At 42.7% G+C, this 144,179-nt stretch overlaps 3 protein-coding genes and 1 pseudogene across 5 annotated transcripts; 2 read left to right on the top strand and 2 right to left on the bottom strand.

Moving 5' to 3' along the window:
* Positions 1 to 9,895: 9,895 nt before the first annotated feature.
* On the bottom strand, positions 9,896 to 20,670 carry GLT8D1 (glycosyltransferase 8 domain containing 1). Of its 3 annotated transcripts, none has more exons than XM_075287790.1 (10): positions 20,233 to 20,274; positions 19,690 to 19,740; positions 19,265 to 19,363; positions 18,904 to 19,108; positions 18,178 to 18,283; positions 18,018 to 18,102; positions 17,482 to 17,594; positions 15,697 to 15,863; positions 14,234 to 14,346; positions 9,896 to 13,062 (listed from the first exon to the last, which is right to left on the bottom strand). In XM_075287790.1, exons 2-10 carry the CDS (start codon positions 19,703 to 19,705, stop codon positions 12,872 to 12,874), a joined length of 1,095 nt encoding a protein of 364 aa, XP_075143891.1. In that variant the 5' UTR covers positions 19,706 to 19,740; positions 20,233 to 20,274; the 3' UTR covers positions 9,896 to 12,871. The 3 variants fall into 3 exon arrangements, with proteins under 3 accessions (XP_075143891.1, XP_075143889.1, XP_075143890.1); XM_075287788.1 differs by lacking the exon at positions 20,233 to 20,274 and adding an exon at positions 20,557 to 20,670 and having other exon boundaries at positions 9,897 to 13,062; XM_075287789.1 differs by lacking the exon at positions 20,233 to 20,274 and adding an exon at positions 20,561 to 20,664 and having other exon boundaries at positions 9,897 to 13,062.
* Positions 20,671 to 21,107: 437 nt separating this feature from the next.
* SPCS1 (signal peptidase complex subunit 1) lies at positions 21,108 to 26,146 on the top strand. The gene is made up of 4 exons (XM_075287289.1): positions 21,108 to 21,217; positions 23,778 to 23,837; positions 24,991 to 25,077; positions 25,859 to 26,146. The coding sequence occupies exons 1-4, from the start codon at positions 21,182 to 21,184 to the stop codon at positions 25,976 to 25,978; spliced, it is 303 nt and encodes a 100-aa protein (XP_075143390.1). The 5' UTR covers positions 21,108 to 21,181; the 3' UTR covers positions 25,979 to 26,146.
* Positions 26,147 to 28,460: 2,314 nt separating this feature from the next.
* Positions 28,461 to 51,933, bottom strand: NEK4 (NIMA related kinase 4). The gene is made up of 16 exons (XM_075286425.1): positions 51,751 to 51,933; positions 48,878 to 49,144; positions 45,644 to 45,841; positions 45,357 to 45,464; positions 44,450 to 44,604; positions 43,403 to 43,517; positions 40,576 to 40,953; positions 38,917 to 38,973; positions 38,458 to 38,571; positions 36,687 to 36,797; positions 36,450 to 36,519; positions 35,360 to 35,448; positions 33,035 to 33,129; positions 31,741 to 31,940; positions 30,609 to 30,742; positions 28,461 to 30,071 (listed from the first exon to the last, which is right to left on the bottom strand). The coding sequence occupies exons 1-16, from the start codon at positions 51,862 to 51,864 to the stop codon at positions 29,979 to 29,981; spliced, it is 2,298 nt and encodes a 765-aa protein (XP_075142526.1). The 5' UTR covers positions 51,865 to 51,933; the 3' UTR covers positions 28,461 to 29,978.
* Positions 51,934 to 65,330: 13,397 nt separating this feature from the next.
* On the top strand, positions 65,331 to 138,235 carry LOC142218199 (inter-alpha-trypsin inhibitor heavy chain H3-like; annotated as a pseudogene).
* The last annotated feature ends 5,944 nt before the right edge of the window (positions 138,236 to 144,179 follow it).

The raw sequence follows: 144,179 nt of genomic DNA, 5'->3' as shown, positions 1-144,179 counted from the left end.
AGGATCTGAGTTCCTGGCGGCGTAGTGTGTTACTGATGGTAGGCTTTGTTACATTGGTCCCAGCTCTCTGCAGTTCATTCACTAGGTCCCCCCACGTGGTTCTGGGATTTTTGCTCACCGTTCTTGTGATCATTTTGACCCCATGGGGTGAAATTTTGCGTGGAGCCCCAGATCAAGGGAGATTATCAGTGGTCTTGTATGTATTCCATTTTCTAATTATTGCTCCCACAGTTGATTTCTTCAATCCAAGCTGGTTGCCTATTGCAGATTCAGTCTTCCCAGCCTGGTGCAGGGCTACAATTTTGTTTCTGGTGTCCTTTGACAGCTCTTTGGTCTTCACCATAGTGGAGTTTGGAGTCTGACTGTTTGAGGGTGTGCACAGGTGTCTTTTTATACTGATAACAAGTTTAAACAGGGGCCATTACTACAGGTAATGAGTGGAGGAAAGAAGAGACTCTTAAAGAAGAAGTCACAGGTCTGTGAGAGCCAGAAATCTTGATTGTTTGTAGGTGACCAAATACTTATTTTCCACCATAATTTGCAAATAAATTCTTACAAAATCAGACAATGTGATTTTCTGGATTTGTTTTCTCATTTTGTCTCTCATAGTTGAGGTCTACCCATGATGTAAATTACAGACGTCTCTCATCTTTTTAAGTGGTGGAACTTACACTATTGGTGACTGACTAAATACTTTTTTGCCCCACTGTATATCCTTTGATGATTATAAGGTGTCCACATATTAACTTGCCTACACTCTACTATCCAATGTTAAAGGTATTATCTGGGATAAATTTATATTTTTAATCTAAGCTAACCCCTGAACCAAAAATCTATATTTACTTATCGTGAGGTGGTCATGTGACCACCCCAGGCACATTTTCCAATTTTCTGGTATGTCAATTAAACTAACCTATCCACTCACTCCATCATACTTACCTGTCTTCCGGTGCAGACCTTCTGGGCATGGGACATCACTTCTTCTGGGCGGCCAGCACTTCCTCTTCTTGACGTCTGCTGGCCACCCACGCCTACGCAATCGAGATAAAATAACGGCATCCGCACTAGTCCAGAAGAAGTGATGTTCTGTGCCTAGAAGCGAAAGACTGGTAAGTATGATGGGAGTAAAAGGGAGTAAAACAGTTAGTTACGAATGGCTAGTAGTGGGTGGGCTAGCTAGGGATACAGGGAAGGGGTGTGAGTTAGACAGGGAGATGGTGTGAGTCAGCTCTGAGTGAAGACCAAGGCATCATGGTAGTTGTAGGAAAACACAAAACAGGAAAATTCCCATGTAAACTAATGAAGAAGTTGCCAAGAGGTCACAGACAAACCTAGAAATCACTCTAAAGGTGTTTGAGTGCACTCATTAACCCTTGCCTCCCAACTTTCAAAGGACAGAGAACAGTGCAGTCTTATATTTGGGCCTCTTTTTTTAACATTGATATCTTAGCCCAACACTGGACAATAGGGCACTATTTTAGCCTTAAATGAATGCAGTTTACATCAACCAGTGTTAAAGGGGTTTTCTGAGCAAAACCACTTTTTTTTTTAACAAAAAAGGAATTTTAGTGCTATTACTGGGTTAATAATTGTACCAAAATACCTTTAGCAGGGTTTTGAGTGATTTCTGGCTTTCTCTGAGAGCTCCTGGCATCCACTGCATTTCTTTACATGCTTCCCTAGCCTACAACTCCCATGATCTCCCTCTCATACCCCCTCCCTGTTTCCCTAGCTAGCCCGCATTCTACTAGCCCTATCTATCTACTTATCTATCTACTTATCTATCTATCTATCTATCTATCTATCTAATTCATCCCCAATACCCCCACCCCATCAAACTTACCTGTCTTCTGTGATCAGTGTTGATCCCACCAGCATCTTCTTCTGTGGACTTCTTGCGCATGTGCGGTATGTGCTCTTCGCTTCTGTCAGGGAATGTATAATAAAGCTCTATTGCACAGGCACCGGCAGAAGCGGAGGAAGTGATGCTTCTACCACAAGACTGAAGACAGGTAAGTATGATGGGGACAGGTGGGAAATATTTGGGATGCTTCATTTCCGGAAATGCAGAAATAAAATGTCACTGGATTAACAGAAAATGTGCCTGGCGCGCAGGTATATAGGTAAATATAGATTTTTTTTTTTAATGAAGTCAATTAGAAGTTAGGCAGGGGGAGGGGGTTTAGATTAGGGATTCATTTTCAATTTATCCCGGACAACCCTTTTAACCTTTCCAGTAAATTCTATGTAAAAGCTTATGCTGCCTTTGCAAACTGTGGTGAAACAATATTGTCAGCAATAATGAAACTTTTTTCTTCCTCTGTGTTTTAGTGCAAGCTGAAGACTGTGCAGCTTTTGTGAATGACAAAGTCACCTTAGTTCCGTATCAATCATGTCCTCCAGTTATTACATCCTGTGGTGGAACTTGCACAAACAGATACTGCATTCTTGGTGGCAGTTTGGATCAGTCTCAGTTCATGTGTATCGTCACTAAGTAAGTACATAAGCATATAATAGTGGCTTAGTGCTTAGCGAGATTGCCTTTTAGCCATAGGGTTCCTGAATTCAAAGAACATCGGCATGGAGTTTTCTCTCTGTTCTTGTATGGGATTCCTCAAGAAAAATATCAATAGGTTAATTGACTTGTTATGAAGATCTGGAAATCACATTGTCAGACGCTGGAGATACGTTCATTGATTTTTGAGGATATACAAAATGAGGATTTTTTTGAAAAACAGTTTAAGGGTCGATTCACTAAGTTCTCTGGCACGGATTTGTGTCAGAATCCACGTGAAAAAAAGCCTCCCATTGACTTCAATGGGAGGCCTTTTTCCACGCAGATTCTAATGCAAATTCCGCGTCAGAATCCGCACTAGAAAACTCAGTGTAATGGACCCTAAGGTTAAGGCAAGCCATAGCAAGTCACAGACAAAAAGCGTTTTTCTTTTCACAGAAAATTTTTTTTGCTTCAATTATACCTATACAGAAAACGTCAGCATTTGATAGGTATAATTGACTTGCTGCAATTTACAGAAACACAAGTTTTTGATATCGCAGTGTGTCTGCTGTGTATATTGTTCTGCAATGTGTGGATGGGATCAGCCACATGGGGCCCCGACTTTAATAGAACAGTTGCTGTGGTTGTACCGAAACTGTATTCCGATCAGTTACCACTTCCCCTTATAGTAGAATAACAAAGAGGTCCTTTCAAAGGTTAGAGGGGAAATTCAAGCTAAACCACAGTTTCACGGTTGATATGCAATGTTTAACCATTCATTGACCATTAAACTGTAGTATAGTATAGTATAGTAAAAAATAGAATGTGTATAAATATATAAACTATATAGTATGTGTGTATAAATATATAAACTATATAATGGCTCAGAGACCTCTTTAAGTATTAATATCTGATATCTGAAACAGTCTTCTTATTTCTGTCTCTTTAACAGTCTCTACTTCATCATCGGTGTGAGCATCTTCTTCTTGATATTGCTGATTTGTAGTATCGTTGCTAGTTGCTGGAAATGCTGCATTGTAGCCAGCTTTGCTAACTGTAAGTAATGCATCTACAAAACATAGAACATTTATACATAAAGACACAGTAATACAATGTATCCATTTATTTGTATAATGGGATTAGCGGATTAAATAATATGCCTGATTACTTCCAGAAAAGTCTACTCTTTGTGTGATAATGCAGCTCATGTTTGGCAAGGTTTTTTTTCTTTTCATTCTACATATCATGATCTATATTCAATATAAAATCTAAAAACCTGCAGTTTTCAGTCTGGCCACTAAGCCTAATTTTAGCTTGTTCGGTACAATGTACACTATCCATCAAAAACTTAAGGATTGTACATTAACAAAATAACCTATTAATATGAATTAAAAGTTGGACAAAACCACCTATAATCAACAGGTGCTCAAAAAACATTGCCGAAATAAAGAGGCAAAGGTAGCAGCCACATACCGGAGAGGTGGTGTGAATAACAATTGGGCTCCTTTAGGCTGCGTTCACATGGAGTAACGTGCTGCTCATTCTGACACGTAAACACGTGTCAAAGTGAGCGTAGTAAAACAGAATCCCATTGACTTCAATGGGTTCTGTCTTACGCGCGCTACACATTGAAAGCAATAGGTAAAAAAAGCCTTCCATTAAGTTCAATGGGTAGCGTGTGTAAGACCAAACCCATTGAAGTCAATGGGATTCTGTTTTACTGCGCTCACTATGACACGTGTTTACGTGTCAGTATGAGCAGCGCACTACTCCATGTGAACGCAGCCTTATTGTTTCCCAGAATAAAACTGTCATTTTATTACAAGGCAGGATTACAATGAAAGGTATTCTCGGGCAAGATGGCTGCCCCACATTCAAGTACTGAAAATAAAATTAGAAAATTACAGACAGAGATTAAAAGAGTAAAAAACAACATATAGTAAAAAAAAGATTATGTTTCGCCATCTGGTTTTAATTCATAAAAAAGCCTTACAAATGATACAAAGCAAAGTCTTCATTTACATGAATTAGAAAAAAACAACTACTTTGCAGTACAGGACTCCTATATGTATATAGTCATGGTTGTAAGTTTTAGCATCCCTGAAATTTTTCCAGAAAATGAAGTATTTCTCCCACAAAATTATTACAATTGCACATGTTTGGTTACACACGCTTATTCCCTTTGCCTGTATTGGAACCACACAATAAAAGAGAGAAAAAAAAGTCAAAAATTATAGAATTTCACACAAAACTCCAAAATGGGCCAGACAAAGTTACTGGCACCCTCAACTTAATATTTGGTTGCACACCCTTTGGAAAAAATAACGGAGATCAATCACTACCTATAACCATCACCAAGCTTCTTACATCTCTCAACTGGAGTTTTGGACAACTCTTTTTTGCAAACTGCTCCAGGTCTCTCATATTTGCAGGCTTTCTTCTCCCAGCAGCAATTTTAAGATCTCTCTATAGGTGTTCAATGAGATTTAGATCTGGACTCATTGCTGGTCACTAGGAACTTTTTGAAGTACATTTGGGGTTATTGCTCTGCTGAAAGACCCCTGACCTAAGACGCAAACGCAGCTTTCTGACACTGTGCCCTACATTGTGACCCTCAATCCTTTGCTAATCTTCAGATTTCACACAGTCAAGGCACCCAGTGCCAGAGGCAGCAAAACAACCCCAAAACATCTTTGAACCTCCACCACATGTGACTTTTGGTTTTTTGTAGGCCTGTGTTTTTATTAACCAGTTGAATTATGTGCTTTACCGAAACTCTCTGTCATGGTCTCATCTATCTACAAGACGTTTTCCCAGAAGGATTTGGGCTTACTCATGTACTTTGGCAAACTGCAGTCTAGCTTTTTTATGTCTCTGTGTCAGCAGCGGGGGTCCTCCTGGGTCTCCTGCCATAGCATTTCATTTAATTCAAATGCTGACGGATAGTTGGCGGTGTGATTTTTATATTGCCCACACCTGTTACTTGCCACAGGTGATTTTGAACAAACATCACATGCTTAAAACAAAGTTATTTAACCACAATTTTGATTTTTTTTTCAAAAATTTCAAACAAAAAGTTTTGTTTGAAATTATGCCTAATTTCTTTTCTTTTTTTTGAGTTGCTCCCATACACATAAAGGAAATAAACGTGTATAAAAAAAAACAAACCATGTGTAAGTGCAGTAATTTTCTGGAAACATTTCAGGGGTGGCCCTGGATAGGTGATTAAACATAATAAAGCCTGTAACTCACCTCTCCTGGGCTCCAATGTTGGTTTTCCTGCGTCTGCTGTTCACAGAGACTTTTCTGAATGATGTAAGAGACTGCTGAGGACTGTCGGACTGTCATTGGGCATTCAGAGACGTCTCTGTTTAAACACCTCCCCAAGGCCTCCGATCATTATACTCAGGGGTCTTGATTTTCAGCACATTTGCCTTGTAAGACTTTTTCCCCCCAGAATCTGTGGCAGGAGATTCCATATATATCTAGATCATTTGTATTTATGAATAATTTTCTAATATAAGATCTGGTTATCTATGTTGGATATCAATGTATGCTGTGTTTTATTCCCCCAGCTATGATCTAATGGAAAGCCATATCTACAGAAGAAGGAAAAAAGAACAACATTGCTGTAAACAGAATATTCTTCATGACAATGATACAACTCATCTCAATCTCCACACCAACTCATTTCTTTCATGCAACGACTCTAGAATGTACTAGTTTAGATATCGCGAAGGGATAATATTCTGAATTTTGGCTCTAAATAATTAAGTAAAATCAGAGTATAAACTTGGGGACCCAAACAAGGAAACCCAATCTGCTGAAAAAACAGTTACCCATGGACCCCATAGACTATAATGGGGTCCGCTGGGTTTACCCCCCCAAAAAAGGAGACTCTGCATTTTTTTCAAGCAGAATAGGGACAGAATCCCCAAACAGAGACCAAGCGCTAGTGTGAATGTACCCTGACCAGTGCATTTTCAGTACTGGCTTTATTACTATTGCACACCGCGGTTCTCTGCAAATCTTGTTCCTGTCTCCCCCTGCAACCACTCCAACTTTGTGATGTCGCCGCAGGTAGAGTGGAATCGTGACTGAGAGTTGAAGCTTCTGCAAGAAGGACAGAGGAACAAGGTTTATCGTCTTCCCCCGGTGCCTTCTTTGCAAAAGTAATGAAAGGAGCTGCAGAAGGCCGAAGTGTACATTAGTAATAAAGCTTATTCATGTTAGAAGTTTTAGCAAGTTTTTCTTTTACTATAATATATATTTAAGAAGAAAAAAGAAGAGGTGTGTCTGTTTTTCACATTTTGTATTTAATAGCATAAAATGCCACAAAATGTTTTAAGGCTGAGGCCTCCCTTTGCAGAATCCCATCGTTTTGGTTGCAAATTTTGCTGCGTTTTTTTGGAGCCACAGACAGGAGTGGATTTAGCAGAAGGGATAAGTACGGAAACTTCTTATATATTTCCTATTCCTTTTATAGATGTTCTTGGCTTTGGCTCAAAAAAAATAAAATGCAGCAAAATCTGCAACAAAAATATTTGCTTATCTGCAAACTGAGGCCCCAGCCTAAAATAGTTTCCCCTCTCCCTTATGGTACTGTAATAAACCATTCATGCATTCCCTATGGGAGATCTGGCTGACATCCCGATCCTTCAGCTGTACGATTTTGTGTCACTGCTTAACCACGCAATGATGTATATATACGTCCTTGTAGGGGGTAAGCATGGACTACCTGGATGTATATAGTCTACAGGCAGCTCAGAACTAGTTAACCAGTTCAGGGATTGCACTGGTAGGCTGAGGCCCCACAGGACGCAATGCGGTTCTTCCCTCAGCGCTTTAAACAGAAAGTTTGTAGTTTTCCTCCACGGGCTTTCTGTTACAATTATGTCTATGGGGAAACTGCTGGCATTTCCGTAGATATAATTGCCATGCTGCGATTTCCAAAACCGCGCCAGTTTTGGAAATCGTGGCATGTTCTCACCGTGATTTTTACCGCAAAGTGGGTATGGGATTTGCTAGAATCCCCTTTGCCTGTACTGTACCGATTTTTCTCGCGGAGTTTCCAGCCCGTGAGGCCCCGGCTGTAAGCTTTATTACTCCACCATGATAATTTTTAATCTGATAGCAACAGTCAAATACTATTACAGAATGTGACCTCAAGAAAAGAGACACACGGACTGCTTACAAGTATATCAATAGTGGCTTACAAATTGTGACTTCCATAATATATGCATAGGCCCCGACCTGATGCGTGTATGCTTGTATATATGCATTGTCTTTATATTTCTCCTTTTGTTGCTTTCATTTATTTGCATTTTCCACTGTACATATTGGGTTAAAAGTATAGTTTACTAAGTTTTTAACTTTCTACTTGTTATGTATAAGCTTTAATACAATGATGGAATAGTCTTGAAATGTTTGCATACTGATATAATTCTATTTGTGCAGCTCCTTATATATCTCACTTTGCATTTTGGTCAGTGAACATCTGTTACATAATAATACATTCTCTATGTACTTGTTTTCCCATGAATCAGTATGTGTGCAGAGAATACTTCTTATAATGTAATAAATGTTCAGTATATTTTGTTAATGAAAATTCGTTTTTCTCAGTACTCGGACTCAACACCGCTCAGAAACCCTATACTCACTGAAACAATGTGGCAATTGTGATAGGCTACAGTTCAGATTATTACTAAGGAATTATATTACACAAAGCTGCAGCGTGCGTGTATATGTGGCCATATACACGGCCATTGCAATAATAATGAATGTTCATTGGGTAAAGCAAACAAATGACACACATGCACAAAAATACAATCTCCATTTGATAGTCAGATAAATGACCATATGTGGTTGTAAAATGTTATATGGGTACATGGCAGGGCTCACAAAGAATAGACTACTAGTTAGCTTTTGGATGGCAAATGTTGCTCGAATAGTTTTCGGGGGCCATGTTGCACTTACAAAGCCCCTTAAAGTGCCAGTACAAAGGAAATCCCCAAAAAGTGACCCCATTTTTAGAAACTACACCCCTCAAGGAATTTCTCAAAGGGTATTATTAACATTTTACTTGCCAAAAATTAATGTGCAAAGTGAAAATTTTAATTTTTCAAAGAAATGCCATTTCAGTGCCCAATATGTTGAGCCCATTGTGTCAACAGGGACATGTACTCCTAAAACTCGTACGTGGGTTATCTTGGGTATAATAAAATTGTGTATGTGGGTGTTGGGGCACACAGCAGGGCTCAGAAGAGAAGGAGCACTGCACTTTTTTGCTTTTGGAGTACAGAAAGGGACTGGTTTCTGGATGCCATTTTGTTTTTGCAGAGCCTCAAGAAGTGCCCGTAAACTGTAATTTTGTAGGGGCAAATTTTAGGGTCTCTGCATACATGACATGGCGTCCAAAAACTGACCATCTAAATCTGCACTCTAAAAGCCACATAGTGCTCCTTCACATCTGAACCCTGCTGTGTGCTCAAACAGCAGGGACTGGAAAGGTTTCATCATCTTCATCCTCATCATCATCACAGACTGGGCTTCATTGAGAGCAAGAAAATCCCCTGGATCAACAATGTAGCATTATCGACTTGATGGACCTGACTCTTTTTCAGCCTTATTACTATGTAACCATTATAACAATTCACATAAGAGCAAAGTTTAGTTTTACTTCGTCACATAAAATTCTGGGTGCAATAAATTGGTGCAAATTGAGAGACAAAGTGTTACAATACAGTGATCTGGATACAGGAGTCCACATATAGTCGGCAAGCAGCGTAAATGGGAAATAAACTGCAAAAATCATTCAACAGGCTCACAGAGGTTTTCTAATGACATAGATAGAATATCGTAATATCTTATAAACCTACCAACAATTCCCTTTAGTTCCTTCCTGAAACAGCACTACTTCAGACCGGTCACTGTGTCATGAATGACTGTTCATACATATTGCCTGACTGGAAGTGGCGCGGTGTCAAGTAGAACCTGAAGAGCCCATTTTACTAAGCAGTGTGATCCCTTATTTCTCCTAGTTGACGGACCCTATTAAACATCGTGACTTACTACAATTTTTATTTTTTTTTGCACATGGCAGAACATACAGAGGTCTAGTCAGAGCCCTCAAACCTGTATAGCTAATACACTATGACTCTATACAACCTTCCAAGTCTATTACAGCCATGTCCATGAGTCCTTACAAACAGTTTTATGAACTTGCAATACTGCATAAGGGGGCATTCACACGGAGGAAGTTGGCGCTGATTCTAGCACCATAACTTGCGGAAGAATCAACGCTGAAAAAAAAAAAAAAAATAGAGAGTCCCATTGACTTCGATGGGTTCCGTTTTCCGTCCGGAACCCATTGAAGTCAATGGGAGCCTTTTTTTCAGCGCCAATTCTGCCATGAGTAATTGTGCCGGAATCAGCGCCAACTTTCTCTGTGTGAATGCCCCCTTAAGAAGAACAATGCAAAACTCAGGGTAGGTTCACACCTGCGCTTGATCTCCATTCGGGATTCCGTCCCCTATTCCGCTTGAGAGACACAGAGACTTTTCTCTACGCATTTTTCGGGTAGAAACCCCAACACAGGCATGAACTTAGCAACAGATGGATAAGGAAAGCTGAAGTTTATTTTTTTTAATGGTGGTAGATAGCATCATGGCTGTAACTTACCACAGTGGCCAAAACACAAATAATGAAAGGCAGCCATTACTATGAAAGCATTTGTCAGGATTGCCATACACATGCCATAGTTACTACTGGATTTAATCACTAATACTAGGAATAGGACTGTAAGGACTCATTCACACATTGCAGATTTGGTCAGTATTTGTAAGCCAAAACCAGGACTAGATCCCAGCAAGAAGCAGGGATATAACTGAACGATTTCTACGTTTCTTCTAGGTATCCACTTCTTATTTTAGCTTCAAAATACTAATGCAAAATACAGATCAAATCTGCAGTATGTGAATAAAGCCTTGGAGACATGTAGACAGTTTTGTTTGCTAGATAAGACCTTACAGATGGCACGTCATGTGTTATCTATCATCTGTATAGAGAAGGTTGTCATACAGTACCATGGATGTATATGCAGTTATGAGGTCACTATAGTCATCTACCTCCTATAAATATACAAACTGGAGGATTTCCATTGAAGGGTCTTATAACCGAAGAATACTGACATTTGTAACATATAGTAGTGTGTTAGCGACTAGAGATGATCGAGTACTGTTCGGATCAGCCGATCCGAACAGCACGCTCCATAGAAATGAATGGATTCACCTGGTACTTCCGCTTTGACGGCAGCCGACCGCTTAACCCTTCGCGTGCCGGCTACGTCCATTGATTTCTATGCGAGCGTGCTGTTCGGATCGGCTGATCCGAACAGTACTCGTTCATCTCTATTAGCGACAAAGAAAGATTTATGATCTATAAATTGATCACTTGACCAATAACGTTATACTGGTCATGACACCTATGAACAGCCATAGACTATTCCTTATACACAAGTAACAACAAAGCCTTATCATACTAAAGTCTGAGAGATAGAAGCAGCTTGTGCTGGTATATTAGTATATGGCATAGAGGACTTGTGACAGATGCCCTCAATGATACAGTAATTTATGTTCAGTATCAAAAATCACAAAGATCTGTCACAAAATGGTTCTTTTATGAACATAGAGATGAAGTAGATTTGGGGAGAGTTAGATTTTAAGAGGAGTTACTAAGCATAATGCACAAGAATACAGTCTTAGGCTAAGGCCCCAGGCAGCGAGCCACAGCCAAAAAGCGTTGCAATGGTTTTAAATTACAGCATGGCCGCCGCGGATATTTTTCTGCAATGTGTGGATGGGAGTAGCCAGAATCACATCCACTTTGCAGGAACTGTAATGCAGCGGTTATGCTATGTGGGGCTTCTTAAAGAGAATCTGCATGTGCACTGAAACCAAGGGTTGCTGCTTCCGCTTTTTTCTTTTAATGCAAGCGCGGACAGAATTAGAACAAGGCTACTTGGGAAATCGACCTCACAGGTTCATCTATAATATGGGCAAAACCCCCCAAAAAACTGTCCTGCACACCATGAACTCAGGTTCTTATACACTTTAGAATGGTGCGGTTTACACTGCAACAATGTGCACTTACACGAGACAACCTAAAGGTGAACCAGCTTTGTCAAAAGCATGTCAGATTATACCTACGGAAACGATGGCGTTTTTCATATAGATATAATTGAAGCAGAAAGTCCGCAGAGGAAAACTTTGCAGACTTTCTGTGAAAAGTTCTGTGGAAAAAAACGTGATACATTTCCGGTTTTTACCGCAGAACTTTTTGGCTGTGTCGTGCTATGTGGGGCCATAGCCTAAAAGTGTTGCATGCAAGTAACAATCCTGCACAGATTACATCAATTCTCAAAAAAATGTCCAAGGTTTACAGCAAAGCTATTGCGCACCCAAAATCAGGCACAACAATAGTAAATCTTCCCCACTGTTGCATCCTAAACCACAAAACATGCCCTAAGCTAAGCTACACTCCTTGCTGGACGAAGGCTGGAGACACACATTGAATAAACTTTGCTTTTTGGTGCAGATTTTGCTGTATTTTGTTTGAGCCAAAGCGTGGATAACGCAGGAAGAAGAAATAGAAGGGATTCTTTTATATTTTCCATCCTTTAAGTCCCCTCCTGGCAGAAATCTGCACTAAAAACTCCAGGCTTGTGCTCCAAAAGCCATTAAAAAAATTGCATTTTATTTAGCGTAAACTTCGCCAGATATCTAAGCATTTTTGTTTAGGCGCTCAGTCCCCAGAGGATACAGCTCAGCGGGACAAGGATAGCGCTGGTCTGGATACCTCAGCCCTTATGTGTGTCTTCAGCCTATAATGTTTAAGAAATGTGTTGAAAAGCATGTGCGCCAGTTTTTTGGCTCATTTTGATTAGTAAATCTCTTCCATTGTGTTATAACAAACTTAGCTCTGCTGTATCTCCAGCAAGCATACCAAGAATCTCTGCATTTGTCTTGAGCTTGTTTTCTGGATGGGTTCCTAGTTGGTGGAAAACAATATGATCAGAATAGCATTTGTGAATACTTTCAGAAAAAAAAGGAGAGAACTGTAGTGGTGTCACCAGTCAGATACCTCGCACAATAGGACTAGATTAATGTTCGGGGAAACACCAACTGGCACTATATAAGATAATATAATAAATCTAGTAACCCGATGTACATGAACTGAGAAGGACCGGGGTCCACTGTAGTCTTTCTTGTAACAGCAATTTAAAAAAATAGCTTTCAGCTGCAGATTCCTGAGAAAATCCTGCTCGTCCGTGCTCTGTGATATAGTCCATGATCTTTCCTGATCAGTCCGATTCCCTTATTTGGATCCATCAGCTTCTGTGTGCCTTCTGATAATGGAAAATTTACCAGTGGGATCTGGAACATACCATTTTTCCCAAATTTCAGAATACGAGGCTGCTCGTCCCCAGGGTTTAAAGTGTCCATTCCAATGAAGAAGCCTGGCGGCATTCACAAACTGGAAGGAATAACGCTTTCCGGTACTTGAACCTGAAATAAAGAAAATAAAGGGAATATATCAAATAGTAATAAATATACTTTTTCCTAATCTGTTTTTTTTTTTTATAACATGTGTTTTCATTTTATTTTCTGTACATGATTATGAGAGGGGATATTTTGCTTGGGCTACTACTGTTAATAGCATTTAGAGCTATGCTTTACAGCAGCCACATGGACCATAGACAAAGTAGTTTGGAGATGATCTGACTTTGGTGGGAGTCTTCTAGGCATGCTTTGTGACCTGTGCAGAAGTCATAGTTCAGTGATGGGGAGGAAGCAAGTTATGCCATCAACTATAGTGAATGCTATAATATGAGATGGCTGTGAAAAATGGTCAGAATAGTGTACAGAACAGGCACAGCATACGGTTAGGCTTAGTGGTTAGTGTGACATTTTAGAAAGGGTTTTAGAATCTAAGGTCTTCAAACCTTATAACTTGACATTTGAGCATCAGAAATCATAGTTAGGTGCACCATAGGAAAGGTCATTACGTGATCCTGCACATGCTAAAGCAAGTTAAAGATGGAAACAACACCTGACCACTTCCCTTTTAGGTAGGGTTCACACTACCAATGGTGTCCGCTCAGAAGTTACTGTCCGTTATATGTCCGTTGCCCATAGACCTCAATGTTAAAAAAGATGGACAGAAAAGTCCTGCATGTAGGATTTTTTTGTCCAGTTGAAAAAGCGGACATGGGTGTAAACGGACACTAAAGGACACAAGATAAAATCCCATTGCAATGAATGGAGATTGAAAACGGACCAGCTAGTTTAATTTTACTTTAGCCATGAATAGAGACAAAATCAATATGTAATTCAGAAGGACATTTACATAAAAGTATAGCTAAATTCTGACACAGTCGCTCATAATTCAATGTAGAGTTCAGCTGAGGAAAACTGTAAAGTCATAACCTAATGCCACACAGGCTGATACACTGTCTGGTGAAAAAGCATTCATCTAACCTGTCATTTATTCCTATGGATTCCTGCTCATTCTGGGCTTTGCAGTCCAGTAGGTATTTTTAGTACATTTTTCCAGGTAGAGAAGAGATACAAGATAAGAGGTATTTGGTTGGATGGTTATAAATTATTGTACTGTCCTTCAGAAAGGGAATACACCTCTTACTGCTACCATTAGACACGAAATGTCACTCAGACTTACCCAAGTGCCTGACATGCCACATCGGGTCAATACTAGAGTGCATCTTGTAGAATACAATGAGTAGTGGCGGTGCGGTGATACTGCCAGCTAGTGTCTTGCTATACAGTTCTTCCCTGGAACAAGAGAGTAAGCTTACTTTAGTATCAGACAATCAGGTCTTACAATTTTATTAAAGGGTAAAAGGTCACAAAGTAGATTTTCAGAATTAGTGGATTCACTGACAACATTACATCTTGTTTACCTGTCAAGTCTTGTTTACTAGAGATGAGCGAACACTGTTCGGAACAGCCGTTCCGAACAGCACGCTCCCATAGAAATGAATGGAAGTGGCCGGCACGCGGGGGGTTAAGTGACCGGCCGCCGGCAAAGCGTACGTGCCAGGTGCTTCCATTCATTTCTATGGGAGCGTGCTGTTCGGATTGGCTGATCCGAACAGTGTTCGCTCATCTCTATTGTTTACCCAAAGGCCCTTATAGACTGGGGGTTTAACGTCCCAAATCGCCCTGTTACAAGGCAAGCCCCTGTCGCATTAAAAAAAAAAACACAAAAGTTTTACTTACCCTGCGCAGCAGTTGAATGACGCCAGAGGAATACGCCTCCGCTAGAGTGCGCATGTACCTCCAGCATTTGCACAGTGAAGCCAGGGAGAGCATCTCTGGCTTAGCTGAAGAACAGTCCGATGAGACTCGTTGGACTGTTCTCTTGGTAAGTATAAAGGTTTTTTTTATTTTTAATGTGGTCACAGATTGCGTTAAAACAGGACGATTTGGGACACTAAACCACAGATCTATAAGGACTTTGGATGGTTTAGTGTTCCAAATCAACAAGACAGGTGCCCTTTAACATACAAACAGAAAATCATCATCTTAGGCTATACTAACACGTGAAACTGCCAATGGGAGAAAACAAGGTAGACCTGACGGATCCATTAGCATCAATGGAGTCCCTCAGGATCTGCTTATTGTCTGTCATTACATGGACTGTCTTTACTGTTTAATTGGGTTTTCTTTTTTAATTTGAACACACCCTTACTGATATAAAACAGGACAGGCGACACACTAAAGCTGGCCATACACACTAGCGCTGGTTCGTCTGATACCAATCACTCCCAACATGTTCGACTCGGATGAATATATATGTGTTTTCAGTGTCGGAAAGAGAGGAAGATCCTGCCACACACCATTGGTATGAGTTTATCTCCCTTACAACCAAAGGAACAGACATGTTGAAATTAAACAGCAAGAATCTCCCCTGACATCTTCCATCAGGAGACAGTAAGGGGCACGCCATATGCAATAGATGGTTGGCCAGTCCTACTCATATCGAGGGGTTCATCCAACATAATTCTAAAGTGCATGCCCATAAGAACTATCAGAAAACCTTTGCAGAATAGGGACACTTAACAATACCTATATTGACATAAATAAGGAGCGAATACCTAGTAATTATACTGAATTACTTACGCTATATCCAACTCCATCCATTTCTCTAGCTGCCTGGTAATATTCTGCAGTCTCCATTCAGTTAGATTGGCTACAAAGACACCGGGATTAAAAGAGCAGGTACTAGCCTTCATGCCCAGCTTCCGAATTGTCTCCTTCTTGTAGTCAAAATATCCTATATAGTTATACTGCAAGAGATAAATGTTATTACACAACAGAAAGTTATATCCTCCAGTGTTTCGTACCACTCGCTCTGCAGACAGGAGCGCTTCTAATATCACAGTATGGCAATATTACGCGCGTAATACATTGAAAGCAATAGGGAAAAAAGCCTCCCATTGATTTCAATGGGGAGCACACGTATGCCGGCTCCCATTCAAGTCAATGGGAGCTGCTTTTTACGCACTCATTCTGAACGTGTTTTTACGATCAGAATGAGCGAAGCGTTACATCGTGTGAAGGCTCCCTTAGGGCTGTATAGGTGAGATGTTATCCCAGGTACTCTACAGGCTGGCAGGATGAGGTGCCATTCCATGCCAATTCTGCCATAGATCAGAGTTCAGTGAGGTTAGGAGGCCTTGTGTAGCAAATGCAGTTACAACTGTCTTCTACCAGGTACATGCAAGAACACACTTCTTAGACATGTAAAGCCGCCTATACACACAGTGAATGTCAGGTCAAATGGGTAATTTTGGTTCACCATTTTTTGAAAAATTAACATGGACCACTACTCAGCATTCCTGATATCTCCTATTGGAATATTATCCTCAGTCCAAACTACAAATGTGTGGCATTATCGGCTGAATTCATTTGATCATTTGCCCCTTGATGCTAGCCAATTCTTGACATTTTATTCTCCTGTCTTCATAGGAATCGATCTCTAGCTTTTTAAAGAGGACCTTTCATCAGATCGGGCACATGCAGTTCTATATACTGCGCTGAATTCAGTGCACTGTCGGCTTTCCCGATCTGTGCCCGGTGTAAAGCACTATCGGTCCCGGTACCGTAGCGCTTTAGTGTCAGAAGGGCGTTTCTGACAGTCAGCCAGGGACGCCCTTCTGCCCAGCAGTGCCTATCGCGCTGTACTGTGGAGCGGGGAGGAACGGCCCCTCCCTCTGCTCACACAGCTCGTTCATAGACGAGTATTATCAGGAGAGGGGGTGGGGGGGAGTTCCTCCCCGCTCCACAGTACAGCGCGATAGGCGCGGCTGTGCAGAAGGACGTCCCTGGCTAAGTGTCAGAAACGCCCTTCTGACACTAAAGCGCTACGGTACCGGGACCGATAGTGCTTTACACAGGGCACAGATCGGGAAAGCCAATAGTGCGCTGAATTCAGGGCACTGTCAGCTTTCCAGCAGTATATAGAACTGCATGTGCCCGATCTGATGAAAGGTCCTCTTTAATAAATTAGAGAATTTTTAGGGTATGTTCACATGGCAGAAACCTTTTCCGCCGTGTGACTTTTCTGTGTGGCTATGAAATGATGTTCCACATCAAAATCTGCCTGCAAAAAACTCCATGTGAACATACCCTTATTGCTTTTGACTGATCATGGCGATTGGTCTTTTGTAAAGGCGTTAGAGTCGGTCTGTGGGAAAACGAATGACTGACTCCACAGCCCTGACTACAACACAAAAATATGGAATCCACTGGTCCAATCTATGCTTCTAAGCCTGGAAAACTCAGTTAATGGCATATCCTACCAATATGTCATACATTTATAAAAGTGAACCTTAGTTTGTCCATAATCAACAACGACTGACCATGCAGCACCGATCAAAGCAAAGCTACAGATTTCCATCATACCTGGCTACCGGCTCCTCTGACCAGGTACTTTGAAGTGACTGAATCGCAATCCTCAGAGAAAGCTGCTGCCTGTCCCACTTTTATTGGAGTTTTGTAAAGTTCTAAAATATCACCTATAGGAAACGCAATGTACAAATGGGTCAAGTTTTTTTTTTAAAGATTATATATATATATATTTTTTTATATTACAAGTGCAATGCATATACACTGCAGTTTATAATGCCTGTTGCTTCTGGTAGCTCTTAATAGAAATACTATGACGGCGGCCACTAGACCCCTGCCCACCATGGCAACTCATCAGCACCCTGCAACAGCATTGAAGGAGTGGTGATGGGGTGTCATATATTCTCATCTAAAAGGTCAGCAGCCAGTAATCGTGTTATCATTCCCCCCAAATGACAGCCAGGCTCTCACAATGATTGAACAGGCCCAGGTTCTGAACCCATGCTATTACGTATGGATGCACTAGTTAGACACATTCCCTTTATGTGTTGGGGGGCTAAATACAATATTACAATACATAAAAAAAATTGTACCTTGAACAATGATATCGTCATCCAGATATATGATTTTCTCTACTCCAGGGACCAAATCAGGGAGGTAGAATCTTGCAAATGTTAACTAAAGAGCCAGAAATAAAACAATAAGACATCAAGCAAGTTATTTACAGATAAAGAAATGACTACATTTACTTACAGGTTTTACACGCTCATCCGCTCGGATTTTCCCCTCAAGAACCTGAGGATCGAAGTCCAGAATTTTATACTTGATGTTTTTAAGCTTAGAGTCACTAATCCAGGTCCTAAAACAAGGATAATGAAAAGAATTACCAAACTTGCTGCTGTTCAGACTTCTGATGTACTAGTATGTCACATTTTTACTTTTAGGGGTTGCGGTCCGGTTTCATCCTCTTCACATGGGTTATCAATATAGAAAGGCTGATAACCCACCCTACAGATAGGTTATCAATATCACATCATTGGGGGTCCCACATTCCCCATGTAAATGGAATGGCTGGCTAAAGAGTATCCTTACGACTATCCTTGTCCTTGGTCATCAATATCTGTGGAGATCCAACAACCAGCACCCTCTACAAACAGCTACAGCTTCTTATAGAACCAGAACTACACAGTACATGGAGAAGAAAGCAGATGGCTCTATACACTATGTAGCGGCTGCTCTGGGTTACTGCAGTTTAGCTCCCATTCATTTGCCACTGTACACTGCGTACACCCAGCATTGGAGCTTATATTAGCTGATCTGTGGAGGTGACAGTTGTCAGACTCTCACTGACATCCTAAATCTAAAGGCTGGACAGCCCCTTTAAAATATGCCAGGGAGAAGGTCATAAAAACATAAACATGTAATCAATGCTTGAGGATAGTCACGACAGTCTAGCCACCCAGTCATGATGTGCTATACCTTAGATGTTCCCTGGTATCATTCATGGTTACAATGTAGAAAGTGACGGTGGACTGGGTATTACTGGAAATACTGTTGATCGCAGCAATGGCTCCTCCAAGTCGGCTTTCTACTGCAGTGATAACCACAGGGATCTCTGCAATTTTTTTCTCCTCTGGAGCTTCAGGGAGAAAATCTATACGCTGAAATCCTATAAGGCTGGTATCTGGTAGAAAGAAAAAAAAAAGGATCACAAATACTGAAATCAACCAACGGCGCAAAAGAACAGAGACTTGAAAAACGTAGGCAAAATAGAGAGTACATTTTAAACAATAGCAGAAGACATACGTACATTTAAAGAGGTTTCTGAAACCCCCCTCACCTGAACTTTGCCTCTTCAATATATCGCTTAGGCCCAGTAGATTATGATGGAGGATGAGGAGGAAGACCACCGCAGCCAACACTATAATAACTATATTCACTGAGAGATAAGAAAGCACACATCTAAGGATGGGATTCAACAACAACATTATATACAATAGATTTCTCCCAACATCACCCTTCACCCTTTCTATACAGATGCAAGTCTATGTGTTTTCAAAGGGGAGAAGGTCATTGGTAGACTACTTTCTCCTCTTGAGATACTTCTGGGCTCACAATCTACATTTAAAAAACAAAACAACAAAAAAACAACAAAGAAGAATGGGCTAATTGCATTAGGACTCATAGGGTCCTTGAATTCTACCTTCAGGGGAAAGTCAAGATATCCATATACAATGTTAGGAAATATGATTTGTATGATTTTACCTTTGCGGCATGACATTTTAGATGATTTGTCTTGATTCTCTTGTTTCCAATCTGCAATGTAAGTAAACATGTGAGTGTGATATAGCTTTACAATACATATAGGAGAAAACATTTAGAGAAGCTTATTTAAAGGGGTTTTGCAATGAAGGAAATGAAATTTCCCCACTGTGGGACTATTAAAGGATTATCTTATCTTATCCTATGGAATAGCCACAGAATATCCTATAAATCCGCCGGATGTGAATCCCACCTGAGCTAAGCTATTTCTATAAGTCCCATAGAGGAGGATGGGAGTTACAGAAACAACGCAGCTCACCATATGCAGTGTCTGTCATTCCCATTCACTTCTTGGAAGTTATCGTAGCTCAGAGCTACGCTGTTTCCATACAGCCTGACCATAGCTGTAAGTCTTCTCAGCAAGGTAGTGGGAGGGCAGCAGAGGCCTGAAAGGTTCATTTTAGAGAGGACTCACACCCATCAGACACTTATGGCATATTCCATGGGATTTACTTTACATGTATTTCACTAGGTGTGCACATATACCTAAAAGCACAGAGAAGAACAGATCTTCTACATCAAACAGCTTCAGCTCTGCTACATCTAAACTTTTACTATGATCAGAAGCAAGCTTTTCATTGCCATAGAGGAGCCCAGTTATCAATGAGACCTGATATTGCTGAGGCAGTGGCACCCTGAGTACATGTATGAGAACATGTATCACATAGGTAGTACTTTACTGAGCACATAGGACATGCAATTTCTAGTCATGTTAATACATAGGTTAGACATGAATTAGAAACATGAAACATGCAAATGTACATAAACATACATACAAAGACATGCAAGTAACATACATCACACATATACATACAGTCTAGCGGCCGTAGTACTCAGGCCCCGCCTCCCAACACTCAACTACATGCAGCCAAATTGCCAACTCAACATCAGCAATAACCCAGCTGCAGGCCACGCCTATCCCCGTCACGTGTTTAGAAACCTGTACCACATGACTATATTGAACTCACTGAGCCGTCGGTCGCCATCTTTGTTGTGGTATAACGTATTTTAACTGTATGATATATGATATAACACATTATTATGACAACTGTAACAATATATATGACACATTTTCTGACGTATTGTTAGACTTTTCGATGCTGGATAATAAACGATATATATATATTTTTTTAAAATATTTGCCCTCAAAAGACATGGCGCTACCGAAGGCCCCCACTGCTCTGGTTACATTAAAGTAAACATTGGGATAGTCTGCAGTATTCTAACTCTGATTATAGGGTCAGTTGTTTCTGTGTAAGAACGTTAGATTTATGTCATTGGAATGCAGCGCTTTGTATTGTCTAGCACGGACCGGCTTCCTGTCAGGCAGTGTGGTGGGCGCCTTAAGGGTCCTTGCTTGGGATGACGCTGCTTGGTGGTCTTGTGTTTCCGGTTTGGTACCCAGTTAGTGGAGGAGAGCTGCTCGGCTGTCATCATGTTGGATATATTCGCTTCTATCCCGACCCAGATGGTGAGCAGCACTGACTGATGGCGGGGGGGACTAGAGAGAGGAGGACCCGCCGTGTCCTGTACTGTATACTGTACCTTGTATGTGGGGAAAGCGGCAGAACCTATAGGGATAGGGAGAGGAGGATGTGATGCCAGCTGTACACAGGGATCACTATGGACACACACACATATATATATATATATATATATATATATATATATATATATATATATATATATATATTTATATATATATATATATATATATATACACACCAATATCTATATGCATATATACATACACTGACAGCAAAAAATATATATATATATACACACACACACCAATATCTATATGCATATAGACGAGAAGAGGAAACTCTACATCCTACTGGGAGAAGAAGAGGCCACTGTGGAGATCGCTGCCCAATACGTGTCCAGCTGTCACCAAATAAGAGGAAGATGAGACTCCACGGACTATTATATTTATCCCAATACACCTTGGCCTGACAGATTTACTATAACTTGTGCTAGACAATTGCTATGCGTTCTAGCTGACATCCACACCAGGCCCAGACTGTCGTAGCCTTCAGTTTGGTGCTCAGGACCTCCCAAGAGGCACCAGAATTATTAGACGGCTGGAGCCTCTTAAAGGGGTTTTATAATTAAAGATCCTTATCTGCTATTCACTGGGGCCCTAAAGTCTCCCATTCCTGTCATGTGAATGAAGCGCCAATGTCTGTCACCTTCCAGTTGCATAGAGTAGACTGAAGTGTTGGTCATAGAACGCACTTGCGTTTCACTCATATGCAGAAGGCGCGCATAGGGAAATTTTCCTGCCCCCCATTCTCCTGATCGATGGGTATCCCTGCAGTCAGTTCCTGACACTTATCCCCTTATCCTTCAATGATAAAACACACAGGCAGAGGGATGCACTGGAAACGCTAGTCTTATTACGTGCACCCCAATATATCTCCTTTTATATGTAAGTTTAACATCTGGCATTGAGGGTAAAGTTAGTGCAAAATCCTAAGGTTTGGACTAGGGCTATTTGGCAACATGAGACCCCATGGACACCAGCAAATACCGTCCATATATTGCCTGCATTTTCCAGAGCAATTGTTCTTTGTAGACCAGGATTCCTTGTATCATAGAGATCTATCATAGTGATCTATCGTCCTAGGAGTCCTGATTTCCAGACCACAGTGCTGGGAATGCGAGCAATATATCGTCTGGATTTTCAGGACTGTATTTGTCTTTGAATGGGGCCTTAGGATGGCGGTATCACATTGTGACAATGTCAGAGATGTGCGGTATTATGTACTGTTAGAAAGCCAACAGTGCACTGAATTCATGGGAAAACCTTCAATGACACTGTAGTATGACTTAGTCTCTAACAGTAAGAATCCCTGTTTAGTTGCTCTCGGATGTTCACACACATTGGAGATAATTTCTCACCCCCTGTAGGCCACTTACCTAGCATAGAAGGGTGATATTGTGGAACACGTTTGGCTCAACGGCCTTTATTACCCCCATTCACCACCTCACTCACCGCATTGTGCACATGTGGGTGGAGCAGGCTGGAGCCACCATGGTCTGACATATTTGTTATAACCTATGCCAGTTTTGTGGAGCAAGGTATAATGGAAATCTATGCCATTGTCTAACTGGTGTAGATCTCCTCTCTGGTACACGAGCATGGACCTGATTTATGAAGAGTCCAGAGCCCATTTATAAATCGGGGAGTTGTAGTTTCACGGCAGCTGGAGTGCTGAAGGTTTCTGATCAGCGGGGCTTCATAGATACACTCTTGTACTTTTTAGCCATTTTAAATATTTGTCTTTTTTATTTATTTACTGCATTTTGTACACGATAAAACTCATCTGATTATAAATCATACCCATGGTTTAAGCAAGAAAAATTATACAGTGTGACGGGCACTGATGGGGCATTATCCAGTGTGATGGGCACTGATAGGGCATCATACTGTGTGGAGGACACTAATGGGGCATTGGTGCCCACTATACAGTATAATGCTTCTAAATGCCCCACACAGGACCTGTGAACTATGCTTTACAATAGCGGCAGCAGTGTTTAGGTTTTGTTTGCTAGAAGTGTCTTCTAGTTTGATAAATTTACCTAGAGGGATGTTTTTTGATATATGGGAGGAAATCACAGTAAACCCAAAGAAACACCCTGTTTGTTACAGATTTTATTTTTTTTAATGTAGATTGTGAGCCCCATATAGGAATCACAATGTACATTTTTTTTTTCCTATCAGTAAGTCTTTGTAGAATGGGAGGAAATCCACGTAAACACAGTGAGAACATACAAACTCCTTGCAAATGTTGTTCCTGTTGGGATTTCAACCCAGGACTCCAGTGCTGCAAGGCTGCAGTGCTAACCACTGAGTCACTGTGTTGCCCCATGTATGTTGCAGATTTTTGTGCTGGATTGTACCAATCCTCGTGTAACACATACATATTTTAGCAACAATTACACTGAATATGCAGCAGACTTTTTTCGTCAATAATACGTCCTTAGTCATATGTTTTACATTTTTATTTCTTCACTTATTTTCACAGGACTATAAAGGTCAGAAACTTGCAGAGCAGATATTTCAAGGAATAATCCTATTTTCTGCAGTAAGTATTATTTCTCCATTTGTAAAACTCAGAACTGTTCTCTTCAGTACATTGCGGACCTGACCTAGCTTACTGTATGACAGTGATGTGTCTGATAGTCATGTGACCATGCTTACAAGCATTTCCATCATACACATGAACCCCATCTTGGTCTAAAAATAAAGCCCTATTTGTCATAGAATAAAAACTTTTTTTTTTTTGAATAACCCAAAGCAGAAAAATGTTATAGCCCTCAAAAAACTGAATGGCCCTGAAGTTGTTAAAACTGTGACTGATGATGAAATAGTTGACTGTTTCCCATGACAAACCAGCAGAATTGTGAGCGCAGCCCTGGAGTATAAAGCAAGCTGTAAGTGGGTGTCAGTACAAAGTAAATAATGCAAAATAGCTTAAAAAAAATTGTATTAAAGTATTTTTCATAGATGACTTATAGATATGGGTGTCTTATTCAAGATGGAGCATTGGGATCCTTACTCGGAGGACACTGTGAATGGAAGTGAGTTCTCTGGATCCATTTCTATGCAATTTCCAAAAGCATTGAGCTAGCGTGCTTGGTTGCTTTTGGAATTCCTATAGAGGAGGACCGTGTATGTGCCACTAGCTTTCCATTCACAGCAGCACAGAGGAACCTGTATCTATATTTATGTCTGAAATGGGAATAATCCTTTAGGGCTCGTTCACACAGGGCAAGAGGGGGTGGATTTTGGTGCTGAATCCATGTCAGAATCCGCCCCCTCACAATAGAGGTCTATGTAGACCGCTAGCTTACTTTTTTCCGTGAGCAGCATGTTGCCGCTCATGGAAAAAAGAAGCGAGCTGCCCTTTCTTCAGGCATATTCCATGGCTGATTCAGCCACTGCATCCGCCTCGCGGCAGCTCGCTCCGTGCTAGGCCCCTTCATTTAGGCCTACTCCGAAGCGGGAAGCCGTGACAGTCACAGCAGGCGCATTTTGGTCCTATTCTGGCGCGGCTTCTCACGTCAAAATCAGGACCAAAATACACCCCCTTGCCCTGTGTGAATAGGCCTTAATGGGATGCTTGTTATGTGACTAATTCTATATAAAAGCTGTCTAACTATAAAAAGTTGAAATTAGAAAAAACTGACCAAATGGCACCTAAAAGTGTTTATTGAATGGGCTTTTCTCTCTTTCAGGTGATCGGCTTCATATACGGCTATGTGATTGAGCAGTTTGGCTGGACAGTGTACATAGTAATTGCCGGCTTTGCTGTGTCTTGCTTGGTAGGTTAATATGTTTCCACAGGCCTCTCATCTCTCCTTCCTAATGATAAGATATTGGTTGTGGTCTCCGCCATGCATCTTGGCATTTGTAGTGTTAAGAACTGACGTACCGGACATCTCTTTGACTCGGTCAGTGGTTTTCTGCAGGTATAGATAGCGTGGACTAGAGACTAGAAGCTACTACTGACGGTTGTCCCTCCAGGTCGATCACTTTTGACATTCTCTATGAATGTCTTTTGTAAATCTATACATGTCTTACGCCAGGTTCACACTAGCATTTGGGTCCGCACGGGGACCCGAAAGACGGAGACAATGATCAGTTACCCACGGAAACCTACAGACCCCAGGGACCATAGTGGGGTCTGACCGGTTTATACTGAAAGCGTCAAAGAGAAAAGTCCTTCTTGCAGGACTTTACGCCGATTTCAGGCAGAATCTGCAGAGTAGCCTCTTATGGAGACCCCAATGCAGATGTGAATTCAGCCTTAGTGTTTCTGGGGACATAGATTGTACCTCACCTGTATAACAACGTTGGGCCTCATGTATGGAAGCTCAGGGAATGATTCCCCTTTTTGCTATTGCACATGAGAGCCGCCAGTTCATGTAATTTCCGTAAGACTTTTATAGGTAACCAAGCCCATAGAAATGAATGGAGCGTATCTGCCCAGCCATCACTCCATTCAGGCAGCTTCTTATGATCCTTGGTGATTCCAGTGCTCACGAATTTAACCCCTATTACAAAACCACTAATGAGACTTCCTCCTTCTTCCATATATTGCAGTTAACTCTTCCTCCGTGGCCAATGTATCGCCGCCATCCATTAAAATGGCTGCCTGTCCAGGACTCTGACAAAACAGATGACAAGAAACAGCAGGACAAGAAATCGAAGAAGCACAAATAACTCCCCACCTAAGGCCATCGCTACCAAATCGGAGGACCACCAATGGAAAATGGACTTGAACTGATATGTTTTTCTGCTAAGCAGAACATTGTGCTTATAGGGGTTAAGTTCCAGGTATTGTCTGAATGTCCAATAAAGATGCGGAGCTGTTATTTGTTTTAACCTTTACCCTTTTTTTTTTTTCTTCTCCTGTCCTGTTACATTCTATCTGTTTTTTTCAGTTTGGGAATATTTAGTGATATTTTCCATTTCAATGTGTGTTCACTAAAGCTTTTCTGTCACTTTGGACTGAGCCAGTGGTCATTTTTGGCAAAGGTTTGAATTATAAATTGATCTAATCTAATACATTGCAGAAATTTAGCTACAGATCATCTTTTTGCCTTTTTTCTTTTTGGTACGGAAATGTTAATTGACTTGATGTGCAGTTTTCTTCAAAATTGACATACAAATTGATCTCTAAAATAAGGAATTTTCACCCAATTTCCAATACATTTGTGAAAATAATAAGATTATTTTGTGACCATGGCAGCTGTCAATGGTAGAGAATATTAGAGAGAAAGTGAGTAGAAATGAGCAAATTTTTTTAAAAAATTTCTGATATGATTCGATCCAAATTATTTTTGCAGTGAATCACTTTAAAAACAGCTATTTCCTCACTGCAGGGATGCTGTATAGTAGTGTAGAACACTGTGCCTTGAAGTAACTCGCATAGGGAGTCTGCTGTGGTTTTTAGTGATGTCCCACTAGGGGACTTGAACCAGTGATGCACTGATCACTGGTTCAGCACTATAGACTGTGATACACGTGTACTGCAAGATCAACTGGGTACTAGGGGCTATGAGCAGCTTGGGATCACTGGCCAGGCTGCACAAGATGCATATCGGCAACCCCCAATCTCGGGGACATGTAGCATGGCGGAACGCCTTGGATGCCACTGTCATGTTTGACTGTGGCTTCCAAGGTGTTAAAACCCCCGATCGGAACTGTTTAAACCCCCGATTCGTTACAATGAAGCATGAGGAAATCCAGATTCGATGCGAATCGAATATTTCCCTGAAATTCAGATTGAATTCCACCTCGTCAGCTTCGATTCACTCATCTCTACAAGTGAACAGACAGTTCTTGAAGCTGCGGTGGTGAAAGCAGAAAAAGTGGTTCAGTGCAACTTTAACAAGGACTTGATGACTGGGTTTGAGCATCTCCAAAATGGTAGGTTTTGTCAGATATAAATGGTATATAGTGCCTGCAAAATAGTCCAATGGGGAGCTGAAAATAGGGTCATGGGCAGTCAAGCTTCATTGCTGTACATGGGAAGCAAAGGTTAAGAAATATGTTCCAACCTCACATAAGATCTTTTATAGTACAAAAGGCTGAAAGTTTAACTTAGGATATGATAGAAAAGGTAGCATGATACGCAGGCTAGTACAGTACATGATATTCATGTGGAAGCTTCTTTAATACATTCTTTTTCAGCCATTTAATCCTTATTGGCAGGAGTGTAACGTAAAGGGGTGCAGAGGGTAGGGTTGAGCCTGGCCCCAGGAGGAGAGAAGTAATATAGACATTACATTATAGTTGGGTACAGGGAGTTCTTGTTATTCCTCTGATTATTGCAGTACTCTCCTTCATGGCTGTATTTTCTCATGGCAGTGACCTCTTTCAGCTCAATGTCCTGTCACACTGCATAAACTAATATGCTTTATTATGATTGAGTTCAAGGTGTTAATTTAGCTTATAAAACAAGTCTGGTCCATAGAGCTCCCACCATAGTGGATTTGGTTGCCAGATAACTACTTCATTAGTTCTATGCCTTAACTAGTCAGAGCTGGTGCTTTTCATGTTATGACTGATCATAGCATGGTCAAGAAGTCCCCCCTGCACCCCGTTCTCTACAAATATAATTGGCTGAATGCATCAAAAATACACCCTAGAAAAAAGTGAAAGTTTTGCAGATATGTAAGAAAAATGTATCCTTCAATAGGAGCCACTCCACTGATTTCAGTCTTGTCCCCACCTTTCCAGAGTAATCACTTCTATTACTTTCAGTACAGTCATGCTCACTACTGTCAGATGGGTGGTCCTTGGCTGTGGAGTAAGTGGAGCCGCATCTATCGGAGAGCTACAAGGAGTTGGAGTTGGTATTTCACATGCTTTGTGTATCAGGATGGACAAGACTCTACAGACTGATGGGAAACCCAGGCAGAATTGAAATAAGAGCTCAGTGAATCCGGAATTACTTCTAGTACGCTTTTAACTCATTCAGAGCCAGTTTTAAAATATTCTAAATGATGTTATGACCAGACCGAGTGATCCATATATTTGTCCTATCAGTGCGTGAACAAGAGTAACAGCAACTACTACAAGAACATAGCAAGGTTTATTCTAGTAAATTTCCACAAGTGACCAAACAATACAAATGTAGGACAAAAAACAACTTATGAGCATATTAGAATTGTTCAAAGGGAAGTTATAAAACAGCCTTATAGTCCATTAGTTTCTCGAATATTCTCCCGCTATGTATAATTTGGTTAGTCCTTCCCATGGGATCTAATTCTGATCTGTTGAGAATAACATGCACCTCTCTGTCACTCCATACATCAGGGGGCACAAAGTCCTATCACAGCTACTGCTGATAACTAGACAGGCTGCAGTCACACAGCTCAGTCTCTCTGCTGTATCCTTATGGTCTCTTTGATTATTTAGAAGAATATACAGAAGGATAAGTTCACTGTAACAATTGCAATATCAGTACTACAGTATTGCTTTTCTTTATTCCCAAATTATGCCAGAAGGCATTAATTTATATAGAGCTAACTTCCAAAAGATGGCGCTAAAGCATGTTCTCCTTTTCCACCAATGAGGACTTTGGGTAGGTTCACACTATTGTTATTTAAGGGAGTTCTCCAATCTGGCTCTCTCTTCTCACTTCCTGTATTCTTCAGTGAGCTGGGGGGTGGCTTTGATGGTTTGATGAACAGGACAATATGAAGTACCTCAGTAGATACAAACACTGCCTTTACCATAAGGGATTTATTATTATGATTGCTAGAAACTTAATATAAATGCATATTACAGTACACAGGTCTGGTGAGAAAACTTAGACAACTTCTTACAGTAAACTCAAGTGTTATCGTTATGTTTTCATAGAGAGAGGCCACACTCCAAGCCTTTATCAACAAACTGCAATTAGCTGAACTGGATGCCAGGGGCGAGGAGAGAACCCAGCAAGGCAGAGAGTCCCATCATCCCATCTGGTATCAGATAACAGGCCGGGTTCTTTGACAATGCTGTGTAAACAATGGGAGGAATAGTTTCACATAGGAGGCAAACAAAGTGGCATTGCTAAAGCAAAGTAGTTAGGGTCTGTTCACACGGCGGAAGCCTTTTCCGCCGTGTGAATTCTCTGCACGGCTAGACGCAATGGGATATTTATGAACAAGCCACAATGCAGATGTGAACAGAGCCTTAGTAATCCACCTGAGCAAAGGAGTAGCCAAAGGGCAATACAAATCAGGACAGCATAGTAAACCACGAGTGGCCCATGATGTAGATAGACAGGCGATTATCTGATGGCACAAGTGACTTATAAGATATCCAGCACAACTTTGTACATCAGTCATTATTTACTACATATAGTATATAACAGACAATCTAAGTGACCAAATAGGTAGTAAATACATGAGTAGGTTCATTACCTTTAATATTCTAAAACATATAGAAAATTATATTTTCAGAACAGTAGAAAAGTTTCCTCTTTTACAGGTAAAAAGGTATTGATAGGCTCAGTCATATACCCACGTGAACACAACATAAACGCTACGTCATTGCTCACAATTCCTCATAAACATTGCAGGAGTCAAACGACTTTCTATAACTCTGACAATATTAAAATATATTGCCATCTGCATTCACTCATCACGAGGAGGAAATGACTTCTTGTAGTGTAGAAAATGAAAACGTGTAAAAACATGGTCTGAAGAAATGACCTATCACAATTCATCTAAAATTTTCGATTTTCTTCAAAAAACTTAAGTTGGCGAACTTTCAGGTTGTAGTTACTGTACTTATCTCCCAGGATTTTCTGTAAATGTAACTGTAATACAAAAGCATAAGCTTTTATGAGTGCATATACATGACTAGAGATAGACGCTCACAAGACTAATCATATATTCCTACATGAACATGTTCGGGTGTTTTGAAAGCTGAATTTGATAAAAGTTAATATAGTTTAAGGAGCAGAGCTGCAGTCACCCAACATCATTATCTACAATGTACCAGATAGGAGCAGAGTTGCTTGTGGCCGTATACCTTGTATATGGCTTCCAGCAGCTGAATTAATGATTGGTGCGGGTTCAGGTTGTTGGATCTCTGCTGATCGGATACTGATGACCTATCCTGTGGATAACTCCTTTAAAAGTATAATAGTAAGCTCAAAAGCTCCCTCTAGAGGTGTCTAGAGGCAGGCGGCATGTCAACCTGTGTCTATGGGGGATCTTGGAGCATTGTTTAGACTAACTATGTGATATTATAGAGATTTGCGTTATCATATAATAGTTTTATCTTCAAAGATTTGCCCTCAGCTCTAACGTAAATGAGGACTTACTTTCTACACAGAGATGCAATCACTTACCTCTCTCACATTATCATCCTGCTCATCCATGACATTGTACACTTCCTCAAGGACTTTCACTCCCAGTTCTTGCAAGACATCTCTCCTCAAAGCTTCAATCATTCTGCGGAATTTTTCTGGGACCGTTAAATTATCTGAAAAAAAAAAAAACAATGTTGTAGATTTATTATCCCACTATCCAATTTTTTTTTGATGATTGCAGGCCTCACCATTCTGACACCAGCAGATTTATTTTTATTTCCAGCAGCTTTTTAGGCACATGGACTGCACAGACACATTCTACATCCATGGACTGCCAGAGGATGTGCCTGGTCAATCGCCTGAGGACCTTTCCTGTCCTCCTGCACATGCGGTGTTCTATACCACTAGAAAGCTGACGCGCTGAATTAAGTACACTGTCGGCTTTCCCGTTATGTGCCTCAGGGCAAGAGATATTGGTGCAGTTACCAATATCTCTTCACTGTCAGAAGGGCGTTTCTGACAGTCTAGCTGGACTGTGAGGAACGCCCCTCCTGACAGTACTGTCCATAGCCCTGTACTGTCTGAGGGGGCGTTCCTTACCACCCAGTGATGACGCTAACCTGTGAGGGACGCCCCCTTGCCCCCCTGACTGCACTCGTCAATAGACTTTTACTGGGGGGATGTTCTTCCCCCCTTTTTGTCTAGTGGTGGATGTGTTTGAGACACTTTGATAGGTTAGGCCCACTGTGGTTGGAGACTGATAGGATCTCTCTGTGTGGTGTAATATCATATCTCCATATAATGTGATTTAAGCTCTATAGTGAATTAAGTGTTATCCACCACAAGGGAGCTGTCAGGTATCTAAGCGATTTAGAATAGTCCTTTTTTTTTAATCTAAAGGGACTAGTGTCGTATTGATGTACAGTGGGGGGTGTACGCTGTCCTGATAATTCGGGACATATTTTAAAGGATATAATAAGTCATATTTGATTACATTTTTTCTAATTTGGGACCACACTCTGTGAAGAATCAGTAAATAGGTGGGATAAACTTAGTCAGTCCTAAGATACCTTAAATTTATCATCCAGCCTCTTCCACTATGATAGATCTGGCATATTTTAGATTTTCTAAAAATCAGGCAGGATTAGTAAAACTGATTCTATGTGCCCACCTAATGCCAAGTCTTCAAAGCTGATCTCTTCTTGCTCTTCAGACGTTCTTTTATGTAACATGAACGTATCTCTGTACCTTCTGTTGAGTCTAAATTCTTTACAAACAGCGGGTGGCATTTGACCTTCATCCCTCTCCATGTGTAAGGTTTGTGTCATTAGGTTTACAAGATCGTTCATTTCTCCAGAGTCCGAGTACTTCCTAGGAAATAATATTCCACAGTTAAAAGATTGCCTGCTGCTTTTACAATTATGTCAGGCCAAGACAACACAGAATCGACAAGAACAAGAACTGATATGGTTCTGGAACTCAAAGGGCTAGTTCACACAGGGCACGGTATGGCGGATTTTGGTCCTGATTGTGACTCTTAATTATGAAGATATCACAATTTGACCATTTTTTCGTAAATAGATACTCCAAGTGATTATTTTTTTTCTTTCATTATAAATCTATGCCACCAAAAGATATAATTCAGCCAGTATTGCCCTGTTTAGTTCCTTTCTATATGAAAAGTCATTCATTCATTCTCTTTGGATGGGCCATATGATCTTATTGTGACTTGCTAGGTCACATACTTAAGCTTACAGTTCAGCCTCCATAACTGTATACTTATGATCTCATACATTATTTAGGAGAGTACAGAGGTACGGATAAGTAGAGTGTCTCCCAGCAGCAAAGATGGTACAGTCTCCAGCTGCCCCATGTGATGCTGTACTAAGGTATCATGAGAATGATAGCAGAGCACAGAGAAATCTAAAACTCAAGATGGTGTCTGATCAGAGAAGAGTCTGAGCTTTTATGTATATTGGACTCATCCATGCAGAAGTCCAGTGTCTGAAGAACAATCAGGCGAGGGAAAAAAAGTGCTTCCAATACGCTGGTCAATACATACTGCCACCATGTTAGATAAAGAAGAATGGTCATTCCCATTAAATTATACTTAGAGGGGTTTACCATATAAACTGGAAAACTCAGGAGATGTAAAATAAGAAGAGATACTCACCTAACCCTGGTCCTTGGGTCCTGTGATACATTTTGTCACGTACTGGCCCAAAGTGAAGTAGCTCAGTCACATGCTGAGGTCACTGCTGCCGAACATGCTGAAGCCAGCGACTACTGCATCAGGCACCTGAACCGCTTCACTTCTGGCCCAGCATGTGTAGGCATCAAGTTAAACAGGAAAATCTGATGCCGGAACTGAAAATGGGGCAAGAGGAGTATCATTTTTTTATTTTAGCCCATCCTTTGCTCCCCCTGGGTTTCCAGTTTGCCTGGAAAGCCTCTTTAAGGATTACCTTTCTTTGTGGTCTCCTTCAGACTTGTCTGTTGAATTGGTGGAGGAGCTCAGATCATCCTCAGCACACGACCCATGTACAGAATTTCGCCCTTTCTTTATTAAGAGAACATACTTTAGTTAGAATACAAAATCCATGTAATAGTAACAGAACAGAAAACCCGATTATTTAATGTAGTGAACGTTTATTAGGGATGGTTCCTTAGTATGCAGTTACTAGAATGAATAACATGGTGAGAGCCTAATATATATTTCTATTAGGTCAAGTAAAATATAATTTTTCTATTGGAATATTTTTTTAGATTGCTCCTGGTTATATACATTTCTGTTCCTTTTTATGGTGTCCCTGTTGTTATTTTGATGTCTACCAAACAGGCTGACTACTTGTTATTGGGGGTCTGCACAATACATAGAATCCCTCTGCTGTTCACTTACAAGAGGCTTTGGGCAGAGGGACTGAGCTGCTGAGTCTATGTGGAAACTGATCTGGACACATTAGAGATCTCCTAAGAGGAATCCATAGGACACCAGGGGGCAACATAAGTATTGCACAGCAATATCTAGACATGGGGGCATTGCAAAAAAACATTCATTTCAATGGGTTTTTAAAACATCTGCTGGTGCACATTTGGAGCATTTCTGCCATGTGTACACTTTTTTGGACGGAGACAGACTTGTCAGACTTGCACTGTCCAAAAATAAGGATTCACGACTGAATAACAAATCCATTTTTTCCCCCCTTTTTTGTTAACATGAGGTCTATGGAGGGCAGACACAAACCAATTTACCCATGGACAGTAATTAATGTGTTGGTTTTGCAATCAGTTGTTTTTTTTCTCTGCACATGCTCAGAAGGGGGAAGAAAAACGAATCCACCAAAAATGGACACAAACTGACAATTTTTGATGGGTACCCATGGACGGATTACGGTATGCGGTAAGTGTAATATTTTTTGTTTTTTATTTTTTAAATAAGATCGTATTCATTAAATGGGTTATCCGGTTTCTAACACTGATGGTTATTGACAGACCATCAATATTAGATCTGTGTCGCTCCCCTGAGATCTGATATTGATTGCCTAAGGACAGACCACTGGATAACCCCTTTAAGAATGCCTTACAATAACGTTTTCTAGTTCTCTGGTATAAGTACATATACAGCGCAGGGCAAAACAAAAAAAAAGTTTTGTCACAGTATGGTATATTAGGAAAAAGGCATTGTTAACATACACACAAAACAGAACAGGTAAACCAAACACCACCCACTGGCAGTGACAGCCCCCTCACATATTATAGTGATAAGGTGTATACAGATAGAGTCAGGCAATAAATCCGTTGTGTTTTTAAGACAGATTTGCAACGGGCGGATACCAGACATATGTGTGAACATAGCGTAACAGAGTTATATTTAAAGAGGACCTTTCATGGTTTGGGGCACAGGCAGTTCTATATACTGCTGGAAAGCTGACAGTGCGCTGAATTCAGCGCACGGTCTGCTTTCCCGATCTGTGCCCTGGGTAAAGCACTATCGGTCCCAGTACCATAGCTCTTTACAGTCAGAAGGGTGTTCCTGACAGTCAGTCAGGTACGTCCTTCTCCACAGCAGCGCCTATCGCGCTGTACAGTATGAGCGGGGAGGAACGCCCCCTCCCCTCCTGATAATACTCATCTATGAACGAGCAGAGGGAGGGGGCGTTCCTCACCGCTCACATTGTACAGCGCGATAGGTGCTGCCGTGGAGAAGGATGTAACAGACTGTCAGGAACACCCTTCTGACTGTAAAGAGCTACAGTACCGGGACCGAAAGCTCTTTACCCGGGGCACAGATCGGGAAAGCCGATAGTGCGCTGAATTCAGCGCACTGTCAGCTTTCCAGCAGTATATAGAACTGCCTGTGCCCCAAACCATGAAAGGTCCTCTTTAATAGTGTAACAGGCCATTTAAGGGTGATGTCCACTTTTGTCATGCCAGTAGAAAGGGACCCCAAATGGGCATTCTGCTCTACATTAGCACTGCTATGGGGAATCTCAACTGCAAACCCAGAGATTGCTTTTGCGGAAAAAAAGGGTTCGCCAATAGATGCAGCCATGTGATGAGTCCAGCAAAATCTGATTTTCTCACCAGCAAGACACAAAAAGGTATGTTCACTAGTCACTGACCTCCCACAAAACAGCATATATGTGAAAAAGAAAAAGATTTTGGTGGTGGCAACAGCCTCGCAAACAATGGCAGAGATAAGGTAACTTTAGCAAATATGAAAAGCAATACAGTCCTTTGTTCACCTGTTATTTCCTTTCCAACACTATTTAAGGAAAGGCAAAACTTACCTCTTGTAAACTTGGCAATGACTGACAGTTACGAGTTATTGCTTGCCCTCTGTCAACAGCTTGGCCAGCGTCTACTTTAATGGAGGGTGCTTGAGGAAAAAAACAAAGAATTCATTTACCTATGTAAGTTTTGTTTTGCTGCAACTTAAAATCTAGACATGAATCTAAAATCTGTCAGCCAATAATATATCTCATTCCAATAATAGGCTGTTGTAGGATCATTTAATAGGAGAAGGAACAGACCAGGTTTTCCCCAAAACAATGAAGCAATGCAGAGAGAGCAACTTTTCTATTTTAGAGTAAGAGTCCGTGCACACGCGACTGCATACTTAGTCAGCTTGCCATATTTTTTTTACAGCTAGAACACAGCCATTTATTTCTATGGCTGCATACACACGGCTATTATCAGCCTGAGCAAAACTTTTTTAGTATCGTTTCTATTGTAGTTAATTTAGGACCATTTCCGTACTTACCTGGACTTCCCTTTGCTGGTGTTACAGCTCTAAGTGGGTAAGCAGATGCTGGTGACTGACATCCCCTATGTCCTTTCTATTACTTATCTTGCACTGGTTTGAAATAGATTTTACGAGTATCAATTAAAAGTTATGTTTTCGGAGTGGTTCACATTTGTAGCTAGCCATTATATTGTTGGTCAGTGAAATATTTAGAGCTTATTTGCAGTGACATCCCCTCCATAGAAAGGAAGGACCTACACTGAATAAAATGGATTGGCAAGCTTAATTTTTTTAGAAGTAATGTAAAAAACCAAAAAAACACAAAACCTGTTTGATAGGTTCTGCTCTGCTCATAGAAAGTCTACAAGCTTGTGCACTGTTCAGGCCACTCTTCAAGTAGAGGCAAGGGGCACAATGCCCAGCGCTCCTGCCCCTTTATTTCAGTGACTGGTGGACATTCTCACCAACCCATCTCACAATAAATTGTCAAAAGTTTTATAAAACGCCAATTTTACTCATATGGTCACTGCTACCTACAGATCATATTTTGGCCCCACGTAGCAGCTCCAATGACAAACACACAAAAGAATCATCTGTAACCATGAATAATAGTCATGCGAGTTTACATATCTCACCAGATATTGACGTCTCTTCTTGGGACTGTTTTAGTCGTCGTCTTTCTCTAGCTGATAAAGGTCGATGATCCTTTATAAAGTGAATAGAAATACAGTTTAGCACTCTGCATGTGACTTTATTATAACCTTACTGTGAAGCCCTAAAGAAAACTTAGAACGCACACGATACCCCTAAAGTTAAACAGCGCCGTCATTGTAATATTGAGAAATGGGAAGTCCGCAAATATCACTATGTACCTGAGATAGACTGCTAGGCTTTGGGCCAGCGCTGGATTCTGGGGATTTTGGAACAGCTTGTCCTTGTATGGCAGGAGGAGAAGGCAGAGGTCTTGGACAAACCACAGGAAGCTGGAAACACATGGATATGTTAATCATTTATTTCCTATAACGCGTAATACTTATTAATACAGCTCTTTGCACACATCGGGAGAATTTATTAAGGACTAGCTTCTGCAGGTTGTTGTTGGCGATGAGCCGCTTATAATTAGCCAAATGCGGTTGGCGGTGATCCGCCTGCGTCCACGAGTCGGCTCTGCTACATCTGTGCATATGCGCAGCAGCCCCAGCTGTATGCACATCTGTATGGAGAGCAGAGCAAGCTGTGGTACCGCGCTGCCTCAGCTCGGCTACATCGGGCAATTTGGATCACAGGGGTTGTCTTGTCTGAGTGTCCTAGCAGTGTCTGTGTTAGACACGGCTGAATGGCTGCTGGTGAAGTTTGAGACAGTTCGTCCTCCAGCCCTTCCCCCCAGCACAGTCCGAAGACCATCTGCCCCTGTGTTACACACACGAACTACTAGCGCTGCCTCAGCTCTACTACATCTGCTTATTTTGAATACAGGCTTGTGTTTTTTGAGTGTCTAAGCAGCTTCTGTGTTAGACACAGCTGAACGGATGTTGCTGAAATGTACAACAGTTCTCCCCCCTCCCCCATCCGAGGCAGAACAACAGATTTTCCGTCCTACTCACTGAAACTGTACAGCCGATATTCTCCTCTTGCCCACACACAGCCTGCATGTTCTGTAGCCTCCTGATCTTCCATGAGACTCCATTTTCTTCAGCTTTCACAATGTCAGGCTCACTCCTGTTTAGCTCCGCCCCCAAATTAGCACGTAGCTCCGCCCACCACATAGCGTGATCCTTTGGGACGGCTGAAGGGCCTGTGATGACGTCATCAAAGGTCCTCAAACGTAGTTTGTGTCTAAATTTGTGCTTAACGTTCATGTAGTGACGTCATTTACCGGGATAAAAAGTAGCCTAAATTTTAATCGGGGTTCCTATCTATGTATGTGGCAAATTTCAGTATCATCCGTTCAGCCGTTTTTTTGCGTGATTGAGTAACAAACATCCAAACACACAAACTTTCACATTTATAATGTTAGTAGGATGACGTTTTTGGCAATCCGGCCTCTTAATAGTTGTGGTGCGTCTGAGGAAGTCTCATGCAGAAGAATTAAAATCTACACTAGTCTTCATCCCCATTATTGCCTGTGCCGTGCGTCTGTCCTCCCCCAATGCTGCAGTTACATATTTGTATATTGCACATCACCATATCAGTCACTTACTTGCCTCAGCCATTATGTGGCATATAGCAGTGACTGGCTGCACGGGGGCATGGTGTATACAAGCACGACGCCACTGCAGCTAAGACAGAAAAGGAAAAAGTAGGCAAGTATTGCTTCGTTTATGTCATCAACTTAACTATGATTGGGACACTATTCAATAAACTGGAATCCCCTTTCATATAGAGTGGACGTCAACATAGTAGTCTCCATTTTAACCTTGCTGTATACCTGTTACATAATGCTCTTCGCTGATGATTACTATTGGGGTTCCAGATCAATAATATAAAATATAGTTTTTACAGTGAGTTTACAAATGGGGACAGCGACGGTTCGAGCCACGTTTCAACTACAAGTTTTACAACTGGTTATGATGGGCTTGCCTAGTGCTGCGGTAGATACCATGTGTTGCTAACCAATACCCATAGTCCGTTCACAAGCTTCACCTGCTCAGAGTGCGAGGATATATTTTCTCTCCTCCTGTGTCTCCGATGTCTGGATAATGATGGCTCAGATATGGAGTTATGGGGCTGTATTTCAATTTTTGCCACAACTCCATCCTGTAATGGAACAAGACAGTGGGTTATAAATTCTGTTCCTGGAAGCTTGTTACTATAAAAGATCATTTTATCAAGGTTTTCTGAAATTTTACATTAATGGTCTATCCTAAGGAGTCCAACCAGAGACTGCCAACGATCAAGAGAACAAAGGGGGTCAGTACTATGGACACTTCACTGCAGCATCCAGGAACATAAACATCAAGTAAGTGCCATATGTGGTGGTGCAACCCGGATCCCAGGGAATCCCAGGGATCTTAAATACAATCTGTCACCACTTTAGAAAATGAGTTTGACCATAATGAGATGTTTTATTTTGTAATATAGAAACATGTAAGTTATACGTACGGGTTCTGTAACAGGCACAAACGGCTCTAGGAGTTTTTCTGTAGAATCCAGTTGCTCCTACCAAGAAACAGGAAAGAACAAAAACGGGAACTTTAAAGTGTACTACCTCTTACAAAACGTTCATCGCATCTGCTCAACTTTTAAGGCAAGTCCATATGATGTAAATTAGAGCCGATTTTGAGTCGGATTCACCTTCAGAAATCAAATTTTTTAAAAAAAAATTATGCATGATTTTAAATTTTCATCTCAATTTTCTTGTTTTTGTTTACGCAGAAAAAAACAAAAACAAGAAACAAAAGAAAAGCAAAAGCATATGAGTTGGCATCGGGAGGAGTCGGATCTATCCTTGTCCTGTCACCCTATTGACCAAAGTGAAGAAACAATCTGTCATAGCTGGTGGCAGGAATAGAAATCCTGCATGGGATATATAACTAGCTCTGAAGGAGGGATTTAAAGGGGTCGTGCGGTTAAGGACACTTCTCCCCTGTCCACAAGACTGAGAGTAGTTGGTGCACCATTCACTTCTACAGGCCTGGGATTACAATCCTAGCAGCTGAATGGAGTGATAGTCACACAAGTGTACTGGCGCTCCCAGTTGCCATAGCACCAAAATCGACTTTTAAGCAGGGGAGCCATTTGGAAGTTTGAGGGTTGGGGGAGGGGCGGGACCATTAGTGAAGGCAACAGAACCCAAGTGCTGCGGTCACATCTGACAATGGCATCTGAGGGGTTAAGTGCCTGCGATCAGAGATGTCTATGAATGCATGAACAGCTGCCCGGTCTCTGCTGTGTGAAACAGCAGAGACCCCACTACTACGCAACCTGCTAAACTTGCAGAAGTTATCTTTCTCCTCTATGGGAATTTTTTGGAACAGTGTAGAGCAGCACTTTTTGGCTGACGCTTGGGTACAGTTATTCCAATCTTGTCATGGATTTGTCAAGATAGGAATAACTCCATAAGTTTCATTGTTATAAAGGCACTGTAATACATCATGACCTGAATGAACATCATGCAGTGACAAACGTTAGTGCAAGCTGTCAAGACAGTTACTAAGGCAAAATTAATAAACAGGACTGATACTATGTGTACACTATAAGAATTATGGGCATTCTTAGAAGGGGTTGGCCCAAGAATGGGCCATATCAAATATCCACAAGATAGATGATAAGTGTCTGACCACTGGAACACCCACCCATCATGGGGACACTCAGCTATGGAGCAGCAGTCGAGCAAACACACCATCACTCCATTCTGAGACTGCTGAAGATAGCAGAGTGCCAATCCATGGAGCTGACAGTGAAAATCACAGACCCCCACTTTATTAAAACGGGGACACAGGACCAGACACTCCGTAAGCAAAGATGATGGAGAACTCCAACTCCATATCAAGACAACACAATAAATAGAAAAATACATACTAAGTTCCTGCATCCCTGAATGCCTTCCAAAGATGGAGTTTTTTTCACAGTAGTAAATAAAGCAGAATACTTTCATAATACACATAAAACACAACCAGGATGTTTAGAAGGACTATTTAAAACTCTTTAAAAAATCATCTGAAAAGTAGCTTTCTAATCATTAAAATGCTACATATTCTACACTACAACTATATAAACACACAAACATGAAAATAATGATTTGTGTGGTGCATGCGTTACCTGGTTCATCTGATGGTCACCTTGGTTGGATGACTGTAATAGTTTCATAGTGTCTTCTTCATCCTCCATGCTAGCAGGAGAAGCTTGCGGTGAAATTTTATTTTCTATATTGGTGCTGAGTGCTGGAGGTGCTTTTACTTTGATGTCCTGTTGTTTTGGACTGTTCGGGGTCATTTTACTTGGAGTGTCCCTGCGATCATTGTGAAGCTCAGGTATCAAATGTTCATCACATGGCGCTTTATTGTCATTGTGCAGGATACTGATATCCACCTTGCTGAGAGTTGAAATAGAAGCTGCTGTATTGTTCATGTGCGGTGGGTCAGGAGCAGCTGGAGGAATACTGGCTGCTTTAGATTTTACAGGGCTCCTTCCTTTAATCTGCATAGGAAATTGAAAAGTGTGCGTTAAACCAAAATCTCTCATGTTCATAAAAGAAAAAACATTATTGCATTATTTGCCTTGACACTTCGGCTTCATTTTCGCCTTTCAGAGTTCTCTGGTTTTACAAGAAACCTGATAAGGATCACTTACTTCAATTAAAACGAGTGACACCTACAAGATGCTATTCAGTTACTCTCATGTATTTGTGAAGACTTTTCTGGTTTACAAAGTATCCAAATAGATTAGATTATCAGAGCCTTCTTACATAACCCAGAGACTAAACATTTAAAGTGAACATGTCAGGCGGTTTCTACCCTATCTAAGAACATTATATGATAGAGGGGAGAAGCTGAGCTCTGTGATATATAGGTTTATATGATAGAGGAGATAAGCTGAGCTCTGTGATATATAGGGTTATATGACAGAGGAGAGAAGCTGAGCTCTGTGATATATAGGTTAAATGATAGAAGAGAGAAGCTGAGCTCAGTGATGTATAGGGTTATATGAGAGAGGGAGAGAAGCTGAGCTCTGTGATATATAGGGTTATATGATATGATAGAAGGAGAGAAGCTGAGCTCTGTGATATATAGGGTTATATGATAGAGGGAGAGAAGCTGAGCTCTGTGATATATATAGGGTTATATGATAGAGGGAGAGAAGCTGAGCTCTGTGATATATAGGGTTATATTATAGAGGAGAGAAGCTGAGCTCTGTGATATATAGGGTTATACGACAGAGGGAGAGAAGCTGAGCTCTGTGATATATAGGGTTATACAATAGAGGAGAGAAGCTGAGCTCTGTGATATAGGGTTATATGATAGAGGGAGAGAAGCTGAGCTCTGTGATATATAGGGTTATATTATAGAGGAGAGAAGCTGAGCTCTGTGATATATAGGGTTATAAGATAGAAGGAGAGAAGCTGAGCTCTGTGACATATAGGGTTATACAATAGAGGAGAGAAGCTGAGCTCTGTGATATATAGGGTTAGATGACAGAGGAGAGAAGCTGAGCTCTGTGATATATAGGATTATATTATAGAGGAGAGAAGCTGAGCTCTGTGATATATAGGGTTATAAGTTAGGAGAGAAGCTGAGCTCTGTGACATATAGGGTTATACAATAGAGGAGAGAAGCTGAGCTCTGTGATATATAGGGTTAGATGACAGAGGAGAGAAGCTGAGCTCTGTGATATATAGGGTTATATGATAGAAGGAGAGAAGCTGAGCTCTGTGATATATAGGGTTATAAGATAGAAGGAGAGAAGCTGAGCTCTGTGATATATATAGGGTTATATGATAGAGGGAGAGAAGCTGAGCTCTGTGATATATAGGGTTATATTATAGAGGAGAGAAGCTGAGCTCTGTGATATATAGGGTTATATGATAGAGGAGAGAAGCTGAGCTCTGTGATATATAGGGTTATACGACAGAGGGAGAGAAGCTGAGCTCTGTGATATATAGGGTTATATTATAGAGGAGAGAAGCTGAGCTCTGTGATATATAGGGTTATAAGATAGAAGGAGAGAAGCTGAGCTCTGTGACATATAGGGTTATACAATAGAGGAGAGAAGCTGAGCTCTGTGATATATAGGGTTAGATGACAGAGGAGAGAAGCTGAGCTCTGTGATATATAGGATTATATTATAGAGGAGAGAAGCTGAGCTCTGTGATATATAGGGTTATAAGATAGGAGAGAAGCTGAGCTCTGTGACATATAGGGTTATACAATAGAGGAGAGAAGCTGAGCTCTGTGATATATAGGGTTAGATGACAGAGGAGAGAAGCTGAGCTCTGTGATATATAGGGTTATATGATAGAAGGAGAGAAGCTGAGCTCTGTGATATATAGGGTTATAAGATAGAAGGAGAGAAGCTGAGCTCTGTGATATATAGGGTTATACAATAGAGGAGAGAAGCTGAGCTCTGTGATATATAGGGTTATACAATAGAGGAGAGAAGCTGAGCTCTGTGATAAATAGGTTACTATGATATGGAGCAGTATTTCTGAGTAAAAAAAACTGGAGTAAATGCAGACAGGACTCCTAGCAGAGACAGTAAGAGTCCTGATTACACTGAAGGTTGTCAGTCACTGACTGGATTTCTCTGCTTTTCTCTCAGATGTCTACATAAGTGTAAAGCATAGCCCTATATATCATAAAGCACAGCTTCTCCTCTATCACATCCTTCTCTTACATAGGTCAGCAGAAACCACTCATTAGGTTTACGTTACCTTGTACAACAGTGTGACTGAATGCTTGCCTATGGAGTCTATAGTTGTAAACCTTTGACATTTCTTTCAGTAGTCTTTTTAATACAACAAGCAATGGGACAATGTAGAAGTAAAGCGATAAATATTGGTACACTGATCATAAACTGTAGTGTTATATGGTAATTTTTTAACCAAATAGTACAATATGCAAATACATCCAGAACTAAATAAGAACGTTACCACTTTATGCTTTTTTCTGTCGCCAGCAGCAGGATCCCGCTCATTCAGCTCGCCATCTTTTGAGGCACTACTGTGACTGGAGTCTACGGTTTTCTTTCGCCGTTTGACTTGTTTTCTTAAACAACAAAATGAAGATAACATTGCGCTGTCTTTATTGTACAGGCTCAATACGTCACCAAACCTTCTTTAACGGTATTATAAAACAGAGAAGACTGCAATCTCTGTCACGAATAATAAGTAATATTTGATATTAAAAGAAATATCCATAGTCCTAGTCATATGTGCAGTTGAATGGCTGTACAGTGGCATCAAAGCCTTCTGTCGGAAGTATTTGTTGGGGAATATTCCCAACATACATCTGATGGGAGGCTCAGACATGACGTGAACTGAGACCAACACGCATACAGCCATCTCAATGAGGGCTTCCATTTTTGGTTGTAAGATACCTGAGCAATGGCTGAACACAATAATAGGAGACAACGTCCAAGATCACTACTTAAGAAGCATATTATTATTCAATGACAATAGTAGCAAAGCTTTCACATCCATTCAGGCTTTTTATAAAAAATGTTATGGATAAAAAGCTGCTTTTTAGCCTAAAATTAAAGACAACCTCCTCTTTCTTGGTGACAGGGTTTATATTCCAATTTTATTCATTCTTAGGCCATCTTATTATATCCCCTTTAACCTCAGGCCGATGGGAATTGTATGTGCATGGCTTCTCATTCAGCTGATCTTGCTTGATATCCTCTTGTGTGTTCAAGCTCAGCTAGGCCATGTGGTGCATGTGTAATAAAGTAGCAGAGGGGAGAAAGTCGTCACCAGAATGATCAAAGCCTATTATGTATGAGCTGCTTTTAGCTAGGAGGTAAATTTGGGAAAGGGATGAGGCCACCACATGGATATTCCTGTTTCTATTGAGTTCTACAGAGGTAGTCACTGTGTCAGCTGGCTGCTACCTTACACAGTTTGTGGTCTCCCTCGGCATATTACAACATTAGCATTTGATGACATTTTATAGCTTAAATAACATGAGTGTACCCTTACAGTTTGGAGTTCTGTAAGAACAAGGCAATGTGCTGCTTGATGTATGGCTTTCGCAGTATCTGCCTCGGGGTTGGCCTCTTTTCAGGCTGTCGGCTTAGCATTGTTCCAATCAGATCCTTCAGTTCGTTACTGTAATCTTTAGGCATTGGAGGTAGCTGGAAGATCAGAAGACAAATGAGATGCAAGACTGATAGATGATATGTAGAATTAGTAACACCAGGTATAATGAAAGGTGCTAAAATAATCTGAATATCTTGCAGATTATGGCAGGATTCATCGCTAGTCTGTTTATGGGTTCAGTCCAAGGGATTATTGGACAAGTCAAAATTCAACTTGCCTGATCCACCTTATATACATTGAAAGAAAGGCTTACCAGTGAATATGTATGTTCAGTTCATCTGAGTATGCATATGTATGGATCTGCTATGGAAGCTATTTTTTTTAGTTAGCGCCTGTAGCCATTGCCAGGCAACTGAGGGATGAAACAATCAAGACATATTAAAGGGGTTGTCCAGCATTTTGATAAGGATGTCCTATCCTAAGGATAGGACAGCAATATGAGATTGGTGGGAGTCTGTCACAGCAATTGTAAAAACTACACCATACAGTACATACATGGTTGGCGTGAGCCCGGCAGGAGTGATACTCTCCATTATAAAAAGGCGGTATTCACAGAGGGTATCGTCAACCACCATATACAAGCTTCACAGAGTGGCTGATTGACTCTAGATATCAGACCGATAAATGTACTAAATAAAGTTAAATAATGTTAAATAAAGGTTACGTTTTAGTACATTTATCGGCATAATAAAGGCGGGGACAATTGATATCTGTCCTAATAGGTCACACAAACATGGGTCACATAGTAACATAGCTATAGAAATCTAAGCACTGCATTAGAAGTTACCTTCCCTTCGATGATCCGATAAACTAATGAGTTCATGTCCTTGGCATTGAAGGCATGCCTTAGAGTTGCCATCTCATACACACAGCATCCAAGGGCCCACACATCAGACTGAAAAATCACAAAGGTAAGGGACATTAGTCACAAGGCTATCAACAACAATATGTATGCTGAGCCTAGTAATATGTCAATAAAATATATTACATATAGTAAAAAGACCATTTCCTTAGAAAAGACAACTTATGCAAATAGCAGACAAAAAAAATAAAGAATGCCGAATAGGTCATTACCTTATAATTGTACGGCTTATTGGAAAATAGTTCTGGACTCATGTAGTAAGGGGTCCCAATAAGAGTGCTGGCCATATCATACTGGCTCTCCAGGACGCGTGCAATCCCCAGGTCTCCTACTTTGACGATGTTAGATTTAGTCAGGAAAATATTTTGCGTTTTCAAGTCACGATGCATAATGTGCAAATCGTGTAAATACTGCGAAAAGAGGAAGAAACGGTGTTAAAAGCAGCCAACCATAAGGGCATTGTAATTAAAGAGGACCTCTCACCTCCTGGGGCACATGCGGTGTAATACACCACTAGAAAGTCGACAGTGCGCTGAATTCAGCGCACTATCGGCTTTCTCGTTCTGTGCCCCTGGTGAAGAGATATCGGTGCCAGTACTGTAGCTCTTCACAGTCAGATGGGCATTTCAGACAGTCAGACAGGAACCCCCTTCTTCACAGTAACGTCTATAGCGCTGTACTGTGAGAGGGGGTATTCTTTACCACCCAGCCATGATGCTGAGCGGTGAGGAACGCCCCCCAGTACTTGTCTATGGATGAGCACTATCAGGAGGGAAGGGGGGGGGGGGGAGACATGTTCTCACAGTACAGCGCAATAGCTGCTACTGTGAAGAAAGGTGTTCCTGACTGACTGTCAGAACGCCCTTCTGACAGTGAAGAGCTATGGTACCGGCACCGATACCTCTTGAACGGGGACTCAGAACGGGAAAGCCGATAGTGTGCTGCATTCAGCGCACTGTCGGCTTTTTAGCCATGTATTTCACCGCATGTGTCCCAGGAGGTGAAAGGTCCTCTATAAAGGTGAATACATGTGACTCTGTACATTTAAAGGGAACGGTCCGTACAGTGCCACAGACACACATCGTAAAAGGTTTGTCCAGGAAATACAATTTTTTTTTTTTTTTTTTAACAGAAGGCCAGCAAACGTGAAAAATACGCACACAAAAAAACCCCCCACTCACTCTGGTGAGACAGGTGAGTGTTTTTTGTTTTTTCACCTTCCCCGGCTTTTAGGAAAAAAACAAACTGTATTTCCTGGATAACCACTTTAAGTAGTTGGTTAGTTGGTTGTTTTATCCAGTCTGCATAGTTAGGCCGGGGAGGGAATCAGACGCTGTCCACACTGTGCGCCCACACTGCATGTGCAGTTTGCGTGAGATACTGTCTTTGCGCAGAATGACACAGCTTGGCTTACTCTAAGCTGTTGTAACTGAGGCTGTATTGCATATTGTATTGTGCTTGGACATAACTGTGATGTATAGGTTAAGGTGAGCCGCTATGGCTGGTGCAGGTCATCACACTTTTAGGTGCCAGATTGTACAATGGCTCTTAATAGGAATGGAGTGAGCCTTGAATGGAGTGAGCCTCAGGCTAAGTTTACAGGGCGGATTTTGGTCCGGAATTTGAGGAGGATTCCACATCAAATTCCGGATTAAAATACCGCCTCCCTTTGAATTCAATGGGAGCTGGATATTTCGTTTTTCCATGAGCGGATATGTTCTTCGCAGTAGAATAAGCCGTGGAGCATCACTCCCTCCGGACTAGGCCCATTCAATTGAGCCTAATCCGGAGAGGAATTCCACGACTGAATGCCGGTGCACTGTATGCACTGCACCAAAATTCCAGACCAAAATCTGCCGTGTGAACTTAGCCTAAGAGTTGCAATGTGGGAGACCTTGTGTGTTGCTCACCTGCTTATGCAGCTTCCTATAGAGGATTGTGGCTTCCTGCCCAGAGGTCTGCATGCTAGGCTTTGACAGCAGGAACCCTGTACTATCAACTGGATGCCTGGAACTGGGAATCAGACTCTGCTTAGTGGTGACACTAGCTGCAGGCAGACATTAGTGGAAGCATGGAGCTGCTCAGTGATCCCATCAATTTCTGCTCTTCCACTATATTACTTCCCTGACTGCTGGGGTTTGAGTAGGTTCTACCCAATCAAGAACCCTGCAGCGACAGCCCCGGAGACTCCAATTTGTGTCCCTTCCTCCTCAAGTAATGAGCTCTGGTAAGCTCAAAAGTATTTAATAACTATTCACACAATAGGAAACATTCCAGTTGAGAACTAAATCTACAATATTCCGCTTTCTTCACTACAATTTGAGGAGTGCTGCCTTTTTTGGTCTTTTTGTCTGAATAGGCGCCTTTTTCTTGCCTGGCTTGGGTTGGCTTGCACCCCCAAATACTACAAGCAGTGCTGCAGGTGATTTTGTATTTGATATTCACAGAATAGGTGACTGCACTTTGTAACTGGGGACACAGAATCTCAGTCTTTGCACGATCAGCTGGGGTCCTAGTAGTCAGACCCTCAGCAATGTTACATTAATCATTTATCCTGCTGATAGGTGAAAAAATATTGTTTGTGGAGTCTGTCACCAGAACCCAGCAGGCAAATAGATATGGATCATATTGCCAATATGCAAATGAGATCTTTGGTGCAAAAATAGCAATATCTCAGCAATAGAGAGGGAGAGCACCAAGTCAGGTGACCCTTACCTATCTATCTGCGTGGCTATCTAACTATGCTGGGTTCTGGTTACAGACTCACTACAATCACAAAAACATGGCGCTCATTGGCTCTCCTCCCTTGTCAACAACATCAAAACAGATCATATAACAAGACAAGCTTCCAGATACACTGGAAAATCTCCATTAATGCTGTCTGACCAAGATGCAACATTATATGCAGGCATGGCATCAGCACCTCAAATACCTGGACAGGGCTCACTGGAATTAGGGAGACCATTAAAGGGATTTTCCCACTAATAACACTTATTGCTTAATCACAGAATTAACCGATAATCGTAACCATGTATAGATAAGTGCCTGATACCTGGGCTTCCAACCCCTGAATTCCCAACAATTCTACAATTGACCCATGTAAATGAAGTGGACTGAGGAGGATCACAGGGTACAGTGCTCTGTCTATCATGTCACACCATGGTTTAATTCACGTGGGGCACCGGTGAACTCCATTCCCATGATGGAAATCACAGCAGTCAGACCCCCCATGATCAGACACCTCTTCCGTATCCTACAGATAGAATATATGTGTTAGAAGTGTAAAAACCCTTTAAGGCATGAGTAACTATTGTCATGTATTTAATCCCTTGACTCTCACACAAAGGCCTGAAGCTGGACCTGACTGAACAGAAGCAATAATCATCACAGTACTGCTCATAAGTCACCCAAACCCACATAAGTAAACCATGGGTATATTACTATACCTGCAGAGCCATTGCAATCTGTACAAACCATTCCACTATTTGGCTTTCTGGAAGAAGTTTATTTTTTTGCTCCTTAAGTTTATGGTACAAGTCTCCCCCTTCACAGAAGCTCATGACAATATAGAGGAAGCCATCGTCTGCCTCCCATGATTCCTTATATGCCACGATGTTCGGATGCTTCAGCTGAGAAAGGAGCTGGGCCTCTTGTTCTGCGGCTTTCCGTTCTCTCCGAGGAGCGTTGCGGAGACTCAGTTTCTTAATCACATACTGAATAAGAACAAGACATAATGATAGAATTGAAGAATTAATAAAGTCTTCAAAAACAACACAGAATAAGACGTGACAAAGAAAAACAATAAAGTAAAATACAAACCAATCACCGATGGTAAATCAGATTGTGGCATAAAAGACTCAATGAACAGAAGTTGACCTTCCCAAGCTACTTTATGGCAACTCTGTATGGTAGTATAGGTCAGATCAGTGCACATCTAGTATTGTATTCTGGAAAAGATGAGTGGCAACCATTGCAGGATCTGGAGGCTACACACATTATTACCAATGTCCATAGTAATGGATGCAGCTAAGAACAAACTGGATGATCTTAAGAACTTGACAGTCCGAATTGGAAGACCCTGGAGTATAATAAGAGGAGGACCCAGGATGGGTGAGCAAACATTAAAAACTGTGTTACTCATGTCCTCTGGGCTCCGGCGCTGTTCCCTGTTCTCTTAAAAATTATCAATAATTAAAAGTTCAAAAATTCCCCATTCTTATTAAATATGCAAACAAAATAGTCTTAGAGGAAACCTGTTACACTGAAAATGCAGTCCAACCTGAAGACAGTATGTTATAGAGTAGGTCGAGTCCAGCAGATTAATGTATAGGTTTTTGGGAAGAGATTAAAGAGGACCTTTCGCCACTTGGGGCACATGTGGTTTTATATACCGCTAGAAAGCCGACAGTGAGCTGAATTCAGCGCACTATCGGCTTTCATGTTCTGTGCTCCAGGTGAAGAGCTATCGGTGCCGGTACTGTAGCTCTTCACCATTAGTCGGGAACGCCCTTCCTCACAGTAGCGACTATAGCGCTTTACTGTGAGAGGGGCAGGAATGCCTCCCTCCCCTCCTGATAGTGCTCGTTCATAGAGGAGTACTGGGGGGGCATTCCTATTGCACTGTCGGCTTTCTAGCAGTATATAAAACTGCATGTGCCCCAAGTGGTGAAAGGTCCTATTTAAGTATATTGAAGTACAACATTATTATTATTATCATTACTATTATTAATAAAATCTCTTCTCCTTCTGTGCTGAGAAGTCAAGGAGGAGGTCCCATCAGTGACTGACTGCCTTCCTGCCATGAACGAGTTGAGTTTTCAGTGGATAAATAGCAGGATACGCTAGGTTCACACTAGCACCCAGATTCCGTTCTGAGCTTTCTGTCTTCTGCATGCAGAAGACAGAAAGCTGTCAGACCAGGTCCAGCCGTGTGTGCATTTTATGCTCTCCGCCGCGACACCGTTTTTTTTTTTAAAACCGAACACAGAGTACTGCATGTCCGACTCTGTGTCCAATTTAAAAAAGACGGTTTCGCGGCGGAGAGCATAAAACGCTCACCGGCGCTCACGGCCGGACATCTTTCAAACCCATTCAAATGAATGGGTATAAAAGAGTCCTGCAGGTTTCCGTCTCCTGCTCAGTTTTGTGCAGGAAACCTGCATGAACAGAGACCGGACGCAGATGTGAACGAGCCCTTATACTGAATCTTTTCTTACAAATAATCTGCTCAGCTCCTCCTGCTCTATAAGGCTGTGGCCCAATGTTGCAGAAACACTGCTTTTTTGTTGCAAATTTTGGTGCAATTATTTAAGGCAAAATTAGGAGTGGCTTGAGAAGGAATGAAAAATCTAAAGGAAGATCTTGACTTAGACACTTCCGTTCTGTTGAATCCACTCCTGACTTTAGTTTAAAAAATGCAGCAAAATCTGCGACAAAAAAAGGTGCGTTTTCACAACGTGGGGCCTCAGCCTAACATGCTGATAGAATTGCAGTTTTCTTCCAATTCAACCAACAATGTATTTTCTTTTCATTTTTATTATTAATTTCTCTGAATTTGGTTGATTTGTGTGTTGTTCCTAGATGGGGGTGCAGATTTGGGAGTCACAAATACTCGCTGCTATATTAATTTTAATATTTTAGTAGTTTGGATTAAACTGATCACAAGTGACTTCAGTGTATTTGATCATCTGTTGTCACATGCTGAAGAACACCTTTCGAATTTTGCTAAAATATAACAAAATCTCAGTGAAACCTTCCATGGATGGCTTGTTTAGTGTGATGGCAGCATTTTAGCCAAAAATCATAATACATGACAACTGTCCCAACCCTGCTGGATTGGAAATAGTGACATTCTCTCTCACTGTCATGTGACCACTATGTGTATGTCTGGCATGTAACTGTGTGGCCAGCTGGTCACATGTGTATGAACAATACGTGACTGCGGAGGGCAATGACTGGCTATGGTGAATGAGCCCTCAGCATTTTCGGTCCTAGGGACCTTAGACAGCAGGACGGAGCGGCAGTGCCGGAACATTTAAGATTTTTATTAAACAATTTTCTGCTTTTCCTAATATTTCACACTCAATGTAGTAACCTTGTCATATTAGGACCTTCCATTGGCTCTCGTGCTATTGAGAAACTACAACTCCCAGCATGCCCTGGCGTTGTGTGCTGGTTGTGCAGGACTGCCCATGTAACTGCATTATATCAGGCAATGTAATATTATATAGAGTGAGTGAGCACATGACAGGGCACTGCAGCATTATACACTGTGGCTACACACTATCCTATAGCACATGCCACCTCACACACGTATTACCTGCTTGCTCTCTGCCCGGTGTGTGGCCAGGCTGACCTCACCATAGCTCCCCTTGCCCACCACTCGGCTGATCCTGTAATTCTCCAGCCCCGCCTGTAGCTCGCGCTCCTCCATGCCGGTTACGACTTACGGCATCCCCGTAGAACCGTACAGCCCCGCTCCTGACCACAACTTCCGGCAGCGTCACGGTAACCAAGCAACCGGAGAACGGAGACCGGAAAACAACAGCTAGAACAGCGAGAACTTTACAACTGTAGAACTAGGGAACACAGCGACATCTGCAGGACACAATTGGTAGTGCCGTGTGACTGCTCATCCCCGGAGAGAGATGCTTCAAATAAACTCATTAAAAATGTGGAATATAAAGTTATAGAGTTATCGTGTAACATACTTAACACCTTCCCCCCAGGATAGATGACTAATGTAAGACTGCTGGGAGTACAACCACTAGGGGCGCCACCGAGCATGAGAAGGAGGGATCTCACTATTGCTGTGGGAATGGAACTCTAGTGCACAGTTATCACTGCTGATCCATTTACTTCCAAGGACTGACTGAGACAACAGAGCAAAGTGCTTGGGATATCTCCCAACTAACTAATGGGACACTATGTGGCATGTAGTACGCCGCAACGTACATATAGTAAGATCCACCACCAGCACCGCCCACTACCACTTTGGTTCTATAATACTGCTATAGTGGCTCTGACATGGTATCATGCACATTGTGGTTCCCACACAGTTTAATGTCCCTTTATATTAACCCTATAATGCCCCCTCATTGTGGCCCTCAGATTACAATGTCCCTCCTCTAGTTGCCCTCACAGTATAATGTTCACCTCCAGCTGCCCTCACTTTGTCACCTTTCAGTTGCCTTTATTATAATGTTTCCCCCCTGGTGCCCCCACGGTATAATGGATCTCACCACATTCCCCTGCTGTTCTATATGTTGTCTCTACTTCCGGATGCCTCAGGGAACAGCAGATGCAATGTTATTCATGTCACTACATTGCAACCACTACTCCCAAGACATTGAGAGAAAGAGGCAGGGGCCGAAAGGTGAAGCAGGGAGCAGAAGGCTCCCTGCTTCACCACTGTATTTAAAGGGGTTGTCCCAACACAAGGATCCTATCTATACTGCTTGTTAATGTGAATGTAAGACTTTTCCTAAATACATTGCTTCAGCAAAACTGCTTTGTTTGTAAATTATCTTACTTTATTCATTTTTTTTTGACACATCCCTTGACTTATCTGGTCATAAGTCAAGTGATGTATCTGCTGCTCTGAGGGGGGAGGGAGGAGGGGCTAAGTGCACGGGAGCGAGCCTGGAGAGGGGGGGTAGTTTACCCTTTGGGGGGAAGGGGGGTCTGCAAAGACCCCCGAGTATAATGATAGTGTTTGTGGGGCCCGCGGTGTCACTTGCCGATCCCGGCCCAGCCAGGATCGGCAAGTGAATGGGGCCTGTAACGGACTATTTAAAAAAAAACCCGCAGCGGTAGCGGCTGTCACCGGGCCCCCTAATGGCCCGGGCCCTGTGGCAGCTGCTACTGCTGCTACCACGGTAGTTACGCCCCTGATACAGAGGTAACAGACTCCCTATCTCAGCCCTTATCAGCCAAATTCAATTAAACTGACTGATAAGAGCTCAGAAATCCCACAGCCACATCACTTGACAAATGAGCAGATAATCCCAAGGGCCTTAGAAATGGAGTGAATAAATTAAGATAGCGGCCAAACAAAGCAGTTTTGATAAAGCAATGCATTTAGGAAAAGTCTTCAATCCACATAAACTAGCAGTATAGATAGGATCCTTGTGATGGGACAACCCCTTTAATCACAAGAAAACTTAGGTACTCGTTCAGTAGATGCTTAAATACTCCAAAATTTTAATATATCTGCATAATTGGCGCAATAACAAATTTATGCAAGAGTGACCGCGCTTCTCCAAGTTCCAGATAGATATTTAGGAAGCAATAACCGTCATATACGCACCCCTGTGCATTTGGAGGACTAAGCAAAGGTAGCAGCGCCTACCGGTACACGACACAAGGTCAACTAGACACATACAGGTAAGTGTTAATCCAAGACAGGTCCGGTTCTTTGGATGTATGTAGTGATTAGTCTCATTCTTGCTTTATAGATCTGATGAAGGGTTGGAGTATTTTGTCTAAATCTATTGGCCCCGAAACGCGTTATCTTGCTATAATAAAACTGTTTGTTGAATCTACTTCAACCTATTGTTATTCATTCATTACTGAGTGAGCGCGGAACCGGACCTGTGTTGGATTAACACTTACCTGCATATATCTGCAAAATTGACAGAAATGATAAGACGTTTCGGCCTAAACATCAGACCTTTATCAGTCATCGGCTAGGAGTAAATGGAGTAGCATATCCAGAAGTATGGAGTAAGTTGTAAGCATTAATAGGTATGGAAACTTAACCCTTTGTCTCCTTTTAGTCTCAGCGGTTGGATCGCCAGTGTTCATACATTTATCACCGATCCTATGGGTGAGTGATATCAGAAACTTCTACCTTGGAGAGCTCTTCATAGGACAATTCAGCAATGGCAAAAGTGGGCCCACTACCACTTTAGCTCTGTTAATTCCCATTCATGTCTCTTTGTGCCCCAATAATTTATAATGCTCCTATAGTGGCTTTGACACGGTATCTTGCACCTTGTGGTCCCCACACAGTTTAATGTCCCCTTAAGGGACGTGGCATTTATCTCATACTAGCTGGTACCCGCGACTTCATCTGCGGTGATTGTAGAAGTGGGTAAATATAGGCGCGCGTAAGGTTTTAGTCGTGTGTAAAAGGTATGTCATATGAAATGTACGGTTTTGCGTGATTGAGGAACAAACATCCAAACACACAAACCCACAAACATCCAAACTCACAAAATTTCACCTTTATAATATTAATAGGATAATCCGTGTACTACAGCTACAATATACATTCATAATCCCTGTACTATAGCTATAATATATATTCCTAATCCCTGTACTACAGCTACAATATCAGTTCATAATCCCTGTACTTTAGCTATAATATATATTCCTAATCCCTGTATTACAGCTATAATATACATTCATAATCATGGAACTACAGCTGCAATATCAATTCATAATCTGTGTACTACAGCTATAATATACACTCATAATCCATGTACTAAAACTATAATATTGTGCTGTTTCATCCAGATATAATCATACCGTTCATTCATAGATTGTATTCTTTTTAATGCTTGCTGCCACCTGCTGTCCTTTTTCTGTATGACAGCCTGTAGTTAATTCTGTACATGCCTTCACTTCCTGGTTCAGGGTAACTGTTTCCTGTTTTCACTTATCATTAGTCTCCATTTTCTCTGGGAGAGACACCCTTGGACTGAGCAGCAGAAGGCATCAGTTTTCGACCACACATACTCACACTCACTTATCACAAACTTCACTTATGAGTAGTTGCTCACACTTGCTGTACCATCCTGCTTGTTACACCTGTATTCCTGGAGAAGTGCTGCATTTCCATCACATGCTGTATGTCCAGTCTTCCAAATAAACAAGCCTGAACTTCACCATTCCTGATGTGCATCATCTCTCCGGACGCTGAGCAACATGGTCCTGTCTGCCCTGCATTGAGGAAACGAAGGTAGGACCTCTCCCAGCCCCTATCCACCTGCCACATCTTCATTCGCCTCATGTGGGGACAGAACAGTCGAAAACTGCCTTAAAGCCCGGCCCCAACCTGTAGTAACCCCTCTGCCTGCCCATATATCACAACTCTGCTCTGCTAAGAAACTGTCTGCAGTGTCACCCTAGTCTGCATTGTGTATAGAGACTCTCTGTATGTTATACAACATTGATGCAGATTGTCGGACTGCAATACCCCATGATTCTCCAAAACAGCTTGGGAATCTTGTCAGAACACCTTAATTAAGCTGCACTGCGGTTTCCAGGCCCCAATTCAAAAGTCCAGTTTCTTAAAGAGACAGCGCACCTTAAACCAAAATGGCCGAAAAGGACTCTGCATTGTCTCCCAGTGTTGAAACAGATCAAATACAACCCGATACTGCTTACCATGAAGAACGGGAAGTAGAGTCAGCACCAGAAGCAGGCCAAGACTCACGACCTGTACGCTCTCTTAAGCCAACCATAAAGGTCCTTGAGAACTACCATTACATGAAGGATGAGTTCAATGACAACCTGCATGACCTATGGGAACGAGTCACCTCCCTCATGTCAAGCATCCAACGCCACAAAAATGATGCAGCTAGCCTACAGGACACTATAAAACGGCTAGATGCGACCCATGGAAGGTACAAGAGGTTATCCACAAGGTACGCTGCCTTCCTAAAAGACTCTAATATTGATGAAGCCTTATCAGAGCTAAGCAAAGCAGATTCCACAAACAGAGAAAGGGATGCTGCTGTGCAAGATGCCAAAGATAAAGCAGAGCTCCATATCACTTATCTGCAAGAAGCCAGATCTAACAGGTCAGGCTCATCCAAGCACTCTTCTCGATCATACAGATCATCCTGCTCAAGAACTTCTGCCCTCAGCGACAGAATTCTAGAGGCTCGTTTAAACGCAGAGCGATCCAAACTAAGACGTTCCTACGCAGAAAAGAAAGCAGAGGCAGAGGCAAAAGCCAAGAGAGCAGAGGCGGAGGCAGAAGCCAAGAAAGCAATGGCAGAGGCAGAGGCAGAAGCCAAAGCAAAGATCCTTCAAACAGAAATGGAGGAAAAAATTGCATTAGCTGAAGTAACAATACTCGAGCAAGCTTTGAAGCAAAACCTCGACCCAATTTGCCTACCACCACTGGAAGAAGATGATCCAGCCGTTCGTACCAGAGTCTACGTACAGAGACAGATATCTGCAGCACATGCCTTCTCCAGTGACATTCTACCCGACAATGTGGAAACATCCAAGTCAGCCCAACCTACGGTGCCAGTGTTACCCACAGCATCTGCAGAGACCCAAGACCAATGCCATAATGTGTCCCCTCAGGAGCAGCAATCATCACAAGACGACCACAAGACGCATTCCAGCCCATCTCCACAGTTCAAGCCGCAGTCATCGAAATCTCCAGAGGTTAAACCACAGCTCAACCCTGCAGCGACATCATTCTACCCAGGAGCAATTCACCCTTTCACGCCACACAGCTTATACGCCCAAGGAGCACCACAAGCTAACACGGCAACAAGGAGTGAAGGATCAGACATGTCTGAATTTGCCAGGTTTATGGTGAGCAGAGAGCTGATCAGTACCAGCCTCTCAAAGTTTGATGATTGTGCAGAGAACTACAGAGCCTGGAAGGCTACCTTCAAGGCCGCCATTGCCGACCTCAACCTATCTGCGGAACAGGAACTCGACCTTATGGTTAAATGGTTGGGTCCTGACTCCTCAAACCGTATCAAAAGTCTTCGGACCGTCTATGTGGGGCAAGCGGAATCAGGTCTCGCTGCTGCTTGGCTAAGACTCGAAAGAACCTACGGTAGCGCTGAAGCCATAGAAAGGTCCCTATTCAAGAGACTGCAAAATGTTCCAAGGATCAACCTTAAGGAAGCCCACAAGCTTCTGGACTTGAGTGATCTGCTTATGGAGCTGGAACTTGCAAAAAAAGATCCTCGTCTGTCTGGATTGTGCTACCTAGACACCGCCCATGGGGTGAACCCAATCGTCTCAAAGCTGCCACATAGTCTGCAAGAGAAGTGGGCGGTATGTGTCTCCAGGTACAAACGGTCACATGATGTCACCTTTCCTCCATTCATTCAATTCTGCAAGTTCATCGACGAACAGGCCCAAATGAGGAATGACCCTAGCCTAGACTTCCTGGAGTCTAACACCGCAGCCACAGCAACATCCTCACCAAGGTATGAAAGCGTCACACATAAACGCAAGGATTTGAAGAGCAGTGTAAGTGTCAGAAAGACTAACCTGCCACTACCTGCGGTACCCACTGATAAACAGCACACTGTTTCCTCAAGAGATAAATCTTTCAATCGTGAGTGTCCCATTCACAAAAAACCACACTCGTTGAACAAATGTAGAGGCTTCAGGTCCAAAACTATGCTGGAGCGCAAGAAAATACTCAGTGAACTTGGGGTGTGTTTCAAGTGCTGCGCCTCTTTAGAACACATGGCCAAGGACTGCAAATCTGCCATTAAGTGTGAAGAGTGTCATAGTGACAAACACCCATCAGCTTTGCATCCAACCTCAGCCACCAGCGATCCAGCAGTCGCAGTTACCTCTAGTCCGGCTACAAGCCATGGCGGGGAGCCACAGGCTAACACCAAGTCTACCACAGCGGTCTCCTGCTCATGCTCAGAAGTATGTGGGGAGAGCCAAAGTGATAAATGTTGTGCTAGGATATGCCTAATCAGAGTTTATCCAGAAGGGCAACCAGAGAATGCAGTAAAAATGTATGCCATCATTGATGATCAGAGCAATCGATCCCTAGCTGGACCTAAGTTCTTTGAAGTCTTTGGAATCAAAGGACCAGCGATGCCCTACACTCTGAACACTTGCTCAGGCCGCATAGAAACTAGTGGCAGGAGGGCACAAGGTTTCATCGCTTCTCCCATCAATGGAGGCGTAGAAATACCCCTACCTACTCTAATTGAATGCGATCAAATACCAAACCAAAGGGATGAGATTCCTACCCCAGAAGCTGCGTTCCATCAACCACACCTAAGGCACCTAGTCAACGTTATCCCACCTATGGATACAGACGCTGAAATACTACTTCTGCTTGGCAGAGACAACTTAAGGATACATAAGGTCCGCCAACAGTGCAATGGTCCTGACTACGCCCCCTACGCACAGAGACTTGACTTAGGGTGGGTAATCATAGGAAATGTGTGCTTGGACCGAACATGTGTTGATTCCTTTAAGACCTATGTACGCCGGGACGGTCGAACTACTTTCTGCAAACCATGCCCTCGTCACTATGATGTGAAAGAGAAGCCCCCAGATCCCGTACAACTACCTGATGCCATTCCTTCTCCCTATGCAGACGACTTGGGAAAATCAGTGTTTCATACAACTAAGGATGACAACAAGGTAGCCCCATCAATGGAAGACAAGGAATTTGTCAGGATAATGGACAATGAGTTCCTTAAAGACAAGACTAATCACTGGGTTTTTCCCTTACCCTTCCGAGCCACCAGGGTAAGACTCCCGAACAATCGTGAACAAGCTTTGTCCAGATTCAACTCCCTCCAGCGTACACTTAGCAACAAACCAGAGATGAAAGAACACATTATCACCTTTATGAGCAAAATATTCCGGAATAACCATGCGGAGCCAGCGCCTCTCTTAAAGGAAAATGAAGAGTGCTGGTACCTACCCTCATTCGGAGTGTATCACCCACGGAAACCTAAGCAAATTAGAGTTGTCTTTGATTCAAGTGCCAAACATCAAGGCGTATCTCTCAACGATGTCCTCCTCACAGGTCCTAATCTAACAAATAACCTAGTAGGAGTGTTGATGAGGTTCCGGAAAGAGCCCATTGCCATCACCGCTGACATTGAACAGATGTTTCACTGTTTCATAGTCAGAGAGGACCATAGGAATTTCCTCAGGTTCCTGTGGTACAAGGACAATGACCCCAACAAAGAGATGGTGGAGTATCGCATGAGGGTGCACGTATTCGGGAACAGCCCTTCCCCCGCAGTGGCAACCTATGGTCTGCGGAGAACCGCACAAGAAGGAGAGTCCGAATATGGAATAGACGCCAGAGACTTTGTAGAGAAAGACTTCTATGTAGATGATGGACTAAAATCTCTACCCACAGAAGAAGCGGCGATCGACCTACTCAAGAGGACCCAAGGTATGCTGTACCGAGCTAATCTTAGACTGCACAAAATTGCTTCAAACAGTCCGGCTGTCATGAGAGCCTTTGAGTCGAGTGACTACGCTCCAGTATTCAAGGACATAGACCTGGGATCAGATTGTCCACCTGTGCAGAGAAGCCTAGGCTTGAGGTGGAACCTGTCAGCCGATACCTTTAGTTTCCAAATCAATTGCGCAGATAAACCATTCACTAAACGTGGTGTCCTGTCAGTGGTGAATAGCTTATACGACCCGCTGGGATTCGTAGCACCAATAACCATACAAGGTAAATCTCTTCTGCGACAACTTTCCGAAACAGTCAAAGACTGGGATGCCCCACTTCCCCCTGATAAGGAATCAAAATGGGAAACCTGGAAACAATCTTTGTGTGCCTTGGATGAAATCCATATACCAAGATGTTACGCCAGAACCTCACTCGCTGCTAGCACTAGAAGGGAACTTCATGTGTTCTCGGATGCATCCATGGAGGCCATTGCAGCAGTTGCCTATCTGAAGGTAACGGGACCCGACAATCAAGATCACGTTGGGTTTGTTTTCGGCAAAGCTAAGTTGGCTCCTAAGCCTGAACACACTATTCCCAGGCTTGAGCTCTGTGGCACCGTGCTTGCAGTAGAACTCGCAGACTTTATACAGCACGAGCTGGACGTCAACATAGATAACGTACAATACTACAGTGACAGTAAGATCGTCTTAGGTTACATCTACAACCAAACAAGACGCTTCTATGTGTACGTCAGTAACCGCATTGAGAGAATAAGGAGATCTTCCAAGCCCGAACAATGGTACTATATCCCATCCGAACTTAATCCAGCTGACCATGCCACTAGACGTATGTCTATAAGTTCCTTCGCTAACTCTTCTTGGCTTTCAGGTCCTAAGTTTCTGTTGGAACAGAAGGGAAGTGAATGTGTCCAGGAAGTCTTCAGCATTCAGGATCCGGATGGTGACCCAGAAGTCCGCTCCGAGGTTAGTGCTTTGACAACAAACACTAAAACAACCTCTAGCCTCGGTTGCCAACGCTTTGAACGCTTCTCCAATTGGATGAAACTTGTCAAGTCTATAGCAAGGTTAGTCCACATTGCGAGATCTTATAACAACTCACATGAAGACAAAGACTGTCACGGTTGGCATGTTTGCCATAAACCACTCTCTGCCGAGGACATTTCTCACTGTGAGTCCCTTATAATACGTTGCGTCCAGCAGAGCGTATTCAGTACTGAATGGAAATGCCTATACCACAAGCAGCAAATCCCTCTCAAAAGCCCCATTGCTCATTTAAATCCAGTGATGGACAGTTTTGGTTTGCTGAGAGTCGGTGGTCGTTTGAATCAAGCCAAGATTGTGGCTTCAGAGCAACATCCTTGCATCATACCCAGTAAACATCATATCACTGATCTATTAATCCGGCACTTTCATGAAAAAACCGAACACCAAGGCAGGCAGATTACAGAAGGCAAATTACGGTCTGCAGGACTTTGGATCATAGGTATGAAAAGACGTGTAGCAGGAGCACTACATCGCTGTGTTCAATGTCGTAAAACCAGGGGAAAACAGGTACATCAACAAATGGCTGACCTGCCCTCTGACAGACTGAGTGCCGAACCGCCTTTCACCTACGTTGGCCTAGACGTCTTTGGGCCATGGATGATATCCGCACGCAAAACTCGAGGCGGGTATGCCAACAGCAAACGTTGGGCTGTATTATTCACTTGTATGAGTGTACGTGCTGTCCACATAGAGGTAATAGAGTCTATGGACACTTCCAGCCTGATCAACGCTCTCCGGCGTTTTCTAGCGATCAGAGGACCAGTGAAACAGTTAAGGTCCGACCGTGGAAGCAACTTCATTGGTGCTTGTCGAGATCTGGATATCAACATCAAGCCAATTCAGGATCAATTGGCAGAAAGAGGTTGTACCTGGATCTTCAATCCTCCACATAGTTCTCACATGGGAGGTTCCTGGGAAAGAATGATTGGAATCTCACGCAACATCCTAAACTCTATGCTTATGGACGTGAACTCTTCAAGGCTCACCCATGAGACTCTGGTCACTCTCCTGGCTGAAGTTTCGGCCATAATCAACTCAAGACCACTCGTCCCAGTGTCAATGGATCCCGAAATGTCGACCATTCTTACGCCAGCTACTCTTCTCACCCAAAAGACTGGGAACCCACTAACCATCAGCGAAGAGTTTACTCACGCAAACACCTATCAGAAGCAATGGAAACGGGTGCAATACCTCGCTGATTACTTTTGGAACCGGTGGAGAAAGGAATATCTCGTGATTCTCCAAGGAAGAAGAAAATGGCGACAGAATAAACCAAACTTGAAAGAAGGAGACGTGGTGCTAATGAAGGAACCACAAGCTCAAAGAATCGACTGGCCTATGGGAATCGTTACAAAGACTTTCCCAAGTCAAGACGGTAAGGTCCGGAAGGTGGAGCTGAAGGTCCTTAGGAAAGGTGAACCTAAGATATTTCAGAGGCCAATCCACGAGCTCGTACTGATACTACCAGTTGAGGACATTCCGGTAGGATGAACCATGAACAGAACACTACCCTAGTACTTCGTTCATTGGATTACAACTGGGTCGGAGATAGTTTGGCCTAGTGCGGCTTCTCCGATCCGAAGATGGGTATCTTTGGATTATCTCAGGAACTGCCTGTCATTTACCTCGTTTGAAGTTATTATTACATTGTATGCATATTTGTGTTTGTTTTCTAGGTTATTGGACTTTAAAAAATATATATAGTGAAATCCCTTACGGAATTTCAGACGGGGAGTGTGCTGTTTCATCCAGATATAATCATACCGTTCATTCATAGATTGTATTCTTTTTAATGCTTGCTGCCACCTGCTGTCCTTTTTCTGTATGACAGCCTGTAGTTAATTCTGTACATGCCTTCACTTCCTGGTTCAGGGTAACTGTTTCCTGTTTTCACTTATCATTAGTCTCCATTTTCTCTGGGAGAGACACCCTTGGACTGAGCAGCAGAAGGCATCAGTTTTCGACCACACATACTCACACTCACTTATCACAAACTTCACTTATGAGTAGTTGCTCACACTTGCTGTACCATCCTGCTTGTTACACCTGTATTCCTGGAGAAGTGCTGCATTTCCATCACATGCTGTATGTCCAGTCTTCCAAATAAACAAGCCTGAACTTCACCATTCCTGATGTGCATCATCTCTCCGGACGCTGAGCAACATGGTCCTGTCTGCCCTGCATTGAGGAAACGAAGGTAGGACCTCTCCCAGCCCCTATCCACCTGCCACATCTTCATTCGCCTCATGTGGGGACAGAACAAATATCAGTTCATAATCTGTGTACTACAGCTACAATATACATTCATAATCCCTGTACTACAGCTATAATATATATTCATAATCCCTGTACTACAGCTATAATATTAGTTTATTATCTTTGTGCTATAGTATAGTTAGGTTACACAGTTCACATAGCATTTTGGGATCAATGATCTTAGTGACAGTTACTGGACTGTGCAAACAGCAAAGGTTATTTACAATGGTTTGTGCACATTTACTATGAAACAGGCAAAATAATCCAGAAAGGCTGTAGATGGGGTTTACCAGCAATAGTATAAAATAAAATAACCATTACTTTTACCTGTTAAACCTCCAGCCGCAATAATGTCACATACATTACTCATGTGACTGTTGCACCCAGAGATGGAACCTGCATTTATGGCATTTAGCATACCTCCCAACTTTTGAAGAACCGAAAGAGGGACAAAATGTGCGGCACGCGTAGCGCGCCGAGGCAAATTTAGCCCCACCCACTTTTGTGTTGACTCCGCCCACTCGTTAATTTTTCATGTGCCCGCACACAGTATAATCCTCCTACAGTCACCCGTAAATTATATGTCCCCCCCTCTATCTCCCCCAGTTTCATATACACCCTTCATCTGCCCCCAGTTTCATGTCCCCCTTCCATCTCTGCCCCCAGATTCATGTCCCCACATCTCTGCCCCCAGATTCATGTCCCTCCATCTCTGCCCCCAGATTCATGTCCCCCAGATTCATGTCCCCCCTCCATCTCTGCCCCCAGATTCATGTCCCCCATCTCTGCCCCCAGATTCATGTCCCCCCATCTCTGCCCCCAGATTCATGTCCCCCCTCCATCTCTGCCCCCAGATTCATGTCCCCCATCTCTGCCCCCAGATTCATGTCCCCTCCATTCTCTGCCCTCCATCTCTGCCCCCAGATTCATGTCCCCTCCATCTTTGCCCCCAGATTCATGTCCTTCCATCTCTGCCTCCAGATTCATGTCCCTTCCATCTCTTCCCCCAGCCGCATATGTGTTCAACTCAGATCTGCGTCCTCTGGACGCAGATCTGAGTTGAAATCGGGACATACCTCCCTCCAACCGGGACCACGGGACATGTCACCCAAATCGTGAATGTCCCGCGGAAATCGGGACGGTTGGGAGGTATGCATTTAGGCTGGAGCCCCATATGGCGTAAATGGCATGGAAAAAATCGCAGTGTTTTACAGTCACAGCAAAGTGGATGAGATTCTAGCGAATCCTATCCCCACTTTACTAGAAAATACGTGGAGCGGACAATTTTACCTTCAGAAACGCTAGCAGTTTCCCCATAGGTATAATTGAAGCAGAAAGTCCATAGAGGAAACCTCTGAACTTTCTGTGAAAAGTGCTGCGGGAAAAACCACAATGCGTTTCTGCCGTGGTTTTTCCCGCAGTGCTTTTTTTTTTTTTTTGCTGCATCCTGCTATGTGGAGCCTTAGATGTTTCTGTTTGGTGCACGTAAAAATGCACTGAAAAAATGCAGGACTTTTTTGATGTAGCTGCATTTTTGTGAAAGGCAAGGCACATTTAGATAACATGCGTCTCCTGTGACATAAAAAAAAAAAGCAGTTTTAAGTGCACGCAATGGAACATCTAAAGTTTTAACGTACATATTAAAGGGATTCTATCAATAGAATCCTGTTTCAAGCTAAACACACTACCTTTAGATGTCTTCTCCATGCCGCCGTTTCTTAGATATCCCAGTTTTCGTCCACATACTTATTAGTCTTCTCGGAGCACTGGGGGCGTCTCCAGTGCTGCGAGAAAACTATCCAGCGCCACCTTCTTCTTGTTCACCTCCAGACGAAAGCCGGGATATCTAAGGAACAGAGGCACGGAGAAGACATCTAAAGGTAGGGGAAGAATAGCCGATTCTAATGATAGAATCCCCTTAATGCCTCATTCGTGCGTATTTGTAACAACTGTTACATCTGTTTTCAGAACACATTAGGGCAGGTGTATTTTTTCTATGCCGACCTACTGCACTGTTCCTTAGCCTTGTACAGTTGGGGAAGGTGTGTGTGTGTGTGTGTGTGTGGGGGGGGGTGTTCTTCACTGTCCTGTGATGACGCTAGGCTGTAAGGCATGTCTTTCTGACTGTGGTGAGATATTGGAGCCAAAAGTAACGGCACCGATATCTCCAGCACCAGGGAGCATACCAGGAAAGCCGAAAGGGCGCTGAGTTCATTGCACTGTCAGCTTTCTAGGAGTGTATAATACCACACACCAATGAGGACGTGAAAGGTCCTCCTTAAACATAGATTGTTACATATAGGTCAGTGCCCCGCATGATGTTGACAGGATGGTCTTATACAAAATATACATGCTGTTACTTATTAACTTGGTTTCTCCGACAGTTTGTTATAGTTTAGGTTCCATCAGCCAAAATTCATTTGCAAAATGGCTCGTCTTATGCTGAGACTTTCTTTGCTCTTTTATGCCTTGTCTCCGATAAGCAGCGATTATGTGATTGAAGGAATAAGAAACATCCAGGTTTGTATATATATATAATGTTAGGTTTAGAATGTAATATACTTATTGTCACGGGATGGTTAGAGTCTATACTATAGGCAATGTGTAATATATATTTCATGTGGAATGTATTCTCTAACCTGTTGTAAACATCAGTGTGTAGTTGGCTGATTAGGGTCTAGTGTGTTAGCACATTGTATGCAAATACCTCTAACTAGTGAGGACCAGTGAGGACAATGGGTGGAGATAATCTGATCAGTGTCTCCAAGAAGATGTTGGACGGTGCATTGTCCACAGGAGACAGGGAGTCTGCTCTCCTTGGTATAGGTGAGGGGGGAAGGATCTGTGACTCAGCCCTCCCCACCCACAGATAGAGGAAGTAACAGTCTTAGTATATAGTTGTAGCTGGAGTTAGTATGTGTTAGCCGGCCTGTGCACAGCTCTGCAGAGAGCCAGGATATAGTTACAGGACCAAGGAACCAAAGTTATCATTGGATTGTGACTTCTGTGGACTTATTGTTATTACGGTTGATGTGACCGCTGCCGGCTACTAACTTTGTGGATTACAATAAATTGCTGTTGTCTCCCGACCTCTTGCGTCCGTGTTGATTCAAAAGACCATCCGGAGGAAGACGTATACCTTTGCTCCGTGACAACTGGTTGGCAGCGGTGGGATCAACAGCGGACAGCGAGATGGACTACAGCAGCTCAGCGATTAATGGAGCCACAACCTCAGAATACAGGAACTGGACTATGGCAAGTCTACAAGTAAGGGCCCGGGAACTAAACCTGAGTTACCAGGGAAGAACGAAAGATCAACTGATCGAGGCACTGGAGGAGATGACCCTGCAAAGCGACCATGAGGAGGGCTGCCCCCAGGAGACTGGAGAGATACAGGAGTGGCAGGTACAGACCCAAAAGAGCAGATGGGTTGTTTTGTATGAGGAGGAATTGGCAGTGCTGGGGCTAGAAGCAACTGCAGAGCAAAGGAGTAGAGCGTTACAGAGGGCTCAGGAAACGGAGAAGGAGGAACAGAGAATGGCGCATGAAAAGGAAAGAATGGCGCATGAAATGCGAATGGCTGAGATAACTATGAGGAATTATAATCAAACGTCGACCCCCAGCCCAACAGTGAGAGAACCACCATATGTCTCCCATAAACACTTCAAGACCTTTGAGGAAGCGGCTGGGGATGTTGATGGATATTTTCAGGACTTCGAACACCAGTGCCGCCTGATGGAAGTCCCAGAGAAGGATTGGGTCCGGTATCTGGTGGGGCACCTACGAGATGGGGCTGCGGAAGCTCTCAGAGCCATGGACCCTAGTGATCAGCGGGACTATGAGGCCATTAAAAGAGCGGTGCAGAAGTATTATGCAGTCACTCCAGAGACCTACCGAGTTCAGTTCCGCTCTTTGTCTTACAATGGGGGAAGCTCCTTCCACATGTTCGCCCACAAGTTGAAGCAAGCATGCAAGCGCTGGCTAGAAGGAGAGGAGGCTGTCACAGTCGATAAGATCCTCCAAGTCATACTTAAGGAACAGTTCTTTTCCCAGTGCCCCGCTGAGATCCGTGAGTGGGTGCTGGAACGGAACCCAGCCACAGTTGAGCAAGCTGCTTCTCTTGCAGATGAGGGCCTGACCATCAAGCCGCAGTGGAAGAGGTTGTTTGCAGAGGAGCGGAAAACTACCACAGTCCGCCAGACACCCTTCAGCCAGCCAACCACCTTTCGTGCCCGGCCTCAGGATTACAATTCCCCCTCTACCCCTGTCCCAGCCCATCGGCCTCCAGCTATGAACAACCCTGTCCCTAGACAACGACCTACTGGAAGAATGCTAGAGCGCAGATGTTTTGGGTGCGGGCGGCCTGGACATTTGCAAGCTAGTTGCCCTGTTAACATGGGGGCACGGGCCACCGTGGCATCCCGGCCTATTCACTACCTGGGAACCACTCCTAGGACAGAAAGTTTGGCCCCATTTCCAGATGACTCCATGAATGACACATCTGTTCCACCTCCAGGGGTCTATGGGATTCAGCCTTCCGCCACACATCCCGCAAACCTTCAGAGGAAGCACTTGCAGGAGGTCCTACTGGATGGCCGAACAGTTGTTGGATTCCGGGACTCGGGAGCTTTCCTAACGGTAGCGGACCCCCGAGTTGTGCGACCCGAGGCCCTAGAGGAGGGTCCTGGCATTTCTATCAAGTTGGCAGGGGGTACTCAAAGACGTATTCCTAAAGCTACCGTGGAACTCGACTATGGTTATGGACCAAAACGATGCACAATTGGTGTGATGAGCGGGCTGCCGGCCGATGTTCTGTTAGGCAACGATGTTGGAAATCTACAGTGCCACTTTGTGGGAGCAGTGACCCGAAGCCAAGCTCAGGGAGAAGCCAACATGGATCCACCGGATTTTCTGACAGATGCCAGCCCTTCAACCCTACAACTTTACCATTCAGTACCGCCGAGGGAACCAACACCAGAACACAGATGGGTTATCCCGGCAGGAGGAAATATGAGCTATAGAGACTGATGTGCATTCCCCAATTTACCTGTGTAGGCCAATTGTGTCATGCACATGTTTTGAGAGGGGGAGGGGTTGTCACGGGATGGTTAGAGTCTATACTATAGGCAATGTGTAATATATATTTCATGTGGAATGTATTCTCTAACCTGTTGTAAACATCAGTGTGTAGTTGGCTGATTAGGGTCTAGTGTGTTAGCACATTGTATGCAAATACCTCTAACTAGTGAGGACCAGTGAGGACAATGGGTGGAGATAATCTGATCAGTGTCTCCAAGAAGATGTTGGACGGTGCATTGTCCACAGGAGACAGGGAGTCTGCTCTCCTTGGTATAGGTGAGGGGGGAAGGATCTGTGACTCAGCCCTCCCCACCCACAGATAGAGGAAGTAACAGTCTTAGTATATAGTTGTAGCTGGAGTTAGTATGTGTTAGCCGGCCTGTGCACAGCTCTGCAGAGAGCCAGGATATAGTTACAGGACCAAGGAACCAAAGTTATCATTGGATTGTGACTTCTGTGGACTTATTGTTATTACGGTTGATGTGACCGCTGCCGGCTACTAACTTTGTGGATTACAATAAATTGCTGTTGTCTCCCGACCTCTTGCGTCCGTGTTGATTCAAAAGACCATCCGGAGGAAGACGTATACCTTTGCTCCGTGACACTTATACTGTATGTTATATGGATCAGTGAGTTAATATGTAATATTTACAGTCCTATGAAAAAGTTTGGGCACCCCTATTAATCTTAATCATTTTTAGTTCTAAATATTTTGGTGTTTGCAACAGCCATTTCAGTTTGATATATCTAATAACTGATGGAGACAGTAATATTTCAGGATTGAAATGAGGTTTATTGTACTAACAGAAAATGCGCAATATGCATTAAACCAAAATTTGACCGGTGCAAAAATATGGGCACCTCAACAGAAAAGTGACATTAATATTTAGTACATCCTCCTTTTGCAAAAATAACGGCCTCTAGTCGCTTCCTGTAGCTTTTAATCAGTTCCTGGATCCTGGATGAAGGGATTTTGGACCATTTCTTTCTACAAAACAATTCAAGTTCAGTTAAGTTAGATGGTCGCCGAACATGGACAGCCCGCTCTCAAATGATCTGAAAACAAAGATTGTTCAACATAGTTGTTCAGGGGAAGGATACAAAACGTTGTCTGAGAGATTTAACCTGTCAGTTTCCACTGTGAGGAACATAGTAAGGAAATGGAAGACCACAGGGACAGTTCTTGTTAAGCCCAGAAGTGGCAGGCCAAGAAAAATATCAGAAAGGCAGAGAAGAAGAATGGTGAGAACAGTCAAGGACAATCCACAGACCACCTCCAAAGAGCTGCAGCATCATCTTGCTGCAGATGGTGTCACTGTGCATCAGTCAGCAATACAGCGCACTTTGCACAAGGAGAAGCTGTATGGGAGAGTGATGAGAAAGAAGCCGTTTCTGCACGTACGCCACAAATAGAGTTGCCTGAGGTATGCAAAAGCACATTTGGAGAAGCCAACTTCATTTTGGAAACAAAGATTGAGTTGTTTGGTTATAAAAAAAAGGCGTTATGCATGGCGTCCAAAAAGAAACAGCATTCCAAGAAAAACACATGCTACCCACTGTAAAATTTGGTGGAGGTTCCATCATGCTTTGGGGCTGTGTGGCCAATGCCGGCACCGGGAATCTTGTTAAAGTTGAGGGTCGCATGGATTCCACTCAGTATCAGCAGATTCTTGAGAATAATGTTCAAGAATCAGTGACGAAGTTGAAGTTACGCCGGGGATGGATATTTCAGCAAGACAATGATCCAAAACACCGCTCCAAATCCTCAGGCATTCATGCAGAGGAACAATTACAATGTTCTGGAATGGCCATCCCAGTCCCCAGACCTGAATATCATTGAACATCTGTGGGATGATTTGAAGCGGGCTGTCCATGCTCGGCGACCATCTAACTTAACTGAACTTGAATTGTTTGTCCAAAATACCTTTATCCAGGATCCAGGAACTGATTAAAAACTACAGGAAGCGACTAGAGGCTGTTATCTTTGCAAAAGGAGGATCTACTAAATATTAATGTCACTTTTCTGTTGAGGTGCCCATACTTTTGCACCGGTCAAATTTTGGTTTAATGCATACTGCACATTTTCTGTTAGTACAATAAACCTCATTTCAATCCTGAAATATTACTGTGTCCATCAGTTATTAGATATATCAAACTGAAATGGCTGTAGCAAATTCCAAAATATTTAGAACTAAAAATGATTAAGATTAATAGGGGTGCCCAAACTTTTTCATAGGACTGTATGTTTTTTTTATTGCAGGAATTTTACTATATTTTATAAATGTTATACATTAATACAAAGCAAGAAACTGTGAACTTACAAAAGTAATAAGAATCAGAAGAGAATTCTTACTTAATTTAGTCAATGTTTTAAGGTACTATTTGGATGATTTAGGTGACTTGTAGCACTGTTATGACACCGCCCTTCTGACAGTACAGAACCTAAATAGTATACCTGACACCAAAGATAACGGCATTGATTGCTCTGGAATGGTGGGAAATATTTAAAAAATTCATCGGTACCAGAATTAGTGGAGGGGAGGCTATTAAAGGGTGCTAAGAACTAGAGCTGGTATAAGTGGTGAAAGGTCCTCTTTAAAGCAGGGAACATAAGGGTAAGGGAGGGTCACTTCAAACAGTTATATCTTGGAAAAAATAAAACATAGAAACATGCTTCTGGTGCCATATGAAAGAGAAGATTCTTATCATGTCTCTAAGGGGGCGTTCACACTACTGTCGGTGTCCGACAGCTAGTGTCCGCTGCTAATGTCCATTCAAAATCTTGTGCGGACATTAGCAGCGGACACTAGCTGTGTCCTTGTCATTTTGCATTCATTTAAATGGACATCAGGTGCGTTTTTTTACAGTCCGTATCTGTCCTTAACTGTCCGTTCGCAAAGATGTCCGACTTTTCAAGCGGACAGCAAAACCCGACATGTCGGATTTTGCTGTCTCTTGGCCTGGTTCACATCTGCGTTTGGTATTCCGTTCAGCAGTCCACTTGGGGACCCCCCCAAACAGAATACTGAATGCATTACAAAGCGGTGTGACATGAAAGCACACGGACCCCATAGACTATAATGGGGGTCCATATGTTTTCCATTCAGTGTTCGCATGAGTCATGTGGAGAGAAAAGTACTTCATGCACCACTTTTCTCTCTGCATGATTCGTGTGGACACCGCGTGGAAAACACATGGACCCCCCCATTATAGTCTACAGTATTGCTCACTGCTTTTTAATGTGTTCGATATTCCATTAAGGGGGTCCCCAAGCAGATGTGAACCCGGCCTCATTGTTTTTTGACAATCACAGGAAGTGCAGTTATTTCTATTTCCTCAGCCTCTTGCCGAAGCAATCTCACTCACTCACCTGGCACCAGCTACACGTCCAAAAAACTGACTTTAGTCTATGTGGGAACTACATCATGGATGACTTTCCACAGTGCCCTTTGCATTTTATTTGAAAAATCTGGTATTGAGAACTCAGACCTTTGTGAAATTGCTGATCCAACATCAAGATGTCATGTGTAGGACCCCATCACACCTCTTCTCCATAACCTCTTTTCCTCTCTACTGTTTCTAAGGACCTGAACCTGCATGTGACCAGAGGCCATACTTTAGTTCTGGTTTCACCCTCTTACAATACCACCATCATACACCATCACAGGCCTCAGCGGCGATGTGGGGCGCACACTATGTCTTATTCTGTTTCAGCAAATTCCTTTTTACAATGGTGATTCATGCTTCTTTGTTCTTTGGGACATGGACAACACTTTTATATTGTTACTCACCTCTTCTATTTTACGTTTTCATCTTTTTATTTTTAATACCTTGGTTTTCCATCACAAGGGGTTTTGTTTTTTTGCAATGTGTTAGATCTTACAATGTAATAACTTATTAAGATTGTAAACTAAAAGCAAGATGGTGAGTTTAGAAATGTCACTAGTACTATTGTCACATTGTCATACTGTAGTATATGTCTGATATGCGCTTTACATATTTTGCATATTGTAGTGTAGCATTGTTGGTAGACCCAGTTAAGATAGACGCAGTTAAGTATAAGGTCAGTCAGGTGTCCATTATTTTTGACAGAAAGAATAGCCTTGCATGCAGTACCATTTTACCCTTCTATGGCTAAGGTCACACATTGCAGAAAAGCTGTTTCTTTGTTACAGATTTTTTACAAGTTTTTTTTAAACCAAAGCCAAGGATTGAGAAAAAAAGGAAAAGCATAAGAGCTTAATTTATGTTTCCCATTGCTTTTGTAGCCATTCTTGGCTTTGGCTCAAAAAAACAAAACAAAAAACACAACGTGGTGCCATAGACTAAATGATGGAATATGCGAAGCCTCTAATACAGATGTGAACACAACCTAAATAAAAGTATATTGAGTTTCATAGTTGTTTTTTTTCGATTTTCAGAAAAGAAGCACTGGCACGGTAAGATATTTTAGCACATGAAGCATACAACTGATATCAGCAGTATCCATTTACACATACTCTGTATCTATATGCTAAAGGTTGTTGATCAAATCTGTACTCTAGAAGTCTATGGAGAAGGGAGGGGGAGGAAAAGGAGGGCTCCTCAGAGAGACTGTGCTTTTTCACAATAGACCTGAGTTACTAAGAATTGTGATTCAACCTTCTCTTGACATGAATGGTTCCTTTAATACTATACAGAATAATCAGATAAGAAGTAAAGACAGAAGAAATACTTAGACATAGCCCCCTTTCTATAGTGAATTCAATATATATAAAATACAAAATTATATTTTGAGCATTGTTATATACAGTCCTATGAAAAAGTTTGGGCACCCCTATTAATCTTAATCATTTTTAGTTCTAAATATTTTGGTGTTTGCAACAGCCATTTCAGTTTGATATATCTAATAACTGATGGACACAGTAATATTTCAGGATTGAAATGAGGTTTATTGTACTAACAGAAAATGCGCAATATGCATTAAACCAAAATTTGACCGGTGCAAAAATATGGGCACCTCAACAGAAAAGTGACATTAATATTTAGTAGATCCTCCTTTTGCAAAGATAACAGCCTCTAGTCGCTTCCTGTAGCTTTTAATCAGTTCCTGGATCCTGGATGAAGGTATTTTGGACCATTTCTTTCTACAAAACAATTCAAATTCAGTTAAGTTTGATGGTCGCCGAACATGGACAGCCCGCTCTCAAATGATCTGAAAACAAAGATTGTTCAACATAGTTGTTCAGGGGAAGGATACAAAACGTTGTCTCAGAGATTTAACCTGTCAGTTTCCACTGTGAGGAACGTAGTAAGGAAATGGAAGACCACAGGGACAGTTCTTGTTAAGCCCAGAAGTGGCAGGCCAAGAAAAATATCAGAAAGGCAGAGAAGAAGAATGGTGAGAACAGTCAAGGACAATCCACAGACCACCTCCAAAGAGCTGCAGCATCATCTTGCTGCAGATGGTGTCACTGTGCATCGGTAACAATACAGCGCACTTTGCACAAATAGAAGCTGTATGGGAGAGTGATGAGAAAGAAGCCGTTTCTGCACGTACGCCACAAATAGAGTTGCCTGAGGTATGAAAAAGCACATTTGGACAAGGCAGCTTCATTTTGGAAACAAAAATTGAGTTGTTTGGTTATAAAAAAAGGCGTTATGCATGGCGTCCAAAAAGAAACAGCATTCCAAGAAAAACACATGCTACCCACTGTAAAATTTGGTGGAGGTTCCATCATGCTTTGGGGCTGTGTGGCCAATGCATCGGGAATCTTGTTAAAGTTGAGGGTCGCATGGATTCCACTCAGTATCAGCAGATTCTTGAGAATAATGTTCAAGAATCAGTGACGAAGTTGTAGTTACGCCGGGGATGGATATTTCAGCAAGACAATGATCCAAAACACCGCTCCAAATCCTCAGGCATTCATGCAGAGGAACAATTACAATGTTCTGGAATGGCCATCCCAGTCCCCAGACCTGAATATCATTGAACATCTGTGGGATGATTTGAAGCGGGCTGTCCATGCTCGGCGACCATCTAACTTAACTGAACTTGAATTGTTTGTCCAAAATACCTTTATCCAGGAACTGATTAAAAGCTACAGGAAGCGACTAGAGGCTGTTATCTTTGCAAAAGGAGGATCTACTAAATATTAATGTCACTTTTCTGTTGAGGTGCCCATACTTTTGCATGGGTCAAATTTTGGTTTAATGCATATTGCACATTTTCTGTTAGTACAATAAACCTCATTTCAATCCTGAAATATTACTGTGTCCATCAGTTATTAGATATATCAAACTGAAATGGCTTTTGCAAATACCAAAATATTTAGAACTAAAAATGATTAAGATTAATAGGGGTGCCCAAACTTTTTCATAGGATTGTATACCTCGCAGTTGATGTGATTTTTGGGTTGCACACAGTTAACTGATATGGTGAGGGATAGTCTCCCTGATATCCTATGGACTAGTTTTATTCAGGGTTCCTAGTGTTGCAGCCATGGTTTAGACTTATCCCTGCATTTAGGATAGGCCTATAATTAATCACAATTCACACATTGGGAGGTATATTTTTTATTTCATTATACATATTTATACCCTGGGTTTTTCATTTTAACGTATAGAAATAAAGAATTACCGTATATACTCGAGTATATGCCGACCCGAATATAAGCCGACCCCCCTAATTTTACCACAAAAAACTGGGAAAACTTATTGACTCGAGTATATGTTATGTCAGTCCAGGTAGCTGCAACGGGGCTAAGGGATAGCAGTAGGGAATCTCGCCCTGCACTACTCCCACTAGCTATCCCGGTCCCTGCCTCACGGGTGTGGGTCGGCTGTACTCAGGCTAAGCCTGACCCCGACAGCTCCTCTCTCACTGATACCGTAGGCCTAGAGGGAAGTGGGAGAAGGAATGCCCTATAAGATCTCTAGGGACTGGAGACTAAAGGGGGTCACCCCTAACGAACAAGTGAAGCTGCTACTGACAGGGACTGACAAGGGTGTGCGCTGACTAACAACACAAGCAGCACACAGGAAAAATGTGGGAAAGGATTCCCCCAAACCAATATGGGAAGGAACCATACACTAGGAAACAAACACAGGGAAACTGAGTAGAAATCAAAGGATAAGGCAATTCACTCACACAGTCAATTATACACAGAGGGAGGATTGGTGAACACAGAAGGGAAAACACACAAACCAACTCGTTCACCCAAACCTCCCAAAAACCAACCACGGAACTTCCTCTATCCCAGAACACCACCTACTCCTCCTGCTAAGGCCTAGCTCTGTAAAAGTGACACTCAGCACAGAACCATGGGAGGCATGGGTTTAAATACAGAGTAGAGACCACTCCTCCCAGGTGCAAATGGGAGGACAGACTAATCAACCAGGAAATAAAGCTGCCTACCAGCAGTGCGCGCGTGCAAGTCAGAAGGTGTGCACCAATACCCACGACAGGACAACCCCGCAGTGCCAGGATGCCACCCCAGACACTGCGCAGCCAAAAACTTCCCAGGTAAGAAAAATAGAAATTAAAGAACCTAAATACTCCTAACAGTATAAGCCTAGGGGGGAAATGCAGCAGCTACTGGAAAATTTCAAAAATTAAAATGGTCGGAGTTTTTGGGTGCAGTAGATGCTGGGAAAGGGGAGGGGGTGTTTTGGTTGTCTGTCTGCCCCTTCCCTGAGCTTGAGGACTGGGTTTTTTCTTCCCCCCACTTGGAATTCAGTCTGGCTGAATATAGGGTATCTGCAGTGCTCCTATTAACCCCTCCCGACGGAACAGGAGCACTGCAGATCCCCTATATTCAGTAGACCGGCACTTTCAGACACAGGGATACCTAATGTGTTTGTGTTTCACAGTCATTTTCTACTTTTGTATGTATTCTAGGAAAAGGAGTGTTTTAGAACTTTTATGTTTTTGAAATCTTCTTTTTTTTTTCTTTTGCACTATTTTATGGGAGATTCTATACATTAATATTGTGGCTGGTCATAGACCTTCCCTCAAAAAAAAAAAAAAAAAAAAAAAATTTTTTTTTTTTTTTTTGCTGACTCGAGTATAAGCCGAGGGGGGCTTTTTCAGCACAAAACCTGGGCTGAAAAATTCGGCTTATACTCGAGTATATACGGTAGTTTTAAATTGTTGCCATTTCAGTTGGAATTAGTGATAGAATATTAAAAGTTAACTGTGTGACACGTCCTATGTGCAAGTATAAGTAGACTCATTGATATCCGAGTGAAAAATTTGATCAATGTGTATATATATCTATATCTATATCTATATCTATATCTATATATATATATATATATATATGTATAATTTGGTATATATGATAAAGCTGCATGTACATTATCTACAGTGTAAAATGACTAGAAACAGGTAATTTACTATATGTAATCCATACTGTAAATCAATCTTAGGTGCTGATCCATTATTATTTGGGGTTGCTTATTTTCTTTATTATGGACGATGATAAAGTTAATTATTGCTAAGGTCACTTTATATTATTGTCATTAGCATATAATTTATCTTCTTATAGGAACAGATTAAACACTTCAGAAGCCCTATAAATTCATTTTATATATTAAATACTCATTGATCTATTTTGTGTCCTGCAGCCGGTGGATGATATAGAAGTCTACAGTCTCATTATCAATAGTCAGGTGACATCTCGCTTTGCTCACAATGTCATCACAAGCAGAGCCGTTAATCGAGCCAGTGTCTCCAAAGAAGCCATCTTTAATGTGGATCTGCCGAAAACAGCTTTTATTACAAATTTCAGCATGTACGTACATTATATTTAAAATTGTTTGTGCAATTTACATAGGATAGATAAATGTCAGTATCAATCAAATGTCATCTACCTTCTAGTTTAATACCTCCAGACTATACAAAATTGGCTACTGGATAATGTTATCAAAAGTGTCCCCAAGGTTAAAAGATATATTTCAGGCTATTTTACTACTGTTACTGTTACATCCCTGATGCTGGATTGAACTCTTTTCATTAGACATGTCGCTGCTTCTCCAATCCCACTATAAGACCCTAATGATTTGACATATGATTAGTTGTTTATGGGGTCGTGTATGAGAGGCCACTACAGCAACCTGGGGAGATGGAGTTGTTTGGAATAGACCCAAAGAAAGCCTCACTGGTCAAGGGGACTTTTGGCAACAAATCCTTATAGATTGCACTGAGGTCATGGTGTAGGGTCCCCCGGTGCACTCCCTGCCCTTGTGATAGTGTTTCAGGGTTCCCTTTGTGTTAGGTACAACACAACTCAGTTTACTTGGGAAGAATCATCTGGTTACAAGGCAACATACTGGTACAATTCTCTTACATCAGCAAGTTCCACACATTTGTCACTTTACACACACTGACAGGAATGAATGTGCTTTTCATCCCTTCCTCAGTCCTCTCACCTTTTTGACCATAGTGATCTGAGGCAACCTATGTGACCGAGACCTCCCTTCCAACCACTACAAGGGAAATACAGGACATGTCTTGGCTGTGGATACCTTAAATTTCAGCATTGTTTAGCATTGGAGATGTTCAATAATCAGTTCACAAAGTCTTTAATTATTCACAAAGTTCTGGAAGCCTGTGGTCTGGTGTCATGGGACTGTCTGTTAGCCCTACCTGCCACTAACTAACATATGGAGCTGAAGGTGCTTTAGGGAAAACTAAATTTCCCTCTTCTAAAGGTAGCTCTAAAGTGAGAGAAACAGGAAGTCCCCCCCCCTGGCTAAAGACTAAGGGTAAGTTCACACGGAGGAAAAGGTCGTGGAAACCTTTTCCGCCTTGTGAGCATTCCGCGTGGCTAGCCGCGATGGGATGCCGTTGCAGCAGCGGCATTCTGTCGCGGCATCCCGCTCCTGATTAGGCCCAAATGAATGGGCTTAAACAGGAACGTGTCTCAAGCCCAGAAACTGTGGCAAGATAGGTCATGTCGCTTCTTTTTTCCGCTGCTAACTAGCGGGAAAAAAACGTGAGTGGCTCCCATTAAAGTCAATGGGAGCCAGTTTTGCAGGCAGATTTAGAGAGGAATTCCGCATCAAAATCCTCCTACAAAAAACTCTGTGTGAACATACCCTAAGAGATCCACCTTTTAGGAAACCTAGAGCACAAGCCACCTTCACAGTAGCTCTTTTGGGGGATACAGCACTATTGTCAGATATTGATTAAAAATATGCACAAATAGCTATTCATATCCATCCCATACATGTAAATACTGATTGTTATTGTGTTTGACAGGATAATAGATGGCGTGACATATCCGGGAGAAATCAAGGAAAAGGAAGTTGCTAAGAAACAGTATGAAAAAGCCGTATCAAGGGGTCAAACAGCCGGACTTGTCAAGTAAATGTTATTTTACCTTGTGATCTGTCAACATATTCAGTAGATGGAAAGTGGGAGTGTTAAAGGGAGTCTACCACTAGCAATATTGCTTCTAATCCACTGGCATGCAGTCGTAGTGATGGTTAGTGGCACAGTGAACATACTTTTTTGGGTACCAAAGTAAAAATCTTGCTGCCAGGAAAATAATCTTTCAATCCATATGCAGATTAGTTGTTTGGTGCACCAGGGCATGACCACATCTACCAAAAAATATTCCAGTTTCAACAAAGAATAAAAATTGGTGGAAAATGCCATAAAACAATAAAAGCATTACCTATTAGATCTGGCCCTTTAACTCCAGTTCTTCTTGCCAGGCTATAGGACTGAAGCAGTGTCAAGATGCAACTGCTTCTGCAAATCACCGCTCTCTTTCCACTGCCATATCTCTGCATAGTGATATTGTGTTGACCTCAACCAATAGAAATACAAAAGATTTGTGTCCTATGTTGACTGCAGAAGAGGCAATAAGAATAGTAAAAGTATAGGTAGATTTTGAATGCTATAATCTAGGGGTTCACAAACCTTTATTAACTTTAAACCAACTTTACACCTTCAACACTATGTCTTCTCCAAGTGGACTTTGCACAACCAGAGAATGCCAGTTGTGTCTTCTTTCTCTGCAGACTGTGATTGGCTATACCGCTTTATATCTGGTGAAATGTTTTTTCCTTTTTTTTTTCTCTTTTGCTCATCTATACAGAGCTTCTGGGAGGAAAACGGAAAAATTTACTGTGCCAATAAATGTGGCTCCAGAAAGTAAAGTCACATTTGAGTTGGTCTATGAAGAAATGCTGAAACGGAACCTTGGAAAATATGAGATGTTCATCAAAGTTCAGCCTAAAACTCTTATCAGAAAATATGAGGTACAGACCCTACATTATTATTTTAAATAGGCCAATACATTTCATTTATTTATTTAACCAGTTAAGGCAGTACGGCAAACACTCTCCCTGATGTGTACGATTATCCCCTGACCCTGGTCTATAGTCTCTCACTCTGCCAAATCAGTATCCCTGCGCTATGCTGAGGAGGCCCAATAGGCCGAAACAGCGCTGTCCATAGCTGGGAATCTGTTCCTTTTGGAATAGAAATACTAATTTGGCAATTAAAGCCACATCATGATTAATTAGACTTTACAACTGAGTCATGCCTGATCTTAAGGATGCTGCCCTCTAGAGGGCGGCGTACAGAGTGCACTGTTCTCCTAATTACATCCTTGAGAATAGATTTCATATTTTTTTACCCAGAATCCCTAGCAGAGCAGGAATGACTTGTAAGTCTCCGTACTGCCTATGTAGGCAAACACTCTCCTTGATGTGTACGATTATCTCCTGACCATAGAATGGGGTGTCATACTGAAGACCCTCCCTCGGTTAATCAGAGCAGAGAGTTTCTAAAAAGCAACAGCAATCACTCTGAAGGACGGCCACTCATTTCAAAGGACCTACATAACGCATGTCCCCTGTGCTGGCCACATGCAGCCATTGGAAATATCCCCCAACATAGTCAGCTGTTAGATGGGGGGTCTCCATTCTCGTATTAGAATTTATATTCTTTTTGTTTCAGATTGAAGTTGACATACATGAACCTCAAGGTATCAGTTTTCTGGAGGCTCAAGCATCTTTTCTAACAAATGATCTACTGCCTACTTTAAAAAAATCTTTCTCTGGGGAAAAGGTAATATATTATAATGTGTGTTGTAAAATTCCTGTGTCTGAGCCTCACAATAGTTTGACACATCCCGTTCTGTAGAGATTACTTTTCATCAGTCACCACACTCAGGATTACAAGGAGAAGGTATTAGACACCTATATACTATATAGAAAGTAAGTTCACACCATTGACACTATTTGATGGTCATTATTCATCTCCTCCACTCGCAATGGCCATAAGTTACTGAGCAACACTATCTCATAGAAGTCATAATTCATCTCGGGTCTACAAGTTCCTATGATACTTGTGGCTTCTATAAAGCATATCTCTGAATGTTCCTAACAACTCAGATAAAGTGACTGCTCCCATAATCATGGGAAATAGAAAATAGAATTAAAAAAAGTGCATATGTTGGCATACAGTCACATGTAGGATGCAAATAGTTATCGTTTCATGTCTTTGTTGTCTTCAGGGCCATGTCTCTTTTAAACCCACAATCGATCAGCAGAGATCCTGTCCAAACTGCGACACCACATTATTGGATGGAGATTTTACTGTGACCTATGATGTTAATAGAGAAACTCCTGGAAATATACAGGTGAGAAGTAATATTTACAGCTGGCCTTTGGGCAAATGCAAGATTGGTGCCTATAGTATTGATGCCCCCTCCAATCATACATGTTGTTGATCCTGTACTGTTTGGTAGGATTTGTCAATCTGGTTTATACCTGATGGTTGCACATAGAGGTGAATTAGGTACAGAAAAACTATTGTTTTCTTTTGGTGGTTATAGAGGTTCTTCCTAATACTCTGGGATGGGGGGGGCTTTCTCTCATCCGCCTCAAGCGGCAAAAAGGCTAGGTTCACCCCTGTAACCAGTTATATTTTATCTCCCACTATAATGTCAAATAAGGCCTTGAAAGTGTCTAAAACATATGATAAATTTGGCATGTCATGACTTTCTAGATAATGTATGAAGTTCTCTCAACAATGAACGATTATCTTCGGTTGCTCATGTGTACTGCAGATTCACTTTTACTATTAAAATAACTTGCAATGTTTGATTTCCAGGTTGTCAACGGATATTTTGTTCACTTTTTTGCTCCCCCTAAACTGTCTGGAGTACCAAAAAATGTAGTTTACGTCATAGACAGAAGCGGATCAATGTGGGGTAGAAAAATGGCGCAGGTATGACATTCTATACATCATTTTGCACTTTGTGGATTGCAATATCTTTCTAATACTTTCGCTGTTCTTTTTTTCTTCATGTGCATCTAAATGGTCTTTAGCTCCCGTCACTCGAACGTTTAAAGGGAAACACTGGTAACAACAATCAAATGATGTGCACAGTAGTAGAATCCAATGAATTCTACTGTAGCAAAAACCAGGGGGTGGATACCTTTGCAGTACGGAACCAGTACACAAAGCAAATATTCGAACGCTTTTTGTTGATAAGAACGCGTTTTGGAGTATGTAACATTATAAAAACGTAACTCCTCCCTCAGATCTAACAAAATACAATAGTAAAATGATAATAAAATAAATTAGGAAAAAATAAAAAATAGAGAGATAAGTAAATATAACCATAAAGATATAAAAACAACTTTCAAAAATATAGGAGTTCCAATCCATAAATGTGAGTGCGGCATTTTTTCATGGTTTATGTTGAAACAACATAAAATAAAATACAGGAGAAGTACATGCTTTTGTGGCCCTTGCATGGACTCTGACCGTTAGTATAAAAATGACAGGTACCGTATATACTCGAGTATAAGCCGAATTTTTCAGCCCAGTTTTTGTGCTGAAAAAACCTCCCTCGCCTTAAAAAAAAGGAGGGGGGGGGGAGTCTATGACCAGCCACAATATCAATGTATACAAACTCCCATAAAATAGTGCAAAAAAAAAAAAGAAAAAAAAAAAAGATTAAAAATAAATGACTAAATAAGGGTTCTTAATCCCTCCTTTCCCTAGAATACATACAAAAGTAGAAAATGACTGTGAAACACAAACACATTAGGTATCCCTGTGTCTGAAAGTGCGCGGTCTACTGAATATAGGGGATCTGCAGTGCTCCTATTAACCCCTTCCCGACGGAACAGGAGCACTGCAGATACCCTATAGTCAGCCAGGCTGAATTCCAAGTGGGGGAAGAAAAAACAGTCCTCAAGCTCAGGGAAGGGGCAGACAGACAACCAAAACACCCCCTCCCCTTCCCCAGCATCTACTGCACCCAAAAATTCTAGCCATTTTAATTTTTGAAATTTTCCAGTAGCTGCTGCATTTCCCCCCTCGGCTTATACTCGAGTCAATAAGTTTTCCCAGTTTTTTGTGGTAAAATTAGGGGCCTCGGCTTATATTCGGGTCGGCTTATACTCGAGTATATACGGTAAATTTGTTAAAAAAAAAAAGCAAATAAATCAGTTCATAAACCAGTTCATAAATCAATTGAATTGAAGTGGGGAGCCATCAATAATAAGTCTGTGGTCTGTGGTTTCACACATGGGAAGCACATCCTCTTTGTTTTTTTCCTCAGTTATCAAAACATTAAAATGGTGATTCTTGTTTTGAAGATAAAGTCCATGTTCTGGTGTTGACGGCAGACTGAAGCTTGCAGGATATGTCAACCAATCCATGGAGTCACTGACGTTTGTGTAGATAATGTCCCAGCTCAACAGATTTGTCATGATCTCTGCATCAGTTGCCCATACTCCATCATGAGACATTCCAGAGATGTTTACGTATTCATTAGCATTTTGGTTCAAGTAGTCCTGTAGTTTTTTTGTCAAGTCAGTTTTCATGTGAAGGATGACTTTATCTCTGAGAAGGGAGTGCTTGTCCTCTGTTCCTGTCAGGATATGGCTGATGGTCCGGAAGTAGCAGTTGCCATCATCTTGCACATCTTGGTTGTCCAGTGGTTGTGCATCCGTAGTATACAACCCTACCAAACGTAAGGCCAAGAGTAGTGCTAAGATACTTTCTTACTGAACTTGGTAGTGGGTTGAAAGTTTTAATTGAGACTGGGGAGGGGAAGAAGTTTCTTCATTCTGGCAAATCTTAATCTAGGCAGGGGTTAATTTGGCCTGTTCCACTGGAATATTTTCGGTGTTGCAGCTATGACAAATAGACGCATCTGACCTCTGAGGTTAGGACCTTGAGAGGTCATTGACATCATAACAGGAACACCTGATACAGAGACAGGAGGAGACAACTGATTACCCAGTAGCCATTGCCTTCTCTTAACTAATTAGCCTGCTATTTAATTCAAATGTGAATACCCCTTAACATGCACCTACTTCTGTCATATGAAATTATATAACGCCTTAACACTTACTAAACTGTATGAGTCTTAACGTATATGAGAAATCTGTTTTACAAAAATGTTTAAAAGCAAATACTGTAGTTATGGAGATCATAATGACACTCGGTGTCCAAAAATATTGGAACCAGGAAAATCTATCTTGTTTTTTGACGTTTATGTATTATATCAACTTATATCAACAAATGTATCTATTCATAGACTAAAGAAGCCCTTCTCCGAATTCTGAATGACACCTCGGAGCATGATCACTTTAATTTCATTGTGTTTGACCATGACATTATAACATGGAAAGAATCTTTGGTCAAAGCAACTCCAGAAAATATAGAAGAAGCTAGAGAATTTGTGAAGACGATTTCAGAACGAGGCTGTAAGTAAACTTAGTACGTACCGGAAATTAATTTTTGCAAGGGCCCAAGAATCTCATTCCAGCACATCACATTAATGAATCCCAAAAAACTATAAGTTATTTAATGTGTATTTTTAATAATGTTTATATTATTTATATTTGTACAAATTTAGTAAGTCATTTGTCCCACTGTAAATGATAATTGCATACATTATTTATTTTTAGAACACCACTAATTCCATAATTCTGTATATTATTACATTAATTCCATGGTGCTGTACATTATTATATTAATTCCATGGTGCTGTACATTATTATATTAATTCCATGGTGCTGTACATTATTATATTAATTATATGGTGCTGTACATTATTATATTAATCCCATGGTGCTGTACATTATTATGTTAATTCCATGGTGCTGTACATTATTATATTAATTCCATGGTGCTGTACATTATTATATTAATTCTATGGTGCTGTACATTATTATATTAATTCCATGGTGCTGTACATTATTATATTAATTCCATGGTGCTGTACATTATTATATTAATTCCATGGTGCTGTACATTAGTATATTAATTCCATGGTGCTGTACATTATATTAATTCCATGGTGCTGTACATTATTATATGAATTCCATGGTGCTGCACATTAGTATATTAATTCCATGGTGCTGTACATTAGTATATTAATTCCATGGTGCTGTGCATTATTATAATAATTCCATGGTGCTGCACATTAGTATATTAATTCCATGGTGCTGCACATTATTATATTAATTCCATGGTGCTGCACATTAGTATATTAATTCCATGGTGCTGCACATTATTATATTAATTCCATGGCACTGCACATTGGTATATTAATGCCATGGTGCTGTACATTAGTATATTAATTCTATGGTGTTGTACATTACTATAGTAATTCCATGGTGCTGTACATTATTATATTAATTCCATGGTGCTGTACATTATTATATTAATTCCATGGTGCTGTACATTAGTATATTAATTCCATGGTGCTGCACATTAGTATATTAATCCCATGGTGCTGTACATTATTATATTAATTCCATGGTGCTGCACATTTGAGGGTTTACATACAATACAAAAAATACACAAAACAAATAAAACTAACATTGACTAATGGCAGTAATGCTATAAAAGGTTGTAGACCTTCCTAATGAGGTGATCTTCAGGGCCTTCTTGAAGCTTGTGCTTGTGAGGTACAGTCTTAGGTGTCATGATAGCAAGTTCAAGAGTATGGGGGTGCATGGGAGTAGTCTAGGAGGGGGTTGTGTGAAGAGTGAATAAGAGAAAAATGGAGTAGGAGGTTTTGAGAGGATAAGGTTACATGTGGGTAGATAGTGAGAGATTAGGTCAGAGATATGTTTCGGGACAGGTTGTGGATTGCTTTGTATGTCAGCATTAACATTTTAAACTTTGTTTGCTGGGTGCTAGGAAGTCAGTGCAGAGATTGGCAGAGGGGAGAGGATATCGAAAAATGGGGGAGAGTGTATTAAGTGAGCAGAAGAGTTTAGGGTGAACTAGAGGGTGGAGGGGGGGCAAGAGCATTTGCTGAGAGATCAGGAGTAAGGGCCCCTTCACACGGCTGATACGCTGGCTGCTTTAGAACTTGTAAACGTTACGTAGCAGCGGCGTCTAAAGCAGTTCCCATTGTTTTCTATGGGAGCCGGCACACGCACGCTCGCCATAGAAATGAATGGGCTGCTTTTTCCATTAATTTCTATGGGGAGCGCACGTATGCCGACTCCCATAGAAAACAATGGGAACTGCTTTAGACGCCGCTGCTACGGAACGTTTACAAGTTCTAAAGCAGCCAGCGTATCAGCCGTGTGAAGGGGCCCTAAGGGTGTTACAGTAGTCTGAGCGGGGGATTATGAGGGAAAGGCAGCGCCGCACCTCCCATGAGGCGACCGCTTCAGGCGGCGCTATGCCAGGGCCCCGGGGAGGGCGGCATTTTTGCTTACCTAAGCTTAGCGTCACCGAGCGGTGGATTGGGGAGGCTGCTGGAGCAGCGCTGCTCCAGCGGTCTCCCCTCACGCTCAGGCAGAGAGCAGGTCACCCCTGGGGAAAGGACTAGCATTTTTGTAGTTTCAAAGGTGAGAAAGGGGCAGATTGGATTAATTTGCAGGAGGTGTTGAGGGTGTGGATGTGTGGCTTGAACATGACATGATATGACATAAGTCAGTATCAAAGGTCACTACAAGGCCCTGGACCAGTAGGACTGGGGTAAGTGTAGTACCATTAACTGTGAAAGATGGGCCAGGCCATGTGAGGTCCATGTGAGTTGGCGTGAAGATGATAAACTCAGTTTTCTCCATGTTGAGATTGAGAAAGTGGAAGGAGAGGAAGGAGGCAATGGCTGCTAGACACTCAAACTTTGGCTAATAGAGCGGTATTGTCTGGTGCAGAGATGTATTTGAGTGTCCTAGGCATAGCAATGGTATTGAAAACCATTGGATTCTACGAGTTGGCCAAGGCTGAGAGTATAGATGGAGAACAAGAGGGCTCCCAGGACAGAGCCTTGAGGGACACCTACATAAACTTTAGTTAGAGTGGTTTCTGTGGTTTGATGGGGTCAGAAGCCTGACTGTAGTGTGGCAAAGAGTAAGTCAGACAAGACATAGGAGGATAGTTCAAAGTGGATGTGTTGTTCAGGGAGTTTTGAGGCATATGGGAGCAGTGAGATAGAGCAATAGTTGGCTGGAGAAGACAGGATGAGGGATGGTTTCTTAAGTATGGGTGTGACAGTAAAATATCTCAAGGCAGAAGGGAAGGCACCTCTGGTTAGAGATAGGTTGAAGAGGTGGGTTAGAGCATGAGTAAAGACTTCAGTGAGGTTGGGGAGGAGATGTAAATGGATTGTGTCCAGTGCACAGGTGGTGAGGTGATATTTTGAAATTAGAGTGGAGAGCTTTTCATTGGTGACAGTGGTGAAGCAGGTTAAAGGGGTTGCCCGTGCAAAAATGGACAACCCTTTCAAAGTTTAAATAAGCTGAGGGCAGTGAAAATTTAAAAAAAACAAAAACAAAAAAAACCATACTCTCCTGTCCCCGTTGCTCCGGTGTTCTCCCCCGCCTCTTGGTTCATCTGCTCCAACAGTGTCTTCTGGTGTTGTGCTGAAGCCGCTGTTGGCCTCAGCGGTCGTGTGACCACTGAGGCCAATCAGTGAAGGCCCATGAATGTCATTACCTGTGACATTATGGGTCCTCTTCCTGAGGCCTGCTGAGGCTGCTGATTGACCTCAGTGGTCACGTGACTGCTGAGCCAATCAGTGGCTTCACCATAATGCTAGAAGAAACATGAGAAAGTAGATGAACCAGGAGGCTTGGGTCGACACCAGAGCAGCGGGGACAGGTGAGTATACATTTTTTTTTTATTTTTTTAACTGCTCCTAGCAGATTTAAATTTTTAAAATTTAGAGTGGACAAACCCTTTAAGAATGAAGAGCACCGAACAGTTGGATGGAGTGGTTGTTGATATATAAGACTTAAATAACTAACCAAATTAGTTTTTTTTCTCATAGGGACAAATATTAATGACCCTGTACTAAAAGCTGTTGAGTTACTGAATACAGCACATGAAGTTAAATCTCTTCCCGAGAGAAGTGTTTCCTTAATTGTCCTCCTCACTGATGGTGAAGCCACTGCAGGTATGTAAATAATATAGGTGAATTTACTGACTCCAGTTCTTGAGATGCGAGAGCCCTACTGGTGGGACCTGCATCTATAAGGCCTAGTTCACATCTGCATTGGTAATCCGTTTCGGGGAGTCCGCATGGGTCCCTCCTGAATGAACTACCGAATGCATTGGCAAGAGGTGTACAGTGAGAGCACACAGACCCCATAAACTATAATGGGGTCCTTGTGCTTTCTGCATGGTCTCTGCATGGAACACGCGGACAGAAAAGTAGTTCATGATCTACTTTCCTGTCTGCATGACTCGTGTGGAGACCGTGCGGAAAGCACATGGACCCCATTACAGTCTATGGGGTCTGTGTGCTCTCACTGTACACCGCTTGCCAATGTGTTTGGTAGTCTGTTCGGGGGGGGGGGGGGGGGTGTCCCCATATAGCATATCTTGTGAATATCAAAAAGATGTATGAGATGGAAAACACTGCCAGGGATGATGTCAAGGTTATAATAATCATGTAATGTATGAAAAACATTGTTATCCTTAAAAACTGAATGCTAGATGATGCTGTTTAAAAGAAACCTAAGAGTTGGCCCTTTTTCTGGACAACCTTTTTAACGTTAGAGGATGTGCTTAAAAATCACAACTTTAAAAGTTTTCCTTGCATTTTCTAGTTAAAGATAGAGCCAGTCAAGCAAAACATCATTTTTTTTTCCAGAAATACAGATAAAATGTGTAAATACTGTATTTTATTAACTTGAAGGTGAAACAAATCCTTCCAAAATCCAAGAAAATGCAAAGAAAGCCATAGCAGGGAAATACACATTGTACAGTCTTGGTTTTGGCTATTCTGTCGATTATCCTTTTCTGGAGAAGTTAGCACTGGAGAATTCTGGAATCGCTCGCCGTATATATGAGGATTCAGATGCAGACTTACAGCTGCAGGTAATGTTTCATAATATAATATTTAGTTTTATGTAATACATGTCAATAGAGTTTCAGCCAAATAGTATTCTTCTTCTATTTCCATTGAGGTTGAGCCGATCTTGAGATTTCAGGATTGGTTTTAAAGGGGCTCTATCAGCAAAATCATGCTGATAGAGCCCCACATATGCGTGAATAGCCATTAAAAAGGCCATTCAGGCACCGCTAAAGTTATATTAAACTACCCCCCCCCCCGTTTTAAAATAAAACCCTAAAACAGAATGTGATAAACTTACCGAATGTGCACGCTCGGCGGGCATTCAGGGTGCGCCGTCTTCTTCATCCACACCTCCTCTTCCTCCGATGTCCTCGGGTCCCATCCTCCTCCGGCGCTCGCGAACTGACATCGCTTAAAAAAATGGCTTGGGCGCATGCGCAGTAGCATGCTGCTTCTACTACAGCTACTGCGCATGCGCCGAGGCCATGCCGAGCGTGCACATTTGCTAAGTTTATCACATTCTGTTTTAGGGTTTTATTTTAAAACCGGGGGGGGGGAGGGGGGGTAGTTTAATATAACTTTAGTGGTGCCTGAATAGCCTTTTTAATGGCTATGCACGCATATGTTGGGCTCTATCAGCATGATTTTGCTGATAGAGCCCCTTTAAAATCCAACTTTCAATCATTTTCCAGCCAATCCCGATCGCTCAACTCTAATTTCCATCCAACCTTTTTTCTCTATTGCTTTATTGTTCATTGCAGATCTATTACTTTTTACTTTAGAATTCCTAAAGAACCTTGATACTTCTTAGGAATACATTTTTCTGAATTTTCCGTGAATATATTTTCTTTAGCTATGTAACACCCATGTTTATATTTTCTTTCCCCCCTTTTTAAATGTTTGCACTTTAGGGATTTTATGATGAAATAGCAAATCCAACATTGATAAACATAGAAATGCAATATCCTGAGAACTGTATCGCTGACCTCACACAGAACAACTTCAAACATTACTTTGAGGGGAGCGAAATTGTCGTTGCTGGACGTGTAACAGATAATGACTTGAATGCCTTTATTGTGGATGTAAAGGCAGATGGGGTAAGTACAGACTGTGTGCTGAAACTGTGTTTTATTAGTTCAATGTGGCTGGATTTCCCATTAGGCTCAGGAGGCACTGGGGTGTCTGTGCTATAAAGGTAACCTGGGGTTTGGGCTGGTTAGGGCTTATACAGTGGAAGATAATAAAGTGGTGCTCATTTATTATACAGTGCTGTGAGCACTAGGCAAAAAGTGACATGTTCCTTACTGTGTTATGTATATTGTGTACCAATACCTTTAATGGGCTGAACCACTGTGGATGGGAGCTGAGAGATGATACAACCAAGACCTAAAGATTCTTTGAAAGAGGACGAAATGATAAGTCTTCCATTGTCCTCTGAAGTGAGAGGAAGTAAGGAGTAAGAGAAGCGACTGAGACAGAGCCTAAGCTAGACTGGAGAAACTCCACATAAGCCAGTCCTGCATCAAGTAACAGTCTGGAGATGGGAATAATCCCTTTTTGTGACGCAGAGAGAAATGTGCCCAATGAGAATCTGAGAATAAGTATTAAATGGGCCTCGGAGCTACAACCCTGTGTGCGCCTCAGGACAGACACGCCAATCTTGCTGATCCACACTTTCCAGTAGGAAGCTGTAGAGCATTTATGGGCTAGGTGAGAGAGTATTACACACTACTTTAAGTGAAGTCTGCGCCAACAAGGAAGACTTGTACAGTAATAACGGTGTGCCATCTATCACCTCAGTCCACAGGCTATAGTGGTAATGCATAAGTAGTATTCCTTCAAAAATTGGATGCTGTGTTACCTGTTTTTTTTCTGAACCAAAGACTGTGAATTGGCCAGTTCTACAAACCTCTTGTCTCTTTGTCAACTTGTTTTATTCTTGCATGGCCATCATTGGCACTCCTACCACCCTCAGGTTCAGGAAGGCTACTTACAACAATTAGTACAGTATGTGCTCCAAGGGGATGCCCTAACTGATTAGAAATTGGTGATCTAGCCTATAGTTCAACAATGTTTAAAGGGATTTTATCATTAGAATCCCGTTTTAAGCTAAAACCACATCGGAATAGCCTTAAGAAAGGCTATTCTTCCCCAACCTTTAGATGTCTTCCCTGTGCCGCTGTTCCTTAGATATTCCGGTTTTCATGCATATACTAATTAGTTTTATTGCAGCACTGGAGGCGGTCCCAAGTGCTGCGAGTAAACTATCCAGTGCCGCCTTCTTCTTGGTCTCTGCTTCCACCTATTCTTCCTTGTTCCATCATGTCTTCTTCAAAAACCACTGACTGCGCATGTCCGTGGCCATTTTCCTGTGCCCAAACGGGAGAGGCCAAGGGAAAATGGCCGAAATACATGCGCAGTGGGAGTAGTCGGCCATTTTCCTGTGGCCGAACAGAAAAGAAGAGGCAGAGGCGGCCAATAAGGAAGCGGAAGAAATATGGCCTCAAAATTTTCAGTAGATTATTCTCAGTAACAAATAAGAGAAATTTTGCTAGTTACATCAGGGGTTGGTTGGCAGAAAACTCTGGAAAAAGGTAGAGACTAGGGTTGAGCGATCGTGTTTGGAAACGATCTTTTTATGTGGGATCGAGATCGGTGATTTTTCCCACATGCTTTGCTTAGCCTTCACACTGAGTATACGCTGTATATTCAGTGAGAAGGATCCGCTGCAGTTCCATAGGAATGAATGGAAGCAGCCGACACACAGCCTTAACCCCCTGCGCACCGGCTGCCTCAATTCATTCGAATGGAAGGCTAAACTAAATCTCTAGCAGCTACTTACCTCTAGAGATGGCTGCTCCGGTGCCCTTCTTCTTTTTGCCTCACTGCCCCGCCTCCCAGGTTAGTGTTTAGGTTCCATTCACAGAGTAACGCCAGGCGTCATTTGTGTGTGTCATTTGTGTGTAATTTGTGTGTCTTTTACGGCCGTCATAAAACGTTTACATAGAGTTCTATAGGAAAAGACGTCCGTAATTGTAATGACGGCCGTAAATGACTATCGTAAATTACGGACGTCTTTTCCTATAGAACTCTATGTAAACGTTTTATGACGGCTGTAAAAGACACACAAATTACACACAAATGACGCCTGGCGTTACTCTGTGTGAATAGAGCCTTAAAGCGCTAGGTAGGCGGGGCTTGTGGCTTAGAGTGTGGGCGGGTACAGGGCGGGGAGACGTGACATCTCCCCTCCCAGTACCCGCCCACACTCTCCTAACCCGCCCACACTCTCCTAACCTGGCAGGGAGGGGGCAGCGAAGGAAGAAAAGCAGCGTGGAGCAGCAGTGAGGCGAAGAATGAAGGCATGGGGCACAGGACCAGCCATCTCTGGAGGTAAGTGGACACCAGGGGGGACTAAGTAGTCAGAGGAATAAAAAAAAATCCTCTGGCTACTTTAGTGATTCACTACACAGCGTGGATTCTAACAATTGTTAGATTCCATGCTGTATAGTGAATAGGATTGCTTTCAAAATCCGATCTCCGATTAATAAAAAAAATCCCATTGACTTGCATTGGGATCGGAATTGGGATCGAGATCGGGTTCGAATGAAAAATGATCGGAAATTGGATTTTAAAATCGATCCTGAAAAGTTAAGATCGGCTCAATCCTAGTAGAGACCATGGTACTTGATGTACAACAATTTGTAACATATTATTTTTATTGCATTTGTTGTTTTCACCTTGTATGTTATGAAAATTTGTGAAAAGCTATTAAAACCCCAGTCTGGAGGCCTCTTTACATGTGGCAATAATGAAGCCGGTTACCCATTAAACGTAGATACGATCACCAACTAACTAGTGATGGCCGAACCCCTCAGGATTCATTCATTTTTGGGTTTGGGTGACTCGGACACAAGATTTGTTTTGGGACAAACAAGTTTGGTATGAACCAAACCTTAAATTGACTTAAAACATATTGTAGAAAAGTCTTAGGGCTCCTAGGAACCTAACTATCTAATTTCTAGCTATCTAAGGCAAATGCAGTTGAAGTTATGGCAAAGTCCTGGTATAAAAAAAAATGTAAAAAAACCCAAACATTCATGGTCACCTTTCCTTACCTTTTTTGGGCCTTATTTTGGTGTCCATTGTTCTCTCTCCACCCCCTCTGTGATGTCATGCACCTAAGGTCACCACTGAGGCCTGTTATTGGGCTAACAGTGGAGCGTGAGTGGGCTAGGAAAGCGCTGGACACTTGGAGGAGACCTAAAAGAAGTACAGGAAGGTGAGTATGAATTTTTTTTAGATTTTTTTTTCGCAAAAAAAGAACAATTTAGAATACCCAGCTCGGTACATGATGGTTCACCCATCTGTATAAACAACCCAAATGCTTCATTGTCAGATAATCCAATAGTGTACGAATACATAAAAATCTCAATTGACTGCTACACATTGCCACATTTAAACTTAACACATGCTGCTAAGAAATACAAACTGTATGGGGATGAATGATTTGTTCAGAGAAAGATTGTGAACGAAGGTTCCAGAAGAACATCCAGTCCCGTTCATTGCTGCTGGGTCCGCCCATGTAAAGGAGCCTTTAGTGGTCCCATTATGTATTATGCACATAATTTAATTTGGCTTTTTAAACAGGCTGACAAATCTGTGAAATATACTGAAAATGTTCCGCTTCAAAGCAAGGATGATGTGGGCGAACAGCAGAAATACATCTTTGGTGACTTTACAGAGAGACTCTGGGCTTATCTCACAATACAGCAACTACTGGACAAACGGTATGTATAAGGGTCAGATTCACATTTCAGATTTTTCTAACGATTTCTTCCACTTTAATATAGGTGTGATTTAGACTGGGAATCCCGATGTTTGTAGGTGCAGTGTTGCACTTAAATTACGTAGCTGCGGGTATGGATGGAGTTCACATGAGGTGTGGGTGCAGCCGAGCGATTATGACATAAATAATTGCTTTCCCATCAGTTGCACCATACACTCACTATCAACAACCTAAAACTGCCAACACTAAGGTACATTTACACAAAATTGTGGGCGGATTCCGCCACTGAATCCGTGACAGATTCCATACAAATGTGACTCCCATTGTTTTCTCAATCTTGCCACAAATTCTGTGACTCAAGACTCCCCGCTCCCCATTAATCTGATATCTGGGCCTAATCAGCAGCAGAAAGCCGCAACGGAATCCCGATGTTCTGCAGCAGCATCCGGTCACAGCTAGACTGGCCGAAACTGGCCTAATTACATCCAGGAGAATAGATATGCATATTTTTTACCCAGAATCCCTAGCGGAGCAGGAATGACTTGTAAGTCTCCGTACTGCCTAAGTAGGCAAACACTCTCCCTGATGTGGACGATTATCCCCTGACCCTGGTCTATAGTCTCTCACTCTGCCAAATCAGTATCCCTACGCTATGCTGAGGATGGCCCAATAGGCTGAAACAGCGCTGTCCATAGCTGGGAATCTGTTCCTTTTGGAATAGAAATACTAATTTGGCAATTAAATCCACATCATGATTAATTAGGCTTTATAACTGAGTCATGCATGATGTTAAGGATGCTGCCCTCTAGAGGGTGGTGTACAGAGTGCACTGTTCTCCTAATTACATCCTGGAGAATAGATTTGCATATTTTTTACGCAGAAAATGTGTAATGGACAACATAGAAGAGTACACATGAAATGTTGGGGTCACCATAATCACATATCCACAATACCACGCTACGCCGTTTCCACGTCCATACATTGTGCTAGTGTAAAAATCTGCAAGAAAGAAAACAACAAAACCCATATCAAAAACCAATGCAAAAAACGCATTATCTAAGAAAAAATGTGCCAAGTTTCTTAATTCCTGAAGCAGATTTTTTCAGTGTGAGCATACCCTAAATGGGAGACTAAGAAAAAAAAAATCAATAATATTTGTGTATTCAAAGTAATTCAATGAAAAAGTTCAATTGCAAACACTAATTTTTTATATTTTATTGTGTAAGCAACAACATTGAAATTACATTACCTGCTCTTTTCATAGTTGAACCGGACAAAAATTGTATCTGAAGTGCAGGCAGCGTGTTATGGAGTAGGAACTAATATATAGTGTAGACTAATATGTAGTTTTATGGGAAAAGATTTATTACAGTCTGTTCTTTACTTCATTCTGGGGTTAGAAGTCCAGTGGACAGAGAACTGACAACTGTCTCTGCATAGACACTGATAGAGGGGAGGGACGGCAGGCATTATGTAAGACCTCCTACTGGACTCCTAAGCCTAGAAGAATGGAGAAATGGCAAGCAATGCTAAATGGTTTCCCATAAAACGATATATCATTCGGCTCAGCATTCCCCGCCCTATAACATGCTGCCTACACATAGGACATGATATTTAGCATGACAGGTTCCCTTTGTTGTATTTTTAAATATAGAGATTTGGTGTATGGTAAGTAACCATGAGCATGCACTGTAGGTCTATTCAATTATTTTATTTAATCTAAGGCTTTATGCAGAGCCCTCCGAAAAAGCAAACCTAACAGCACAAGCGCTCGAGCTCTCCCTTAAGTTTAAGTTTGTCACTCCTTTAACATCGATGGTAGTCACAAAACCAGAAGAAAAGGACAAAGAAGAAAAAACATAAATTTGTGGAAGGTAAGAACATTTCTTAAAACTGACAGCAGTGAAATAACCAGAATACTAACTAGACATACCTTAATTTCAGGGCAATTGCTTGATGTAGACTTTGGATAGGTCCTCAGTTGAAGATAGACAGGGGATCAGCTGTTAGAAGAGATCATAGAGAATAGTTGAAAACCAAGCACAGCACTTTGTACCATTTGCATTCGATGATCGTTCTGGGATTCCTTACTCCATGTGGAGAGAAAAGTGCTGCAAGCAGGACTTTTATCTCCGCAGTTTTTGGGCGGAGACCCAGCAGACCCCATTGTAATCTACGGGGTCCAAAGGTTTTGCAGGAAACCACTCTTGAATTGGATTGGGTTTCTTTTTTTCTGGTCCCCAAACAGACCCGAAGGACGGAAACCCCAACGCAAATGTGAACCTAGCGTCAGCCTTATTAACTGAATGGAGCTAAGCTGTAAACAGGCTACATAATCTATGGGCACAATGTCACATGACCTGGGAAATGAAAGCAGTGCTCAGGGGAGTGCCCCTATTGTTTCATCAAGATCCATGGGCCACGGATTCCTGCTGATCTTTCATTTAAAAACCCCTTTAGCTCGGGGCCCCGGAAAAATTTGGAAAAATCGCAGCATTTTACAGTGCTTGCAAAGTGGATGGGATTTATGTGAGTCCCATGCCCACTTTGTGGAAAAAAATCGCAGAGCGGATTTCCAAAACCGTTGCAGTTTTGAAAATCGCAGCATCTCAATTATATATACGTAAACGCAGACGGCTTTCCTATAGATATAATTGTAACAAAGTCCATGGAGGAAAACTCAGTGAACTTTCTGTTCAAACCGCTGCGGGAAGAACTGCAATGCGTTTACACCGCGGTTGTTCCAGCAGCGCTTTAGCACTTAAGCTAAGGCCCCACGTTGTGGAAATGCAGCTTGTTTTGTTGTAGATTTTGTTACGGTTTTTGAGCCAAAGCCATGAATGGCTACAAGCGGAATGGGAGATTATATATATATATATATATATATATATATATATATATATATATATATATATATATATATATATAAAGTTCTTATACTTCTACTTTCTGCCCAATTCACTTAAAAAAGCTTTAAGTTACGCTTCTGAATATAAGTATAACAATGTGCATGTAAAGCTTCTCAAATTTTTGTTAGGTCATATCTCTAAGCGAACTGTAAAATTTAGTATAAATGCAGAATGATAGCTGACCTACGCCAAACCTGCCAAATTGTGATGTCGGGGAGATGCTGGATATTTCTATCAAGTTTTTATTATGTAACCTAACTTTTTACATTTGGTTATTTTCAGGCAACGACCAGTCCTATAATAGTCCATCTTCTGTAGGAATGCAGTGTAAGTTTTGGTTTAATCTGATTTAACGGAATATTTATTATATTTATTAAACAGACAATGCACAATGTGAGCTTAAGGAGCAGGTCATGGATTATACAATAATATAATATAATATAATATAATATTGTACTTAGGGATGGGTGAACCTCTGAAGCTTTTTTATTTTTCATCAGTTTGGGTGTTTCAGTTCAAAGATTAGTTTCAGGAAGGTCTAGATACAAAAAAATAAAAAAGAAACTATTTTTTTATATTGGTATTCTAGTAATATCAAGTTGGTGATAACTAGAGATGAGCGAACAGTGTTCTATCGAACTCATGTTCGATCGGATATTAGGCTGTTCGGCATGTTCGAATCGAATCGAACACCGCGTGGTAAAGTGCGCCATTACTCGATTCCCCTCCCACCTTCCCTGGCGCCTTTTTTGCTCCAATAACAGCGCAGGGTAGGTGGGACAGGAACTACGACACCGGTGACGTTGAAAGAAGTAGGCAAAACCCATTGGCTGCCGAAAACATGTGACCTCTAATTTAAAAGAACAGCGACGCCCAGCTTCGCGTCATTCTGAGCTTGCAATTCACCGGGGACGGAGGTTTCCGTCCAGTTAGCTAGGGCTTAGATTCTGGGTAGGCAGGGACAGGCTAGGATAGGAAGGAGAAGACAACCAACAGCTCTTATAAGAGCTAAATTCCAGGGAGAAGCTTGTCAGTGTAACGTGGCACTGACGGGCTCAATCGCCGCAACCCAGCTTTCCCAGGATCCTGAATGGAATACACTGTCAGTGTATTCCCGTATACCCGATATATACCCCCGATACCCGTTCCAACGGTGTGCCCCCCCACCTTCACCCCAGAAATACCCTGCAAGTCCCCTAGCAATAGAATTGGGGCTATATACACCCACTATTTTTGCTACTGCCATATAGTGCCATTGTCTGACTGGGAATTCAAAGAATATATTGGGGTTACGTGCACCCACAATTTTTGCTACTGGTATATAGTGCCATTGTCTGACTGGGAATTCAAAGAATATATTGGGGTTATAAATACCCTCATTTCTTGCTACTGGTATATAGTGCCATTGTCTGACTGGGAATTCAAAGAATATATTGGGGTTATAAATACCCTCATTTCTTGCTACTGCCATATAGTGCCAGTTTCTGACTGGTAATTCAAAGAATATATTGGGGTTATAAATACCCTCATTTCTTGCTACTGGTATATAGTGCCATTGTCTGACTGGGAATTCAAAGAATATATTGGGGTTACAAATACCCTCATTTCTTGCTACTGCCATATAGTGCCAGTTTCTGACTGGTAATTCAAAGAATATATTGGGGTTACGTGCACCCACAATTTTTGCTACTGGTATATAGTGCCATTGTCTGACTGGGAATTCAAAGAATATATTGGGGTTACAAATACCCTCATTTCTTGCTACTGGTATATAGTGCCATTGTCTGACTGGGAATTCAAAGAATATATTGGGGTTATAAATACCCTCATTTCTTGCTACTGCCATATAGTGCCAGTTTCTGACTGGGAATTCAAAGAATATATTGGGGTTATAAATACCCTCATTTCTTGCTACTGGTATATAGTGCCATTGTCTGACTGGGAATTCAAAGAATATATTGGGGTTACAAATACCCTCATTTCTTGCTACTGGTATATAGTGCCATTGTCTGACTGGGAATTCAAAGAATATATTGGGGTTACAAATACCCTCATTTCTTGCTACTGATATATAGTGCCATTGTCTGACTGGGAATTCAAAGAATATATTGGGGTTATAAATACCCTCATTTCTTGCTACTGCCATATAGTGCCAGTTTCTGACTGGGAATTCAAAGAATATATTGGGGTTATAAATACCCTCATTTCTTGCTACTGGTATATAGTGCCATTGTCTGACTGGGAATTCAAAGAATATATTGGGGTTACAAATACCCTCATTTCTTGCTACTGGTATATAGTGCCATTGTCTGACTGGGAATTCAAAGAATATATTGGGGTTACAAATACCCTCATTTCTTGCTACTGCCATATAGTGCCAGTTTCTGACTGGTAATTCAAAGAATATATTGGGGTTACGTGCACCCACAATTTTTGCTACTGGTATATAGTGCCATTGTCTGACTGGGAATTCAAAGAATATATTGGGGTTACAAATACCCTCATTTCTTGCTACTGGTATATAGTGCCATTGTCTGACTGGGAATTCAAAGAATATATTGGGGTTACAAATACCCTCATTTCTTGCTACTGGTATATAGTGCCATTGTCTGACTGGGAATTCAAAGAATATATTGGGGTTACAAATACCCTCATTTCTTGCTACTGCCATATAGTGCCAGTTTCTGACTGGTAATTCAAAGAATATATTGGGGTTATAAATACCCTCATTTCTTGCTACTGCCATATAGTGCCATTGTCTGACTGGGAATTCAAAGAATATATTGGGGTTACGTGCACCCACAATTTTTGCTACTGGTATATAGTGCCATTGTCTGACTGGGAATTCAAAGAATATATTGGGGTTATAAATACCCTCATTTCTTGCTACTGCCATATAGTGCCAGTTTCTGACTGGGAATTCAAAGAATATATTGGGGTTATAAATACCCTCATTTCTTGCTACTGGTATATAGTGCCATTGTCTGACTGGGAATTCAAAGAATATATTGGGGTTACAAATACCCTCATTTCTTGCTACTGGTATATAGTGCCATTGTCTGACTGGGAATTCAAAGAATATATTGGGGTTACAAATACCCTCATTTCTTGCTACTGCCATATAGTGCCAGTTTCTGACTGGTAATTCAAAGAATATATTGGGGTTACGTGCACCCACAATTTTTGCTACTGGTATATAGTGCCATTGTCTGACTGGGAATTCAAAGAATATATTGGGGTTATAAATACCCTCATTTCTTGCTACTGGTATATAGTGCCATTGTCTGACTGGGAATTCAAAGAATATATTGGGGTTATAAATACCCTCATTTCTTGCTACTGCCATATAGTGCCAGTTTCTGACTGGTAATTCAAAGAATATATTGGGGTTATAAATACCCTCATTTCTTGCTACTGGTATATAGTGCCATTGTCTGACTGGGAATTCAAAGAATATATTGGGGTTACAAATACCCTCATTTCTTGCTACTGCCATATAGTGCCAGTTTCTGACTGGTAATTCAAAGAATATATTGGGGTTACGTGCACCCACAATTTTTGCTACTGGTATATAGTGCCATTGTCTGACTGGGAATTCAAAGAATATATTGGGGTTACAAATACCCTCATTTCTTGCTACTGGTATATAGTGCCATTGTCTGACTGGGAATTCAAAGAATATATTGGGGTTACAAATACCCTCATTTCTTGCTACTGGTATATAGTGCCATTGTCTGACTGGGAATTCAAAGAATATATTGGGGTTACAAATACCCTCATTTCTTGCTACTGCCATATAGTGCCAGTTTCTGACTGGTAATTCAAAGAATATATTGGGGTTATAAATACCCTCATTTCTTGCTACTGCCATATAGTGCCATTGTCTGACTGGGAATTCAAAGAATATATTGGGGTTACGTGCACCCACAATTTTTGCTACTGGTATATAGTGCCATTGTCTGACTGGGAATTCAAAGAATATATTGGGGTTATAAATACCCTCATTTCTTGCTACTGCCATATAGTGCCAGTTTCTGACTGGGAATTCAAAGAATATATTGGGGTTATAAATACCCTCATTTCTTGCTACTGGTATATAGTGCCATTGTCTGACTGGGAATTCAAAGAATATATTGGGGTTACAAATACCCTCATTTCTTGCTACTGGTATATAGTGCCATTGTCTGACTGGGAATTCAAAGAATATATTGGGGTTACAAATACCCTCATTTCTTGCTACTGCCATATAGTGCCAGTTTCTGACTGGTAATTCAAAGAATATATTGGGGTTACGTGCACCCACAATTTTTGCTACTGATATATAGTGCCATTGTCTGACTGGGAATTCAAAGAATATATTGGGGTTACAAATACCCTCATTTCTTGCTACTGGTATATAGTGCCATTGTCTGACTGGGAATTCAAAGAATATATTGGGGTTACAAATACCCTCATTTCTTGCTACTGGTATATAGTGCCATTGTCTGACTGGGAATTCAAAGAATATATTGGGGTTACAAATACCCTCATTTCTTGCTACTGCCATATAGTGCCAGTTTCTGACTGGTAATTCAAAGAATATATTGGGGTTACGTGCACCCACAATTTTTGCTACTGGTATATAGTGCCATTGTCTGACTGGGAATTCAAAGAATATATTGGGGTTACAAATACCCTCATTTCTTGCTACTGGTATATAGTGCCATTGTCTGACTGGGAATTCAAAGAATATATTGGGGTTATAAATACCCTCATTTCTTGCTACTGCCATATAGTGCCAGTTTCTGACTGGTAATTCAAAGAATATATTGGGGTTACGTGCACCCACAATTTTTGCTACTGGTATATAGTGCCATTGTCTGACTGGGAATTCAAAGAATATATTGGGGTTACAAATACCCTCATTTCTTGCTACTGGTATATAGTGCCATTGTCTGACTGGGAATTCAAAGAATATATTGGGGTTACAAATACCCTCATTTCTTGCTACTGATATATAGTGCCATTGTCTGACTGGGAATTCAAAGAATATATTGGGGTTATAAATACCCTCATTTCTTGCTACTGCCATATAGTGCCAGTTTCTGACTGGGAATTCAAAGAATATATTGGGGTTATAAATACCCTCATTTCTTGCTACTGGTATATAGTGCCATTGTCTGACTGGGAATTCAAAGAATATATTGGGGTTACAAATACCCTCATTTCTTGCTACTGGTATATAGTGCCATTGTCTGACTGGGAATTCAAAGAATATATTGGGGTTACAAATACCCTCATTTCTTGCTACTGCCATATAGTGCCAGTTTCTGACTGGTAATTCAAAGAATATATTGGGATTACGTGCACCCACAATTTTTGCTACTGGTATATAGTGCCATTGTCTGACTGGGAATTCAAAGAATATATTGGGGTTACAAATACCCTCATTTCTTGCTACTGGTATATAGTGCCATTGTCTGACTGGGAATTCAAAGAATATATTGGGGTTACAAATACCCTCATTTCTCGCTACTGGTATATAGTGCCATTGTCTGACTGGGAATTCAAAGAATATATTGGGGTTACGTGCACCCACAATTTTTGCTACTGGTATATAGTGCCATTGTCTGACTGGGAATTCAAAGAATATATTGGGGTTATAAATACCCTCATTTCTTGCTACTGGTATATAGTGCCATTGTCTGACTGGGAATTCAAAGAATATATTGGGGTTATAAATACCCTCATTTCTTGCTACTGCCATATAGTGCCAGTTTCTGACTGGTAATTCAAAGAATATATTGGGGTTATAAATACCCTCATTTCTTGCTACTGGTATATAGTGCCATTGTCTGACTGGGAATTCAAAGAATATATTGGGGTTACAAATACCCTCATTTCTTGCTACTGCCATATAGTGCCAGTTTCTGACTGGTAATTCAAAGAATATATTGGGGTTACGTGCACCCACAATTTTTGCTACTGGTATATAGTGCCATTGTCTGACTGGGAATTCAAAGAATATATTGGGGTTACAAATACCCTCATTTCTTGCTACTGGTATATAGTGCCATTGTCTGACTGGGAATTCAAAGAATATATTGGGGTTACAAATACCCTCATTTCTTGCTACTGGTATATAGTGCCATTGTCTGACTGGGAATTCAAAGAATATATTGGGGTTACAAATACCCTCATTTCTTGCTACTGCCATATAGTGCCAGTTTCTGACTGGTAATTCAAAGAATATATTGGGGTTATAAATACCCTCATTTCTTGCTACTGCCATATAGTGCCATTGTCTGACTGGGAATTCAAAGAATATATTGGGGTTACGTGCACCCACAATTTTTGCTACTGGTATATAGTGCCATTGTCTGACTGGGAATTCAAAGAATATATTGGGGTTATAAATACCCTCATTTCTTGCTACTGGTATATAGTGCCATTGTCTGACTGGGAATTCAAAGAATATATTGGGGTTATAAATACCCTCATTTCTTGCTACTGCCATATAGTGCCAGTTTCTGACTGGTAATTCAAAGAATATATTGGGGTTATAAATACCCTCATTTCTTGCTACTGGTATATAGTGCCATTGTCTGACTGGGAATTCAAAGAATATATTGGGGTTACAAATACCCTCATTTCTTGCTACTGCCATATAGTGCCAGTTTCTGACTGGTAATTCAAAGAATATATTGGGGTTACGTGCACCCACAATTTTTGCTACTGGTATATAGTGCCATTGTCTGACTGGGAATTCAAAGAATATATTGGGGTTACAAATACCCTCATTTCTTGCTACTGGTATATAGTGCCATTGTCTGACTGGGAATTCAAAGAATATATTGGGGTTACAAATACCCTCATTTCTTGCTACTGGTATATAGTGCCATTGTCTGACTGGGAATTCAAAGAATATATTGGGGTTATAAATACCCTCATTTCTTGCTACTGCCATATAGTGCCAGTTTCTGACTGGTAATTCAAAGAATATATTGGGGTTATAAATACCCTCATTTCTTGCTACTGGTATATAGTGCCATTGTCTGACTGGGAATTCAAAGAATATATTGGGGTTACAAATACCCTCATTTCTTGCTACTGCCATATAGTGCCAGTTTCTGACTGGTAATTCAAAGAATATATTGGGGTTACGTGCACCCACAATTTTTGCTACTGGTATATAGTGCCATTGTCTGACTGGGAATTCAAAGAATATATTGGGGTTACAAATACCCTCATTTCTTGCTACTGGTATATAGTGCCATTGTCTGACTGGGAATTCAAAGAATATATTGGGGTTACAAATACCCTCATTTCTTGCTACTGGTATATAGTGCCATTGTCTGACTGGGAATTCAAAGAATATATTGGGGTTACAAATACCCTCATTTCTTGCTACTGCCATATAGTGCCAGTTTCTGACTGGTAATTCAAAGAATATATTGGGGTTATAAATACCCTCATTTCTTGCTACTGCCATATAGTGCCATTGTCTGACTGGGAATTCAAAGAATATATTGGGGTTACGTGCACCCACAATTTTTGCTACTGGTATATAGTGCCATTGTCTGACTGGGAATTCAAAGAATATATTGGGGTTATAAATACCCTCATTTCTTGCTACTGGTATATAGTGCCATTGTCTGACTGGGAATTCAAAGAATATATTGGGGTTATAAATACCCTCATTTCTTGCTACTGCCATATAGTGCCAGTTTCTGACTGGTAATTCAAAGAATATATTGGGGTTATAAATACCCTCATTTCTTGCTACTGGTATATAGTGCCATTGTCTGACTGGGAATTCAAAGAATATATTGGGGTTACAAATACCCTCATTTCTTGCTACTGCCATATAGTGCCAGTTTCTGACTGGTAATTCAAAGAATATATTGGGGTTACGTGCACCCACAATTTTTGCTACTGGTATATAGTGCCATTGTCTGACTGGGAATTCAAAGAATATATTGGGGTTACAAATACCCTCATTTCTTGCTACTGGTATATAGTGCCATTGTCTGACTGGGAATTCAAAGAATATATTGGGGTTACAAATACCCTCATTTCTTGCTACTGGTATATAGTGCCATTGTCTGACTGGGAATTCAAAGAATATATTGGGGTTACAAATACCCTCATTTCTTGCTACTGCCATATAGTGCCAGTTTCTGACTGGTAATTCAAAGAATATATTGGGGTTACGTGCACCCACAATTTTTGCTACTGGTATATAGTGCCATTGTCTGACTGGGAATTCAAAGAATATATTGGGGTTACAAATACCCTCATTTCTTGCTACTGGTATATAGTGCCATTGTCTGACTGGGAATTCAAAGAATATATTGGGGTTACAAATACCCTCATTTCTTGCTACTGGTATATAGTGCCATTGTCTGACTGGGAATTCAAAGAATATATTGGGGTTACAAATACCCTCATTTCTTGCTACTGGTATATAGTGCCATTGTCTGACTGGGAATTCAAAGAATATATTGGGGTTATAAATACCCTCATTTCTTGCTACTGCCATATAGTGCCAGTTTCTGACTGGGAATTCAAAGAATATATTGGGGTTATAAATACCCTCATTTCTTGCTACTGGTATATAGTGCCATTGTCTGACTGGGAATTCAAAGAATATATTGGGGTTACAAATACCCTCATTTCTTGCTACTGGTATATAGTGCCATTGTCTGACTGGGAATTCAAAGAATATATTGGGGTTACAAATACCCTCATTTCTTGCTACTGCCATATAGTGCCAGTTTCTGACTGGTAATTCAAAGAATATATTGGGGTTACGTGCACCCACAATTTTTGCTACTGGTATATAGTGCCATTGTCTGACTGGGAATTCAAAGAATATATTGGGGTTACAAATACCCTCATTTCTTGCTACTGGTATATAGTGCCATTGTCTGACTGGGAATTCAAAGAATATATTGGGGTTACAAATACCCTCATTTCTTGCTACTGGTATATAGTGCCATTGTCTGACTGGGAATTCAAAGAATATATTGGGGTTACAAATACCCTCATTTCTTGCTACTGCCATATAGTGCCAGTTTCTGACTGGTAATTCAAAGAATATATTGGGGTTACGTGCACCCACAATTTTTGCTACTGGTATATAGTGCCATTGTCTGACTGGGAATTCAAAGAATATATTGGGGTTACAAATACCCTCATTTCTTGCTACTGGTATATAGTGCCATTGTCTGACTGGGAATTCAAAGAATATATTGGGGTTATAAATACCCTCATTTCTTGCTACTGCCATATAGTGCCAGTTTCTGACTGGTAATTCAAAGAATATATTGGGGTTACGTGCACCCACAATTTTTGCTACTGGTATATAGTGCCATTGTCTGACTGGGAATTCAAAGAATATATTGGGGTTACAAATACCCTCATTTCTTGCTACTGGTATATAGTGCCATTGTCTGACTGGGAATTCAAAGAATATATTGGGGTTACAAATACCCTAATTTCTTGCTACTGGTATATAGTGCCATTGTCTGACTGGGAATTCAAAGAATATATTGGGGTTACCAATACCCTCATTTCTTGCTACTGCCATATAGTGCCAGTTTCTGACTGGTAATTCAAAGAATATATTGGGGTTACGTGCACCCACAATTTTTGCTACTGGTATATAGTGCCATTGTCTGACTGGGAATTCAAAGAATATATTGGGGTTACAAATACCCTCATTTCTTGCTACTGGTATATAGTGCCATTGTCTGACTGGGAATTCAAAGAATATATTGGGGTTACAAATACCCTCATTTCTTGCTACTGGTATATAGTGCCATTGTCTGACTGGGAATTCAAAGAATATATTGGGGTTACAAATACCCTCATTTCTTGCTACTGGTATATAGTGCCATTGTCTGACTGGGAATTCAAAGAATATATTGGGGTTATAAATACCCTCATTTCTTGCTACTGCCATATAGTGCCAGTTTCTGACTGGGAATTCAAAGAATATATTGGGGTTATAAATACCCTCATTTCTTGCTACTGGTATATAGTGCCATTGTCTGACTGGGAATTCAAAGAATATATTGGGGTTACAAATACCCTCATTTCTTGCTACTGGTATATAGTGCCATTGTCTGACTGGGAATTCAAAGAATATATTGGGGTTACAAATACCCTCATTTCTTGCTACTGCCATATAGTGCCAGTTTCTGACTGGTAATTCAAAGAATATATTGGGGTTACGTGCACCCACAATTTTTGCTACTGGTATATAGTGCCATTGTCTGACTGGGAATTCAAAGAATATATTGGGGTTACAAATACCCTCATTTCTTGCTACTGGTATATAGTGCCATTGTCTGACTGGGAATTCAAAGAATATATTGGGGTTACAAATACCCTCATTTCTTGCTACTGGTATATAGTGCCATTGTCTGACTGGGAATTCAAAGAATATATTGGGGTTACGTGCACCCACAATTTTTGCTACTGGTATATAGTGCCATTGTCTGACTGGGAATTCAAAGAATATATTGGGGTTATAAATACCCTCATTTCTTGCTACTGGTATATAGTGCCATTGTCTGACTGGGAATTCAAAGAATATATTGGGGTTATAAATACCCTCATTTCTTGCTACTGCCATATAGTGCCAGTTTCTGACTGGTAATTCAAAGAATATATTGGGGTTATAAATACCCTCATTTCTTGCTACTGGTATATAGTGCCATTGTCTGACTGGGAATTCAAAGAATATATTGGGGTTACAAATACCCTCATTTCTTGCTACTGCCATATAGTGCCAGTTTCTGACTGGTAATTCAAAGAATATATTGGGGTTACGTGCACCCACAATTTTTGCTACTGGTATATAGTGCCATTGTCTGACTGGGAATTCAAAGAATATATTGGGGTTACAAATACCCTCATTTCTTGCTACTGGTATATAGTGCCATTGTCTGACTGGGAATTCAAAGAATATATTGGGGTTACAAATACCCTCATTTCTTGCTACTGGTATATAGTGCCATTGTCTGACTGGGAATTCAAAGAATATATTGGGGTTACAAATACCCTCATTTCTTGCTACTGCCATATAGTGCCAGTTTCTGACTGGTAATTCAAAGAATATATTGGGGTTACGTGCACCCACAATTTTTGCTACTGGTATATAGTGCCATTGTCTGACTGGGAATTCAAAGAATATATTGGGGTTACAAATACCCTCATTTCTTGCTACTGGTATATAGTGCCATTGTCTGACTGGGAATTCAAAGAATATATTGGGGTTACAAATACCCTCATTTCTTGCTACTGGTATATAGTGCCATTGTCTGACTGGGAATTCAAAGAATATATTGGGGTTACAAATACCCTCATTTCTTGCTACTGGTATATAGTGCCATTGTCTGACTGGGAATTCAAAGAATATATTGGGGTTATAAATACCCTCATTTCTTGCTACTGCCATATAGTGCCAGTTTCTGACTGGGAATTCAAAGAATATATTGGGGTTATAAATACCCTCATTTCTTGCTACTGGTATATAGTGCCATTGTCTGACTGGGAATTCAAAGAATATATTGGCGTTACAAATACCCTCATTTCTTGCTACTGGTATATAGTGCCATTGTCTGACTGGGAATTCAAAGAATATATTGGGGTTACAAATACCCTCATTTCTTGCTACTGCCATATAGTGCCAGTTTCTGACTGGTAATTCAAAGAATATATTGGGGTTACGTGCACCCACAATTTTTGCTACTGGTATATAGTGCCATTGTCTGACTGGGAATTCAAAGAATATATTGGGGTTACAAATACCCTCATTTCTTGCTACTGGTATATAGTGCCATTGTCTGACTGGGAATTCAAAGAATATATTGGGGTTACAAATACCCTCATTTCTTGCTACTGGTATATAGTGCCATTGTCTGACTGGGAATTCAAAGAATATATTGGGGTTACAAATACCCTCATTTCTTGCTACTGCCATATAGTGCCAGTTTCTGACTGGTAATTCAAAGAATATATTGGGGTTACGTGCACCCACAATTTTTGCTACTGGTATATAGTGCCATTGTCTGACTGGGAATTCAAAGAATATATTGGGGTTACAAATACCCTCATTTCTTGCTACTGGTATATAGTGCCATTGTCTGACTGGGAATTCAAAGAATATATTGGGGTTATAAATACCCTCATTTCTTGCTACTGCCATATAGTGCCAGTTTCTGACTGGTAATTCAAAGAATATATTGGGGTTACGTGCACCCACAATTTTTGCTACTGGTATATAGTGCCATTGTCTGACTGGGAATTCAAAGAATATATTGGGGTTACAAATACCCTCATTTCTTGCTACTGGTATATAGTGCCATTGTCTGACTGGGAATTCAAAGAATATATTGGGGTTACAAATACCCTAATTTCTTGCTACTGGTATATAGTGCCATTGTCTGACTGGGAATTCAAAGAATATATTGGGGTTACCAATACCCTCATTTCTTGCTACTGCCATATAGTGCCAGTTTCTGACTGGTAATTCAAAGAATATATTGGGGTTACGTGCACCCACAATTTTTGCTACTGGTATATAGTGCCATTGTCTGACTGGGAATTCAAAGAATATATTGGGGTTACAAATACCCTCATTTCTTGCTACTGGTATATAGTGCCATTGTCTGACTGGGAATTCAAAGAATATATTGGGGTTACAAATACCCTCATTTCTTGCTACTGGTATATAGTGCCATTGTCTGACTGGGAATTCAAAGAATATATTGGGGTTACAAATACCCTCATTTCTTGCTACTGGTATATAGTGCCATTGTCTGACTGGGAATTCAAAGAATATATTGGGGTTATAAATACCCTCATTTCTTGCTACTGCCATATAGTGCCAGTTTCTGACTGGGAATTCAAAGAATATATTGGGGTTATAAATACCCTCATTTCTTGCTACTGGTATATAGTGCCATTGTCTGACTGGGAATTCAAAGAATATATTGGGGTTACAAATACCCTCATTTCTTGCTACTGGTATATAGTGCCATTGTCTGACTGGGAATTCAAAGAATATATTGGGGTTACAAATACCCTCATTTCTTGCTACTGCCATATAGTGCCAGTTTCTGACTGGTAATTCAAAGAATATATTGGGGTTACGTGCACCCACAATTTTTGCTACTGGTATATAGTGCCATTGTCTGACTGGGAATTCAAAGAATATATTGGGGTTACAAATACCCTCATTTCTTGCTACTGGTATATAGTGCCATTGTCTGACTGGGAATTCAAAGAATATATTGGGGTTACGTGCACCCACAATTTTTGCTACTGGTATATAGTGCCAATTTCTAACTGGGAATTCAAAATGCGCAAGGCTCCCGGAAAGGGACGTGGACGAGGCCGTGGGCGAGGTCGGGGGAATGGTTCTGGGGAGCAAGGTAGCAGTGAAGCCACAGGGCGTCCCGTGCCTACTCCTGTGGGGCAGCAAGCATTGCGCCACTCCACAGTGCCAGGGTTGCTTGCCACATTAACTAAACTGCAGGGTACAAACCTTAGTAGGCCCGAGAACCAGGAACAGGTCTTGCAATGGCTGTCAGAGAATGCTTACAGCACATTGTCCAGCAGCCAGTCAGACTCTGCCTCCTCTCCTCCTATTACCCAACAGTCTTGTCCTCCTTCCTCCCAAAATTCCCAAGCTTCACAGAACAATAACCCCAACTGTCCCTGCTCCCCAGAGCTGTTCTCCGCTCCTTTCATTGTCCCTCAACCTGCCTCTCCACGTCACGATTCCACGAACCTAACAGAGGAGCATCTGTGTCCAGATGCTCAAACACTAGAGTCTCCTCCATCTCCGTTCGATTTGGTGGTGGATGACCAGCAACCCACCCTCATCGATGTCAGGGCATCCAGTTGACCGGCGCATTGTGCGGGAGGAGGAGATGAGACAGGAGTTGGAAGAGGAAGTGGTGGATGATGAGGACACTGACCCGACCTGGACAGGGGGGATGTCAAGCGGGGAAAGTAGTGTGGATGTTGAGGCAGGTGCAGCACCAAAAAGGGTAGCTAGAGGCAGAGGCAGAGGTCAGCAGCTTAGGTGAAGCCAGGCCACACCCGGAATCTCCCAAGATGTTCCAGTTCGTACCCAGCCCCGAAAAACTCCCACCTCGAGGGCACGTTTCTCGAAGGTGTGGAGTTTTTTCAAGGAATGCGCCGAGGACAGATATAGTGTTGTCTGCACAATTTGCCTCTCGAAATTGATTAGGGGCTCTGAGAAGAGCAACCTGTCCACCACTTCAATGCACCGTCATTTGGAATCCAAGCACTGGAATCAGTGGCAGGCAGCAACGGCAGGACAAAGGCCGCCTGCCGTTCACGCCACTGCCACTGCCTCTGCCTCTGCCTCTGCCACTGCCACTGCTGACTGTGCTGGCGATGCACTCCAGAGGACGAGCCAGGACACCACTTCATCTGCCTCCGCCACTTTGTTGACTTCTTCCTCATCCTCCCCTGTTCCTGTCTTATCTCCTTCTCCTGCACCATCAAAGGCACCATCAGGCGCTTCTTTACAACAACCCACCATCTCTCAGACATTGGAGCGGCGGCAGAAATACACTGCTAACCACCCACACGCGCAAGCCTTGAACGCCAACATCGCTAAACTGCTGGCCCAGGAGATGTTGGCGTTCCGGCTTGTTGAAACTCCCGCCTTCCTGGACCTGATGGCAACTGCGGCACCTCGCTATGCCGTCCCTAGCCGTCACTACTCCCGGTGTGCCGTCCCCGCCTTGCACCAGCACGTGTCACTCAACATCAGGCGGGCCCTTAGTTCCGCGCTTTGCACAAAGGTCCACTTGACCACCGACGCGTGGACAAGTGCATGCGGACAGGGACGCTATATTTCACTGACGGCACACTGGGTGAATGTAGTTGAGGCTGGGACTGCTTCCCAAACTGGCCCGGTGTACCTCGTCTCCCCGCCTAACATTCCTGGCAGGGACACGAGAAGAACACCCCCCTCCTCCTCCTCCTCCACCGCCTCCTCCTCCGCCACCGCCTCCTCCTCCGCTGTTAGATTGACCCCAGCTACGAGTTGGAAACGTTGCAGCACTGGCGTTGGTAGACGTCAGCAGGCTGTGCTGAAGCTGATCAGCTTGGGGGACAGACAGCACACTGCCTCCGAGGTGAGGGATGCCCTCCTCGATGAGACGGCAATATGGTTTGAGCCGCTGCACCTGGGCCCAGGCATGGTCGTTTGTGATAACGGCCAGAACCTGGTAGCAGCTCTGGAGCTTGCCGGACTCCAACATGTTCCATGCCTGGCCCACGTCTTCAACCTAGTGGTGCAACGTTTCCTAAAGAGCTACCCCAATGTTCCAGAGCTACTGGTGAAAGTGCGGCGCATGTGCGCCCACTTTCGCAAGTCGACAGTAGCCGCTGCTAGCTTAAAATCTCTCCAGCAATGCCTGCATGTGCCACAACACCGGCTTTTGTGCGACGTCCCCACACGCTGGAACTCAACGTTTCAGATGTTGAATAGAGTGGTTGAGCAGCAGAGACCTTTGATGGAATACCAGCTACAAAACCCTAGGGTGCCACAAAGTCAGCTGCCTCAGTTTCACATCCATGAGTGGCCATGGATGAGAGACCTTTGTGACATCCTACGGGTGTTTGAGGAGTCCACAAGGAGGGTGAGCTCTGAGGATGCGATGGTGAGCCTTACAATCCCGCTCTTGTGTGTTCTGAGAGAATCCCTGATTGACATCAGGGATAACTCAGATCTCACAGAGGAGTCAGGGATAGCATCCGATCCGTCACAGCTGGAGAGTAGGTCCACACATCTGTCTGCTTCATCGCGTTTAATGGAGGAGGAGGAGGAGGAGGAGGAGGAGGAGGAAGAAGAGTTGTCCGATGATGTGATGGTGATACAGGAGGCTTCCGGGCAACTTCGAATCGTCCCATTGTTGCAGCGCGGATGGGTAGACATGGAGGATGAGGAGGAAATGGAGATTGAACTTTCCGGTGGGGCCAGAGGAGTCATGCCAACTAACACTGTGGCAGACATGGCTGAGTTCATGTTGGGGTGCTTTACAACCGACAAGCGTATTGTCAAAATCATGGAGGACAACCAGTACTGGATCTTTGCTATCCTTGACCCCCGGTATAAAAACAACATCTCGTCTTTTATTCCGGTAGAGGGGAGGGCCAATCGCATCAATGCTTGCCACAGGCAATTGGTGCAGAATATGATGGAGATGTTTCCAGCATGTGACGTTGGCGGCAGGGAGGGCAGTTCCTCCAGTAGGCGACCAAGTTCTCACCGGTCCACACAAACGAGGGGCACACTGTCTAAGGTCTGGGACACCTTGATGGCACCCCCTCGCCAAAGTGCCGCCACGGAGGGTCCTAGTGTCACCAGGCGTGAGAAGTATAGGCGCATGTTGCGGGAATACCTTTCCGACCACAGCCCTGTCCTCTCCGACCCCTCTGCGCCCTACACGTATTGGGTGTCGAAGTTGGACCTGTGGCTTGAACTTGCCCTATATGCCTTGGAGGTGCTGTCCTGTCCTGCCGCCAGCGTCCTATCTGAGAGGGTGTTCAGTGCAGCCGGTGGCATCATCACTGACAAGCGCACCCGTCTGTCAGCTGAGAGTGCCGACCGGCTCACTTTGATAAAAATGAACCGCCACTGGATAGAGCCTTCATTTTTGTGCCCACCTGTGTAAAGCACCCCAACATGAAACTCCATGTCTGTACTCAACCTCTCCAATTCCTCCGCATCCTCATACTCATCCACCATAAGCGTTGCACAATTCTGCTAATACTAGGCTCCCTCCACCCTGATTTCCCCCAACTCTGCTGGTTAGAGGCTCCCTCCACCCTGATTTCCACCAACTCTGCTGGTTAGAGGCTCCCTCCACCCTGCTTTCCCACAACTCTGCTGGTTAGAGGCTCCCTCCACCCTGCTTTCCCACAACTCTGCTGGTTAGAGGCTCCCTCCACCCTGCTTTCCCACAACTCTGCTGGTTAGAGGCTCCCTCCACCCTGCTTTCCCACAACTCTGCTGGTTAGAGGCTCCCTCCACCCTGCTTTCCCACAACTCTGCTGGTTAGAGGCTCCCTCCACCCTGCTTTCCCACAACTCTGCTGGTTAGAGGCTCCCTCCACCCTGATTTCCACCAACTCTGCTGGTTAGAGGCTCCCTCCACCCTGATTTCCCCCAACTCTGCTGGTTAGAGGCTCCCTCCACCCTGCTTTCCCACAACTCTGCTGGTTAGAGGCTCCCTCCACCATGAATTTGCCCAAACTGGGCTGGTTAGAGGCTCCCTCCACCCTGATTTCCACCAACTCTTCTGGTTAGAGGCTCCCTCCACCCTGATTTCCCCCAACTCTGCTGGTTAGAGGCTCCCTCCACCCTGCTTTCCCACAACTCTGCTGGTTAGAGGCTCCCTCCACCCTGATTTCCCCCAACTCTGCTGGTTAGAGGCTCCCTCCACCCTGCTTTCCCACAACTCTGCTGGTTAGAGGCTCCCTCCACCATGAATTTGCCCAAACTGGGCTGGTTAGAGGCTCCCTCCACCCTGATTTCCACCAACTCTGCTGGTTAGAGGCTCCCTCCACCCTGATTTCCACCAACTCTGCTGGTTAGAGGCTCCCTCCACCCTGCTTTCCCACAACTCTGCTGGTTAGAGGCTCCCTCCACCCTGCTTTCCCACAACTCTGCTGGTTACAGGCTCCCTCCACCCTGCTTTCCCACAACTCTGCTGGTTAGAGGCTCCCTCCACCCTGATTTCCACCAACTCTGCTGGTTAGAGGCTCCCTCCACCCTGATTTCCCCCAACTCTGCTGGTTAGAGGCTCCCTCCACCCTGCTTTCCCACAACTCTGCTGGTTAGAGGCTCCCTCCACCATGAATTTGCCCAAACTGGGCTGGTTAGAGGCTCCCTCCACCCTGATTTCCACCAACTCTTCTGGTTAGAGGCTCCCTCCACCCTGATTTCCCCCAACTCTGCTGGTTAGAGGCTCCCTCCACCCTGCTTTCCCACAACTCTGCTGGTTAGAGGCTCCCTCCACCCTGATTTCCACCAACTCTGCTGGTTAGAGGCTCCCTCCACCCTGATTTCCCCCAACTCTGCTGGTTAGAGGCTCCCTCCACCCTGCTTTCCCACAACTCTGCTGGTTAGAGGCTCCCTCCACCATGAATTTGCCCAAACTGGGCTGGTTAGAGGCTCCCTCCACCCTGATTTCCATCAACTCTGCTGGTTAGAGGCTCCCTCCACCCTGATTTCCACCAACTCTGCTGGTTAGAGGCTCCCTCCACCCTGATTTCCCCCAACTCTCCTCGTTAGAGGCTCCCTCCACCCTGCTTTCCCACAACTCTGCTGGTTAGAGGCTCCCTCCACCATGAATTGGTCCAAACTGGGGGTTTTAGAGGCTCCCTCCACCATGAATTTGCCCAAACTGGGCTGTTTAGAGGCTCCCTCCACCATGAATTGGTCCAAATTGGGTTTTTTAGAGGCTCCCTCCACCATGAATTGGTCCAAACTGGGGTTTTTAGAGGCTCCCTCCACCATGAATTGGTCCAAACTGGGGTTTTTAGAGGCTCCCTCCACCATGAATTGGTCCAAACTGGGGTTTTTAGAGGCTCCCTCCACCATGAATTGGTCCAAACTGGGGTTTTTAGAGGCTCCCTCCACCATGAATTGGTCCAAACTGGGGTTTTTAGAGGCTCCCTCCACCATGAATTTGCCCAAACTGGGCTGTTTAGAGGCTCCCTCCATCATGAATTGGTCCAAACTGGGTTTTTTAGAGGCTTCCTCCACCATGAATTTCCCAAAACTTGGCTGTTTAGAGGCTCCCTCCACCATTAATTGGTCCAAACTGGGCTGGTTAGAGGCTCCCTCCACCATGAATTGGTCCAAACTGGGGTTTTTAGAGGCTCCCTCCACCATGAATTGGTCCAAACTGGGGTTTTTAGAGGCTTCCTCCACCATGAATTGGTCCAAACTGGGGTTTTTAGAGGCTCCCTCCACCATGAATTGGTCCAAACTGGGGTTTTTAGAGGCTCCCTCCACCATGAATTTGCCCAAACTGGGCTGTTTAGAGGCTCCCTCCACCATGAATTGGTCCAAACTGGGTTTTTTAGAGGCTCCCTCCACCATGAATTTCCCAAAACTTGGCTGTTTAGAGGCTCCCTCCACCATGAATTGGTCCAAACTGGGCTGGTTAGAGGCTCCCTCCACCATGAATTGGTCCAAACTGGGTTTTTTAGAGGCTCCCTCCACCATGAATTGGTCCAAACTGGGGTTTTTAGAGGCTCCCTCCACCATGAATTTGCCCAAACTGGGCTGTTTAGAGGCTCCCTCCACCATGAATTGGTCCAAATTGGGGTTTTTAGAGGCTCCCTCCACCATGAATTTGCCCAAACTGGGCTGTTTAGAGGCTCCCTCCACCATGAATTGGTCCAAACTGGGTTTTTTAGAGGCTCCCTCCACCATGAATTGGTCCAAACTGGGGTTTTTAGAGGCTCCCTCCACCATGAATTTGCCCAAACTGGGCTGTTTAGAGGCTCCCTCCACCATGAATTGGTCTAAACTGGGTTTTTTAGAGGCTCCCTCCACCATGAATTTCCCAAAACTTGGCTGTTTAGAGGCTCCCTCCACCATTAATTGGTCCAAACTGGGCTGGTTAGAGGCTCCCTCCACCATGAATTGGTCCAAACTGGGGTTTTTAGAGGCTCCCTCCACCATGAATTGGTCCAAACTGGGGTTTTTAGAGGCTTCCTCCACCATGAATTGGTCCAAACTGGGGTTTTTAGAGGCTCCCTCCACCATGAATTGGTCCAAACTGAGGTTTTTAGAGGCTCCCTCCACCATGAATTGGCCCAAACTCTGCTGGTTAGAGGCTCAATCCACCCTGATTTTCAAAACAAATGTTGGTGCCAACCTCAACTTACTACAAGGGCCAAATTCACTGCTGGTGACAAGCTCTCCTCACTGCAAGTGCCAAATACACATGTTTCAAGGTGTTTTCCTACTGTCAGAGAGGTGGTATTGAGTGTGTAAAGTGTGTAGTTGTTAGGCTGTGATGTTGGGGTAATAGAGGGTCTTTGGTGTGTTAGATGCCCCCAGACATGCTTCCCCTGCTGTCCCAGTTGTATTCCAGAGGTGTTGGCATCATTTCCTGTGGTGTCATAGTGGACTTGGTGACCCTCCAGACACGGATTTGGGTTTCCCCCTTAACGAGTATATGTTCCCCATAGACTATAATGGGGTTCGAAACCCGTTCGAACACACGAACATTGAGCGGCTGTTCGAATCGAATTTCGAACCTCGAACATTTTAGTGTTCACTCATCTCTAGTGATAACTGCTAGATGGGGTGAAGTGACGGGTCTGAGTGTTGGAACTCGCACTTATCTCCACTGTTTGCTGACTCTCTATTTAACCCTATTAGACTGCTGAACAGAAGTTGAGTTTCCATTACTGTACTATTGAGCTCAGTGGAGATGCAGTGCACAATTGCACCTAAGGGTATGTTCAACTGCGGAATTTGCCACGGATTTGGGGGTGGATTTCACACTAAATCCAGGGCAGATGCCAACCATAATCCACCTCCTGCTCAATTTTACTGTGGATTCCGTGGCTGATTCTGCCACAGAGTCTGTGGCTCGAGACTGCCTGCTGATTAGACCCATTCATCTGGGATTAGTCAGCAGTGGGAAACTGTAAGAGAATACCGATACACCCCATTATGGCTAGACCGCAGGCAAAAATATCGGTGGTGGAAAAGGAATTCCGCTTCATTTCCCACCGTGTGAACATTCCCCAATTTATTTTTGGTCACTTTCATATATATATATATATATATATATATATATTATATAGTATGTATAGTATGTAAGGCCTTACAAGCTCAGGATGGGCTATGGACACAGTTTGGGTTAGTGATGGGGTGGATGAACTTGAAACTTGAAATTAAAATCTTTTTACTAACACTTTTAGATTTTTATTTTCTTACATAATATGTCCTCCTAGAGGTCTAAGACTTTTACCTGTCCAGCAGCAATGCCTTGTATGACCTGATAAAATCCACCTGTTGAGAACATTATATAAGATGTTTGATTTGGCAAACTATTCTACAATGATAGGTCTTGTGGGGAACCCAGTGATTGTGGCAATGAGACAAATGAATGATCATAGAGTTGAAACATTTGTAAACTTTTTTTTTGTTTATTTGCTACATACTCGAGTATAAGCTGAATTTTTCAGCACAGTTTTTGTGCTGGTCTATGACCAGCCGCAATATCAATGTATAGAATCTCCCACAAAATAGTGGGAAAAAAAGAAACTTTAAAAAATAAAAAAATAAAAGTTCTAAATCTCTCCTTTCCCTAGAATACATACAAAAGTAGAAAATGACTGTGAAACACATACACATTAGGTATCCCTGTGTCTGGAAGTGCCCGGTCTACTGAATATAGGGTACCTGCAGTGCTCCTGTTCCGTCGGGAAGGGGTTAATAGGAGCACTGCAGATACCCTATATTCCCCCTTTCCCAGCACCCAAAAACCATTTTAATTTTTGAAATTTTCCAGTATCTGCTACATTTCCCCCCCTCGGTTTATACTTGAGTCAATAAGTTTTCCCAGTTTTTTGTGGTAAAATTAGGGACCTCGGCTTATATTCGAGTATATACGGTACATAAATATAAAACTCTATCTCTTTAAATGCGGTACATCATTTAATATTTCTTATGTTTTTCTTAGCAGGGCAAAATCAGTATCCATCATATAATCAAATAAGTCAGTGTAAGTAAGATATTCTTTATATTTTAAGAAACTGTAATGCAGCATGTATTTTACTTGTCTGTAATACCAACTTGGATTGTCTATAACTTTCAATCATTGTTATATGTATGTGAACTAGTTTCTTTCTTTATTATCTTCTATGATGACTGTATAATTTGGGAATGGGAGCTCAGTGGCAGTATCCTGGCTCGATATCTTGTGCAGACTCGGCGCTAGAGAGCATTATACTGTGTACGGGCAGCACGGTGGCTCAGTGGTTAGCATTGTAGCCTTGCAGTGCTAGAGTCCTGGATTCAGATCCAGCTAAGGACATCTGCAAAAAGTTTGTGTGTTCTCTCCATGTTTGGGTGGATTTCCTCCCACACTCCAAAGACATATTGATAGGGAATTTGGATTGTGAGTTCTATATGGGACAATGTTGACCATATGGGTCCGAGATAAAGAAAATGTTATATTTTCTATAATAACAATTGCTCATCAAAGGCAGAAATATCACTGTAAGAAATTGATTTTCATGAATGCTCTTTTTCCCCCCCTAGCTTACTCAAGTCAATATTACCCTTCAGTTTATGGTAGGTATTCTTTAATCTTAATCACTGAAAGAATTTTTCTTGTCTTTGTAAATCTCTGCTGACATGGGAGTAAATGCTCATAAATCCAACCTCCTAAAGTGGGATTTATGTGAAAAGCTGGTCAGTGCTGCTTTATGCTGTTTCTGTAACTCCCATAATAGTGAATGGGGGTTGTGGAAACAGCGTAGCACAGCTGAGCTGCACATATTCTGTAGCTTCACGGTTACTTAAATAGTATAAAAAATGTACTATTCTGTTTTTGTAATTGCTGTTCACCTGTATGAAGAGCGTATAGCAACACTTCTTGGCTGATCTTGTAAGTCCTGCCTTAGGGACTGGAACTTAAAGAGGACCTACCATGTCGTTATCAATGTGTGGTTTTATATACAGTCATGGCCAAAAGTTTTGAGAATGACACAAATCTTATATTTTCACATGATCTGCTGCCCTCTGGTTTTTATGTGTGTTTGTCAGATGTTTTTATCACATACAGAAATATAATTGCAATAATATTATGAGTAATAAAAGCTTATATTGACAGTTAGAATGAGTTAATGCAGCAAGTCCATATTTGCAGTGTTGACCCTTCTTCTTCAGGACCTCTGCAATTCTCCCTGGCATGCTCTCAATCAACTTCTGGACCAAATCCTGACTGATAGCAGTCCATTCTTGCACAATCAATGCTTGCATTTTGTCAGAATTTGTAGGTTTTTGTTTGTCCACCCATCTCTTGATGATTGACCACAAGTTCTCAATGGGATTAAGATCTGGGGAGTTTCCAGGCCATGGACCCAAAATCTCTGTTTTGTTCCCTGAACCATTTAGTTATCACCTTTTCTTTATGGCAAGGTGCTCCATCATGCTGGAAAAGGCATTGTTGATCGCCAAACTGCTCTTGGACGGTTGGGAGAAGTTGATCTTGGAGGACATTTTGGTACCATTCTTTATTCATGGCTGTGTTTTTAGGCAAGACTGTGAGAGAGCCGATTCCCTTGGCTGAGAAGCAACCACACACATGAATGGTTTCAGGATGCTTTACAGTTGGCATGAGACAAGACTGGTGGTAGCGCTCACCTCGTCTTCTCCGAATCAGCTGTTTTCCAGATGTCCCAAACAATCGAAAAGGGGATTAATCAGAGAAAATGACTTTACCCCAGTCCTCAGCAGTCCACTCCCTATACCTTTTGCAGAATATCAGTCTGTCCCTGATGTTTTTTTCTGGAGAGAAGTGGCTTCTTTGCTGCCCTCCTTGAGACCAGGCCTTGCTCCAAGAGTCTCCGCCTCACAGTGCATGCAGATGCACTCACACCTGCCTGCTGCCATTCCTGAGCAAGCTCTGCACTGCTGGTAGTCCGATCCCGCAGCTGAAACACTTTTAAGAGACGGTCCTGGCGCTTGCTGGTCTTTCTTGGGTGCCCTGGAGCCTTTTTGCCAACAATGGAACCTCTCTCCTTGAAGTTCTTGATGATGCGATAGATTGTTGACTGAGGTGCAATCTTTCTAGCTGCGATACTCTTCCCTGTTAGGTCATTTTTGTGCAGTGCAATGATGACTGCACGTGTTTCTTTAGAGATAACCATGGTTAACAGAAGAGAAACAATGATGCCAAGCACCAGCCTCCTTTTAAAGCGTCCAGTGGTGTCATTATTACTTAATCATGACAGATTGATCACCAGCCCTGTCCTCATCAACACCCACACCTGTGTTAATGGAGCAATCACTGAAATGATGTTAGCTGGTCCTTTTAAGGCAGGGCTGCAATGATGTTGAAATGTGTTTTGGGGGATAAAGTTCATTTTCTAGGCAAATATTGACTTTGCAAGTAATTGCTGTTAAGCTGATCACTCTTTATAACATTCTGGAGTATATGCAAATTGCCATTAGAAAAACTGAAGCAGTAGACTTTGTAAAAATTAATATTTGTATCATTCTCAAAACTTTTGGCCATGACTTTACTGTTAGAAAGCCGACAGTCTGCTGGATTCAACGCAGCATCAGCTTTCCCAATATGTGGCCTGGTGCTGGAGATATCGGTGACATTAAATTTGGCATCAATATCTCCCCACTGTCAGAATTGCAGGCCTTACAGCCTAGGGTCATTGCTGGGCTGTAAGGAACGTCTCCCTGACTGTACTCTTCCATAGACTTGTATTGTCAGATTGGGCGTTCCTTGGCAGTACAAGGTTGTGAAAGAAAATAGTTAGGGGGGATATTCCTCACAGCCCAGAGATGACACTGTAAGTCCCGCCCTTCTGACAATGGAGAGATATCAGTGCTGAAATTAACGGCATTGATATCTCCAGCACTGAGGCATATGCCGGGAAAGCGGACAGTGCACATTGCTTAGATGGGAATAACCTAATAATGACTTCTGATACATCTTTCTTATGTTGGACAGTAAGGGCTCATATTCTTCAGCGCAGTCTTTTTACTGTGCTTTCTATACATTTATTTTTCCCAACAATGACTTGTATATCTGGATAATCATTACCTGCCTTATTTCCTTCTATTAACAGTGGATTCGGACCCTCATTTCGTGATAAATGTTCCACAAAAGAATGACACACTGTGCTTCAATATTCAGGAGGAGCCAGGTGTGATCCTAAATCTTATCGAGGATAAAGAACTAGGTATGTTATAGAACTTGCCACCGAACACTTAGACTATAGGCACCTTTAAATCTTTTATTGTATTGTATCTGTTATTTTATTGCATGTATTTTGGCCTACAAAAACATTTTTATAATAGGTTTTGGTTAAAATTTTGCCCCACTCATAGCAAGCTAATCGCTATGAAATCCATCAGACAGGCTTGTCTTGATTTAGCCCCCTTCTCCCCTCTCCTGAATAATCTTATAAGATGATTTATGACCAAATTAAACTTTGATTTGGTCATAAATTAGTTTAGAAAATCATTCAGGAGAACAGAGTATATGTTAGCACGTAAAGCAAAGTTATGATCGTAACACATGTTTTAATGAGAGGAACAGAACCTCTTTGACCAGTACTAGTCAATGCCCTGATGGTAGCCCTGGGACTCCGTTTGATCCAGGACTTCAATCTCTGGCATTCCCATTGATTATAAATTAGAACGGGAATGAATTTGCAACCACTTATATTCTGGGGATACACAGCACTAAATGTAATGTGGGCTCCTCAAATGGAATCAAGTGTCATAGCAGAGTCTCCTATAGAAGTGCTACGTTGACCACCATTGTACTAAAGTATCCTGATGTCAGTAGCTTCTGCTTCATTTAGGTATTGCAGTCAATGGGGAACTTATTGGAAACAAGAAAGTTGACAATGTCATATCAAATGAAACTTATTTTGGAAGATTTGGGATTATACACAGAGAGATGAAGATAAGAATTGAGGTGACCACGGAGAAAATCACAATCCTGAACCATAAAGACAGAAAAACCTTCTCATGGGAGAAAACAAAGTCTATAAGCAAGGATGGGTAAGACATGTATAATTCATTTGAACTAGTAATAGTAGACTGGTGCAGTGATCAGCTGGTCAGTGGCGATTCGGTTCCAGAAAGTTACGACCGGCCACAAAATAAATTCATACCTGGGAACTTCATAGAAAAGTCACCTGGTCCACTGCAATGATCGGCCTACTATGAAGGTCTGTTCATCTTATTCTCCTCCAGGTTTAATCTGGTAGTCAACAAAAGAAGTGACGTGACCTTTTCATTTGGAGAAGGAGCAACTTTTGTAATCATTCTGCATGAAGTTTGGAAAGGTCACCGTCTCCACAGGGATTTCTTAGGATTTTACACTTTGGATGACCATACATTTTCTGAAGGAGTCCATGGACTGCTAGGTAACCTTTTATTATTGTATTATATAGTGATATAATTCTCAGTGTAATACTCTCATACAATCACTTATATTTTAATTATAAAATAGAGAATCTTACAATTTTTATTGTTACATACACCACGTTCCAAGTTATTATGCAAATCAGATGTCATTTTTTATTAATATTTTCAATTAAACTCATGTATGGTGTTTTAGGGCTCTTTGGAAATCCATCTCAAACACCTGCGGAAACGCAGCTCTTTTTGTTGCAGATTTTGTTGCGATTTTTTGAACCAAAGCCAGAAGTGGATTGAGCAGACGGTTGAAGAGTAAGAGCTTCTTATATATCTCCCATTCCCTTTGTAGCCACCTTTGCCTTTGGCTCAAAAAAAAAGCAGCATAATGTGCAAAGATATTCCACATTATTAAGGAACCTGCAGGTTTCAAGCAATATGGGAAGGAAGGGAAGAAAGAAAGAAATGATCTTTGCTGCCTAAAAGCATCAACTAGTGCAATGCCTTGGAAACGTTCTTAAAACATTAGATATTTCACAAAAACTTAAACATGATCATCGTACTATGAAGACTTTTATGGCTGATTCAGAGCACAGATGGGTTCAGGCAGATAAAGGCATAATAGTTTTCTATCAGACACCGGATAAAATACCATTACAAAGCAGCAAACAGTTATTTGAAACTGCTGTTGCCTTTAGAGTCCCACGAACCTTAAGGTGTAGGATCCTCCAAAGGATTGAATTTTTGCATAAAACCAACTATTTGGCCACCCCTAAACAATCAGTAATGGTTGCAATGTGCCCATACATGCATGAAGACTAGAGATGAGCGAACACTGTTCGGATCAGCCGTTCCGAACAGCACGCTCCCATAGAAATGAATGGAAGCACCTGGCACGGCGACCGGCCGGCAAAATGTACGTGCCAGGTGCTTCCATTCATTTCTATGGGAGCGTGCTGTTCGGAACGGCTGATCCGAACAGTGTTCGCTCATCTCTAATGAAGACTAATTTTGAAACAGCCTTGTTTACTCATAAGTGCCATGAAACCGTGGATGGTCCAGATGGATGAAGTAGTGGATGGTTGGTGGATGGTGTTATGTCAGTCCAGATAGCTGCAACGGGGCTAAGGAATACCAGTAGGAAATCTCGCCCTGCACTACTCCCACTAGCTAACCCGGTCCCTGCCTCACGGGTGTTGGTCGGCTGTTCTCAGGCTAAGCCTGACCCCGACAGCTCCTCTCTCACTGACACCGTAGGCCTAGAGGGAAGTGGGAGAAGGAATGCCCTATAAGATCTCTAGGGACTGGAGACTAAAGGGGGTCACCCCTAACGAACAAGTGAAGCTGCTACTGACAGGGACTGACAAGGGTGTGCGCTGACTAACAACACAAGCAGCACACAGGAAAAATGTGGGAAAGGATTCCCCCAAACCAATATGGGAAGGAACCATACACTAGGAAACAAACACAGGGAAACTGAGTAGAAATCAAAGGATAAGGCAATTCACTCTCACAGTCAATTATACACAGAGGGAGGATTGGTGAACACAGAAGGGAAAACACACAAACCAACTCGTTCACCCAAACCTCCCAAAAACCAACCACGGAACTTCCTCTATCCCAGAACACCACCTACTCCTCCTGCTAAGGCCTAGCTCTGTAAAAGCGACACTCAGCACAGAACCATGGGAGGCATGGGTTTAAATACAGAGTAGAGACCACTCCTCCCAGGTGCAAATGGGAGGACAGACTAATCAACCAGGAAAGAAAGCAATGAACCTAAATACTCCTAACAGATGGCCACCATGTCCCAACAAGGCTGTGACATCAGCAAGGAGGTAGTGGAGTCATGTTTTTGGGTGGAATCAGCTGGTATACCACTTTAGGGTCCTTGAAGGTATGAAAATTAACTGTGCAAAGTAGATCGACTTTTTATCTGAACACTTTCTTCCCTGGAACAAAAAGAACTGTGCCTTCCTTAGCAAAACCATCTTCATACATGGCAATGCACCATCTCATGTATCAAGGAATATCTCATTGGTTGCTATGGCGGTCATTGGCTGCTATGGTTATAAAAGGAGAGAAACTCATGGTTTGAACAATCATCCTCCCTGACCTATTGAGAACCTTTGGAGTATCATAAAGCAATAGATCTATGAGGGTGGGAGGCAGTTCACATCAAAACAGCAGCTTTGGAAGAAATTCAAGCAGAAACTATCCAAAGGCTCACAAGCTCAAGGGATGCAAGAATTGTGAAGGTGATTTTAAAAAAAAAGGGTTCCTGTGTTAACATGTAACTTGGCAATTAAGATATTTTTGGTTGAAATAGCTTTTGATTTCAGTAAATGTGACCTTATAATGCTTACAAATTACAAGTTGTCTCCTCTGCTCAGATATACAAGATACATTTGTGACAGAGAGGAATTAGTAAGGAGTAAGTATCTTCTGTGATTTTGCTCACTGGTAAACCTTTTTGGAATATTTTACTTTTCAAGGGCAATTTTTTCATGGAATCAATTACGAGATTACCAATGTTCACAAAACTGATAATCCTGAGAAGCCAGATGCAACAATGAAAGTGAAGAACAAGCTACTGACAGTGACAAGGTAAGGAATATTTCCTGGTATACACTCACCGGCCACTTTATTTGGTACACCATGCTAGTAACGGGTTGGACCCCCTTTTGCCTTCAGAACTGCCTCAATTCTTCGTGGCATAGATTCAACAAGGTGCTGGAAGCATTCCTCAGAGATTTTGGTCCATATTGACATGATGGCATCACACAGTTGCCGCAGATTTGTCGGCTGCACATCCATGATGCGAATCTCCCGTTCCACCACATCCCAAAGATGCTCTATTGGATTGAGATCTGGTGACTGTGGAGGCCATTGGAGTACAGTGAACTCATTGTCATGTTCAAGAAACCAGTCTGAGATGATTCCAGCTTTATGACATGGCGCATTATCCTGCTGAAAGTAGCCATCAGATGTTGGGTACATTGTGGTCATAAAGGGATGGACATAGTCAGCAACAATACTCAGGTAGGCTTTGGCGTTGCAACGATGCTCAATTGGTACCAAGGGGCCCAAAGAGTGCCAAGAAAATATTCCCCACACCATGACACCACCACCACCAGCCTGAACCGTTGATACAAGGCAGGATGGATCCATGCTTTCATGTTGTTGACGCCAAATTCTGACCCTACCATCCGAATGTCGCAGCAGAAATCGAGACTCATCAGACCAGGCAACATTTTTCCAATCTTCAATTGTCCAATTTCGATGAGCTTGTGCAAATTGTAGCCTCAGTTTCCTGTTCTTAGCTGAAAGGAGTGGCAGCCGGTGTGGTCTTCTGCTGCTGCAGCCCATCTGCCTCAAAGTTCGACGTACTGTGCGTTCAGAGATGCTCTTCTGGCTACCTTGGTTGTAATGGGTGGCTATTTGAGTCACTGTTGCCTTTCTATCAGCTCGAACCAGTCTGGCCATTCTCCTCTGATCTCTGGCATCAACAACGCATTTCTGCCCACAGAACTGCCGCTCACTGGATGTTTTTTCTTTTTCGGACCATTCTCTGTAAACCCTAGAGTTGGTTGTGCGTGAAAATCCCAGTAGATCAGCAGTTTCTGAAATACTCAGACCAGCCCTTCTGGCACCAACAACCATGCCACGTTCAAAGGCACTCAAATCACCTTTCTTCCCCATACTGATGCTCGGTTTGAACTGCAGGAGATTGTCTTGACCATGTCTACATGCCTAAATGCACTTAGTTGCCGCCATGTGATTGGCTGATTAGAAATTAAGTGTTAACGAGCAGTTGGACAGGTGTACCTAATAAAGTGGCCGGTGAGTGTATACTTCAATGGGGGACTCTCCAACAAACCCCTATGGATGCTGAAGTTTAAAGAGATCCTTTCACCACCTCCACCAACTCCAACTTTTTCCATCCTTCAGTAGGTACCGCTCCACTGTTTCTGGTGCAGTTTTAGCACCCAGTATGCTAATAAGGCTCTCTATTGTCAGCTGGGCAGTCCCAGGCTATCTGTTTCACCACAGGACCTCCTACCTGACAATAGAGAACCTAGTTAGCGTATTGGGGGCTAAAACTGATAGAACTAATTGTTCAAGAACAGTACGGTGTAGCGAAAAAAAAAAATCTAACTGTCAGAATCAGTGAAGTGGATCCTACTAAAGGATGCAAAGAATTGGAGTCTTGAATACTTGAGTCAGTTTGAGGACCCCTGGTCTATGTGATCAGTGGTCTCAGGGGTGACCGGGTACAGCTGGATTGGCTGCAGCAGAACATCTCTGTGTTAGGATGTGAGTGTTGTAGCAGAGAACTTGTACTCAGAGGAATACAGTCTACAGTGTTAAATTAAAGGGGTTGTCCAGCCAAGAAAAATACCTAGAAAGGCATACAACATTTTTTTCATCTCACCAGTCTCCTATTACTCCTGTCTGATATTTCCTGGTTCCCTGTCTGTCTATGTCAGGGGTCCTCAAACTTTTTAAACAGTGGGCCGGAGGCACAGCAGGTCGCACAGACATCGAGAGCGGTGCCCTCCAATAGGTAAAGTGAAGTGCGCTCCATGCCTGGCCCGAGCTCCCCAGGAGCTTCATTATAAATGCACGCCTGCCAGCGTTGTTGGCGGGGCCAGACAGAAGTGCTTGGCGGGCCGCATGTGGCCCGCGGGCCGCAGTTTGAGGACCCCTGGTCTATGTGATCAGTGGTCTCAGGGGTGACCGGGTACAGCTGGATTGGCTGCAGCTGAACATCTCTGTGTTAGGATGTGAGTGTTGTAGCAGAGAACTGGGAAGTGTCTAAATAGGAACAGTGGAGGATTGGTGAGTTCATGTATATAGAAGAGTGTGGAAAGATAGTTGTTGGCTGAAGAAGATTTTCTCTGACTACCGTCTAACATTTAGGCTTCTTTCACACATAGGGGGCACACACAAGACCATATTTGTCTTCGGAGTGCCTTCTGTTTCTTTAACTGAGAACACTTGGATAGCATTAGAATCCGTGCTATCCTATGGACTCTTGTACATGCCAGTCTTTTGTATCCATCCCTTTTTCTTTTGTCCTATTCATGTTTGTTTTCACTGACCTGAGCTGTCCAATGAAGTCTATGGATCAGTGAGAAAATTCGGATGGATCTTGGATGTAATCTGGGTGCCATCCATTTGTCACTGATCCATTGCCATGAGACAGATTTGAAAAAATGCGATCAGTGAAATACAAATGCAAAACATGAAATGTGTATATGAAAAACAGACGCAAAATGGATGGAAAATACAGTTGCGAAAATTGAAACCGTCATGTAAATGAGCACTAACTATTAGAGATGAGCGAACAGTGTTCTATCGAACTCATGTTCGATCGGATATTAGGCTGTTCGGCATGTTCGAATCGAATCGAACACCGCGTGGTAAAGTGCGCCATTACTCGATTCCCCTCCCACCTTCCCTGGCGCCTTTTTTGCTCCAATAACAGCGCAGGGTAGGTGGGACAGGAACTACGACACCGGTGACGTTGAAAAAAGTAGGCAAAACCCATTGGCTGCCGAAAACATGTGACCTCTAATTTAAAAGAACAGCGCCGCCCAGGTTCGCGTCATTCTGAGCTTGCAATTCACCGAGGACGGAGGTTTCCGTCCAGCTAGCTAGGGCTTAGATTCTGGGTAGGCAGGGACAGGCTAGGATAGGAAGGAGAAGACAACCAACAGCTCTTGTAAGAGCTAAATTCCAGGGAGAAGCTTGTCAGTGTAACGTGGCACTGACGGGCTCAATCGCCGCAACCCAGCTTTCCCAGGATCCTGAATGGAATACACTGTCAGTGTATTCCCGTATACCCGATATATACCCCGATACCCGTTCCAACGGTGTGCCCCCCCACCTTCACCCCAGAAATACCCTGCAAGTCCCCTAGCAATAGAATTGGGGCTATATACACCCACAATTTTTACTACTGGTATACAGTGCCATTGTCTGACTGGGAATTCAAAGAATATATTGGGAATACAAATACCCTCATTTCTTGCTACTGCCATATAGTGCCAGTTTCTGACTGGTAATTCAAAGAATATATTGGGGTTACGTGCACCCACAATTTTTACTACTGGTATACAGTGCCATTGTCTGACTGGGAATTCAAAGAATATATTGGGAATACAAATACCCTCATTTCTTGCTACTGCCATATAGTGCCAGTGTCTGACTGGGAATTCAAAGAATATATTGGGGTTACGTGCACCCACAATTTTTACTACTGGTATACAGTGCCATTGTCTGACTGGGAATTCAAAGAGTATATTGGGAATACAAATACCCTCATTTCTTGCTACTGCCATATAGTGCCAGTTTCTGACTGGTAATTCAAAGAATATATTGGGGTTACGTGCACCCACAATTTTTACTACTGGTATACAGTGCCATTGTCTGACTGGGAATTCAAAGAATATATTGGGGTTATAAATACCCTCATTTCTTGCTACTGCCATATAGTGCCAGTTTCTGACTGGGAATTCAAAGAATATATTGGGGTTACGTGCACCCACAATTTTTACTACTGGTATACAGTGCCATTGTCTGACTGGGAATTCAAAGAATATATTGGGGTTATAAATACCCTCATTTCTTGCTACTGCCATATAGTGCCAGTTTCTGACTGGTAATTCAAAGAATATATTGGGGTTACGTGCACCCACAATTTTTACTACTGGTATACAGTGCCATTGTCTGACTGGGAATTCAAAGAGTATATTGGGAATACAAATACCCTCATTTCTTGCTACTGCCATATAGTGCCAGTTTCTGACTGGTAATTCAAAGAATATATTGGGGTTACGTGCACCCACAATTTTTACTACTGGTATACAGTGCCATTGTCTGACTGGGAATTCAAAGAATATATTGGGAATACAAATACCCTCATTTCTTGCTACTGCCATATAGTGCCAGTGTCTGACTGGGAATTCAAAGAATATATTGGGGTTACGTGCACCCACAATTTTTACTACTGGTATACAGTGCCATTGTCTGACTGGGAATTCAAAGAATATATTGGGGTTATAAATACCCTCATTTCTTGCTACTGCCATATAGTGCCAGTTTCTGACTGGTAATTCAAAGAATATATTGGGGTTACGTGCACCCACAATTTTTACTACTGGTATACAGTGCCATTGTCTGACTGGGAATTCAAAGAATATATTGGGGTTATAAATACCCTCATTTCTTGCTACTGCCATATAGTGCCAGTTTCTGACTGGTAATTCAAAGAATATATTGGGGTTACGTGCACCCACAATTTTTACTACTGGTATACAGTGCCATTGTTTGACTGGGAATTCAAAGAGTATATTGGGAATACAAATACCCTCATTTCTTGCTACTGCCATATAGTGCCAGTTTCTGACTGGGAATTCAAAGAATATATTGGGGTTACGTGCACCCACAATTTTTACTACTGGTATACAGTGCCATTGTCTGACTGGGAATTCAAAGAATATATTGGGGTTATAAATACCCTCATTTCTTGCTACTGCCATATAGTGCCAGTTTCTGACTGGTAATTCAAAGAATATATTGGGGTTACGTGCACCCACAATTTTTACTACTGGTATACAGTGCCATTGTCTGACTGGGAATTCAAAGAGTATATTGGGAATACAAATACCCTCATTTCTTGCTACTGCCATATAGTGCCAGTTTCTGACTGGTAATTCAAAGAATATATTGGGGTTACGTGCACCCACAATTTTTACTACTGGTATACAGTGCCATTGTCTGACTGGGAATTCAAAGAATATATTGGGGTTATAAATACCCTCATTTCTTGCTACTGCCATATAGTGCCAGTTTCTGACTGGTAATTCAAAGAATATATTGGGGTTACGTGCACCCACAATTTTTACTACTGGTATACAGTGCCATTGTCTGACTGGGAATTCAAAGAGTATATTGGGAATACAAATACCCTCATTTCTTGCTACTGCCATATAGTGCCAGTTTCTGACTGGGAATTCAAAGAATATATTGGGGTTACGTGCACCCACAATTTTTACTACTGGTATACAGTGCCATTGTCTGACTGGGAATTCAAAGAATATATTGGGGTTATAAATACCCTCATTTCTTGCTACTGCCATATAGTGCCAGTTTCTGACTGGTAATTCAAAGAATATATTGGGGTTACGTGCACCCACAATTTTTACTACTGGTATACAGTGCCATTGTCTGACTGGGAATTCAAAGAGTATATTGGGAATACAAATACCCTCATTTCTTGCTACTGCCATATAGTGCCAGTTTCTGACTGGGAATTCAAAGAATATATTGGGGTTACGTGCACCCACAATTTTTACTACTGGTATACAGTGCCATTGTCTGACTGGGAATTCAAAGAATATATTGGGGTTATAAATACCCTCATTTCTTGCTACTGCCATATAGTGCCAGTGTCTGACTGGGAATTCAAAGAATATATTGGGGTTACGTGCACCCACAATTTTTACTACTGGTATACAGTGCCAATTTCTAACTAGGAATTCAAAATGCGCAAGGCTCCCGGAAAGGGACGTGGACGAGGCCGTGGGCGAGGTCGGGGGAATGGTTCTGGGGAGCAAGGTAGCAGTGAAGCCACAGGGCGTCCCGTGCCTACTCCTGTGGGGCAGCAAGCATTGCGCCACTCCACAGTGCCAGGGTTGCTTGCCACATTAACTAAACTGCAGGGTACAAACCTTAGTAGGCCCGAGAACCAGGAACAGGTCTTGCAATGGCTGTCAGAGAACGCTTACAGCACATTGTCCAGCAGCCAGTCAGACTCTGCCTCCTCTCCTCCTATTACCCAACAGTCTTGTCTTCCTTCCTCCCAAAATTCCGAAGCTTTACAGAACAATAACCCAAACTGTCCCTGCTCCCCAGAGCTGTTCTCCGCTCCTTTCATTGTCCCTCAACCTGCCTCTCCACGTCACGATTCCACGAACCTAACAGAGGAGCATCTGTGTCCAGATGCTCAAACACTAGAGTCTCCTCCATCTCCGTTCGATTTGGTGGTGGATGACCAGCAACCCACCCTCATCGACGATGATGTGACGCAGTTGCCGTCAGGGCATCCAGTTGACCGGCGCATTGTGCGGGAGGAGGAGATGAGACAGGAGTTGGAAGAGGAAGTGGTGGATGATGAGGACACTGACCCGACCTGGACAGGGGGGATGTCAAGCGGGGAAAGTAGTGTGGATGTTGAGGCAGGTGCAGCACCAAAAAGGGTAGCTAGAGGCAGAGGCAGAGGTCAGCAGCTTAGGCGAAGCCAGGCCACACCCGGAATCTCCCAAGATGTTCCAGTTCGTACCCAGCCCCGAAAAACTCCCACCTCGAGGGCACGTTTCTCGAAGGTGTGGAGTTTTTTCAAGGAATGCGCCGAGGACAGATATAGTGTTGTCTGCACAATTTGCCTCTCGAAATTGATTAGGGGCTCTGAGAAGAGCAACCTGTCCACCACTTCAATGCGCCGTCATTTGGAATCCAAGCACTGGAATCAGTGGCAGGCAGCAACGGCAGGACAAAGGCCGCCTGCCGTTCACGCCACTGCCACTGCCTCTGCCACTGCCTCTGCCTCTGCCACTGCCACTGCTGACTGTGCTGGCGATGCACTCCAGAGGACGAGCCAGGACACCACTTCATCTGCCTCCGCCACTTTGTTGACTTCTACCTCATCCTCCCCTGGTCCTGTCTTATCTCCTTCTCCTGCACCATCAAAGGCACCATCAGGCGTTTCTTTACAACAACCCACCATCTCTCAGACATTGGAGCGGCGGCAGAAGTACACTGCTAACCACCCACACGCGCAAGCCTTGAACGCCAACATCGCTAAACTGCTGGCCCAGGAGATGTTGGCGTTCCGGCTTGTTGAAACTCCCGCCTTCCTGGACCTGATGGCAACTGCGGCACCTCGCTATGCCGTCCCTAGCCGTCACTACTTCTCCCGGTGTGCCATCCCCGCCTTGCACCAGCACGTGTCACTCAACATCAGGCGGGCCCTTAGTTCCGCGCTTTGCACAAAGGTCCACTTGACCACCGACGCGTGGACAAGTGCATGCGGACAGGGACGCTACATTTCACTGACGGCACACTGGGTGAATGTAGTTGAGGCTGGGACTGCTTCCCAAACTGGCCCGGTGTACCTCGTCTCCCCGCCTAACATTCCTGGCAGGGACACGAGAAGAACACCCCCCTCCTCCTCCTCCTCTACCGCCTCCTCCTCCGCCACCGCCTCCTCCTCCGCCACCGCCTCCTCCTCCGCTGTTAGATTGACCCCAGCTACGAGTTGGAAACGTTGCAGCACTGGCGTTGGTAGACGTCAGCAGGCTGTGCTGAAGCTGATCAGCTTGGGGGACAGACAGCACACTGCCTCCGAGGTGAGGGATGCCCTCCTCGATGAGACGGCAATATGGTTTGAGCCGCTGCACCTGGGCCCAGGCATGGTCGTTTGTGATAACGGCCGGAACCTGGTAGCAGCTCTGGAGCTTGCCGGACTCCAACATGTTCCATGCCTGGCCCACGTCTTCAACCTAGTGGTGCAACGTTTCCTAAAGAGCTACCCCAATGTTCCAGAGCTACTGGTGAAAGTGCGGCGCATGTGCGCCCACTTTCGCAAGTCGACAGTAGCCGCTGCTAGCTTAAAATCTCTCCAGCAACGCCTGCATGTGCCACAACACCGGCTTTTGTGCGACGTCCCCACACGCTGGAACTCAACGTTTCAGATGTTGAATAGAGTGGTTGAGCAGCAGAGACCTTTGATGGAATACCAGCTACAAAACCCTAGGGTGCCACAAAGTCAGCTGCCTCAGTTTCACATCCATGAGTGGCCATGGATGAGAGACCTTTGTGACATCCTACGGGTCTTTGAGGAGTCCACAAGGAGGGTGAGCTCTGAGGATGCGATGGTGAGCCTTACAATCCCGCTCTTGTGTGTTCTGAGAGAATCCCTGATTGACATCAGGGATAACTCAGATCACACAGAGGAGTTAGGGATAGCATCCGATCCGTCACAGCTGGAGAGTAGGTCCACACATCTGTCCGCTTCACTGCGTTTAATGGAGGAGGAGGAGGAGGAGGAGGAGGAAGAAGAGTTGTCCGATGATGTGATGGTGATACAGGAGGCTTCCGGGCAACTTCGAATCGTCCCATTGTTGCAGCGCGGATGGGTAGACATGGAGGATGAGGAGGAAATGGAGATTGAACTTTCCGGTGGGGCCAGAGGAGTCATGCCAACTAACACTGTGGCAGACATGGCTGAGTTCATGTTGGGGTGCTTTACAACCGACAAGCGTATTGTCAAAATCATGGAGGACAACCAGTACTGGATCTTTGCTATCCTTGACCCCCGGTATAAAAACAACATCTCGTCTTTTATTCCGGTAGAGGGGAGGGCCAATCGCATCAATGCTTGCCACAGGCAATTGGTGCAGAATATGATGGAGATGTTTCCAGCATGTGACGTTGGCGGCAGGGAGGGCAGTTCCTCCAGTAGGCAACCAAGTTCTCACCGGTCCACACAAACGAGGGGCACACTGTCTAAGGTCTGGGACACCTTGATGGCACCCCCTCGCCAAAGTGCCGCCACGGAGGGTCCTAGTGTCACCAGGCGTGAGAAGTATAGGCGCATGTTGCGGGAATACCTTTCCGACCACAGCCCTGTCCTCTCCGACCCCTCTGCGCCCTACACGTATTGGGTGTCGAAGTTGGACCTGTGGCTTGAACTTGCCCTATATGCCTTGGAGGTGCTGTCCTGTCCTGCCGCCAGCGTCCTATCTGAGAGGGTGTTCAGTGCAGCCGGTGGCATCATCACTGACAAGCGCACCCGTCTGTCAGCTGAGAGTGCCGACCGGCTCACTTTGATAAAAATGAACCACCACTGGATAGAGCCTTCATTTTTGTGCCCACCTGTGTAAAGCACCCCAACATGAAACTCCATGTCTGTACTCAACCTCTCCAATTCCTCCGCATCCTCATACTCATCCACCATAAGCGTTGCACAATTCTGCTAATACTAGGCTCCCTCCAACATGATTTCCCCCAACTCTGCTGGTTAGAGGCTCCCTCCACCCTGATTTCCACCAACTCTGCTGGTTAGAGGCTCCCTCCACCCTGCTTTCCCACAACTCTGCTGGTTAGAGGCTCCTTCCACCATGAATTTGCCCAAACTGGGCTGTTTAGAGGCTCCCTCCACCATGAATTGGTCCAAACTGGGCTGGTTAGAGGCTCCCTCCACCATTAATTGGTCCAAACTGGGCTGGTTAGAGGCTCCCTCCACCATGAATTTGCCCAAACTGGGCTGTTTAGAGGCTCCCTCCACCATGAATTTGCCCAAACTGGGCTGTTTAGAGGCTCCCTCCACCATTAATTGGTCCAAACTGGGCTGGTTAGAGGCTCCCTCCACCATTAATTGGTCCAAACTGGGCTGGTTAGAGGCTCCCTCCACCATGAATTGGTCCAAACTGGGTTTTTTAGAGGCTCCCTCCACCATGAATTTGCCCAAACTGGGCTGTTTAGAGGCTCCCTCCACCATGAATTGGTCCAAACTGGGCTGGTTAGAGGCTCCCTCCACCATGAATTTCCCAAAACTTGGCTGTTTAGAGGCTCCCTCCACCATTAATTGGTCCAAACTGGGCTGGTTAGAGGCTCCCTCCACCATGAATTGGTCCAAACTGGGGTTTTTAGAGGCTCCCTCCACCATGAATTGGTCCAAACTTGGCTGTTTAGAGGCTCCCTCCACCATGAATTGGTCCAAACTGGGGTGGTTAGAGGCTCCCTCCACCATTAATTGGTCCAAACTGGGCTGGTTAGAGGCTCCCTCCACCATTAATTGGTCCAAACTGGGCTGGTTAGAGGCTCCCTCCACCATGAATTTGCCCAAACTGGGCTGTTTAGAGGCTCCCTCCACCATGAATTTGCCCAAACTGGGCTGGTTAGAGGCTCCCTCCACCATGAATTGGTCCAAACGGGTTTTTAGAGGCTCCCTTCACCATGAATTGGTCCAAACTTGGCTGTTTAGAGGCTCCCTCCACCATGAATTGGTCCAAACTGGGGTGGTTAGAGGCTCCCTCCACCATTAATTGGTCCAAACTGGGCTGGTTAGAGGCTCCCTCCACCATTAATTGGTCCAAACTGGGCTGGTTAGAGGCTCCCTCCACCATGAATTGGTCCAAACTGGGGTTTTTAGAGGCTCCCTCCACCATGAATTGGTCCAAACTTGGCTGTTTAGAGGCTCCCTCCACCATTAATTGGTCCAAACTGGGGTGGTTAGAGGCTCCCTCCACCATGAATTGGTCCAAACTGGGTTTTTTAGAGGCTCCCTCCACCATGAATTTGCCCAAACTGGGCTGTTTAGAGGCTCCCTCCACCATGAATTGGTCCAAACTGGGTTTTTTAGAGGCTCCCTCCACCATGAATTGGTCCAAACTGGGCTGGTTAGAGGCTCCCTCCACCATGAATTGGTCCAAACTGGGGTTTTTAGAGGCTCCCTCCACCATGAATTGGTCCAAACTTGGCTGTTTAGAGGCTCCCTCCACCATGAATTGGTCCAAACTGGGGTGGTTAGAGGCTCCCTCCACCATTAATTGGTCCAAACTGGGCTGGTTAGAGGCTCCCTCCACCATTAATTGGTCCAAACTGGGCTGGTTAGAGGCTCCCTCCACCATTAATTGGTCCAAACTGGGCTGGTTAGAGGCTCCCTCCACCATGAATTTGCCCAAACTGGGCTGTTTAGAGGCTCCCTCCACCATGAATTTGCCCAAACTGGGCTGGTTAGAGGCTCCCTCCACCATGAATTGGTCCAAACGGGTTTTTAGAGGCTCCCTTCACCATGAATTGGTCCAAACTTGGCTGTTTAGAGGCTCCCTCCACCATGAATTGGTCCAAACTGGGGTGGTTAGAGGCTCCCTCCACCATTAATTGGTCCAAACTGGGCTGGTTAGAGGCTCCCTCCACCATTAATTGGTCCAAACTGGGCTGGTTAGAGGCTCCCTCCACCATGAATTGGTCCAAACTGGGGTTTTTAGAGGCTCCCTCCACCATGAATTGGTCCAAACTTGGCTGTTTAGAGGCTCCCTCCACCATTAATTGGTCCAAACTGGGCTGGTTAGAGGCTCCCTCCACCATGAATTGGTCCAAACTGGGTTTTTTAGAGGCTCCCTCCACCATGAATTTGCCCAAACTGGGCTGTTTAGAGGCTCCCTCCACCATGAATTGGTCCAAACTGGGTTTTTTAGAGGCTCCCTCCACCATGAATTGGTCCAAACTGGGCTGGTTAGAGGCTCCCTCCACCATGAATTGGTCCAAACTGGGGTGGTTAGAGGCTCCCTCCACCATTAATTGGTCCAAACTGGGCTGGTTAGAGGCTCCCTCCACCATTAATTGGTCCAAACTGGGCTGGTTAGAGGCTCCCTCCACCATTAATTGGTCCAAACTGGGCTGGTTAGAGGCTCCCTCCACCATGAATTTGCCCAAACTGGGCTGTTTAGAGGCTCCCTCCACCATGAATTTGCCCAAACTGGGCTGGTTAGAGGCTCCCTCCACCATGAATTGGTCCAAACTGGGGTTTTTAGAGGCTCCCTCCACCATGAATTGGTCCAAACTTGGCTGTTTAGAGGCTCCCTCCACCATTAATTGGTCCAAACTGGGCTGGTTAGAGGCTCCCTCCACCATGAATTGGTCCAAACTGGGTTTTTTAGAGGCTCCCTCCACCATGAATTTGCCCAAACTGGGCTGTTTAGAGGCTCCCTCCACCATGAATTGGTCCAAACTGGGGTGGTTAGAGGCTCCCTCCACCATTAATTGGTCCAAACTGGGCTGGTTAGAGGCTCCCTCCACCATTAATTGGTCCAAACTGGGCTGGTTAGAGGCTCCCTCCACCATGAATTTGCCCAAACTGGGCTGGTTAGAGGCTCCCTCCACCATGAATTGGTCCAAACTGGGTTTTTTAGAGGCTCCCTCCACCATGAATTTGCCCAAACTGGGCTGGTTAGAGGCTCCCTCCACCATGAATTGGTCCAAACTGGGGTTTTTAGAGGCTCCCTCCACCATGAATTTGCCCAAACTCTGCTGGTTAGAGGCTCAATCCACCCTGATTTTCAAAACAAATGTTGGTGCCAACCTCAACTTACTACAAGGGCCAAATTCACTGCTGGTGACAAGCTCTCCTCACTGCAAGTGCCAAATACACATGTTTCAAGGTGTTTTCCTACTGTCAGAGAGGTGGTATTGAGTGTGTAAAGTGTGTAGTTGTTAGGCTGTGATGTTGGGGTAATAGAGGGTCTTTGGTGTGTTAGATGCCCCCAGACATGCTTCCCCTGCTGTCCCAGTGTCATTCCAGAGGTGTTGGCATCATTTCCTGGGGTGTCATAGTGGACTTGGTGACCCTCCAGACACGGATTTGGGTTTCCCCCTTAACGAGTATCTGTTCCCCATAGACTATAATGGGGTTCGAAACCCGTTCGAACACACGAACATTGAGCGGCTGTTTGAATCGAATTTCGAACCTCGAACATTTTAGTGTTCGCTCATCTCTACTAACTATGTATTTTGTGGACTGTAAAAAAATGGATGTTGTATATCTTAGTATATTTTCGTGTTGTACCTGATTACCGGAGTCATGTAAGGAAGTTTCCTCTTGACTTGGGGCAATTGGGGATTTTTCCCTTCCTCTGAATCAACATTGTAGGGTTATAGGTTGGATTTGATCGACCTGTGTCCTCATCCAAACTCATCTCAACATCTACAAAAAAAAAATGTATGTGTTAATGTGAATAAAAACATAGATGTGTATTGGCACCCTAATGTTATTATGCAAAAGACAGACATTAGGTATAGAATAAAATATATTATGTCTGATTCACACTTAGATTTCTTCTATATTTGTTTATTTTATTATGGTGTCTTTTTAGGGGTGTACAAAGAAACTACCAAACAGACCACAAGAATGGCATGAAAATTCCCTGTTGGTTTGTGCATTACAATGGCAAAGGCCTATTAGATGGAACCCATACCGATTACATTGTACCTGATATTTTCAGTATCGCTTATTAGAAGTCATTACGGTTTCTTCTTATTTTTCACTAACTTTTTGGAAGGAAAGAGGTGTCAAAGGAGAAGAAAACACAACATTCTCTCATAATCATTCACATGACGTGACGAAAGATAACATGGCTGCAATAAAAGTATCGCTCACAACCACGGGCACAAACATATGCTTATAATGAATACCACGCAGTATACAGTATTTGAAACAATTATAACTACAATGATGTATCTGTAACGACAATTGTCAATAAATATCTGCCATGTTATAAAACATTGTGTCAGAGTCAATTTTTGCAGCAATGTAATGAATTAGCCCATGCAAAAATGTGATAACCAATGGGAAGGGAAATGCGACATTTTTGTATAGCACTGGTATATATGGAAGGAATATATGTATCTGTTTTATTGCAGTGTTTATCAGTGTCAGAGAAGATATTGAAATATTGCTCATTAAGTTAAGTAAAAAGATTATTATTGGCAGCAGACCGTAATATCTGACTGCATGTTCCCCAAAAATATGATTAATGTCAAAATTAATTTATTGACATTATCCTGGCTACAGACGACTTCCCCAACATTCTCACAATGGTGGGCTAAGGTCAACAACCAAAACTCAAGATGTGAGGAACTGCTCAGTTGGTCAAAGAGAAATCACTGTCAATATTTAGCAACTTTCACACCGTTCCCTGCACTATAACATGCCACCTGCAGATGGGACATCATATTCAGCATGACACGTTTGTTGTATTTTTTAATATAGAGATTTGGTGTACGGTAAGGGCTCGTTCACATTTGCGCCTGGTCTCCGTTCTGCAGGTTTCCGTTTCCTGCACAAAACAGGGGCAGGAGACGGAAACCTGCAGGACTCTTTCAAAGCCATTCATTTGAATGGGTTTGAAAGATGTCTGGCCATGAGCGGCGGTGAGCGTTTTATGCTCTCCACCGCGAAACCGGTTTTTTAAAATCAGACAGAGTCGGACATGCAGTACTCTGTGTCTGATTTAAAAAAAATGGCCGGACCCGGTCTGACATGTCCACATGATGATTTTATTTAATCTAAGGCTTTAAAGGGGTATTCCCATGACGCTTGTTCACTAACCTGCAGGTTGTTGTGCTCTCTTCACTTCCTGCTTTTCTTGGCAAATAGGTGGGCGGGGTTTCACTTGCACAGGATTGGTTGTAAATGAATTACCACAGTGTGAAGCTGATTTAGCAGAGCTGGATTTGAGTCAGTTTGCATTACGTACAGAGGTAACGGACTCCCTATCTCAGCCCTTATCATCCAAATTCAATTAAACTGACTGATAAGAGCTCAGAAATCTCTCACCTCCCCTATCTGTGTCATTTAAGTAGCGGAGCTTCTCAAACAGCTCAGAGCTGCTCCCAGCCCCTCCCTCCCCCCCTGAGAGCAGGCAGCTACATCACTTGACAAATAATCCCAAGGGCCATAGAAATGGAGTGTAAACAATTAAGTGAATAAGTTAAGATTGCGGCCAAACAAAGCAGTTTCGATAAAGCAATGCATTTAGGAAAAGTCTTAAATCCACATAAACTAGAAGTATAGATAGGATCCTTGTGATCGGACAACCCCTTTAAGAAGACCCTTCTGAAAAAGCAAACTTAACAGCACAAGTTCTTCAGCTCTTCATTAAGTTTAAATTTGTCACTCCTTTAAAATCGGGAAAAAGGGGAGGAAGACAAAATATTAATTGCTTATAAAACCATGGAAGGTACCATAATACTACATATACCTTAATTTCCTGACCTTAGGGGCCCTGTGGGCCTCAGTTGTTTTTTTTTTTTTAATAGGCCATTACCTGCTGGAGTCACTTCAGCAGATAACGGTTCTAAGGAAAATAATAAAGAAATGCAGAATTTCTCAGAAAGCAGCCGCATTAGTCAATATAGTAAATTACAGGATTCACTAATGACATTCTGCCAGACAATCAAAAGTTGTGTGGGACTTTAGTTACGTTTCAGTTGTGTGTATAGTGTTGCTATGCTGTCTTAACTAGTCCTGCCTATACAGTAGAGAGGTTGTTTATTTGCTCACTCTCTAATGATAATGAGATAACACCAGTCATTCTGTCACAGTTTACGCAGTAAAGCTGACAAGCCAGAAGTAGCTAAAAGTTGCAGCATATTGTGACTCCATTAGTGTCTATTGTGAAAACTGTAATTCTTCAAGAGTTTTTTTTTTTTCCTTTTGGAAAGAAACAAAAATGTTAAAACAGGTAATAATTTATAAAAACAGCCTTTACAATGACATCGTTATGTAATTATGACTCAATTATGACTTCAAATTAAGAACAAACACTTGTAATACAGTTTGCAGTGGGTTATGCAATGTTTTTTTTTGTCTTATTAGCTCGTAGAGGAAAAGCAAACTACTGCTATAAGTTTGCCAGCTCCAAAGGGAAGGGGAGGTGGGCTTTAAAGGGGCACCATTATTTCTCTTGGCAGTTCTATATCCCAGCTGATGTAGACTGAGTATTGATTTTCTACAGTGTCCACAAAAACTTTCCAATTACGGGGTACGTTGCAAGTGTACAGAAGACCTGAGCCAGTGTAACCCACTCTGCCTTTCCGATACTGTCAGCAGCAGCATCTGTCCTACTTCGCAAAAAAAAAAAAAATCTTACCTTCTTTATATTCCCTTACTTTTGCTGTTACGGTGCAGGAGGAAATTGTTTCTGCCATAATAATCTATGATATGCAATGACGAAAGAAGTGGTTTTGCAACGCTGTTTGGGTTTCATTCATTTCATTCTGGGTTATAAAGGTCTGTTTGTTTTTACCAGAAACCTTGAGAGATCGGAGCACACAAACTATTTTTAAAAAAAAAAACTTTTTTAAATATTGATAGAACAGGTTCTGAATGTAACATCGATCGCAAACGTGGACTGAAAGTGCAAGTTCAAAGTACTGATGGTTACTCCTTTTTTCCTTCTACTGTATGGACAGCAGGTCAGCAAGAAAATCTGTGCAGGATTTATTTGTAGTCTGTAGCACACAAAATAGTAGGATATTTTTAACCCTTTCCCGACTACTAGTACGGGGGATGCTGGGTGTTTGAAGATGGCGGCCGTTCGGGAGCTGGGTGTCTGCTGTTTTATACCTTTCTTCAAATCCACCCCATTCTGAATTTTTTTCCAGTACATTGTACAGAACAATTTGGGTTAGTTCACACGTGAATACGGTGTAGTATAATTTGGTCCAGGATAAAACCTCTTCAGGAATTAGGAAGCAGTTTTTGGACACTGAGGTGTTTTTTTGGATCGTTTTTTTTTTTTTTTTTACCAAAAACCACCTCAAAAAACACCAGGTGGTTTTCCCCTACCAGACAGTGAATGGACCTTAAAAAACTGCGTCACAGTTTTTGGGCACAGTTTTTGGCAAAAAAACGCAAAGCGGTTTCCGCCTCCCATTCACTTGTATTGACTTCCTGAGGTGGAATCCACCTCAAGAAAGGTCATGTCACTTCTTTTTTCCACTAGCGTTTTTTTTGCCGCTTGTAGACCTTTCTTGAGGTGGATTCCGCCTCAGGAAGTCAATACAAGTGAATGGGAGGCGGAAACTGCATTGCGGTCTACATAGAGCAACCATTGAGAGGGGATGGATTATGACGTGGAATCCGCACCATAATCCGCCCCCTCTGTGCCCGTGTGAACGAGCCCTTAATGGTAGCATCATGAAGGAAAAAATTTGTCCCACAAACATTAACCTCTTTACGCTAAATCACGTACAGGAATGTCAGGGAATGTGGTTAGTTCCCTCATTCCTACATGCCTGTATGTGATGGAGATCGCAGGGGCTCAGAAGCACCGATCCCCGCTGTTTAACCTTTAAGGTGCCATGATCAATAGTGATCATGGCATCCTAAGGGTTTACCGGCTATACAGAATGCCGCCGGTGGCATCAGTAGTCGGTTTTGGTTGTCATTTACAGCTAACACGCTACTCCTTAACCCCCTGCTCTGATCGGGGGGAGGAGGGGGATTAACCCCTTGGAGGCCGGCGCAATGCATCCAAAGGGTTCCGTTCTGTTGCTGCAGACACCCCCCGCAGCAAGATCAGGGGGTGCTGGCAGCTATAAATTGCATCCTGGGGTCTGGCCAGTAACCCCCCAGGCTGCTAAGACCCCCAAGTACCTGGTTGATCCTGCAGGGAGGAGAGGAAGCTAGTCATGCGTCTGCATAGACTAACTTCTTCTATAGACTGCAATACACGTGTATTGCAAGTCTATAGTATGTATAGAGCCAGCGATCCTCTCTGATCGCTGGTTCTAGTGTCCTTATAGGACAAATAAAAAAAATGTACAAAAAAAAGTTTAAAAAAAATAATAAAGTGTGTAAAAAAACAAAACAAAAACAGTTATAAACCCCCACAAACTCCCTATTTCTATACAAAATGAATTACATAAAAAACCCAAAATATTATATTGGGTATTGCCGCATCCGTAATAACCTGTACAGTAAATTCTTTCAGGGGTGCAGTTTTCAAAATGGGTCACTCTTTGGGAATTCCACTTTTCTGGTACCTTACAGACTCATGACAAACATGACGTGGCGTCCAGATTCCAAACACCTAAATCTCCAAAATTCAAATAGCGCTCTTTCCGTTCCAAGCCTCCCCATGTTCCCATACAGCAGATTACGTCCACATATGGGGTATTTCCGTGTTCATGAACAATTGTTTAACAAACTGTGTGTGTGTGTGTGTGTGTGTGTGTGTGTGTGTGTGGTTCTCCTTTAACCCCTTGTGAAAATGAAAACTTTGGGGATAAAGGGATGTTTCAGTAACTTTTCGCTTACACATCCCAAGGTTAGCAAAATCTGTGAAACTGCTATAGGGTCAAACTGCTCACTCTATCCCTTGACAAATTCTGTGAGGGGTATAGTTTCCAAAATGGGATCACTTTTGGGGGGTTTCCATTGTTTTAGTACTCTAGGGGCTCTGCAAATGAGACATGGCGCCTAAAGGTATTCCAGCAAATTCTGTTTTTCAAATGTCAAGTGTCGCTCCTTCCCTTCCATGCGCTGTCGTGTGCCCAAAAATCAGATTACACCCACATGTGGGGTATTTCTGTGCACGGGAGAAATTGCTTAACAAACTTTCAGATGCTTTTTCTACTTTATCCCTTTGTGAATATGTTAATTTTAGGTCTAAATGAATGTATTAGTGAAAAAAAATGAAATGTCTAAATTTCATCTCCCTATTATTTTTATTCTTATGAAATGCTTAAAGGGTTAACAAACATCCCAAATGCTGTTTTGAATAATTTGAGGGGTACAGTTTTGAAAATGGGGTGATTTGGGGGGGGGGTTCTATTATATAGGCCTTTATCATTCCTTTCAGAACTGAAGTCGTCCCTAAAAAATTAGTTTGGAGAATTTTCTTGTAAATCTGGAAAATCGCTGTTACACTTGTAAGCCTTGTAACGTCCAAAATAAATTAAAAGACAATCAAAAGATGATGCCAATATAAAGCAGAGATATGGGAGATAATATTTATTCATGTATAATGAAAGGTAATTTCTGCAATTTTTTCAGAGATATGCCATTTCAGTACCTGATTTGTTCCACCCAGCTTGTGTCAGCAGAGACATGCACTGCAAAAGTGTTAAGTAGTTATCCTGGGCACAACAGCATTTGGAGCGTTAATCTCTGATACAAGTCGAACACAACATATTACGCACTGAAATGACGTATTCCTGGAAAAATTTAAGCTTTTCCTATCACCGTCATCTGCATATTAATTTCTGGAAAATAAATTAATGCAACTCTTGGGGGTTAAAAATGATCTCTGTACCCCAGGGTACTCTTCAATGGTGTAGTTTCCAAAATGGGGTCACATGTCAGGAGATTCCACCTTACTGGCATTTCAGGGTTCTGCAAAAGTGATATGATGTCCAAAAACCAAACTGTCTAAATCTGTGCTCCAAAATAGCG

The sequence above is a fragment of the Leptodactylus fuscus genome, chromosome 9 (genome assembly GCF_031893055.1).
Source record: "Leptodactylus fuscus isolate aLepFus1 chromosome 9, aLepFus1.hap2, whole genome shotgun sequence".
Classification (NCBI taxonomy): Eukaryota; Metazoa; Chordata; class Amphibia; order Anura; family Leptodactylidae; genus Leptodactylus; species Leptodactylus fuscus.
This window is presented reverse-complemented; position numbering and strand designations above follow the sequence as displayed.

Excerpts from the sequence above, each read along its gene's own strand:
- GLT8D1 (XM_075287788.1), bottom strand. Across the intron at positions 14,347-15,696 it reads TGGATGGAGTTGGATATAGC|GGAAGAACTGTATAGCAAGA; the intron begins GTAAGTAATTCA and ends CTCTTGTTCCAG. Across the intron at positions 13,063-14,233 it reads GTGGCATGTCAGGCACTTGG|GTTCAAGTACCGGAAAGCGT; the intron begins GTAAGTCTGAGT and ends TCTTTATTTCAG.
- NEK4 (XM_075286425.1), bottom strand. The coding sequence starts at position 51,864 with ATGGAGGAGCGCGAGCTACAGGCGGGGCTGGAGAATTACAGGATCAGC. Across the intron at positions 45,465-45,643 it reads ATAAGCCGTACAATTATAAG|TCTGATGTGTGGGCCCTTGG; the intron begins GTAATGACCTAT and ends GTGATTTTTCAG. Across the intron at positions 43,518-44,449 it reads TTCTTACAGAACTCCAAACT|AAAACAAGTCAAACGGCGAA; the intron begins GTAAGGGTACAC and ends TTGTTGTTTAAG.
- SPCS1 (XM_075287289.1), top strand. The coding sequence starts at position 21,182 with ATGTTGGATATATTCGCTTCTATCCCGACCCAGATG. Across the intron at positions 21,218-23,777 it reads CTTCTATCCCGACCCAGATG|GACTATAAAGGTCAGAAACT; the intron begins GTGAGCAGCACT and ends TTATTTTCACAG. Across the intron at positions 25,078-25,858 it reads GCTTTGCTGTGTCTTGCTTG|TTAACTCTTCCTCCGTGGCC; the intron begins GTAGGTTAATAT and ends CATATATTGCAG.